At 44.5% G+C, this 136,934-nt stretch overlaps 3 protein-coding genes across 8 annotated transcripts; 2 read left to right on the top strand and 1 right to left on the bottom strand.

Annotated features, from left to right (window-relative positions):
• The first annotated feature begins 15,575 nt into the window (after window positions 1-15,575).
• epsilonCOP (coatomer subunit epsilon) lies at window positions 15,576-31,237 on the top strand. Its single transcript, XM_050188810.3, has 9 exons — window positions 15,576-15,792; window positions 16,188-16,354; window positions 19,216-19,318; window positions 20,439-20,488; window positions 22,848-22,901; window positions 24,473-24,554; window positions 26,738-26,893; window positions 27,958-28,026; window positions 31,055-31,237. The coding sequence occupies exons 1-9, from the start codon at window positions 15,694-15,696 to the stop codon at window positions 31,169-31,171; spliced, it is 897 nt and encodes a 298-aa protein (XP_050044767.2). The 5' UTR covers window positions 15,576-15,693; the 3' UTR covers window positions 31,172-31,237.
• A 1,453-nt stretch (window positions 31,238-32,690) lies between these two features.
• Window positions 32,691-59,777, bottom strand: betaggt-I (geranylgeranyl transferase type-1 subunit beta). Its single transcript, XM_050188806.3, has 9 exons — window positions 59,564-59,777; window positions 59,183-59,304; window positions 57,165-57,229; window positions 54,949-55,097; window positions 49,909-50,041; window positions 47,635-47,680; window positions 44,475-44,659; window positions 42,944-43,052; window positions 32,691-41,973 (listed from the first exon to the last, which is right to left on the bottom strand). The coding sequence occupies exons 1-9, from the start codon at window positions 59,650-59,652 to the stop codon at window positions 41,765-41,767; spliced, it is 1,107 nt and encodes a 368-aa protein (XP_050044763.2). The 5' UTR covers window positions 59,653-59,777; the 3' UTR covers window positions 32,691-41,764.
• A 198-nt stretch (window positions 59,778-59,975) lies between these two features.
• Window positions 59,976-97,874, top strand: LOC126541867 (uncharacterized). 6 transcript variants are annotated; one of them, XM_055076991.2, is made up of 11 exons: window positions 59,976-60,050; window positions 60,942-61,095; window positions 61,480-62,233; window positions 73,400-73,830; window positions 75,401-75,436; window positions 77,790-77,958; window positions 78,610-78,711; window positions 79,857-79,883; window positions 81,532-81,640; window positions 87,836-87,914; window positions 91,093-97,874. In XM_055076991.2, exons 1-10 carry the CDS (start codon window positions 59,980-59,982, stop codon window positions 87,891-87,893), a joined length of 1,911 nt encoding a protein of 636 aa, XP_054932966.1. In that variant the 5' UTR covers window positions 59,976-59,979; the 3' UTR covers window positions 87,894-87,914; window positions 91,093-97,874. The 6 variants fall into 6 exon arrangements, with proteins under 6 accessions (XP_054932966.1, XP_050044768.1, XP_050044771.1 ...); XM_050188811.3 differs by having other exon boundaries at window positions 87,836-97,874; XM_050188814.3 differs by lacking the exon at window positions 75,401-75,436 and having other exon boundaries at window positions 87,836-97,874.
• The last annotated feature ends 39,060 nt before the right edge of the window (window positions 97,875-136,934 follow it).

The raw sequence follows: 136,934 nt of genomic DNA, 5'->3' as shown, positions 1-136,934 counted from the left end.
TCTGTTCTTCCGAGAGCTGCCTTTTCTTTTCGGGTTATTTTGCGCACTGTTCTTTTTTAGCGTTAGTTGAATTTATTTTGCAGCTTTGTTTCATGATATGCGAAGGTTAAAGCTATTCCGAGTGCCTCATGACCAAGCACAACATTCCTGCGTCCGCAGATGCTGACGCTTATCGCACCACGCTAGTTAGGTCTGCGAAACCTCTCGAGCCATCCTACATGACGAAGCCTTATACGATGCGGCGATAAACGGATGCATCCGTGTACACTCTTAAACAAATGTACTACACCCTTTGGGGTGTATATTTGCCACACAACGATAATCGTCATCTGTCTTGCTTGCGCTTCCTTACTTGAAAACGCTGCGCTCGCTACTTTCCTGTCGAGAATGCTCTGCCTTGCTGATAACGGACATGCCGTTCGTGACTTGGAAGTACCGGGCTCGCCGCGTTAAAGAAAGGAAATGCGGACAAGACAGATGACGATTATCGTTGTGTGGCAAAAGGGTGTAATTTTGCTTAAGAGTGCATCCAAGGTCGATTCACATAGGTCGCGAAGCTTCGGGCGAAAAGCGGTTTAGTACAAATTGTTACCGACATCAGCAAGGGGGGTTATGGGAGCAGCGATTGAAGTGCGACTATGTTTGGAGGGAACAAACGTTGGGAAAGAAAAAAGCGTTTCTTTCTTTTTTTAATTCAAGTGAGACACAGTTAGATTCATTCAACGAAAATAATATTCCTGGTCAATTTTATATATTCGTGACGAGTTATGAAAATACAACTTTATTTAATATATTATTATTAATAAGTACACTTTTTTCAGCGCCCATCGTTACAGGGGGCGTTGACGCCGCTATCACTCGCAATGCAATGCGCGCCTTGAAATGTGCAGAAAGGCGCCCCCGTATAATTCACTTGTTGAAATACGCCCCCCTGACACGTTGTGCTTTTTTGCTTGTCGAAGTTTGTCTGAATTTGATGACGCGGGTACCTTCATCGTTTCTTAACTTGTTCAGTCAAAAGTAGTGAGTTACGACCGCCAGATAATTGTATGGTTGTTTTTGTGCGACTGCGCTGGCCGATGGGCTTGGCATCCGACGGTAGGATCAGCTCTCTACACCTAAAGCTTTCGTCGGCCTCCAAAGAAAGTATGTTCTCTGCAGGGGTGCGATTTCGACAACCGTACGGCTCGCCTTTTCCTGCATCGCTTTCCGTGCTGAAAGCTCGAAACGTCCATCAAGTCGAATGGCGGGACATTTGAATACATAGCTCCAAAGGCAGAACAACAAAACAAATTTCGCGACTTCCAAAACAAAATTACGTCACTTTTGCTTTTAACGGATATGGTGTCACATTATTTTTTCTTTCGCCGGAAGTGTTCCCACCACATACAGATGGCGCTAAGCCCCATGAACCGCCGATGAACCGCCATGTTTTGAACGTATGGGCTCCTATGGAAGCTTCGCTACCAGGTATATTTACTTTGGTGCATCATTCAAAGGTTGCTTGGAGGCGCTTGAGTAGCGGCGCGCTAGCGCGCATCTATTTCATATTTCGCGGGCTTTTTTTTTTTTTCTTGAAGAAAACAACCAGACACATTTCAGCACGAAATAAATGCCCGATTCGGAAGTTATTTAAAGTACCCTACAAATTTGTAATTGACACGCTTACGATTCAAGCATTAATTAAAATGTTGACTAACTATGAGTAATTAATAATTCGTAATGAAGAAATACTGGCTGTAAGTACACACGACTGCCGCTACTATGCAGTCGGTACGATTTCTCTAGAGCTCTTGGTTTTTTGTTTTGTTTTTTAATCTTGGTCCAAGTTAACTGGGACACCCGGCATATATACTTCATTTGGCGTAGCAAGCGTTTCACTGAAGCCAACCTCTTTCGCTCTCTTCTGGCTGTTCGCATGAATCTCATTCGGATGAGAGCGTACCAGATATGACTTGTGTATGTAGGTTGTATGTATGTACTACTATAACCAGAACGAGTTTACGGGCCGTAATAGCCGTGAAACATTCGGTTTCTTCGCAGCTGACGCGTAGGTGTATTCCGAAATAAATAGGTGCACGTGTTCGGCTGCGTCAACCAGCACCTAATTATGTAACCTCTTCCTTTCAGGCTGGGAGGAAAAACGATAAAATGTCGCAGATCACTAACGAGAATTATCGAGTTTACCGAGATTAGTAAATCCCATGTATGTGGAACAAAATCATATTTATCGGCAATTATCAAATGACAACAACAATGACAGCGACCAAGCAGGCCAGTATTACCTTCGGCTGACGCTTGGTAAGCCAGAAAGGGTTAAATAACCGAAATACGTGTGACAATGCTATAGCTTGAAATTCTGTCATTATTTCCGAGCAACTTCGCGGACATTGAGGGCTTCTGTTCCGGGGCTATAGATTGTGGGGTTCTCACCCGTGCTCTTGGGACAAAGGAACGACAACACAGTAGTGCAAACAATCACAAGGGCATTTATTGCACCTTTCATAGACCAATGCCTGCTAACCGAGTTGCTATCCACAAAACATGCCGATGGGCGCGCGACAAATAGCGGAAGTCCGACTCACCGCGACCGGATACCGAGCGAATACGTTCGCCCCATGCTGGACACCAACGCCTGGTCGTTCGCGCGTAGGGTCACGCGAACGGTGGCGCGTTCGAACGATCGTGTTCGTCCATTCCGGGGTAGGCTTCGCGAGATGGTCTCGCAGCAGACCGACTGCCGCTGACACCAAGCCACGTGGCGAAGCCGGATCACAGGAGACGGGAGCTACGCGGGAAAACAATATATCAGGGGACGCATGACAGTCGCGCATCTCCACAAGATAAATTTTTATATGCAACAGATTGCACTCGGAAGTAGGCAGGGATTCAGCTAAGAGCTTTAGGTTACTTGTTTTGCGCAAACGCAGCCCAAATGTTTGATATCTGATACCGTTAAACATGTGGCTGTAAACAAATGCAGTTTACTGCCGCAGTGAACTGATCAGCTTGTAACAAAGTTCTGTTCCATTAGCAGCCCAGGCTTAATTTTATGACCCGATGGCATCCACCAACCCATAAAGTTTCGTACTGAGACGTGTCGACTAAAACTAAAAAAAAATTATTGGGTTTTACGTGCCAAAACCACTTTCTGATTATGAGGCACGCCGTAGTGGAGGACTCCGGAAATTTTGACCACCTGGGGTTCTTTAACGTGCACCTAAATCTAAGTACACGGGTGTTTTCGCATTTCACCCCCATCGAAATGCGGCCGCCGTGGCCGGGATTCGATCCCGCGACCTCGTGCTCAGCAGCCTAACACCATAGCCACTGAGCAACCACGGCGGGTGACTAAAACTAAGGTGGTCTATCGATCCGTATCGGACACCGAGACTTCGTGTACGCGCAAGCGGCAGCCGCCGTGTGTCTGTCGTTCTTCGCTGTTTCTCTTCGATTCGCATATTGCATTTGGGCACCGGATTAGTATTCGTTCTTCGGCACCTGTCGCTGAAAACAAGCCGACATTTATTTTCGCGAAGAAAATGTTGCTCGGCGTCATTGCGGAGAAGCAGCTGTTTACCCAGACAGACTTGGAAGAATGACAACGCACACACGCCGGTCGGCGTTCGTCGCTGAGTAAACGAACGGCGCGGACGGGCACTGCTCGAGCTGGAACAACACTGTAGCATTATCCAGACAGCAGCAATAGCGTGTTTCCCGTTGCTACATAAATAATGTGCGCGTCTGGTGACCTTTCACTCCAGCTGCACGTGTGGGAATTAAGCTGCTCGCAGGAGTTAACGTATATTCGGACCGTATAGCTTAAAGCCCAAGTTGCTTGTTTTCCTTCCTCCTTCAGGCTAACTTTCGCCCGTATTAAGAGCATAAATAAACTCAACACGAGTTTTTTTTTTTTTTTTACAATTTGAATTATTTTTTTTTTTCTTCGCTATTTCTCACTACATTTCACCGTCAAAGGAAGGTGCGCCTCGTAGATCCCCTTTGGTTAATATTAAGGCTAACTGAATGAAATCGACGCAGTATATAGAGTTCAATCTCGTATACCTGAATTTGTCTTTTATATTTCTATATCTTTTCTGATTATTTTCCTGTGACCCTTGAAGGTAGGAAAATAATGGTCTCTTGTGCAAATCTTGGGCTTCACATCAGGCGTAAAAGAGTGTTATAATATAGCGTATCTTGCTCCTTATGGACAACTATAATGACAAATTCAATAAAAAAGTAATTTTATTTTTGCTTTCACATTTAAAGAAACAATTGTTCACCACTGTTATTATTGAAAACATGAATGAGTAGCTTCCTAAAAAGCACACAACCAAAATTGTTGAAAATTACAATAAGACCTAAGCACTTGCATTCTACACATCCTTGTGGATGTGCATGCAAAATTTGGCTGAGATCTGAGAGCCACATTGCATACAAGAATCATTATGCTCAAGCAGCAAAAAAAAAAGAAAGAAAAGAAAAGAAAGCGCCTAAGAACGAAAAAAGATGAAAGCGAAGTTGAACGTTCTAAACATGCTTTTTTACCATTGGAGATTATCAATTTGCAATAAATTTGACCAAGGAGATGGGGTATTCTGCAAGCGTTCACTAAGTGTACTGTCCATTTCAGCAGTGCACTGACTGGATAGAGCTCGAAGCCGCTAAGACAGGGGCCAGTCGTGACCGCCCTCTCTCAAGCTCTATCCATTCAGCGCGCGCTTAAATGGACAGTTTACTTAGGGACACTTGCAAGATACCCCCCCCTCCACGCCCCCTTCCCCTCAGCTGCTGTTTATTTTGCTACTGCTGCTTCTCATCCTCCTCATCGACCCAGAGAGTGTGTCGGAAACCGTCTTCATATAGCTTCTGGTGTCATTCCTCCCGTCGGCACCGCCAATGGCCCAAAGCAAGTTAAACAGCCAGCCCTATTTTAATGAACATTATCTACCTATTGATAAGTCGCCGCAAGAAATGTGAAGCTGATCATCTTCGGAAATTTGTGAGAGCGGAGTGATGAAGGGAAATTAATAAGGCTTCACGAACAAGCCAAGACACGGTGGAAGAAATGCGAGAAGAAAATGGAACATCAGAAGAACAAGCAAAGCAGTGGGCATGCAGAGCAAAAGCGTAGAAGCGGAAACGACGAGCGAAAAATGTATAAGGGCGACTACATTCAAGAGCAAGAAAAGGCCAGGACAACAAAAGCAAGACTGAATTGACGGCAGAAGAGGCAGCTGTGAAGAAAGCGGAAACCAACCACGACGAGAAGCAAGAAGGTGCGAAAAGCACGTGGAGAGGCATCGGGCAACCGCGGCACGCACGTATGAAGAAGGCTCCCTACAGGTTAATCGGTTGGTTGGCTCCACGAACACGCCGCTACGACCGCACAAGAAAGGCTCACTGATTTCACTCAGCATTCCGCCAAAACTCGACGACGGGATGCTGCGAGGGTAACATCTTCGAGGCAGACGACACTCTGCGGTACAGGAAGGGCGCTATTAGTGGTAACTTCGGCAGTACCAGAGAATGCGGCCGAGATTCAAGCAGAGCCAGCAACAGAAAAAGTCTGTAGAGCTCAAAATTATCTGTGCCAAAATATCTGTACCTCAAAAGCGTGGACGCGGAAAGGAGGAAGAAATCAAGAAAGCTTGCAACCAAATACTGGGTAATCCAAAGGGTCAACAGAGAACCCCGAGTCGTCAATAAGAAAGTGACAGAAACAGAGACGGTAAATTTGGTGCAAATGATGGGAAGAAAAAAAGGTCATGGAGATTTACAAAAACAGCAAGAAAGAAATGAGAAGGAAGAATCTGTACGATAACACAGAGGGTGGTGCGTTGCTATTTAAGTCCCGGGGTGGCTGTCTGAGAACAGAAGCATACCCAGCAAACAATCTCAACAGGGTGAGGCAGGTGTTTGCTGCAGCAAGAGTCCGGAAACGACTTAGCACATCGTAATGGAATACCAAGATATTCTTCGAGCAGGACCCGTAGGAAACGTCCACCTCCCGGAAGCGCTGGTATTGTCGGTTATCTCAGTGTGGATGTGTCGGGACCCGTGGTTCTCGCGTTTCGTGTTGCAGACATATTGCATGACACCGATCCGGACCAACCGACAACCCAGCGGCGTAGGTGCATCAATTTGACATTATCAAAGAATGCGTTTACAGTTGCAAGTATCCCAATCAGTGTATATCATAGCGACCGCAAAGCCATTGTGACCGTCGTTACTAAGTGAAAATGAGTGATGCAATAAATCTTTACCCCAACTTTTCTTACCACGATGTTTACAGCTCCGCTATCATTCTTCTTCGCAGGGCGGAATGGCCTTGATTTTTTTTATTTAGAGTGTACGAAAAAAATGAAAAGCGTCATAATGAATCGAATGGTCATGAGCGCTTGGGTAACTGTCAATCAACACCTTTTCTGAAGCGACGTTCGTGCTGAGGCATGTGTTGATGCGCAAATGAAAGCGGTACCGATGTATTCATCATAAGTTTACTGCCGGCATGCGGAGGCTGTTTCTATATCTGGCAAGAAGCAATGGTCTTTCAGCTATTTTCAGACTTGTTTGTCGCGCTTCCCCTATCATTTCCGCCATTTATGTTAATTGATTAAATTTTAATTGATTATATTCTGGGATTCTACGGGTCAAAACCGCAATATGATTATGAGGCACCGCGAAGGGGGGATTCCGGATTATCTTGACCAGCTGAGGTTACTTACCAAGCACCCAATGCATGGTACACAAGCGTTTTTGCAAATCGGCCCCGTAGAAATGCTGCCGCCGCGACCGCGATTTGATCCCGCGCCCTCGAGCTTCAGCGCATGGACGGACGGACGGACGGACGGACGTACGGACGTACGCACGCCCCGTTTGAAACGGGGTGGCGGGTTGCGCCACCAAGCTCTTGTTATTATTTTGCCTAATGTCCTACCTACCCTTAGAAGAAGAAAAAACACGCACACGAAGAATTCCCAGCACCAAATTTTCTGAACCACTATTGGGAACTTGGTGTACGCCTCCGTTGTTTGTGGTCTTTCTACTTTCCTGCAACGAAACTTCCAATCGCCTCTTACTAATCTTTATTGCGGAGATGTTTACTTTCCCCCTGCTCTCGCTGAGCCCAAGGGCTTCAAGGAGGTCGGAGCTGCCTAAATCGACTGCTGGGCACGTAACTTCACGTTCGAATAAAACATGTTCCATCCTTTCACTAGCTTTACCGCACCAAGTACATGCTTATCCTTCCTTGGTCTACCTCGCTTTATAAGTCCGCTTTCTAAGGCATCCTGATCTCGCTTCGAAAAGTAAAGAGCTTCCCTTTAAGTTAACATAATTTTTTTTTTTCCTGACTTTGCTTTTTTCTCTCTCTTAGGTAGTCATAGCAGGCTTCTTTACCATTGCCGCAGCCCATGAAATTGAGCCTCTCTGACTCTGTGTTTGGCGTTCTTTGTTGCCATGTTGCTTAATATACCGATCGCATACTTGCTGGTAAGCTTCCTAGTTCTTTTGCTCCACTGTGAGTCAATACTTTTCCTGTACAAATACTTAAACGCTCTCGCAACCCATTTACTTTCTTTCATGCTCCCCACTCGTTCTTCGATATCAATCATAGTCTGAGCTTCCATCACTTCAAAACTTGTCCAGCTCATATCATCTTGTACAGCTTCATTTGTAGTCCTCTTATACGAGCGCCCAATGCGAGGCGTCCCAGTGCCCGTTGGTTGCCATCGATTCCTAATTGTACCTCTGACTTCAAGCAGACAACTGAATTTGCAAATGTAAATCCTTGAATCATTACACCTTTCCACATACCCGGAAGCGCCTCCTACATATTATATCCCCATATCGTTCTGTGTTTCGTTATGGCCGTATTTCTCTTCCCGTTTGTTGTTATTGTTTTTCCCTGTCTTTCTATATATCTATTGCTAGCAGTTACCTATATACCAAGGTATTTGTATTATTTCACCCTGTATTGACACTGTCTGTTCACGGTTTTCATTGTCTACCATAAAACACTATATATTTAACGCTAAATTTCATTCCTATATTCCCACCTTCCTGTCTACAGATATTAGCCAGACGTTGCATATCATTTTGCTTGTTAGCAAGCAAAACAATGTCATCCGCGTAAAACAAACCTGGAAGCTGCTGATCTGCTATTGTGCCCGCCTGCTTGTATGAGAGATTAAACCTGATATTGCTTCCCTCCTGTGCCCTTTCCATCCTTACCATGTCTATCATAAACGGCATAAGGGATAAAGGGCACCTCTGTCTCATTCCCTTGGTGATACCAACTTTCTCCTCGCTCCTCATCCATCCCCATTCAATGCAAACGATATTTTCTAGGTAAATCTCCCTCAAAAGCTGTATACAATCGTTGCCTGCGCTTTCTCGTTCCCGAATATCCCACAAAATGTTGCGGTCTATGTTGCCATACACTCCAGTAATGTCTATAAAAAAGCCACATATAACGGTCTTCTTTTTTCTCTGAATATTTCAATACACTAAGCAAAAACAAAAACGAGCACAGCTTGCACTCGTGGTGCAAGGCTGCAGTCAGCAGCGGAGCTTGTGATCACCTAGCTTTTACGTGGCTTGCTTAAGTTGTTTGTAGGTCTTGCGAGGTGATGCTAGATTTTGATAAGTTGTTGGTAGGCTTGGCTAATTCGTTTCTAGATTTTGCGAGATCATGCTAGGTTTTGCTGAGTTGTCTCGGCGGCCTTGACGCTGGAAGCTTCCAAGCAGTCGCAGGTCGGGATCGCTTTCTCGGCGACGTCGAGAGTTCAGGCGCCGAGAGAGAGAATAAACGTTTATTGTAGTAGAGGTCGTTTGGTTAAGGTGGGTGGAGCCCCTTTTCCACTGCCCCACTGGTTGCAGCGGCTCGCTAGGCCTGGTCAATTCCACTTTCGCGAGTCACGCCTCCCACGATCCAGCGGCGAGATGGCAGCCGCTGGATGTAACGTGCACTGGAATGTTATGTGTTCCAAAGTCGGTGTTCCTTCGCACCACGGGCATTTGTTGCTGTATTTGTCTGGGTACATTTTGTGTAGCCTGTATAAATGTGGCAAAGTGGTCGTTTGGAGGCGGCGCCAGTCCCGTGCTTGCTTCCTGTTTAGGTCTGGATGAGGAGGGGCTTTGGTTCGGATATTTAGTCATTGTAATTCCAGGATTTCTCTTGGCGCACCGGGTGTCGAGGTGTTTTCTTGGGCGGTGTGGCCCGCGGCTCGGTCTATCATGCCTCGAGCCAAGTGGTCCGCGCGTTCGTTCCCCGCTATCCCTGTGTGCGACGGGCACCACGTCACGCAATGATCCACAGTGACTTCCGTTCCTATGATGTGAAAGACACAGTCCAGTAAGCCAGACGCCAACCGATTCTGAAGCCATTAGGAAGTTCTCGCAATGCGCCATTATTCTCTGTGTATGCTTGCAGCTTTAACTTTATCGCCTGCATTGCTAACCTGTATATTACTGATGTAATGTTCAACGGTCTATATGAGTGAATTCTATCTTTGTCCCCCTTACCTCTATAAATTAAATTCATACTACCTTGTCGTCAACTGTCTGGTATTCTCCTATCTTGTAAGCTTTCACAGCGAAGCTGTATATGGCTAGCTGATCCCTCCGTCCGTCTGTCGCCTGTACGCCGAAAACTCATCCGGCGCACCCCCGTGCGCATGCGGGGGAAAAAAGAGGAGAGGCGTGCGATTGGCTGCGCCAGTAGTGACATCGTTGCTCTCCGTCACAGCCGAGCGCGCTCACAGCAGTTTCTCTCCGGCTCTGAAATGGGTAGGCCACGCGTCACACGTACTCTCAGCAACGTCGCGAGCAGAACCGAGAATGAGCTTGTCACCGCCGTGCCTATGCTGCAGCCCAGGCACAAGAACAAGTTCGCGCAGCTGAACACAAGCAGCAATTGCGTACCGAGTATCCGGCAGCCTATAGCCAAGCTGTAGTTTAATGAACCGACGGGATTAACCCAGTGATAAACACTGGGGCCGCACACTTCAGCTTCGCTGGTTAACCATCTGTACGGAATGCTTGGGCTGTGTTTTTTTTTCTACTGCTTTCAACAGAGCTTCCTTACTTTTTGGTCCTAGTTCATTAATCAGACTAAGGGGAACCTCATCTAACCCTGTTGAAATTTCTCAGCACGAGCTCATTTGTCATCTGGTTCTCGTTCAAGCTCTCTTTCTTCACCGAAACCACCTTGTCATTGCCTTGAAATGATTCAGATGTTATTTTTCAGGTGTAATTTAATGCCGCGTTCCCCTCCAGTTTGTTCCTATCTTCGTCTAGGATACGTTGTTGTATTGTTCAAGAATTTTTGCCTAATAAGCCTACGTGGTTCCAAAATCTCCTAGGTGCGGCCTTCATTTTCTCATGTATTTCTGACAACCAACGTTCACTTTCACCTTTTATCTTTGCTTGAACTAGTATTCGAACCATATATTTTTTTCTCACTGTATATTTTCTAAGTTCTGTCGACACCTGCAGCAACTGCGCTTTTTTTGAAGCGAAGCTTCCTTTGCCTCTTCCTTCGGCTTTCCCGCCGCCGCCGCCGCCGCAGCAGCAGCAGGAGGAAGATAGAACTGTAGAGAGGAGGAGAAGAGGCGAAGAAGGAGAGGGAGGATAAGAGGCAGTGGGGGGAGGTGACGTCAGAAGGCAAGGAAACCCCACTAGTATACGATAGCGGGTGCGGGGAAACAGGATAAGCTTAAGTTCAAGGTACGGTACAGTACGTTAGTGCTATTTCTGAAAAGTAAGCACCATGCAAAAATATGTCAAACGGACAAATAACGCAGGGCGTGCAGAAGCAGAGCCGCATTAATTAAAGTGCACCGCAGGGTCCAGGAGACGCTATAGTATACGGAAGCGGTCGACCGTCAAATCAACACTTCCGCGAACGCAGCGTAAGCTTTGCGGCTATGGCATTGCCAGAGGTCGTGGATTGGATCCCAATCGCGGGAGCCGCATTTTGACGGGGGCGAAATAGAAAACGCACGTGCACTTAGATTTTGGGACACGTTAAAGAACATCACGATGTCACAACTAATCCGGAGTCCGCCACTACGGCTTGCCTCATAATCCGAGTGTGGTTTTAAAACGTACAGCCCCATAATCCAATTCAAGTTTAATGCTTATGCCACAATGCGATGTGCCATGTGAGGAAATGACAACGCTCAAGCCTCTCAGAGGTTATAAAATATAGCGCAAAACGCCTCAAGTAAACACCTCTCCCTGTGTGTTCTGTGTACTACGCAGACAAACTGCAGTGGTGCACGCAAGGTAACGTTTAAAGGGCTCCTCACCAGGCCCCATAGCAAATTTTGGTTATACGCTGGAAGTTGTTACGTGCCCTCTAGGGAGCGTTCTGCCGCAAAAATTTTTCAAATCGGCTCATTAATAGCCGACATAGAAATATTTCAGTGCCACGAACCCATGATATCAGCGGGCGGGCTCCACTGCCAAGCAAGACGCTCTCTCCACTCGCCCCGTCTATCCTACGCAAGCGAAATTCCTTCCCTGCATTCTCCCGTACCGGACCTCGAGGATCGCATGACGCATACGTTGCAAGCCCCGCCTTCATTTTTTTTTCGCCTCGCCTTTTTTTTTCGGCGCTACGCACTTCCGCCGACTGCGTCACGCGCAACCTGTTGTCTCGGTCGCGCAGCGCACGATTTTGCGCGCTGTGCACAAGGGAACATGGCTAGCGGTATAATTCAGTGCTACACAAATACTGAAAGCTGATCGCAGAGCATGATCACGCTCTGGAACACGGTAGAAAATGGCATAATCTTGGTACCTGTACATGTGACCGCACGACCATGGGAACAAGCAGACGAAGTGGAAGTGCATCTCTCTTGCCTCGGTGCGAAGTAAAACAAAAAACACGCGGACATTCTGTTGGTGTGTTTTATTATTTCTCTAAACTTCAATTCGTCAATTCAAACAACATAAATAATTCTCGAAGTCACGTGTCACCACGAGCGACGTCACACTGCGAGCACGACTACGTAGGCGCACGGGCACGACTACGTCACCGTCTGGCTTGGAGCGCGGCTCCTTATTCTATGGCGAGGCGGCCGCGAGGAGAAGGAAAAACGGCATTCGGTTTGAAATTTCAGATCTTTCGCGTAGCGATGTAACACTTTGCAGACACGATCGTTATCGCGCAATGTAGGCTCTACGCTTGTCAGCTCAAAATGGTCGGGGCCCTTTCAACTCACCACTCTCGGGTTAGACTAAACGTTGAAGAAATTAAGCTTTAGCCGTCAGCATTGCCGCTAATTATCGTCATTCAAAGCATCCAGCACGGAAAGCTTCACTTACATCGATTCCCATAGTGCGTGGGATCTGCATTGTTTTTTTTTTTTTTTTTTTTGCCTGCCCATGCTCTCATGATGTTTTCTGTCCGCCATCGATCGTTTCCCGTATCTCCCTGCTAATTTCACCAGCTTTTCGGCTTCCCTTTTCCTCTGCAACAAGTATGTTGCTTCTCTTTTCTTATTTCTCTTGTCATTACACTTAGAAGCTCACTATATTTCCACTCCTTGCTTTGCTATTTGCCAAGTTCTTTTTCTCGGTTCTTGAAACTATGTTTGTTATTTGTTCAGTGTTCAAACTTCTACTGGCCATTATTCGCTCCTTGCGTTCTTTTCCAACTACATATACCATTATGAAGTGATCCGTTTATGGTCACTCCTTATGCTGCTATGCCCATCTTCGTCAATGACCATTTTTATCAACCTACAACTTCCTTCTGTCATCAGACAGTAATCAGTGGCCAGTTTCGTGAAGCTGGCTATCATGCCTAGGTCCCGTGTTCAGTATAACGAGGTTATGTTGCTCACAACGTTCAAACATTAACTTCCCGTTGTTGTCGGTATAACGATCTAGATCATGCCACCTAACAGGATCATTTCGACATCATTCCCGAAACTCTTAATATCAGCAACTACACATTCCACTAACTCTTGATTCTTCTCTTTGCAATTTTTCCCGTCCGCAAATACGTTATGCTCAGCCAAGGTTTCTTTCCACTCACTGTGCCTGATAACAAAAGATGTTCTTCACACTTCGAATTTACACACATGTTCTTCACACTTCGAATGAGCATTCCGGCTCCCCCTTCTTTTCTTTCCGATTTAGTTCTGTTGCACTCTTCCCAAACGTAATTATCAATCACTGGTGACTCTTCTGAGTCTTTGGGGTGCGTTTCTGTAACCGCATATCGTACACACCTATTTGTTCTCTATCTGACTAATCTTTAATATCTAACCACTTTTCCTTTCTTCTACCGTGCTGCATGTTTATGTAGTGTGTTGCACGGCCAGCTCCTCTTTCCTCTTTTCTTCCTTTTTCTGCTATTGACGGTGATGCTAGTTTGAGGTTCCCCTAGGGGACCTTCTTCATTACTGCCTGCCCTGGTCTCCCGAGCGCCCGTGAACACGCCGACAAAGCCACGCGACCAGCAAGTCGCCAGCCCATTTCTCGCCCAAGCCTGTGGTTGAATTGTGGAGCTTGGATTGAAGCGCAACGACAAAGCCACCACGCCACTACGACGGCTCGCCGTTTCTGGTAAATGGCTGTAATGTACTTAAAATAAGCGAAGTCAACACTATCTAGTTTCCGTGAGTGACCCTCGAAGAAACCACTGCGGTGCATCATTTAGTGAAACACGAACTTTTGCTTTCGTCGTGAGTGAACAGCTTGACTTGAACACGCGGCACGTTTATAAAGCGTGTCATCTCTAGTAGAATTTCGGGAGATCGCCGGCCTCCCCTCCCCTCCTCTCCTCCCGGGGCAGGAAACCTAGGACAGCCCCAGTTGCCCGCCACATTTTGTTGTGGACATGTATATTGCTGTAATCTTGTCACGCAGTAGAATTCAGGGGGCTTCCCCTGGTATATCATTATTAAGTAACCTACATACATCCATCGCAAGTCTTTCTGAAGTTGGCAAAAACCTTGCTTAAACACTTCACAGCCATTTTACATTGTTTGTTTCCTCTGGATCACTATCGACTGCATTTCTTGGCTAACAATTGGCAAGAACAGCGAGTCCGAAATCGTGACCTCCCTTCAGCGGTTTACTATAGCTCCTATCGGTTAACTTCGATCCGACCGGGTGGTCAACTGCTTCGCTAATCGTCATTTCTCCCGAAGAGATGGCGCATCAGCGGCTGTGACTTAACGCTGGGAGGCACAAGCACGATGGCCAGCGTGTGAACCCGTTCTGTCAGCCCTATGGTACCGCCTCTCCAAGGCGACAACGTGCGGCTCTGGAAGCAGGTATTATTATTCTTGATTTTGTGCAAAAACTTGCTCTGAACACATGACTTCGTCAGTCTCGCTCGTCAGACGAGGGAAATCGGCATGTTAATAGTTTACAACCATCAATGTGTATATTGGACATTCTACTGCCACAAACCCACCTTCATACGAGCGCTAAAGAAGAGCGTACTCGTACGAAATCGTCGTATTCGCATCCAAAGGGAAAAGTGCTTATTACATTTGCTATTTGAACAAAGTAATTGCATTTCTTCAGATTTTGTCTCTCTAACTTTCACGCACACTCTCAGAGCACGACATGTAAGCACAGAATAAAGAACATGCAGTCATATGCGTTCTTGCATGCGATGGATAAATTGATTTTATGACCATGTACCTCGCTTGAAACGGTATGGTGGCTGGTGCCACCAAGCTAGTTACATTCACCTTTTTTCGTGTTGACAAACTATATAATCATTAAGCAATTTATTGCTCTAAATTGTAATGTCTTTTCGTTCTGTGTGTTCCAGCCCTTTACCTTTATGCCACGATACACCAATATTTGATCCATCTCTTAATATTTTCCACCGCAGAGTCGTTCAGCTTTTTTATAATATATTTAACGCCCAGTAACTTCGTCCTCACTTACATCTGATTGAATGCTGCGACATGCAAATAAACCAAATCCTCAATGGTTTCTGCGTTATTTCAACGCGCTATGCATGAATAATCGTCATCCCCCCTGCGTGGCTGTCCATTCAAAATTCCGGCAGAAGGCCGGGCTTCACTGGCTTGCCCGATGTCTTCGAGTTACCGGTTACGTATTGGCAGTGCCTGCTTCTGCTAGTCAGGATACTAGTAGCGGAGATTACGACAACGTTCAGCCGCTGTGCGCGTCGCGTCCATCTTCATTAATGGCATGGGACAAGCATTCCTGCAGCCGACCACATTGCAAAAGGTCAACATCGTATAGCCGTAGAGCCTGGAAAATTAAGGAATGAAATGACTTCTATGTATAGTGTAGGCGCCACAAAATATCAACTTAAAATTTATACGAAGCACTACTTATGTTATTCAAACTGCGCGCGTATACGCTTGTGATAACGATGATGATATCGCTGACTGCTCGCCATGGGGCCACTTCGGCTTGTTGCAACTGACCATAACCTAAAAAAATAGTAAACTATTTATGACATTTTTAACGCCTAGTATGAGTATTAGTCAATGCCAACAAAGTTCTACGCTAGCTTTTCATGTACATCCTTTACCGGAAGTACACGGCATTTAAAGAAATCAACTTCCGGGACCCTTCATGCCACGGAGTTCGTGCCGTTTGTGTCGGCCTGCTGCCCTGCGTCTGTCCTAGGTTTGTTTACCGGTGCTGAGCCGTCAGAGAGGTTCTGAACTTGTAACAATGTCAGCACAAAATCAACCTGACCCGCTTTTTGATATCCGGAATGCATTCTACATCGGGAACTACCAGTACTGCATCACCGAAGCTCAGAAAGGAAAGGTGAGCCGGCTGCTTCGAAGAGGCCGGAGCCGCCTAACAGAAACGGAAAGCAAAAACACATTTTTTGTTATTGAACGCATACAGTTTCTTGTGACCTGCACATGCTTATTCTTCTGACGTGCATTAGGTGGTAGTGTCGTACACTGCAGCTTAAAGCATTCAATGGAATAGATCTGGTGGTGTTGGTGGACTAAAAATGGAGTAACTTGGCTTCTATGCTGCATCATGCTTCAATTTGCCATCGTGCAGTTTTAATAAAGACCTTGTGTCTTTATATGGTGAGAGTTAACGCCGCGTTCATACCGCTGAGTATATCGTACACTGACACTTATTCTTTCTATTCTGAAAAGCTGCGTGCCTAACCTTGAGCATGTGACTTTCCGAACGCTTTGCAGAACGTCAGTCCTGAGCACAAGCTGGAGAAAGACGTCTTCCTCTACAGAGCTTACATAGTGCAACGGAAGTACGGCGTCGTCTTGGATGAAATTCGTTCTATGGCTCCTGATGAATTGCAGTGCATCCGTATGCTCGCCGATTACCTCTCGGGGGACATGGCTCGAAAGTGAGTAGTGTTCTGAAAAACTAACTTCGATAACGAACTCCTCAGATTTGGGCTGTTAGGCTGAGACACGGTTGTGTGCAGCGGCCTCAATTTTGTTAGGTGTTGTTACGTGCCTCCTGGAATTGTGGCTTCCTAATTATGAATATTTTTTGGTTCCAAGACGAGATTATTTGCTTATGCCAAACACTGATTTTCTACTCAGCGCAGTATCAAAATTCGCCTAGGTAGTTGTCAAGCCAGGCTGATTACTCACAACTGCTCAATTTCTGCAAACGGCAAATGTAACGGGATCCATTCCTTTTCCTGATGCTTCTTTTCTTTTTGTTGTCATTGTCACTAGGTTTATGTTTATTTTGAAATAGAAACCATATGCTGTCTACTCCTGGGTGACAAGCAGTGAGGCGCCTACCTAAAGAAGTCCAGACTCCTTTGACTCTTTCATGTCTTTAGTTCAGTGGCTGCGAACTGCAATTTTAATAACCAAACACCTTATGCTTCGAGTCACATGTCTTCGAGAAGCACATCATGCCCTCCTGAGGAACTCAAAACTCCAGTGCCACTTGAAGAATTCCTCAGAGCTCTTGTACTACACCAAGAGGCTCTCCCTATACGGAACATATATGCAAGGTGCATGCAAGATACATGCGGCTTGCATGTAGCAGCATACACACGCTGGCTTTGCATTTTATTTCATTTGCTTGATGAACCATGAATATTACAAACAGTACATGCCGAGCAATGTGAATGCCAGTAGAGCAAAGGCACTACAGTGCACCACGGTGCGTGTGCATCAAGGTTGCAGACATCACATCTCAATCAATGCTGTGGTTTGTCCCACAAGATCAGCACAACGAAAAACTGTTGATGTTTGTCACTGCCCAATGCAAGTTTTATCTGTTTGGTTGCACCAAGTGAGTGTGGCATAGCAGTTAGAACATTAGTCTTGAAAACACGAGATCATTAGTGTGATCCCAAACGTACCAGCTTAGATACTTGCTTTTATATTATCTTGCGCCATGTTAGAGCAAAAGCTCGACAAATGAACACAATTGGCCTATTTTCTAGCTCATTACTGTTATTTGCTATAAAACATTCACGAGTGCTGTTATCTAGCTTTGTGAATATTAGTTGCAAGCGTAGGCCTGCTTCCCCTAGCAATTTACAGTGCTTCTCAATTCTCTGAAGCAAGGCAGCAACCACAAATGGTTGCTGCTGAGCTTGTTATACAAGAAACCTTGTGACATATACCAAACTGATATCAAAGGGACCCTTAAGGAAAAAAATATATGTGAGCTTTATTTCTAAATTATTCTTGTACAATACCAAAAAAAAAAGGGACCTATTGTGAGAAAAGCCAGAAGAGACACAAAAGCAAAAGACAGGTGGCACCGCTTCCTTGATGTTCGAACACCAGCTCACCATGACATTGTGAATTTTGAATGCATCTGCTAGGGCCTAACTAATTTCTTATCAGTAATGATAGAAAATACTTGTAAGAAAGTTAAACTTCTATCCTTGCTCATCAGCGTGGAGTCCGCAGAAAATACCCGCCGCCTCACCCACAACTTAACGGGGAAGAGGCCGCCGATTGGCGTAAAATACAGACCAGGGTGTTCCCCCATTTAAAATTGCTAAACGCCATGTATCCCACTCGTTATAGGGCCAATTGTCCTTGGTGCGGTGGCATACCTACCCTAATACACATAACCTGGGAGTGAACTAAGCACCCTCATAGGCCAAATACCAGTAGGACAATGGAGCAGTGGGAGGCACAGCTTGCCCGCTCCGACCTGGCAGGGCAAAAGTCCTTAATTAGCCAAGTCAGGCAGGCGGCAGAGGCCAGTGGGGCCCTGGACTGAGAGGCTCCGACCACCCCTCCTTCAAATCTTTACAATTGCAATAAAGTTTCTCTCTCTCTCTTCTTATGTCTAAACTTTATCAGTCCAACACAGATAACAAGAAATCGAGCCTCTCGGCTCTAAACTGATTGAATGTTTCTCCTTATATCTCTTTAAATTTGTGATTTGGCAGCACACTTCTGGAACATTGTAGGCTCTATGTGGCTGCTGTAGCATTAGTGTCGTGTAGACTTACTCTACATGTAAGAGTAGGTGAGATGAACAAACGTTTGTTGAAGCATTTGTCCATGATATCTGGTTAATTTCATGGATGGAGGCAAGATGAATGCCATGTCCTTACACACCTATACACTGTATGGCTTTTGCCTTGCCTTTATCTATCTCTTTAGAGATAAGTAAACATGGAAGCCAAATCCAAAAGATGCTACCCAGCTTTACAAAAAGAAGAAAATGCAGATAGACTGGTAACATGCACTTGTTCTGCATCAGTCTCTTGTACTACTTGGAATGTGGTATTGTCACATTGTAGTGATGGTTAAGAACACAGAAGCAAAAAGTGTGAATCACAAAATAAACTTTTTATTCGATGAACCTGTGCCCACAAAAGCAAGTAACCCTCAAAGCACAATGATAGCAGCAAGCATAGTCGGCCACCGGCAAAATCTGATCAGTGAGTAAAGCGCATCGGCTTTTATACATAACCCTTCGAAGGTTCCAGTGTAATTGCTGGTGCCTGTGTGCCTACCAGAAAGGGCTACAAAATTCTTGTGGTGCATACAATCAGATTACACAAGATTCAGTGACAACAGACAACGGATAGAAGTGTTTTTAACATTCGAGAAACTTCCTACAGATACATGTGCCGGGCAATTGCGTTTTAACATTTGCTAGCTGGTGAAAAGCATTCACCGGAGAAAGATAAATAAGTACACATCTCAGTATTGTGTGATTTTTTGATGCCATTGTCTATTGCCTTATGCAAGTGTTTTGAAACTTGTAAAGGGACCAAGTTGTGAAGCAGCTTGACCAGAAATTATCCAAGAGCCTGGACATCAACAATGTGATTCTTCCAGTTGTGGCTGCTACCATCTACTACCATGAACAGGTATGTTACGTATGCTATGCAGTACTGAATGATACTGGCAGTTGATGCCAACGTTTTCATAAAAATGCAGTCAGTTGCTTTACATTATATTCAAGTCACAATCATGAAGTGCAGAGTTTTATGTGCTTGCATGAAAATTAGATATACATAGCTCAGTAACTAATTGGGCTGTAACCGTTGCCTCTCTTAAGGTTTTCCACCTGCCAGAGATTAAATATGATCAAAACTGATGCACTTGGTCACACTGTCTCTAGTGTGTGGGTTGTGAATGAACTTATTGGCATTGTTCAGTTTGCTCTACAAACTGCATTGACCAAAGCTTTTATAGTTTAACTGTTTTTGTTGGTAGTTCATTGCAAAATCGTTTTGTAATACGCAGTTATTTACTTGACCTCATTCTGTTGCAGTTTCATTTAATTTCTGGCTCCCTTTCTAAGCGTGTGATGCATATGACAATTAGAATGTCTGAAAAATTGACAGGAAATTTCATTCATTGCATTTAACTGTAGTATATCAATGCAAGAAATATGCTTTTACACAAGCCATGAACCTACAACTTGGTGAATAAGCACATTTTGTGGGTATACTACAGAACTGTGAACATTTTGCCAAATTTTGTTGTCATCTGTGACACATCCATCATTACCCATCACCATACCATGCCCCTGTTGCCCTTTTTAAAGAATTTAAGCTTACGAAAGCATTGCATATTGTCTTCTTAGTATTGTTTGGTACTCTTTAGTCATACATGACCTTTGCATCGTTAAACCCTACCTATCAATCGATCAGTCATATGTGACACATCAAGCTCACAAACATGGCACAAAAATGGCGAGAAACCCTCTCTGCTTGAACAGAGAGCTTCCTTATCATCATATAATCAGCATGAATTGTTTTATAATACCAGAATAATTTACAGTGCTAGCAAATTAGGTATTTGTATTTTGCCTTCATGCATGTGGTTGTGTGTTCATCGCTGCATGCATGTACGTCATCGCTAGAAGAGCTTTGTTTAGACTAATCTCGTGGCATGGACCAATGTGAGAGCCTCAGTTTTTGCAATGAGTCAAGGGGATGATTTTAATTTTCCTTTTTTTTTTTTTCTGCCCATGAAAAATAGAACTATGAAGCTGCCCTGCGAGTCCTCCACCAGACCGACTCCTTGGAGTGGTAAGCGTTCACATTGTGAAGCACTCCCTGGAAGGCATTACATGCAAGTTCTGGGCCAGTTTGACCTGGTGTGATATCTGGGCATAATCACCGTCATCTGCCTAATGTTAAGAGGCCCCCAACCTGGCCCCATTATAAATTTTGTTTATACACTGGAAATTGTAAGACACTGTTAAGGGAGCATTCTACTGAATAAATTTTCAAATTGGTTCATTAGAGGAGAAGGAGAAATAGAAAAGTTGTGATGCCAAGCTACCAAGAGGCAAGCTCTACTGCCAACATAGCCACTTTCTCTCCACCTTGACCAGCATCCTCAAGCGACATTCCTTCCCTGCACAAAAGTGCACAACACTGCTTCCAGTAGCAGTTCCATGCATTTAACATCAGGTAATTGCCAAAGCCACGTGCCGTAATTGATTGTGCTTGAGGAATTTGGTGTGACACGGATACGCATTCAGTTTGGCATTGCTTCTCTGCCAGGAAGCGAGGCTCCCTCAAAAGTAAGGGTGCACAGGCTTTCACTTGAATTTTCAGCTGCTTTGCGGTATGCATTGGTGTAATACCTTGCATACATGATTGTTAGCACTGCCCTAACCTGGAGAGGGGCCCTTGAAGGCCTCTCCCAGCAATCCTAATTACCCTCGTTCTGCACTGGTTGTTCCTAAGCATGCAAACTGCTTAATCTCATATCACTTCATCTAATCCTCTACCACCCTCACCGTCATTTTCCTTCCCACGGCGCCCATTCTGCTGTTCTAATTGACCACATCTTATTTGTTTTGTGCATTACATGAACTGCCCAATTCACTCTTTCATCTTGTCTTCAACTAGAATATCTGCTACCCATATATGTGTTCTAATCTATACTGCCGATACATTATGGCTACCATTTTTCATTCTATCACTCATCATACAGTCCTTAGCTCCCTTTTGGTTTCACTCTGATGCTTCATGTTAGGACACCTACTCTAGTAGTGGCAAATGCACTGATAATATATTAGTTTTATTTTCACATTTATTTTCAAAAAGCAGTTTATACAGTCAAACCTTGTTATAACAAAGTAGCATTTGTCACGAAAATACCTTCATTATACTGATTATTTGTTATAAGTATATATTCATTATACTGGTACCGACTAGAAAATTTTAGTTTTACTTTGGCATATCCATGTTCACTATAGTGAGGTTCGACTGTATTTAGAAGTGCCTGCCAGATGTGCTCCAATGCAATGTTTGTTACCCGTGAGGAATCAACTTGACTCGCCATACTCATGTGCGCATTGTTTATGCTGGGGCAGCAGTCCAAGTAACACTTACCTCAACTCTAGGCTAAAGTACCCAGTGTCATTAGATCAATATCATTTCATCATATCTAATGCGTAAAACAAAACAGACAGTTGGGAATCTACCCCACTTAAAAAACCGTACTCCCAGATATTCTAGACAGCATTGTTTTCACATAAACCTGCAGTTTCCAGCAGCATTTGCAATGATGTTGGTGTTTTCACACATAGGAGAATTAAAGGGGCCCTGAACCACTTTCTATCGAAGTGGAGAAAGGCATTAGAAGTGAAAATAGGCCATTCCAGCAATGCTTAGCTGCAAAAAGTGCTTGAATGCATTGAGCAGAAGCGGAGTTATTGGCAATCAAACACGGACTTCTGCGATTCTGACTCTGATGTGCTCCCGTTCCTTCTTCAAGGCCTTGCACTGCGAAGGCTATGGCGCAATGGGGCATGCTCACAATGTTCTGCCTTCTAAATTTCACAGTGGTGCACAGTTCAATTTTAATTTTGGATGTTAGCGTAGACGTCACGACTTCCGCCTTTGGTGCCTACAACACGCTAAACATAAGCCAAACACAGTTGTCCTGCAGGAGCCGCAGTGCGCTCAGCCAGTGGACTTGTAGCAGCACCCCGTGGCGGCCGCGGTATCTATGCCATTTAGCCGACCACAGTTTTGTCAGCTCTCGGCCAGTAGCAGTCCTCTAAGGGAATGACGAAATAGTGCATCTAGAAGAGAGTGAGGACAGGGCCTTCTGTTGTAAAGAAAGCGTTTGAGAGAAAGGTGACTTTGCCATACGCTTATGAGCTCCACACACCACGTACGACAGCAAAACTTGGCTGAGATGTTCACAGCAGCGTATGCTACCTGCAGACTATGTTATTTCACCAAGCCCGAGGACTTGTTCAGGGCCCCTTTAAATATCTGGAGTGATCTACATCATTATTTAATTATGTAGTGTACACTGCCTTTTAATATAGATTCCCATTATTACTGGTGAGTGCATAGCTCTTCTACTTGTTTCAGCGTACTTATGCTGCTGTCACTTATTGTTCTGTTCGCACTTCTTTTCCAGTTCTGCCTTGACTTTGCAGTGCTATCTTAAACTGGACAGGCTTGACTTAGCTAGGTGAGTAAGCTAAATAATTTGTGCACATCTCTTGAGTCTTTTTTGGTATCGGCCACACTAGATTTCCTTTACGAAAGCCTCTGTTAAAGGGCCCGTTGCCAGGTCACATGGCAAATTTCGGTTATAGGCTGGAAGTTGTTACGTGCCCTCTAGGGAGCATTCTACTACAATAATTTTTCAAGTTGGTTCGTTAATAGTCGAGATATAAATACTTCAATGCCGTGAACCCATGATTTCAGGAGGCGAGCATCACCGCCAACATAGCGCTCTTTCCACTTGCTCCCATCTAGCCTCTGCAAGTGAAATTCCTTCCCTGCGTTCTTCCATACAGGAGCTTGAGCATTGCGTGAAGCATACGTCACGAGCTCAGCCTTTCCTTTTTTGCCCGCTCGCTTTTTTGCTGCACAGCGCACTTCTACCAATAGTCTCTCACACGACCTGTTGCATTTGTCTCGTTTCGCACAGCACGTGATTTTGCGCACTATGCACAAGAACCCCTGACTAGCAGTATAAGTCAGTGTTTCATGAACACTGAGGCAGATGCAAGCGGATCACAGAGCATGATCGCTTGCTGTAACACAGTAGAAAATGACATACTTTCCCTCTCCGCCCACGCGACTGCACGACATGGGAACAAGCAGACGAAACGGAAGTGCATCTCTCTTGCTGTGGTACGAAGTAAAACAAAGACATGCAGACATTCGGTTTGTAAGTAGGTTTTACTATTTTTCTAATCTTTAATTGTTCTATGAAAGCAAAGTCACATGCCACTGTAAGTGACATCACAGCACTGCCATGTACGTAGGTGCACTTATGCAAGATACGTTGACTCTCCGGCTCGGAGTGTGGCAGCTGCAAGGAGAAGGGCAAACGGCATTTGTTTTGAAATTTAAGCCCTTTCCACACCATGCAGGGGTGTAATACTTAGCAAACACAATCGTTAGCATGCATTGTATGCACTGTGCTTACCAGCTCAAAATGGCCAGACCTGGGGAGGTATTCTGTAGAAGCATGTGGACATGTCCATTTCATCTGCTGGTGAAGTGCTGATTGGCTGTGGCGCCTTGTGCTGCAAATGTGCTGCACAGCCCAGCCAATCAGAATTTCAACAGCAGACAAAATGGACATGTGCACTAGGTGGACTGTCACAGAATACCTGCCATGGTGAGGGGCCCTTTAAGGTGAACATTTCACAAACCTTTGCCAATAATCTCCCTGAATCCAGATTGCCAGAGCGGCTAAAATGGCATGCAACGGTGGTGCTTCTGTTAGCAGGCCTTCCATTTCCCTGACCACAGGAGAAATTATCTTGTTGGCTGCTTTGCATCATAATGATGGTGCGTGCCATACACTCAACAATCAAAGGCATGTGTCTTGGTTTAGGATAAAGCTGGTTGATCTATTCATATCCGATCTGCTATCGAACAATGTTGCATAAAAATGTTGGCAAGTGGTTGGCATGAGTAAACAACTTCGATATTGATTGTTAAGTTCCGAGGTGTGTCTGTCAGTTACGTGTATGTCAAATGCAATGAAGGGTTTTTTTTTTTTTTTTTCTCATTGTGTTTCAGAAAAGAACTGAAAAGAATGCAAGAGAAGGATGACGATGCAACCCTTACGCAACTTGCACAAGCCTGGGTCAATCTTTACCTGGTTAGTACCAATTTCAACTGTCAACAAATGTAAAATTGAAACAAAATTTTATTTTCAGTCTCTTGTTTCTATGTGCCAGAGGCATTGAGGCTATGTGTCAAATAATATAGTCTAACTATAAAATTAACATGGTATGCCTCAGCGAAATATTACATGTCTTTGTTTTCAGTACAGAAACATTTAAAAGGTCTCTGCTAGCCATAAGGAATATGTTCTGTAATGTCATTCAGATTGGATAACTAGCCGTGGAAGCAGTAGTGGCAACAATAGCTGTAAATGGTGGTCCCTGTACAGCCTGGAAATTTGGGCAGGTGATAGCTTTGTCTTTGCACTCCGTGCATTCAGGAGAAGAGAGAGTTGGAGAAGTTGACAAATGTTCATTAAAAACTGGGGACACTGCAGAAAAAAAAAAATGGGAAAAAAGTTGCAAATAAAGCACAGAAACACATTTGTTGTCTCCTTCGTTTCACAACCTTCCTCTGTGTCGCAAGCCATGAGCACCCCGCATAGGGGCCTGTTGCTGAATGCCAAATAATCCAGTGTCACAAAAGAAAGGGAAGTGACAGCACTACACTTCCATGCCATTGCGAGCCCTTCCAGCAAAGCAAGATGCTGCAGACGCGCACATAGGTCTCTTCTCCATGAACCCCAATGATGTTCTGCTTTCAGAATGGTAGCATAGGCATGGCCAGGTAAATTCTTCCTTCTCCTTGCTCATCACCAGAGATGAGGCACTTGATCCTAAACAGCCATGGAAAAGTGTATTTAGGCCAAGTTCTAATCCTATATACATAGTGGTGATGCTTCTTGTTAAAAACATTTTTTCATACAGTGTTCATGTCAAAGAGCAAGCACAGAGTTACTAAAAATGGCTGCACTGAACTTTTTCCTATGGCCGATCATGCTTTGTTCTTTTCAGGTTACAAGACTGCATTGTACACTAGGTTGCCAGCTTTATTGTTTCTCACAGTGGCAGCTTGGGAAAGGTTCCATCAAAAAATCAGTTTAAAACCCTTGTTTTTTGGTTCCTTTACAATTGACAGTGGTGGATTGGAAAATTTGTTGAATGGTAGACTGTAGTATAAAAGCTTTAGTGCAGACTTCAGCTTCGTAAGCTGCAAACATCCTGGGCATGGAAGACCTGAAGGCTCTCATTTCCCCTGTGTATTTCATGTCTAACGTTGCGCAATGTATTGTTTGTGATACTTTGTTACTGTTGCTTCAGTAAAACTTGATAATTTTCTGCTTGCTCTTAAATTAAGCAAGAGTATGCCACCGCAGTTTAATCAATCAATCAGTTTTTATTATATTTTGCAAAAATACTTTACAGATAGAGGTTACAGAAGGAGGTCCCATAGTAAAAACTGAATTGGGACCTTCTGTTCATGGTTAACATAAAAGTCGCAATGGAAAGAAACAGCAGCTGAATCAGTACAATTACGAAAATAATAGTGAAATACAGATATAACTAAATGAAAATATTAATAGACAACAATGTATTGGCAGTAAGCAATATTGTGAAACTAGATAAAACTAACATAGAAGAGGAGGGGGAAAAAATAAAGAAATAAAAAGTAAACTTAAGCAACATGCTGAAGTACATAAACATGGCAGGTCTAAAAGGAAAATCCAGTTATACAGTACACTGTGTCACATACATATCACATAAAATTTTTTCAGTTCATGGCAAAATCAATGGGTTTTCTGGAGTTTTATGACAAATAGTAATGTATTCCAAATATTTCAAATAAGGTGTGTTAAAGTGCTTTAATATCCTGAGTCACCGCACAGACAGACACGATTTGTCTGCATTAGTGAGGTGGGTAATGCCTCATTGCAATATCAAAAAAGCTCATAAGCCGAGTTTGAAAAAGTACTGAAAGATGCACCTATAACCGATACGCTGCATTAAACACTTGCTAGGAGCATTCGCTTGCATGTCACTGGCCAGTGTATGCTTTCACCAAGGACATCAATGAGTAAACAACAAAATGGCAATGCTTCTGCCAGATAAAATCCTAGTGAGTGCAGAAAAGTCGTGGCTCTGTGTAGTCCACAGCGCATTTACAAGAGTGGGCGATGTCTCGGGATACTACAGTAGGTACGCTTGTCAAGTTCTGAAGCTGTTGCTGTTACAGTGGCGCATGGAAACTGGCTTGTAAAGAATGCCCTTGAAAATGCAGGGCGGAGAAAAGCTGCAGGAGGCCTTCTACATCTATCAGGAGCTGGCTGAGAAAAACACGGCGACTCCGCTGCTGCTGAATGGACAGGCAACCGCCTACATTGCTCAGGGCAAATATGAGGAAGCAGAGGCTCTACTGCAAGAGGCAATTGAAAAAGTACGTCTTAACATAGGGTCTTGGAAGGACTCCAGAGGTTTTCATGGTAGCAGAAATGACAGTGAGCACTAGAGTGCATTTCATTTAGTCACTTCTGTTAAATGTGTTGTGAAGTGTTGCGCTTCTAGTTGTAGCGAGAAACCTGTTTGTTTGCTGGCATGGTGACAAAAGCTTGCACTGTGTATTCTGAGGAAACAAAAGAAATAGCACTTACAACAGCAGATAAAGCGGACTGTTCTTGGTCATTTACTTTATGTCCTGTTGTAAAGTGTTATTTCTGTAGCTTTTTGAGCATGCATTAGCCATAGTTCCTTCGCATTGCTGCAACGCTTGGCTAATGCAATTTGTTCACTGAGAAGTCAGCCCACCATTGCCTTCGCTAATTGACAAGCATGTGCACAGGCTGCAGCCAATCCAGACATGGGTTTGCAATGTTTTGTGAACTTTTCAGTGTTACGACTCACTGCTTAGCTTTATATTCTTAGCAAGGGGTTAATGAAGCATAGTATTGAACGTTTCAAGGCACCCTTAAGAAAAGTTAATTATTGAACTTGGTTAGCTGTCATTTACTGATCACAACATAGATCCTGATATCCACCACTGTGAATAATACATTGCTGAAAAAATGCCACTTAATCTCTTTTGTGCTTTTTTTTTTACATTTAAATCCCTGTCATTTGAAATCTCACCTGAGACACTTATCTGTATGTTAAGTTCACCCAAGCCAATTTAAACCACCTCATATCTCTGTGATATCCTTAATATGCCCAGCTGGAAAACGTGTGACAGTCTATTTCTTCTCTCTCTCTCTCTCTTTGTTTATATACATATATGTATATATATATGTGTATATATATATATATATATATATATATATATATATATATATATATATATATATATATATATATATATGTGTGTGTGTGTGTGTGTGTGTGTGTGTGTATATGACTGCCGAACAACCTTGGCTGTTGTCTCTGTGGGATCAACATTCTAAATTCTGCAGCCATGTACGATGCAGCTTGTTGATGTTTAATCTGACACATTGTAAATGTTGTTCACAGGATAGCAACCATGTGGAAACACTCATCAACTTGGTGGTGCTGTCTCAGCATTTGGGGAAGTCTCCAGAGGTATGTGGTTTCGAATACAGAATGTATTTGCACATTCAGAATAGAGAAACCTACAGAACATAGTTTACGAGCATTGAGGTTCGGCCTTGTTTGGTAAGACACACAGGAATGTTTAGCACTCCCGTGTGTCCACCTGCTTGTCCCCTTCTGTCACTGTGCCTAAACATCCTTACATACAGAATGCAATACAGTGAACTTCCGTTAATTCAACTCCTGTTAATTTGGCTTTTCGGTTGATTCGATCCTGGCCAATGGTCCCGGTTGGTGCCCATGCATTTCTATGGGCCTAAACTTTCTTTATTTCAATGCTAAAATTGCTCTTCGCTGGATAACTCGAACTTGACTGGTCAGCATACACACGCCTGACCCCCTACGTCGATGCCAATAGCGTCCCCTTAAGTGGCAACGTCTGTCTTGCTAGGGCTTAGGGGACAGTGAATGTGTTGAGCACACGTATCTTTTTGAAAACGCCTATATTCGGCCTGCCCTAGGAACATTTTCAAGCAATAACCGTAGCTGACAATGTTTCATTACAATATTTACCCAATTCTAATGCACGTGCCCCCCCCCCTCCCCTCTACTTCTTTAGAAGAAAATCGGACCGAAAACTGCCTGCACAGTGCAGTCGATCACGAAACCAAAACCGCCTTTGCAACGTTTGTATGCTTTGCAACATAACAGGGATGTACTGCGGCGAAGCTGATCTTAAGGACCCGGTCACCATTGTGCAATTACTTTTGTTCTTACTGAACTAAAAAAGACGGGTGTGCATTAGATGTCTACTTTATTTAGGAGCTTTATTGTCATTTCTGCTTTAGTTTTCTGCTTTGGACAAACAAAGTGAGCACGTGTTTGATTCGGGAGTTTGTTAAAATCATGCAAATACTGCCAAATGAATCTGCAGTATATTGGCGTTTCTTCTGCATCTTGTTTCATTTGACCCGCTAGGTAACTCAATTCTTTTCGTCGGTTCCTTCAGGGTCGAATTAATGGAAGTCTACTGTATTCAAACTTCCGAATGCATAAATGAACACCATGCATTTAGTGTGTATGTTACTTTGCAACACCTGTGCTACTGCTTTTTGTTTTCCTTTTTCTTTCTACCATACATCCATTCTTCAATTGGGGTGATTTCTTAGAGCAATGAAGCCATAATCTAAACATTACCTTTTTTTTTTGCTGCCATAAGGAGAAAATTAGACTGAAAAGCCTAAATGCTCAACGCGCTTCACACCTTCTATCTATTGTATGCAAATGAGGCACTCTATTGCTCAACAAAATAAAGAGCACTGTCATTTTGCTCAAAGAAGATTTATTAATCTACTGCATTCAGATCAGTTCGAGCCAAGCAGCTGTTAATGTGTATTTTATCTCAATGAACATAACCGCTTCGCTAAGCAAGGCATGAGACATTGTTTGCAGCGACTTGCGGGGTTAGCTGGCTGCACTAGCATAGTAGTATGCCTATAGTGCACCTAACTGTAGCTTTCATCACGTCACTGCATAGCATTTGTAGATTTGCCCCTTTCAGCAGCTGACGCTGGTGAAAGATTCAAACATACACAACGGTCAAGTGGTCTGAATTCCCACTGTCCTACTTAAAGGCAGAGAAGTTCTCCATGAGGTCGATTGAGGCATACAAATTACAAGAAGGGTTGCATGCAATGAGCAGCCTCAATAAATAGTTTATTCAAGAACACAGCCTTTTGAATATGAAAGTAGAGCTTCCTTGACAGGGTTGTAGCAAGGTTGTAGATAAGCCAAGGAGTGCACAAATTGTGAACTTCATGATTCCCTTGTAAATTTGTGTTATCACATTTTTGCACAAGCGTACGACTAAAAAAAAAGAGATACTGCTTTTATGTGGCATGCCTTTGTATTTCTAGAGGTTGTTTCCTCCTTGGCTGGAGGTCCTGGGTTCAATTCTGGCTGCAGCGGCTGCATTTCAGTTTCGGCAGTATGCAAAAACACTCATGTACTTAGAGATAGATGCATGTTAAAAAACTTCAGGTGATCAAAAAAAAATATAAAAATATCAAAGTCCCCCTCTGTGGCATGCCTCATTGTGGTGCCACACAGGCTAATATCCTGGCTTTGAATGTGAAACACCAGAATTTAATCATTTCCTCTCTGGCTAGAGTGTACAAAGTTTCACTCCTGTTTTCTTTGCATGTGAGACCTCCTTATCGCAAGAAAACTTCGATACATAGTTCCACATTCGTTTTAAACTGAGATCATTGACTGCTTGTGTAAAACTGTATCAGCTGCAAGCAAAAAAAAATGAATCTCATACCTATGTTTTGTAGATTAAGTGATGATAAAATGAGTTTTTATGATTAACCAGTGTCTTGATAAAATTTCGGTGCACTGAGTGATTGCTCGAGAATAAAGGAAAGCTTACTTTTGTATAATCCACTAAATTAAATTGTAAGTAAGTAAACATTGTTTCTCTGGTCAATCACCAGTTCATGCATTACAGTGGTGCAATTCATGATAATGTTAAGGATTTGCACTAGCAATGCTAGCTATGAAATGTTGGTCATTGTTTGGTCAGCCTGTGATCAATGTGGCCCACCCAACATTTAGAGGGGACTCCGTTGTACCACACTGAACCACTGCACAGAATCGTCCACTCTTAGGGAAAACACCTCCTTAGTATTTCTTCTTCTACTTTATTGGAAAAAAGTGTCTGATACGACGCTTAATGCAGACATCTATTATTGAAACACTAGTCTTTTAGATTTCATGCCGAATTTAGGCTGCTATGAGTGCTTGAATAGTAGTGGGTTACTTCCTCTAACAGTGGACAACCCTACACATTGTAGATGGTAATGGGATTGTTGTCACTTTCATCAACACTTCATAATGTCTCCAGAGTTCCTCCCATTATTTTGCTTCAGTATTTCCACTAACAGCGGACGGCTCTGTACATTGTATATGATAACAATAGCACTGTCACTTTCAGCTACAGGCACAAGTCGTAATGTTTACTATGTTTTCCCAATTGTTTCTTTTTACCGATGTACAGGTAACAAGCCGTCTCTTAAGCCAGCTTCGTGATACAAACAACAGTCACCCATTCGTGAAGGAGTACCAGAGCAAAGAGCAAGAATTTGACCGGTTGGCAAGGCAATATGCACCTTAAAAGCAACACCGATGTCATTCCACAATGGTCCCCGAGCCTTTATAATAAATTTTTTTTCCCCATGTTTCACAGAACACGATGCGCTGTGTGTGTTTAAAGGGACACTAAAGGCAAATACTATGTCGATGTAGACTATTTAAGTACCATTCGAGAAACCTTGCAATGCTGGTTTCGTGCCAAGAAAAACTTAGTTTATGAGAGAATTGTAGCTGAAGGGTTCGAATACCTTTTTTCAAAATTCAAATCTCCCGTCACCCAACCGAGGGAGTGGTGACCGCATACGCCATCACCACCCTTTGCTGCCGTCGGTGAGTAAAACGGCGCCCGACAGAGCAGCGGATTCGCCGCTGCAGCTACTTTTTGGTCAAGTGGCATAGACTGCTCGGGCCACCAGCGACATCACATGGAAGTTGAATTCTCTGCTACTTACCAGTTCATGCAAGTTTCGCAAGCCAACGAAACTGGCGCAGCACTACACGATCAGGAAAGTATTGCAACGCCAAAGCGTGGGTGGCGCAGAGTCGAGCAAAAACGAAACCTTTTGACCATCCGCATCATCGTCAACGGAAATTTCAATGAGTTCTTTTTTCTAAACATGATATGGAACTGGACAAGTAGCATTTTATTTAATCTTATGATATGAGGATCTTTTTCGCAACAAGTAGTTGAGTAGTACTAGTGACAGAATTTAACTCAGGAGTGCTTTTGTCATCGGGCAAGCGCTTGAGTGTGCCGAGGGAGTCTCTAATCATGTCCTGCATTTACCTCAATTTCTTGATTATTAAGGCTCTGTTCGCAATAATATTGACGCCTTAGAGATTCTCGAGCGCTAAACTATCACTTTAGCTTGACTTAGTATTTGCCTTTAGTGTTCCTTTAAAGCTTTGTAGATATTTTTTATAGAATCTTCAACGTCGCTGAGGTGTTCGTGGGAGGGCTAAAAGATTATGCTTCTAAATGTTTCCTTGATGGGCAATGCAAAGCTGCCACTTTAGCTGGATTACTCAGAGCAAAGAGTGTTACACCCATGCAAAAAATCAGTGTTCAATTAGCAAATAAAAAAAATTCCACTATTTAATCTTTGCATTAGTTTCCGTAAACATATGTTGCTAATGCTGAATCAAAGTCGGTCGCTGCTTGAGTTGTGCTCATACATACTAGTAGGAACCCATGTTTCACCGTGTCGATTGCCATAATTCCAGCAGCATGTCCTCAACAGCCGTCCTTGCACACTGGGACAAGACTGTGTAATGCCAAAGTATTTAGGGGGCGTTTCAAAGACCATTATATGAGTTCTGATGCTTTCCCTGGGATTCGTGCTAAGTGGACATGCCTTCAAGCCTAACGGACTTCAATTCTGCAACTGTAACATGTGCCCTAAATTAATCAACAACTAGGTGGAACTTTGTTAATTTGCTATGAAGACTAAAGCAAAGCACCCAGTGTGTGCGTGTGCGCACACGCACATAATATGAGTGCGCGTATGCATATGCATGCATGTCATAGAAGGAGCCAGTAATCTGTCACACAACTCTGTGCACTTTTATTCACATTTGTGCAAACATCACATTTGTGCAAACAATTGAACTGTTTCTGGTGCAGATCACCAAACATGTGGACTATAATCACAGCAAGTGTGCAGCTGATTAAAAACATGCCTTGGCCTCCAGAATCGCAATAGAGTGATCGACTCTGGTGTGCATAAGATTCAAGTGGCACCTTGTACAACAAAAGTGCAACAGCGTGCACCACAACATTAACGGTGAATTCTACTGGACAATCTGATGCAAGTTTCTGTGCTCTGTGACAGTATATGTTTTTTACTCGCCCGTACGGAGCAGCGCCACATTTTCCACTAGTTGTTTTCGATCAGCTAGCTCCACCATATATCGCTTTCTCTTGCTTTGCTATCAGTGCATGGATTCAGCCAGAAGTACTAGATTGCATCTTGTCACCCCAGCCAGCATGAAGAACTTCCACTGTGATCCACAGTGGAGGGTTGTGATCTTGGTGCTAGGTCAGATCATTTACTTTGTAACTTAGGTTGGGTCCTTAAAACAACCAGCAGAGGTCAGTAAACAGGTGATTGCACAGCAACTTCACTTGGAACCTGGAATCTAAAAGCTGAAAAACAATACTTTTAATTTTTACAATTTTTTCCTAAGGAAGATAAACCGCCTTTCTTGAGGCGTCGTCCAGCTTTCTATAAATAAAGTCCTGCAGAATTGTGCAAGCCAGGAAAACATGGAGTAAACATCAAAACACTTTCTTGCTGATCAAATACGTTACAAACTGCCTTGCCATGCTGAGTCTATTTCCTCTAGCAAGGTGCTGTGCGACTTATATTGCACTTTCCATATCGCAGTGATTCTCCTAGTGTTTTACATACTGCTTGACCCTTGTTGACCACTGTCTGCCAATGAAACTTCTGTTCCTGTTTTACATAACAATGGTTACTGATCAACCGCAGTTCATTTGCTTGACCAAACATAATAGGGCAACTTCACATAATCGTACCAGTGAATCTGTTGTGATGCGTGGTGCGCAACATTCCTTCACTGTTGATAACATAACTAGTGTCTCAAGCCACCAAGTAAAACTAGTTTCGTTATGTGTAAAACCCATCAGGAGAGTGTCCAGCCACATTTTACTGCTTGTACAGTTGGGCTCTCACATGGAGAGCCAGCAACTAGGGTTTCCCACTTGCATGAACAGGCACGATACTAGAATTTTAAAAAGAAAGCAGGGTTATAGTTGGCAAGGCCTTTTCATTAAAACATGTTACTATAAGGCATAAACTTAGAAGTCATGTCATGCTTTGCATTTCATCCCTTATTGATATTATAGTAACAGATTTATTTGTTTTAATGAAAACAGACTTGTTGAACACCTCCTGTGGTAGATATCACAGTTCTGTCGCATCAGCTATGCTAGCTGGAGGAGTGGACACTACTTTTAAGACAAATTGGTAATGTTAGCGAATGAAGAAATTTTCACTAACTAAACACTTAGAATACACTTTTATTAACAGAGTTGAATCCAAACACTAACGAACTAATAGCCATTTACATAATTTGCGTAGCAGGGACCCCTGTCAAGAACATTGCTGTCGCACATGTGAAATGCACACTCGCTTCATATTCTCGTTTCTGTTTTATGGTATAACTTTGGAATGCAAAGAACTAGAAAAAAATGTTGTGAACGGGAAACTGGTAAATATATTTTTTAATACAATGCACAATTTGACATTTGAGCTTATGCAGTTGTACAAGTACTTTAATTTTTAGTAATTAGCTAATGAAGGATACCAATAAACGTTCCCTACTTTGCGCAAGGTAACTGTTAGCAAAACATTGTTGGTCCTATCCTTGTATCTCGTAGCCATTTTTTTAATACCTCGGCCCACATTACTAGGTGTCTCTGTATAGCCTTGGTATCTTGTGTTGATGAGTAAACAACTGGTTTTGGAAGCTTTTCAACCTTACTCACTTGATTCAAGGAATAAAGAAGCCAGATTTACCTCAAGAGCTCCTATCTACTACGTCTGTCGCAAAAGTTCATGCAGTGGGTCATCATAAATGTGGGAGAGAGTTTTGCAGCTGTCCTGCTCTTTCTACTCAAAAGGACCTGGTTGACCTTTAGTATGAGCCTAACTGCCGTATGACAAGGCAGAATATAATGCGTGCACTTTTTGTACAACCCATCTTTAGTATTTGTTGAAATGGAGGTCGAAAGAAAAAAAGATTAATATGAAATTTCTTGTGAAATTGGCCAAGCATTGTGCAGATATTCATGAAATGTTGCAGAAGGCCTATGGAACTAGACTTGAATGAACTGAACTGGACTAGACTAGAATTGCATTCAAATCCAGCGTTTTCGAGAAGGCCATAAAGACCGTAAGGACGATGAAAGATCAGGACTCCCGTCCACCTTGTGTGCAGATGAAAACATATATTGTGTGCGTTCTCTTGTGCTCAGTGGCCACTGAATGACTGTTAGAATATCAGAAGCACTTAGTTTGGGAAGGTTGTGCGTTCACCGAATTCTGACTGAAAATTTGGGAAGGAAAAAAGTTTGTGCCAAGATGGTGCTAAAACTTGCAACTCCTGAGCAAAAGCTGTGACCAAAAGAATGTTGCATTGATTGGAAAATGTCAGACAACAGCAATAAATTGCAATGGGTCATCACCAGCGACAAAACTTGGATTTATGAATATGACATCGAGCTGGAGATGCAGAGCAAAGAGTGGAAAAAGAAAGATAAGCCAAGGACCCCCCCCCCCAACAAAAGCGCAGGAGATTACAGCAAAGATCAGTCATTTTGATCATGCTTTTTTGACTGCCTTGGAATTGTACACCACTAATTCGTACCTGATGGTCAAGTTGGCAATGCAGATTTCTACATAAAGGTTCTGAAGCATCAGGCTCTGTGCACTGCTTGTGACCAAATTTGTCAAAAAAGGAGCGCTAGATTCTGCACCATGATAAAGTCCCTGCACACTCTGCACTTATAGTGCACGACTTTTTGCCACGCAATTCTATCTCTGTGCTGGAAGACCCTCTCTACTTGTCAGGCTTAGCACACTGCGACTTTTTTTGTTCCCCAAATGCAAACTTGTGCTCCAGGGGTGGCATTTCGGGAATGTGACAACTATTCAAAAGGAAACATCACTGATGAAGTGATTAACAAAAGAGGTGCTTCCAGCAATAGAAGAGGTGGAACTGGCGTATTTTGTCTAATGGGGAGTATTTTGAAGGTGACCACATTGGTGTATCTGGAGGTTTGCAAAATGAATTTTTTAAAATGCACTGCACAACCCTCTGGGACAGCTCTCGTATACTGCATACATGGAGATAGAAAAATCGCTTTGCTCAACATCCACTGCACCGAATATGATTGTTTGTTGCATTTAAAAAGAGATTTATATACCTACTGTAGAAGCAAATATTAACTTAGGCCATCAAATTTTGCAACAAAAATGTTTCAATATCACAATAGGAGAGACCTGTATTGCAGTTCTCACTTCATTTATGTGCCCATACATGATCGCACTGTAATTCCACAGAAAGATGCATAGGATGTTCAGTGCAGAGTTCTGTTTTGAAAAAAAATGTCATTATATTTTTAGGATCCTCTCTCATTAAGTTTTTGATACGTAAAATGTTTAATATTAAAATAAAACTGCTGCCTCTTATACAAATTAAAAGGCAGGCTGCAGTTTTGTGAATACTGTTACACACACAAAGAAAAACTGTTTGCCTAGCTGAGGTTATGAGTTATTTAGCAGAGAAGTCAGTAGCACAGTGTTAAGGTTCTGCTCATCAGCACAGCGTTTGTCATTAGTGTAGAGCGTATGTGGGAATATGTGTCTCAATGTCATGACAAGAAGGCAATACAATTCTAACATCCCTTGTCAACTAACAAATAATTTGGACCTTGAATGTGAAAATTGTGCCCGCTGCATTTTGGCATGTAATGACTCACTGGCAAAGGTCTTAACTACCTAAGTAAGTCTCCTCCTTGAAATGTCCAGACTGTGTTCCTGTAACTTCAGCTTTTTCTCAACCAGGCATCTTAAAATAAAGGGATAACATTTTCAAAGCACAGCCAAGATCACAAAGCGACAGGGCAGTAACTACCCACAGTCCACAAAAATACCTTGAAAGCTTTTTCAGATATAGCCTGGTATGCTAACGATTAGCATAAGGAGCCTCAGGGAAAATAAGGTGCTTTTTTAGCACCAATGCCAAGGCTTTTCATGTATCTAGATGCTCTTTGTAAAAAGAATCCTGCTCCATCAGCCCAATGACAAGCCAAGGGTGGTGTTCTAGCTCACAGCTCTTAGGATCATATACATGTCTCAGCACAACAAACATGAGACACACACACACAGTTGCACACATTCACCTTCCATATATCTGCAGTATTCCACATATAAAATGTGTTTACAATTTGTACACACACACTACTCACATGCCCCCTTACAACATGTGTCTTTGATGATTTACTTAAAGAGGCCGTGAAACTCTTCTTGAACATAATAAGAAACCATTGCCAGTCTGTCATATAGGCTGCTGTAAACACTGAGCAGCAGGAAATTTACAATTTCGTGCCAAAAATGGAAAAAAAATCGCTTGCTCTTACTTCCACAATGCTGCCATGCAGTAGCATCGAAAGCAGCTGGCCCACCAATGCTATTGGCTGATTTCATTATCGCGAGAGCATTCTCAGTAATACATAATCACTAATGTTGAGTTAAATAGGTGAAAAATATATATATGTGTACAATCTCAAAAATACAGAAAAATTATGTCATCTTTACACTGCGCGTAGCTTGTAGCTACGTCAGCGGTACATGGCCTCCGAGATGGCAGCGGCGTGCCGTGTAGCGTAGTTTACCGTGAAAAGCCGTTTTGCCGCTACGACACAACTTTTGGCTGGGGCTTTGCTCTCTTGGCATCTCCACTGTGTGGCTTCCAGCGCACTAGCGGATACAAAAGGAGAGAAGATGCCGGGTATCAGCGCGATAACTCCGCTTATACTAGAAGAATTCAAAAAGGTTTTGCAGTATGAAATTCAAGAGACGACGTCCTTTAATAGTGAGGCCATTCTACAATTAGTTACAAAACTTTCAAGGCCCCTTTAACAAAGTGAGGGCACCACACAGTGCAACTTGTACACTGTAACATCCACAAGCACCTCTGGCTTACTTGTACACCTTTGTGATGAGTAGCTTTTATTCATTTATTATTTTTATTTTATTTTTAATTAAGCCTGACCACTAAAAAAAACTTTGCTCTGGCTTGAAGCCACAGGCACATATTAATTTAGTGTAAAAGGTCATTACGCAAATTGACACAAATTTGTGCAGGGCCATTGTTTCAGCACAGTGAAAAACGCTGATGAAGTACTTTTCATATGCTCCAAGACGACGTTGCAAATGCAAGATCCAGCATAACCATAACGCACACAGTGATGTACCTTCATTTAGTGTTCAAGTCAAGCAAAAGAAGTTTTTAGCTAGGTGAGCAATGGAAATGGTCGCTTAGTCCATGTGCATAGAAATCCTGCTTTTGCACCTAACCCTGGAATCTCTGAAAAGAAGGTTTTTCAGGTTTGTAATATATACCAGTTGTTAACAAGGATTGAGCTGAAAACATGCAACTGGGTTTTCTTCGGATCTGTCCGAGGAGGACGAGGCCGAGGCCTTCACTATGTTTCCCTTTGCGTCATGATAGCACTATGCAGGCCCGAATTCTTTCTTTACTAAAATTATTTAGAGCCACATTTCAGCTACATGTCCTCAACATTTTTTATGCTTTAGGTGAAGAAGAATGCATGCTAGAAATATGGATAAGTATTTCTTGTCATTCAGAATACCGCTTCATGTTTGTGAAATCCTGGGTGGCTGGCAATGGTAGCTCCAGGCTGAACAGCAAAACCTAGCAGTGCCCTTTTTCCAGTGCAAGTTGCATTAAATAAACTTCCTAAACTGTGTGAGGATTCCTGCACTACGGCTAACAAATATGTGCTTAATAAGGCTTAACAGTTATTCATTACACTAAATAACACCAGAGTGGCTTAATGCTACACAAAGCAAAAAAATGCAAATGTTCAGTCAAACTCGTGCAGTGCCTATTTTATTGATAAGTACAGGGCATGCTATGAAAGGGGTCACCTAATTGATATCTGAACAATAATTCCTTTAGAAGCACAAGTTAGGACATCACTTCCTGATACCTGCTAAGTAGATCACGTGTTCAAGAAAGTGGCTTTATCATTTCACTGCATATAGCAAGGGTGTTTCACAGCCTGGAACACAAATCAAGCGTTCCCTTTCACGTAAGTGCATTGTGTACATATTGACAAAGGCTGAGCAATTCAAAAAATTTTTAATTATCAGATTATTTACAATTATATTTTGAAGGTGTCCTAACCCATTCCTAGGGCTACGGGAATAAGCACATTCTGCAGATAGCATATGCTGTTGCAAACATCTCAGCCAAAATATGTGCTTGTGCCTGGTGCATGAAGCTCACAAGTGGAGTGCAAATTCACCTTTCTCTAAAACACTCTCTTCTCAACGGAAGCCTTCTCCTAATCCTTTTTGGGGCTGCCCTCTTCCGCCACAGAGCAGATTCCCATACCCGGCTGCTATTGGCCAATAGCTGGCATCAATCAAGAGGCATGAGCCAACTATCGTACACTCGCCTTTGGTTGCACCCGCCCACATATGGATGAAACTTTGACCACACTGCTTATCAGGGTGTTATCGCTAATTTCGATTAGTCTGGAACACTCGACTAGCCTCCAACCACACAAAACTTAAGCCCAGACTACATGGACACTATGCCTGCCGTGCCTCGTGATGAATAGTAGTTAGCATCTACCAGAGACGTGCAACAGTGCATACTCACTCCCGGCAGTGACCGATCCTGGCTAGATGTACTTCGTATTGAGCGCTACAAAGCACGAAATCTGGATTTGCCTGCTATGCATGAAGGAAAAAGCTGGCCCGCAATATATAGCATGGCCAGTTTGGAACATGTGATCATGCACTTCTGCCTTGCTGTGCACTTAAAAGTTGCACGTAGCCATGCCTAGCTGCAACTGCTGAGTAGTGTAAATACTGTGGCTGCCGTGGGGTGCCACGATGAGCCCACTCGCCATAATACTGTACGCACTCTATTGCTACCGTTGACCCCCTCGCTTTTTCGGAGCGGAGGACATTGAGGGTGAAAGGGGAAAATAAATATTGCGCTTAAACTATCTGCGCTCGTACTAGGTCTATATGAAGAATTACTTCAGTAATATATCCTTGGGAGTTACCATATGCTGCTGATAGCATATGCTGCTATCACTCGCTACATTCATTCAACGGCATTTTCGAAGCTTCCAAGAAATGTGATTCAGGGCCCCTTTAAATGATCAATCGGTTGACGTCACATCAGAGAAGCAACAAGCGACATGCCTTTTGAAAATTTTGCATGCGCTTGTCTGATGTTAGTTTTTGCATTCTGTGCCACCTCTTTATATCACAGTGGCATATTTCAGGCCATAACAATCATAACCCTTGTTTTCTTCCAGCAGGTTAAGAAAATAAGGATAAAAACTGAAATTCCAAATTGATAGAAATGAGACAGACACTTTATAAATGCCACCTTCAGCACTGTGACCATTTTAAAGCAGCAGTGTTGATGATCTCCAGATAAAAACATCCAAATCTTTGTTTGTTTTTGGATGTTGCACATGTAAAACATGGCAACCAATTAAGTAATAAATAAGTTGAGTAAGGACTTCGAATTATCTGGGTTTAAAATGTTTTAATCCATATCCATACCTAGCATCAGAAGATTTTGCCTCACATGGAAAAGATCGATATGTATCAGTTTACACAGAATACAAAAATAATCATAATTTCTATGTATGTTAATTCAGTGCATCTTCCAGTCTACATTGGCTTCGTCATCATAAAACATTAGTATTTTATAACAAGAACCCTACTCCATTTTGACGAGAGCTACTGCATAAAGACAGCTGAATAAAAAAAAAATAGGAGTAAGCAGTCATTAACTCCTTGCCAGGCACAAACGAAACTAAAATCTCACAGATAGTAAAAGTGTCTTTGGATAAAATAATGCATAGTGGCTAGAAGCCGAAACACGTGGGTATCGAGCCATGCATTTCAGAAAAAACTAGCAATATTTATGCTTTCAAATATTTAAAGCAGTTATGACTCTAATCACGATAGCAGTGAATAAGCTACAAAAGTGAAATGACCAGAGAAGTATTCGCATGAAATGTACATATCTTGGCAGTACAGATTTCCATGAACCAGTTTTAAGCAGCACGGAACAATGCCTACACTCCTAATCATTCAATCACAGCAGCAACAGCATTATATCACACTCATTCAGTTTTCAACACTGCAAAATAGAAAGCATGAATGTAAGCTCACAGGAATTGTGTGAGCTTACATTCCTAAACAGATTAGTGTCATGTACAAAAGCTCAGAAATAAGACAAAAAATAATCTTCCAGCACAGTTATGCATGCATGAATTCTGCAAGAACAATAACAATATGATGTATCGTGCATGGTGCACGAGATCAGCAGAAGTGTTTACAAAAAACATTACACACTACGAAGTCATAACGAAATGCGCTCACAATCTGTAGTGCACAAAGTATATGGCACATATCTGCTTATGTGCTGTTCAAACTTAGAATGTCATTGCAAGCATCTAATGGTTGGTTGCCTTCAAGGAAGAACACCATATGCAGTACAATGCACACATACTGCAGATCAATACACCACATGTACGAACTGAAGTTGAAAGATATCTTAAGCATCATGAGCATGGGTGTGATAGAAGAAATATAACGAAAGCAAAAAACAATCTTCTGCAGTCATATCATTGTCGATTGCTGGCATTACCAATAGGCACCGCACCGCAGCTAAGAAAAAAAAATACAAGACAGTACCTCAAGTTCACAAAATACGATATGTCAGCCCAAAAAGGTGCAACAACTACATATGTCCTGGCCCGCAAAGTAGCAACAACTGTGAAGGAACTAGACACTATGGCACACTATCATCTGTCTCCACCTCCACCCGTGCCATTTGCTTTGCTCGAGCAACTCTTGAGCCTCTGCTCGAGCTCGAGCACCGTCCAAGATACATGGACGCTCTTCAGATGCTCCGCTGCTCGCTGGCTGATGTTGAGTCCTGGTTCCAGTGGTGCCACCTTCTCCGCACCCATGAGGGACAAACTCGCAATGCCCATGTAGGCATGCATGGGATCTGCACAAGACGGTGTTGTCACACTAAACGTAAAGTCGTATGACTTACTTGGGGAAGTCATCATCATTATAGCAGGAATAAGGCAGTAAAAAAATAATAGAAGAAACAGGGCAGTCAAAGAGCTACACTGATACCACGCATGCCCATCTTCTTCTCCTTTCTTTGTTTCCGCGTGATTTGTGCTATGACGACTTCGTCAAGTATCAGTAAACTTGCCCAACAAGTTCCTTTCAGGTCAGTTGCTCCCAGCCTTTTTTTTGTTTTCCTTCTCCTGGGCATGGAATAAGCGTCCCAACTGGGTACCTTACAATATATCACAAAATACCCTATAGAGTACTGCTTTCTGCTGTTTTTGGCCAGGCCAAGTTTACTTAATGTATGTTCATGTACCAAATTCTTTTAGGAGAATAAATGTTCTTTTTTTCTTTTGTATTCTTTTTTTTTTACGTGGTCAAAACCGTCGATGTAAAGGAAAAATAAAGATATACTGAAAGATATTGAAAATATATTGTATACAAATAAGTTTCTCTTACCCTTTCACTGCCTCAGAACTGCCTCTTGTTTACATTCAGGTTCATATTATATGCAAGTTATTATGGTAAACAACACACTAGCCTGTGAGATTCACAGATTCAATTGGAGAAATTTAATCATTCATGGTTACTGATAAGGAAAACAGAAATCTGAAATGTGTTTTTATTGTAAGTAAACATCAGTCACAAGTAGTAGCAGTAGTAGTAGTACTACTAGTAGTGTGTGTGTTTTCTCCGTCATCACTGATATTACTTACTCCCCATTTGGGCTTACCAGAAAAATTGAGCTGTTCCAACACTTACGTGGTCAATGCAAAACAGCGCAACTAAAATTTCTCCCTTTATTATCTTTTGAACAGCTCACTGATGTGCAAATAACAGTTACAAGAAATAAAACTAAACGTGGTACTGCAGTAGTGCTAACCACGGTCACGTACCAGGGTCACTGTCGGGCCACTTGCTGAAGCCACCTGTGATTGTATCCTGAGTCGAATAGAGAAATTCTAGGTTCTCCTTCTGGTTCACAAACTGGAAGGCACCTAGAAGCTGCGCACAGGTCAGCAAGGAGAGAAATGGGAAAGATCACAGTTGCAGTTCTATAGAGACCTGTGTCTGTGTTGGTGTGTGTGAGTTGGCTTAGCTGGTGCAAGATCAGTGGGGGGCTCCAGACTGACTTTCAACATCTATGTTGCTTTAACATTGTAGTGACTGTGGTACTTCCACGCAAGACACCAAATATTATACTGCCAAGCAGCAGCCAGACAGCAGCATCGGGCAACCCGACGGAATTCTGACAACCGTCCCCAGGAAGCCAAACCTCCAAAAACAGACCAAAGCAACTTAGCACTGGGCATCTGGCGGAGAAATATGTGAAGGAAGAAAACATCGCACCACGGCCAGGTGTTGGATGATCACGGGTCTGAGGACAGCAGCTGAAGGAGAGACGCATTCAACTTCGGATCAGGCAGGCGCTAAGAAGCCTGCAGGAACGAAGCCAGCCCGCAGCTTTGCGAAAGGCCAGGCGCCATCATCGCCAACTCCACCAGTCGCTGACACTGCCGATGAGAGTTGTGATCAACCAAGCCTCTACACCCACAGGAGCCGCAACACCAAACTCTAATGACAAACTGACATCACTGCCCCACGTAGGATGATGGACATTCTTTATATACTCTGTCTTGTTCTGTAACATTAGATATTATGTGTCTTGTTTGGTATGAAATGTTTTATTTTTTGTCATATTTCTTGTCTGTATTTTGATTATTGATCCGCAAGATAAGTTTTAGTGGTTTATTTGCATGTGGAATCTCATGTCCATTCTCTTTGTAATAGCACACCCACAAGGGTGACAATTCAGTTCCTACAAACATTCACCCAAAGCCAAGTGTGCCTTTGTACATAACCTCAATGAAATGCAGCCACAATCGAACCCATTGCCTTGCGCTGGGCAGAAAAACACCAAAGTTGCCAAGTCGCCACAGCAAGTTCTCAACTTGTTGAATCTAATGTGACTGACCGCAGCTTGATGCCACTAGATGGGTGCACGGTGATAATGAGGCACCCAGGATTGACCATTGTGGTACATCGATGATTCAAAGATGGGAAACACATAAAAAGACTTCATATTTTGCAACTATGTAATCAACACCAAGCTCATCTGGACATTCATGTGTCTCCAGTTCTGAGGAAGTGAAGTGACATGGTGTTGGGCACCTTGCTTGCAGAAAGCAAAGCCAAAACAGCATTTTGTAGAAAAAGTTTAGATATGCTGCATGGCATATTAAGCCAGCCGCACAGACAGAGCCCAGTGCGACACTGGGTGCCAATCCTGTCCACCGACTCTGCATGTGTCAAAACTCCTTCCCTTCATCCCTCACTGTGCTGAAAGGCTTTGTGGGGTGCCTTGTCAGAACACCTTTGTCACACAGCTGCATATTAAAGCCCATTGTATAGAAACAGCACACACACCTTGAGGGCTGCGCCTACCCAAAAAGAGTAACAAGTGTCGATGGGTTTGTTCGGACGACCCTGGAATCCCGTCAACTGCCGGTTCAGACACCATCGCTGCAGGCTGCGTAACTGTTGTTCACTCAGCGCTGAGTGCAGCTGCCCCATGAGGACGAGTGAGGCCACCGCACAGTATGTCGAGCCCCCTGCATCAACATAGAACCGCCCATGCATACATACACACATACATTGCCTCTGGTACTACAGGGACATGTATATTTCACTTAAAATTTTCTCAAAAAGATTTCACACTTACAACTGCACTGTCCTTGCTCAATTTTCGCAGAAAGGTCACATTTTAGAGCCTATATCGTTCAGTGTAACACTTGGCACAGTTACTTGCCTTGTTTTTAAGAAGAAATGCAAACTTGCCTTCGTTTATGGGTATGGAAGCTGCAGCCAAGACGGCGCTAGCATAAACTTGTGTCGCTGCCTTTCGGCAGCTGCAGAAAGGCGGCAACACAAGTTTATTCTAGCACCATCTCAGCTGCAGCTTGCATCCCCATGAACAGACACAATTGATTTTTTTTCTTAAACACCAGGCAAGTAATTGAGCCAAGTGTCACATTGAATAATGTATGTGGGAGGCGGCGTGAAGAGGTAGCCACTGTGGCCATGGTTTATTTAGGCCAGCCAGCCATGCTGCTGTGGGATCGTGGGAGTGGCCGATCCCGCGTCCACTCAGGTCGAGCGCGCTAGAGTGTTCTGTTCTCATGCTACATGCACTTGAGCCATCTTCTTCTTCATTGGCCTTGGAGGCGATAGTCGTGCCGCTACACGGCCCCCCTCCTAGTGTGAAGCACAATTCATATATATGTGCAAAAGGTGCGCGTACAGAAAGAAGAGAGACTGCAAACATACATACATATACATGAGTGGCAATTTTTAGCATCCGTTAAGAAGGCCAAGTAAAGTCCGTGTTGCGGCGATGGTCACAAATATAGCTAGCTCTCTGGTGGTCGGGGAGACAGCCACTTCTGTCACAGGTTAGATGTATAGTGGTGTACAACCTAGGACTGCATCGGGATGCCTGCAGTGGGAGCATAAAGAGTGCACGCAGGTGCACGTGAGCTGCGCGCCTGTTTGCAGATGGTGCCGTAGGAACACCAAGTCTGGACAAAGGGCACATTGTCTTGAGGATGCTGCCTTGCCTTGTGGACGTCTCCATGCCCAGTGCAGTGCAACTCAGCAAGCAGAGTTGAGGTGTAATAATTGTGAGCGAGGCGCAGCCATAGTGACACCGTAGTGCAAAATAACGACCTGCCGCAGGTTCTCATAGATGCCCGGACCTGGTAGAAGTCGTAGCTCCAAAAGAATAGTCTGACAGCCCGCAACTTGCATGGAAATAGCACAAGTGTTGGTCACTCATGATGTTGACGTAGAAGTGACACTTGAGATGAAAAAACCAGATGGCAGAGCTGCTCCTACAAAACTTTGGTAGGCCACGCATCCGTGGAAAGTGTGAGCACAGAACATCAGAAGGGCCGCCTGCTGCTGTTGACGCCCATATCTCGAATGCCGATAGTAACATAGTTGGGGTGGTCGCTGAAGGCTTCGACAAGGTTGTGCTTGTGGCGTTGCCGTGCCTGCGAGAGTGAAATTTGCGCTTAGTGGAGCTGGTGGGACAGCCTCTGAATCAGCGATGAGTGAGGTGCCCCCGAACAGAAAGCGGTTCACTTGCGGGACTGTCCAAGAAAGGAGAGCAGTGGGCCCAGTGAATTTCTCCGAGAAAGTCATCGCGCAGCTGTCTTTGAGACGGGGAGGAGGCTCACGGACTGAGTAGAAGTTTGATGCTTGGGCCGGCACGTGCTGACGATCGGTACGAGTGGACACAGGCGATGTAGGACAACCAGAGGCGGAATGACGAGACAGTTCAAAAGGCGAGAGCTGCTGCGACTGAGTGCTAGAGGTGGTGTAGTGAGCAAGGACAGCTGCCCGCAATTCCTAGTAGAACTCGGGGCCGGGAGATGGCAGCGGGAGCCTGGAACACAGCCAGAGCTGGAAGCCTTGTTCAAAAGGAAGTGGCTGTCCAGTTGGATGAACCAGATGTTCAGTATGTCGATGTAGAATACCCAGGCAACCGACAACCACGGGATGTCCACTGGACCGTGTGAGGCCACCTCACTCTTGCCTTGGGAGAGTCGGTGCGCTGACACTGGCATGGCTGGGCCCAGTCATCCAGGTCACCAATTTGTAGGGGGCGGCGCGAAGAGGTAGCCACCATGGCCACAATTTATTTAGGCCAACCAGCCATGGTGCCGCGGGATCTCGGGAGCAGCCACGGTATCAAGTGCGCTTGCATATTCTGTTCTTGTGTTACGTGCACGTGAACCGTCTTCTTTTTCACCGGCTCTAGAGACGATAGTCACGCCACTACACGTAGACTCCAAAATGTGGCCTTTCTGCGAACTTCGAGCACAAACAGTGCAGCAGTAAGCAAAGATATTAAGTGAAACATACACAGCCCCGTACAACACCAGTGCTGCAGTCATTGTCATGCAATAATATGAAACAGCATTATGCTTCCACATTAGCTAACCACAGCACACTATATTAATTATCAGTGAGCAGTACTTTAACTTGCACTGCACTTGCATGCAAATGTAGCTGCATAGTACACAATATACAGAGTCAACCAAAGATAAAAGACAACCAAGTCTGAAGGCAAACAGCATTCTAAACACAACTTTAAGACTGCAAGTGGACAAACTGATCAGCATGCATGCCTACTTGCATGCCTAGTTCGCATTGAAGCGATAAGTAACACAGAGGGAAATTCACTCGCTACTACTGCAGCTCTTCATCACGCCAGCATTTTGACAGCAACTATCTGTGGTCATCGAGTGAGATGTGTTTGTGTTTGCCTGTGCATTCATGGCAACATGCTTGTTAATTTAGCTAGTACGCAAATGTTTACAGCAGTTTATGCAGGTGATACAACTACAAACTTAACCTCGTGCAGGTGTCTAATAATTTGTTATCACAATCAATGTCTCCCCTTTTTGGCGAAACTGCGACATATTTTTTTTGGTCACAGCCTCAGCAAATATAGAGTTCGTTGCAACAGCTGGAATCAAATATTTAAATATATCATAAAAGGAGGGACACATTAACCACTCACCATGTGATTCTGTTCCTGGATATGGCGATATTCCTCCATCATAGCCCTATCAAAAGCAAACATGTTAAGACAACTGTAGACAGACAGAGCACATCGTTTTTATGGAGCTTAAATGAATGGAACAATGGCCATAGGATGAGAGCCAACAGAAATATTCACTGCAACTGAAGTTCTGCATTGAAGGAAAGAAAAAACAATAAATAGCATCATAAAGTGGAATGCGAGTGAAAAGCATATGGCCTAATTAATGACTCACAACTTACCATTTTGTGCAGAACACAAAAAAAAAAAGACCAGCGTTTACCTGAATATGAAAACAAAAATAAGGATTAAGAAAAGGTATTACACTGACATGCCAACAAGGGGTAAGGTTGAGATGGAGAAGTTGTGTTCCTCAAATTAATGTCATCAACATGTGCAATGCATCAAGATGGAAGTGGAAGTCATGGCATGACCACAATTGTGGCCCAGCCAATTTAGAATTTGGAGCAATTTTTGGAGCAAGAAAAATGTTGTTTTGGAGCAGTTTCGGAGCATAAACATTGGTCTTTTTGGAACACTTGGAGTAGTACAGCAGTAATCTGTAACCATTTGGCAAAGCTGTGCAATCAGTAAGTGCTGCTCAACAGTGAATCAAGACACAAAGCCTACAGCGACCAATTAAGCTTGCCTTCCCACAGACGCTACACTATGTACAGTATGTTGCTAACATTCTTATTCTGATAGGCAAGGAACTTAATTTTGTAAACAATTAAATAAAATTTTGTAGGCTAATGAGAACAAAGATATGCACCTAGGTGCAAGACAGACATAAAATTACAAATGAGCTAGAACACTTTGTGCCCTCAGGTAAATACAAAAAGTGATGGCAAATGTCTTATGTGCATTCCAAATGACAGATGTGCTTCATACGCTTGACCGCACTAGACAAAATGTGTATTACGCCTAAAAACAATGCTAGAAGCTCGACAAGACACTATGCATCTATGAACAGCGCCAAGCTGAGATGCCTCTGTACAGTGTGTCGCAAAGATAGTGATGGTGGTGGAGAACAATGTTTGTACCATATTGTATACTCGTCTTTGTTGCAAGGTGGTTTGTCGGTTTCCCATGTGTCATGTGGCCTCTGCGAATAGCTACGAGTTGATTCGTCGTAAACCCATAATTTCTGTCGCCATTACCCGACTGACCTTTCGAAACACTACCTTTCACTGCCCCCAAGGGCTCATATCACCACAGGCATGTCCGAAATAGCTCTGATGGCCTGCCAGTAGAATTATTAGGCATATTGTTGCTCATAATGTGACAGAAGAGGGTGGGTATACGCGTGCATAATTAAGGCGAACCTGACTTTCTGGAACCGACATCATGCAATGTGTTGTGCTTTCCGAGCTTCAAAGCCATTGGCGAGGATTACAAAGGCGCAGTCACCGCCATTGCTGAACGGCGGTCATGGCAAAAGGTCTGGAAAATCGGACAGCGAAGGGTTTTTCTTTAAGAGACTGCGCAAACCTGTGTTTCATGCATGTGCCACTACAGGCTCAATGCACTCCGTGCATAAATGATGACATGTTGCCTGAACCCTTTGAGGGTTGAATCTTTAAGCAACATACATTCCACCAGGGAAGTTTTACTGGGACAGCAGCTAGGAGTTTGAAACTGGGTTTGCTGTGTCTACGTTTCTGTTGAGCCACCTTTTTGTTACATTGTCATCATTGCGTCGATGTCAGGCCATTTCCTCATCTTCGGCTTCACCATCTCCACTTAGTGGGGGGCAAAACCTAAACACTGCCCACAACTGACGCCACTCTGAATAAAACTCTTACTCTAGGCAGTGTACACTGGGAAGCTGGACAAAATGACCAATGAGCTACCATGTGACACCCACACTTGGTAATTTTTGTGGGTATCTGTGTGCCACGCAGACCCTGAGAGTGCTGGCATCTGTGCGTGTATTTCAGAGGCCAGAGTAGGCAATACTGTAGCAGACAAAGTGGATGTTCTGAGCACTGCACAGTGAAAACCCAATGGACATGGCTATAGTACATACTGAAAGAGTACAATAACAAACAGTATAAGTAAATAAAGAATGTGTGGTTACACCAACGGGCTTCGAAGGGTAAATGTGATGCGCAGCAGTTTTATCCACGTTAAACACTAAATGAGCACTTAACTGAAGACATAAATTATGTGTGGCTATCTGCATATAAAAACTCTGCTATTGGTATCCCAAGAGGAAAAAAAGGTGGAAAGTTAGCCGTAGGACCCACTCACATAACAGCTCTGAATGAAGCTCACAGCCTTTTCTTTGTCAAATCCAGACCAGTCATGCAGCAAACAGCATATTGCTGCAGCACAGTAGACAAATCGCATGTCGTCCTCACTCCCATGGATGAGAGCTGTAAAGCTGAAAAACAAAATGTTTAAAAAAAAAGATTTCAGGAACCGTCATCGATGATATTCAATGTGTGGGAAAAGACAAACGCTTCTAGAAAGCTATTTGCTTTGTCAAAGGAATGATGTACTTGAAGGCATATATTTGTTGCAGCAAGGACGTTTAGGTAGCACTTGTACTTTTATTGCATAATTTCGTAGAGAACAAATCTGTTGGCCAGTACATCTGTAGCTCTGCTAGAGCCCTTTCCTGCAGCTGCCACAGGTGGAGGGGACAGCTGGAGAAGAGAGCTGTCCTTTCCGAGTGCTCCACCACAGCATCCGAACTTTCAGATGCTGCAAAGCTCTTGTGCAACAGCACGTGCTGGCAGGCCCAGTTATTTGATTACACACACAACTCTGTTGCCAAGGAAACTTATTCACCCGTAGGCACGCTTACAACTGTGGTATGAGCGTAAAGCACAATATAAGGTATAGCACACGTAATACATCATACTTTATGCAAACAAAAGAGATTAGCAAATGAAATAATACATGGTGTCTGCTTGACACTGGCTTTGCCACTCATAACAACAAAACATAATTACGGCGTCCATGCAAAAGCATTATTGTCAGCCTCGACTTTATGAAAGACACTCGAGGCACATACAAATACAAACTCTCAACTCAGGCAAACAGAATTGAGCATTATTCTGGCTGCAGAAAGACTTTGTCTCGGGAGACAGTTAGGTGCCGCGTAGACCAGCGGGGAAGAACCTCGGCTTCACCGAGTTTGAACAACTGTTCTTCAATATGACCCCATACTAACACTCATACTTTTCGCATACTGGGGTACATTGCTCTATTTGACTGCCGCGATCGTTCTGCAATGTTGCGGAAGCACAACAGAACGTAGCTAGCGCTGTAGTAGATGAGACTTGCAAACCGATATCGCCGCTATGGTGGCCGCACGATGGATATTCCAAACATTCTTGCAACTAGCTTCCAGAAGGTGCATGCTACAACGCACTCCTTTACTACATGTGCGTCCGTCTCTGTGCGCAATGCATGCATTTATCATTCTCTTGTAGGTAGAATGCCCCACTGATATTGCCAATGAAAATCCTTCACTTGAGAGGGCAAATCAGGTGAAAGCATGGCTGTCCATGTTTGTGTAGTAGCTGTGCGTGGAAGTACAGCTGTCTCACACAACATTTCACAAAGCCTGGAAACTGGTGTCGCACACCACTTTGTAATTCTTAGTTGTACAAGTTGGCTTTGCAAACGTGCAGCCGAAGCATACAGTGGTGCTGGCGATACCGCTGTCAGAAGCAAGTTGCCTGTAATCTGCGGCATAAGCGTTCAACGGTAATGGCCCAGCCAATAAAGGAGCAGTGGCCTGCCTAGGTACTCATCATCATCAAGTAGATCACATGTACTCTTAGTGCAGAACAGCCTACCAAATGTAACTATGCACGACAAGCTCCATCCTCCGCTGGATTTCGGCAGACTTGTTTAGCCAGAACCATGAGAAAATAAGTGAGTTTACTACGCGTACTGTTGGTGACGGCGAAAGAGCTACCCTTGCAGCAAACCACAGTTTACTGCACAATACGTTCTTAATAAAGAAAGCCCTTTCTGCCAGTGGTCGTGGTGACGCAGTCACTGCTTCCGGCTGTTCTTTAATGGAGCTGACGTGCGAGGTGAAGCACCACTTGTACAAAATTCAATGCCTAGTATTTGCATATGCTCAGTCTGTTTAATGTCTCCTGGTAGTGTTATCTCAACTGTTATGCTTAACACGAAGGCATGTCTGCAACAGAGCAGGGTTCTGCCTTCACATTATCGCCCGTTGCTTATTCTCACAACCTCTGCAATAGCCCTGGCTGTTTATTTCATTTCATTTATTAACACTGTCAGCCTCATTCAGGGGCTGTAACAGGAGCGGAAAAAACAAAACGAAACTGAACAGCAAAATAAGTAGTACAGAACATATTGAAAACCATAATTATACATTAGTTAAAGAAAAAAAAAGATCATCTCGTGAAATGCACACATAAACAAAAACAAAAATGCATCACTCAGAAATCAGAAAAGCAATCTTATACAGCAGCAATCTGACCTCATCGCCCTATGCTAGTGCCATAGATGAAATTATCTCAGTGGCGTAGGAATTCAGCTAATGATGTCGACCGAACAGCAGAATCTGGAAGAGAGTTCCAGTCTCTACAAGTTCGGGGAAAATAACTAAACTTGAAACAATTATTTTTTATAGTCAGTAATGGGATAAACTTACTATGACTATGCCTTGATGTTTCATTAGTTTTGATCTCAAAGTAATCTGATTTATTTATTTTAATATAATTATTGATAATGAGGTAAAGAGTTTTTAGTCTTTCATATCTGGTTCTGGTTTCTAGCATAGGTAGTTGGGCTTATTGGCAGAGTTCTGTTGAAGAATGGTTCCGGCGGTATTTATTAAAGATAAACCTTACAGCGAGTCGCTGAATCCTATCAAGCTTGTGACGATTAGTTGCTGTGTGAGGATCCCATATTACTTTAGCATATTCGATTATCGGTCTCACTAGGGTTTTGTAAGCGAGGCACTTTACATCCGGAGTAGCACTGTGCATAGTGCGTCGCAGGTACCATAGTGTTTTAAAAGCTTTGGAAATGACAATTTCAATGTGGGTATTCCTTCGTAGATCTGATGTAAATATGTAAATGTTATGCCTAGGTATTTATACTGATAGACTCTTTCAAGCATATAACCGTTGATTTGATAATTGTAATCAAGAACATTTTTCTTTCTAGTTACTGACATGAACACAGACTTTTTAAAGTTTAACTCCATCTGCCAGTTATTACACCATTTCACTATACTTTGCAGGTTTAAATTTAATTTAATCTGATCATCAACTGTATTTACAGTACTGTACATCACACAGTCGTCAGCAAAAAGTTTTAACGGAACATCAATGTTACTTTGTAAATCATTAATAAAGATCAAAAATAGCAATGGGCCTAGGACGATACCTTGCAGTACACCAGTTTAATGAAATATTTTACCATTGCAAATGCCATGTCTAGAACCTTTAAGTTTGAGAGAACTACAGTCACACCGAAGGTTTTTTAATTGGATATATTTACTGTTGGTGTTCAACGACAAATGTGCACCAATTCGGCTGCACGAGAGCATGTGCCCTTTGCATGGGCATCTGTAAAGACAGCGAAAATTTGAACAACCACCACCAACCATCGACCACGAAAACAAGTGGAAGAGCCAAGGAAAGCTAGTCGCTTGCTTTAAAGTAGGGTAGAAACCAACAGAGAAGAACGATTGTCAGTCAAGTGTAGCTTCCCAGTAGCCTTGCTGTGATATGTTTTTGAGGGCACTTATTGGTTAGCTCTATTGGTTAATGCTATGAGGCATGTGCATGCTATGATGGTGCACTGCCTCAGCTCGCTCGCCTGTGAGACAAAACACATTAAAACCCGTGCAGGGGTACACATCATGCGCAGGCATCAAGATTGGCCCACCAAGTCACCGTCTTTGATTACACTTTTTCTAGGATAAGCTCTGTTTAGTTGGCAAGACCAACGCCTCCTCTATTTTTTCAGTGCCAGTGCAATTGCTCGCTCCCCTATGGGAGCCGTTGGTGTGCCTTAGTTCAGTGACTTGCCGCAATGCGACGCTACCCAGATGGTACTACTAATTTAGCTATGCCTGCTTGCATAACGCAGGCATCTGAGCGCGCGCCGCTGCCGTTTGTGATGAGAGGTGGTAAATGCTCCATCCCTGTGTCTCTCAGATGTCAGGTTATTACACATCTGTCAGTCTTCCTCCGACTTCCACTGTGAGGTGCGACCCAGATGGTACTCTCCCCCACGACCGTAAAGCAGGGGTGAACGCTAGCCGACGCGGGAAAGTAGGAAAGGATGATAGGAGAGGGTGGTGAACGGTCGGATTAGGCACATCTGGCTGGCATCGAAAAAAATAGAGGAGGCGCTCGCAAAACAGGCATCCACGAAATGTGGCAGGAACACCCAAAGAAATCTTCACTTTAATAAAAAGCTGTTGGCTGCCAGGAAGCCTGTATGGTCAGAGAAAATAAATATAACAGTGGGTAAAGTTCCAGCTGCAAACTATTCCAAGTTACTCAGGCATCTATAATGACATATTCTAGTAAGGGTGTTAGAAAAGCGAAATTTCCAAATGAAATTGAATCAAAATATTCAAGGAACACAACCTTCAAATATTGAATCTAATACCAAATACTATTTTCTAATTTCTAAACAAAATTAAATATGTGCTAATGGAAAATGTTTGGCAAGATAGGCTTATTACATCATTTTATACATGTATATGTAATGCCATGCACAAGTGTACATCCGGTCAACTGTTCGTAAATGACAAACAACAGTTTTCAGTCATCTTGTGCACCATCACGTTAAATGTAATGGCAGTGGCACAACTGAATTTATTGACCATCAAACCACTCACAGTTATGTTCCTCAGCCTGTGTATTTACTTATGTGGCTTTGCTTATGTATCTTTACATATGTGACTACAGGCATGTGCAGGTATTCTGCAGAAACATTGTCTCAAGATAGGTGCAGACGAAAGTCGAAGTGCAGTTTTCCTACACTTCAGCTGTCAAACAACAGCACGACATATTCTATACACCGTATCAGTTTTTGCAAAGTTGATACCTTACACGAAATCTTTAACTAAATGAGACCAAGAGAAGGCATAATAGTAGTACCTGCCTTAAAACAATCGCATATCTTATGGCAATGACATAACATCATGTGCCATGTGTCACTGCCCAGCACCAAGAAAACCTTCTTGGTGGAATATCACAGATAAAAATTCACCAAGTAGTCATCAATATGCATCAAAACTGGAGTAAACATGGTAACATAGTATCTCAAACCTACCTTCCAGACTCCTGCTGGAGTGCTTTGAGACCTTGCATGATGGCAAACCTGTCCACTCTGCTCAAATCATCACCGAGTATAATGAGGGTGGCCAAGGCAGTGTAGGTCATGGCAATGTGGCCACAGTTCAAACTGCTGGCATTATCATCCTGTAATGAAGACATGAGCGCATTGGCACTTGACCTTCCCAATGAAAATAGCTTGTCTGCCACATGAAACTGCCAACATTCAGCACGGTACACAAATGTATCAAAAATGAGGCACCTCAGTTCTGTGGAAGCTTGCAAGGTGGAGGAACATTCATGAAATGGAAAATTGTAATTCGCCCAACTGTAGCACAAAACTACAGAGGAAACTCATGCAAGTGTCTCAGAAAGCAGTTCAGTCTCTGTATTTCGAGTTGTCGACTAACTTGGCCTTACACTGACACCTGCTAGCCTCCTGGTTAGCTAAAATGGTAGAGCAACCACCGTAGGAAGGTATGTGTCCCGGGTTCAATCCCCAGATCAGGACAAATTTTTTTTAAAGTGCAAAGCTCTTTTTCTGATAATCTTGTGCAAGTTTCCTTTGTAGCTTCATGCTACAGCTGGCTGGATTACAATTTCATTTTTCACAAACATATCCACTTCATATGAAAAAAAGATACTTGATGTGATGTGTTAGGTAGCCCTACATTGGTAAAAACATTTAACGAGACCTTCATGTAAAAACTGAGTTGACATCAGTCCTACTATACCACACAACCAGAAAATCATTCTTTATTGTTACTTTGGCTTTATAACAGGTATTAAAATCTTCCGCATCTAAGCCAAACGGCCTCAAGCAACCAACAAGCATGCATAACAAATAAGATAAATTTTAAAAAGGTGCATAAATAGAAAATAGCATAAAAACATTATTGTGTTTTTCAAAAGGTTAAGTCCAGCTAGATTGATAGATGATTAGTCTAGAAGTCTATGATCCTCTTCTGTGTACTAATATGGTCACAATGTATCTGTTCTGCCTTTAGAAAAACTACACGAAATATTTGTACGATCAGTTCTGCTGCTGTGACAAGTTCGTGTTCTCTTTCGCTTCATCTCTATCATACCTGTTTCAAAAAGCTGTATGAAATCTTTCTACAATCATTTGTTTATGTAATCTGATTGCGGTTTTCATGTCTTTCAGTATGTGTTGTGTTCGAACAGCATTATGTAAAATGCATGCTTTCAGTCAACCACTACGAGACTGGCCTGTGTATGAGGTGGCCAGATTATCCTCATGCTGCAACCTCCACCTTTGTTGCCTGGTCATAGTCACATCTTTGTTACATAATAAATTTGATTCAATTTAATATGTCACTTTGTTGGACTGAAAATGTTCACCGAAGTGCGCTGTTGCTGCTCTACGATTTGTACTGCCTGTGTTAAAATGGACGAGTTAATGTAATCTCTACGTGACCTCCCCTTATGGTGCTCTCTGTGAATCAGTCAGTGCTGATGTCACAGGAGAGGTGTCATAGTGCACAACAGGTGGCGCTACTCTGATTATCCATTTTCGTCATTTTCTTGCTTACAAAAGCTCTGTTCTCACTACAAATCACAAATTCATTATTACAGAAGCATAATGTCTCAATCTAGTTCCACTTATATTTTTCTTTAGTGTCCCTTTAATGCCTTCCACTAAGAAGCTGCAATTAAACCATAAATAGCAAGTATCAGAAATATTGAAGTATAACTTCCCATGATGAAATATGTCAGGCAACTAAACAACATTCTTGTATAATGGCTATTGAAAGCCAACCACTTCTTCCCAAATACAGGAAACAGAACCTTACAAATTAGGTGACTAGACAACAACTTCTCTGCCATCTAAGCCTCTGCTTTTTGCACTTACCTCTATGAGTATTTTTGTTTACCAAGTACACAAACATCAAAGTATTTTAGTGTGCCCAACAAGTCAGTAGCACAATATCCTTGGTAGCCGAGATGTTGGTGAGAATGCTTACACACTTCTACTAATGCACCTAAGCATGCCAAGGCCGTTTTTTACAGATGCTGCCAATTTTGTTAGTTTTCCGTAACTGAACAAGTAACTTAGTGCAATAAAAACCGCAGACGCAAGAAAGGGGGACAAAGACAAGTTTTAATCACATTTTCTCTTGCATTTGAAAAGTGGTGCTGAAATCAAGAAAACAGCTACACAGTGCAAGAAAATAAAAGGGTCATTCAGCTCACCAAATCATTCCCTTTGAAGCCAGTAGCATGTGATCCCTTGAAACCACACCGGTCAAGATTAGTCCCTGCATTAACCAAATTTGACAACAGCGATAATATTATAATACAAGATCATGTCATCAAACAACCAAAGCCAGATATACAAACCTTTACTTCAATAAACCAGCATCATTATTTTTGAGTGCTCCAAGTGGACACTCGTATGTTTATTGGGGGCTGACGGAGTTTGCTCTTCATGTTAGCACTGTTCCCAAGTCTCTCAATATTGATAAGTAGCTAGTCCCTGTCAGTGGCTTGTTTCATCACATAGTTGTTGAATGCATCAACAGGAGAGGTGGTAAAAAAAGCACAAATCTAATGAATACTAACAGTTAGCAAGGAATTTCACAGGACAGCATGGAGAATTATCGCAAAGCTTGTCGACAAACAGCATGTAGCAGTGCTCCTGTTTCTCAGTCAAACATGATACTTGGAGTGATTGACTGATGATGTTTCACATCCTAGACCTGCACAGCAGGCCAAAAGGAATGCCACACTAGAAGGCTTTGGACTGACTTGGACCACATGGTGTTCATTAATGTGCTGCTACAGCTAAGTACATACTGCTTCAACAAGAATGCAACCACTGGAGCTGGGAATCAAGCCCGTGACCTTGCACTCAGCACCATGTGGTTACAGTCACAGTCATCAGAGCAGGCAGGAAGCTTGAATTTAATGTGCCAGTAAGTGGTGCAATTTGTGTCAGCATTTGGCAGTCCAAATGTCACCCAAGAGTGGTAGTGTGGGCAAGTTGGTATTCCATGACGTTTTCTTGAATTAGTGCAACTTGGAACAAGTGAAAGAAACAAGACAAACAAGAAATGCCCCCCCCCCCAACCTGTCTCTTCTTGTTTGTATTGTTTCCTTTGCTCTTGTTCCTTCCTGTTTGTCTTAATTCCTTTGCTCGTTCTGAGTTGTGCTAATTCAAGAAAACTTCATGGTCACCCTATCAGTGCTGACAGTGACACTCACAGTCATGCAAGATTAGGAAAACACACATTACAGAACTTTCTCAAGACACTGTACAGCCTCTTGTTGATGACAGCAACGATGCTTCCCCAGCATCACTGCAAACCAATTCTGCAGAAATTCGCAAGGTGGAGGAAGTTCCATGAAAAGGAAAAATTGGGAAAATAAGTTTTCCCTTTCATAAAACTTGCTACATATTGCGGATTTTCAAAGAAATTATTCACCATATTCACTATCCTTGCACTTTGAATTATCAGTTAATTTGCCCTCACCACCCTGCCATTTGTTGTCTCCTGGTTTGCTTGGATGGTAGATCAACTGCCCTGGAAAGATGTTGGTCACAGTCTCAATCCCTGGTACTAGGACAAATTTTCCTTTCAACAGTGAAGCTTTCTTTCTGAGAAACCTGTTTAAGTTTGGTATGCAGCTTCCTGCTGCTCTCGAGTGGATCACACTATTTTCCTTTCCCCAGTAATATAATGAATTTAAAGATTTGAGCAATACCATGTAGATGTATCTTGTACCAGTGCCCTAACCTGCACAGCAGAAGCAACCAAACACTACATAATAAATCCATTTAAATGTAAGTGAACGTGCGAGTATTTTAATTCAATTACCTAAACCTACCGCGGTTTAGGTAACTTCTGCTAAACCAAGCTTCCATGTTCAATTAAGTTTTCACGGTTTTATGCATTTCACTTACAAAGTAGTTCAACCACCCCATAGAAGGACAATGAATATAAGACGATTAATTACATGCGAATAAAACTTTTGTTGTAGTTGAATTCACTCCAGCAATAATTTCGCATTGCAATACGATTAACAAGCTTGGAAGCATGTGGTCTAGCTATCATGTTGTCGTGTATGACTATAGACATACAGTGCAAGCAGCATCAATGAAACGTTCATTGTGCCACGCCAAGTATTGCAACATCAGCTTTTCAAGTAACCATCAACTGTAACACGCGACCATAAAGGGACAATATTATACAGAAGATGCAGAAACTTACGATCCTTATTTGGCAGGACCTGGAGTGAGTATATCCATTCGACGATGTGTTTTTTGTTTCCTATTGTATCGAGAGCGTTCAGCAGATCTAGTCCAGAAACTGCGAAATAGGCTACAGTCATTCTGAAACAAGGCAAACATATAAAAAAAAAAAAGATTAAATTGGCCTGTCGTCATTACGCACAAAGTAATAATGATTCACTGCAGGCTGCCCTGAAGACGTTTCCGCGCCATGGAAAGTGGCCTGACATGACCACAACAAACGTGATCGGCCGTTTTGAAGCAACAGGTGAAACTCTTTAAACTCACGATGAGTTCACCGACCTAACATTCAACAATATATCACTTTGCTAGCCTGTTTGATCACTTTCACAGCGCGTACCTCATTTCGTCCAAAGATGACATAGCGCAGGGGAGAACAGTGAGACATCTCTGGAAAAACTTAATGTGTTGAGCCCTCAGGAAAACCATCGTTATAACTGTCAATCACTAAATAGCGCGCCTAAAATCCTGAACGAGAAAACCAGCTAGAAAGTATCTGCATAACAATCGCTGCTAGCAGACACCCGTTCACGCAAGTTCGTGTGGTTTGCAACTCTTGCGAGACGGTGCTGCCATCTCGTTTGTCTTGGGAGTTAAATTATAATCATGTTTCATGCTTTCAGCAAATATCCAAACATATGAAATATTTCATTCTGCAAGTTTAGTTTTATAGGCATGCATTTGTAAGCGTTTTCAAGCGGTTGTTAAAGGCTAATCAATCTGCAGATGACGAATTATAGCTGGCGCGAACTAGCAATGGCGGCCGTCAGTGCCAGTAGTATGTTAGAGTTTGTTCGCCGTATTTTCCGCGAACGTCAAGACCATGGGTACGAACAACATCTATAATGTAGATTTAGATATGGCCCGATGTGTCCTGCAAACAATATTTTCAGTTTAACTCGCCTGGCGTCTAGATTTCGATTGCGAACTTCGTGATATTGTTGCTCCTTGCTGCTCTGTTGTGCTCATCGGGGGGGCAACTTTTGACAAATTTGCGCCGCTATCGCTCTTAATTTTGACAGCTTTCTGCTGACATATAAACACATCTTTTTCATTTGTTCCAGCCATTTCCTGATTTGAGAGCTGCAGCAGGTCTTATTTTAATCAAAGCCACTGCGTCGTCGTCAAACCATTCGTGCTCTACTTTCAAGGGAAACTAGCTTTCCGCACTACGTAGGCGAGCAAGATCGGTCTTGGCGAATCTTTCTCGCTGATCCGTTTATTTCTGTCATGTGCTTCAATATGCTTTCAACATTAGTTATGTTGCACTTCACTGTAAGTAACAAATCCTTTTGTGCAACGTGAAAGCGAGCCACGTATGCTGGAAAGTCTGCGTAATGAAGCGGCAGGAAAAAAACAAAACGGCGTGCATTGTGTTGATGCTCGTGAAGCGAGCCGACTTCATGTGCCCCGTGCGTGCCATGAGGAAGATACTCCCAAACCTTTGCCACATTAATGCGCCTGTTGCGTTTGTGCATATAACCCGGTACGATACTTTCGGTACTCGTTGTTAAGTTCGTATTAAAGTTGTGTCTTCAGACTTGAGAAGAGTGTGCTTTGAAGGTTCGCGTTGTACATTATTCCGCTTGCAGTTGTAAATGTTGTCCTGTATGGAGAAGGCAATTTTCGCATCTGTCCGCAGCGAAATCTTGTCACTGAATGTATTCACTTCTGTCTTGAATGTGCTAAGCCCTGTTCGTGTCGTTTCATTTGCTCAGCATGCTCACCATCAGGCAGCTGCGTACGCTATACACTGACGAGCTCAAAGTGAAACACCTGTCATCAGAAAACCGAGAAGTCTTTGCATCAATAGTCACAACTGTGTTTAAGGAGTTTGTAGACTTGGCAGACTCCAGAGACAAGTCATCGCAGGTGAGTAACAATGTTTGCCACTGTCATCCGTGTAACACTAAATCTGCATGCACTATCTTTTAAAGAAAACTTTGCCGCATGAAAGCATCAAACAGTACTACAATTCCTACAGTAGATCAGCCACTAGCCGAGCCTACTCGTTTTTGTTTTTAACTTGCCTTTATTGCTCGGCTTAAAGCTGCTGTCATCAATTTGATATGTTCAACAGTGTCTTGATTTATCATGATGCCAGCTTGACATGGTCTGTGACCCACTTTTTAGTACGTTAAGCATCTGACAAAGTATAAAAATGTATTTCATCATAAGACTCAGTAGAGCTTTTTCATAGATAACTTGAATAACTTTAGCTTACTTTATTTTGCTGCATGCTCTGCCTTTGTTCAGGACGTCAAGTCAAGTAGCGACGACACCCCAGCAGATCTAGGGGCCACCAGTCCATTGCGCACAATACTGCCCCAAAACGGTAACTGCTACTTGGATGCTGAATCGCCCATCAAATGCCCCAATGCCAGGAATGTTCAGCGAGTAGTTGACACAAGCAGTGACTCTGATGATGATGATGTGATTCGGGCGGTGAAGGAAACATTAGGTGTGCGGACACATCGACGAACACAGTCGAAACCGGCTCCCGTGCTTAGTGTTGCTCCCATCAGTGCTCTCAACAGCATATCGACCGTAGGTGCCAATGCATCAATAGCTATTTCAACTGATTCATCACACATTTCTCCAAAGGTTCCTTCTCCAAGTGTTTCTCCGGGTGTTTCGTCAAGTTTGTCTTCCAACCCTGCATCGAGTGTAATATCTGAGCTCCCGCTTAAGGATGCACCTTGTGATGAATCCATTAACGCTTCCTCCAATGCTGCGACCAGTGCAGTGTGTTGTGCCATTCCGACTGTGGTGTTCCCTGTGGCTTCAGCCGACAAGGCTGAAGCACCTTGTGGAGGGGACGCATCAGACTCCTCGGACTCTGAAGGAAAGCTGATGATTGCCGAGTCCCCCATGTCTGCCGAGTCTCCCCGGAGACCTTCATCAGATGGCGAAGGTAGTGCCAGGGTTGGAGAACATGGAGTAGAACCCAGAAGGCCTCCTCTGTCTGAAAGTAAGAAAGTGAAAAATCCTGCCAGCAGTCCAAGTGAAGGTATGTATTTTTATTTTATTTTTTTAAATTTTTGCTAGACAGTTGACCATTGCTGACCTTCATAACCTCACCATGGCTACATTTCCTCCAAGATAGCCATCGAGAACTGGCCCTTCGCAGCGAAAAAATAGTTGCCCATGGGAAAGTCTTAAGTAGAGTGTATTAGGTAACATTCTACATGCCAGCAGCCTATCCATAGTATATATTGAGAAAATATTATTTTTGTGTTTAAAAAGAGGCCTGCACTAAGCTTGTTGCTCCTGCATTGAGAAAGTGGCAGTTTGATGTTGATTCACTGTTACTTTATTCCTTTCAGTCACAATATCTTCATATGGAGACTCAACTTAATTTTGAATTTTCTGACTTGTGACTACAAGACTGAAATCTTGGAACATAGCGCTGCATGTACACTTGCCCACCTCTACAATGAAATGGCTTGTATAACAAAATAATTCTGTCCCAGTTCTATTGTGGGCTGTGCGATGCACAACCTTTACAATGAAGTGACCTGTATGACGAATGATTTCAGAGGCTGCAAGCACTTCTTTAAGAAGGCATTCGACTGTGCACATAACTTTCTTTCTGCTAACATAAAAAAGTGTCATAAGCCACTTTAGTATGGAAGTAATGGAAAACAATTGTATTTTAAAAGGTGCACTACAAGGTTTGACTAGAAGTTCGATATGTTGCTCTGTATCACTTCTGTTCATCATCATCAGCCTATTTTATGACCACTGCCAGCATGAAGGCCTCTCCCTGCGATCCCCAATTACCTCAGTCCTGCGCTAACCAGTTCCAACTTGCACGTGTGAATTTCCTAATTTCATCTCCCCACCTAGTTTTTTGCTGTCCTTGACTGTGCTTCCCTTCTCTTGGCACCCATTCTGTAACTCTAATGGTCCACCGGTTATCTATCCTACGCATTATGCATTACATGACCTGTGCAGCTCCGTTTTTTTCTCTTAGTGTCATTTAAAATATCCGTTATTCCCATTTGCTCTTTGATCCACACCGCTCCCTTCCTGTCTCTTAACATTACGCCTAATATTCTTCGTTCCATCACTCCTTGCGCTGTCCTTAACTTGTTCTTGAGCTTCTTTGTCTACCTCCAAGTTTCTGCCCCATAGGTTAGCACTGGTAGAATGCATTGATTGTACACCTTTCTTTTCAATGATAGTGGTAAGCTTTCAGTCAGGGTCTGGCGATTTCTGCCATATGCACACCAACCCATATTTATCCTTCTGTAAATTTCCTTTTCATGATCAGGGTCCCCTGTGAGTAATTGACCGGGTAAATGTACGCCTTCACAGACTCTAAAGGCTGACTGGTGATCCTGAAATGTTAGTGTTATTTCTTTCATCAAAGGGCCCTCAACACAATAACCAGTGCATCTACTTGTCACAAATACTTCAGTTATTTTTATGACATATAATGCATCATCTATAAGAGGTCAATTTCCATAATAAAAAAAAAATTTTTTAGTTATTGTGACTGGCTTGGTGTAACTTAAGTATTCATGCTACACGTACAAAATATTTTGTGAAAAGTTGGCATAGATTTTTCAGAAATATATGTAAATTCGAAGTCAGTCTTAATTCATGACTAAATATACTACACATGGTTACCTATTTAACACAGCTTGTGCATGTTTGTGCAAGAAAGAGTCCTGAAAAAAAAAAGTGGTTTGAACAGGAAGGAAATGCTTGTGTGGCATATGAGGACCCTGGCTACAGCAATAGCTCAAACTAGAAAATGTGGTTTGAAATCTTTGAATTGAAGAAGTAGCATGCCAGCCACATGTGGAAACTCCTTAATCAACCACCAGCAGCAGCAGCAGCAGATGAATGTTGTATTGACAAGTGTGTCCTCTCATCTCCTTAGTCTTGCCCCTATCTCTGCACACTTGGTGGAATGTTTGAGTTCTGTTTAGAGTATTTATTGTCTTGACTGCTTGCAGATGAAAGCAAATCACCACCTTGCACGATGGTTTCTCACATGTTAGGGGATAAGTTTAAAACAGAGGTGCAGCTCAGATTTTCTAGACCATTTGTGCATTGACTTTTTCCCAAGTTTAAGTGTAGACTGCCATGCAACATATCTTTAGGCTTATGAAGGCATGGTTTAATAAAAATTGCAGACATTATCTAGTTCATGGTTGATTGGAAGCACTTCCAATCAACCATGAATATATTCCAACTAGCCTAATTATCCATCCTTCTGTGATTACTTAATTTGACTGAAAAATTTAAACATGCTGCATGCTCCATCAAGGTCATATTAAGGGAAACCAATTGGAATAGTGTCTATGCAAATAAGACTCATTGTGGAGTAGTGTCTGTAGCACAAGCAATGTTTCCTGATAAAGTGATCTCTTTTTTGAGTATTACGAGAAGAAACATGTTGGTAGGCAACAGAATTAAGGTGCAGATTAAGACATGGTAGATTAGAAATGTAGACGTACTAAGGCATGAGTTGTGCAAGCTAGTGTTGGGTCAAATTGCAGAAATCGCCTTTTTTTTCCGGAGTGTAAGCAGCATGCTTCCTTTTGCATTGATTTCACAAGGCTGCGAATAGTGTGTTTTGCAGAATATTCACAAAGGCAACCATTCAGGCAGTGTGTTCATCTATGTGGCTTTTATGTCAGTGGCTTGTGAAAAGCGAACAATTAAAAAGCCTTGCAAATAATGAGAGGCACACACTTAATATTTTATTGAAGTAATTTGCCCCATGCTGAATAGCCAAGAGCTCTGCATTCATGAACTTTGAGTACATTTCGTAATTAGAAATTATGGCTCCTAATATTCCTGATGAAAGAGAGCTTGGTAACATGCTGGTGTTGGTCTTGTTTATGTCTGCCTATTTGGCTAAATGAGTCTGGTGTGATGCATTGCTTGCTACATATGGAATTTATATTGTCAAACATTTCATCAAGTACCGTTTTAAAGTTCTTTTAGGTAAGTTGGCATTTTTATCCCCCCTTTATTTCTTATCTGTGAAACACCGCTTCTGTGTAGGGAAGCTTTGCTTTACTTCATGCCTTGTATCTAATCCTATTCTATTACTGGCATTTATTGTATTTTTCTATAAGTGCAGATATATGTGTCTGGTAGAAGCATTCATCATTAACTTATTGCTTGTATCCTTGGTAGCTAACCAGCCTGCTGCAGAAGCTTAATGGCTATGTCGTTGTGCTGCTGAGCTCGAGGCCATAGGTTCGATCCTTGTGGCAGCAGCCGCATTTCAATGGGGGCGAATGGAGAAATGTTTGTGTACTTAGATTTAGGTGCACGTCAAAGAACCCTTGGTTCTCGAGATAATCGAGTGTCCCCCACTACAGCCTACCTTATAATCACATCCTGGTTTTGGCACGTAAAGCCCCAGAGTTTTATTCATTTTTGGTAGGTGGCCAGGCGTGTGTAAAAAATGGCACTTGCATTAATGCGATTTTTCTTGTTTGCTTAATTGGGAACAAATAACCATTGAGGTCGTAAGGTTACTATATAAACCCCACTGGCACCAGCTATGGCAGATTCCCAATTAGAAATAGCTGATTGCTTGCTTTTAGTGAGTGCAGAGGTTCATACTTTGGTGGCATACTTTCAGGTGACCTAATCAGCTCCTCACAATGTCGCAGATTGATGTGACTGAAGGATGTTATTGAATTCACTCTGCCGTATATGGCTACTAGACCAGGAAAATCTTTTATAGTCATCACCTCTGCTGTGCTTAGGTTTTCGTTTTGTGACAGAGTCGCATCAGGACCATTGCTGAAGTTAAATGCAGATGGCTGTCCCAAAGGGTGCCACTATCTCTTCAAGAACTTGTTCCATCTTGTGTACATGTTACCTTCGTGTACGTTACTATAAACTGAGAAAGACAACGTCAACCTCTGGTTCTGAATTTTTTTTTTTTTTTTGCTTGTATGTCATCTTACTCCAAACAAATGATGAGGCTATAACAGAAATTAAACATGGGGCACACTAGCCTGACCTAGCTTGTGCTTTTAATATCCCTTTAAACATTGCAGCTTTTTCTTCTTGGTGTTATATAAGTCATCATCATCAGCCTGTTTTATGTCCACTGCAGGATGAAGGCCTCTTCCTGCAATCTCCAATTACCCCTGTCCTGCGCCAACCGATTCCAACTAGCGCTCGCGTATTTCCTCATTTCATCGCTCCACCTAGTCTTTTGCCGTCCTCAACTGCATTTCCCTTCTCTTGGTGCCCATACTGTAACCCTAATGGCCCAACGGTTATCTAACCGGCACATTACATAACCTGCCCAGCTGCCTGGTGCATTTTTTTTTATCTTGATGTCAATTAGAATATCGTCTACACCTGTTTGCTCTCTGATCCAAACCGCTCTCTTTCTGTCTCTTAACGTTATGCCTAGCAGTCTTCGTTCCATTGCTCTTTGCATGGTCCTTAACTTGTTTTCAAGCTTCTTTGTCAGTCTCCCAAGTTTCTGCCCCATATGTCAGCGCCAGTAAAATACACTGATTGAACACCTTCATTTTCAATGATAATGGTAAGCTTCCAGTTGGGAGCTGGCAATGTCTGCCGTATGCGATCCAAACCATTTTTATTCTTCTATGAATTTCCTTCTCATGATCAGGGTTCCCTGCAATTAATTGACCTAGGTAAACAGACCTTCACAGACTCTAGAGGCTGACTGGCGATCTTGAACTCTTGTTCCCTTGCCTGGCTATTCATCATTGTCTTTGTCTTCGTCATATTAATCTTCAACCCAACTCTTGCACTCTCTCTGTTAAGGTCCTCAATCATTTGTTGTAACTTGCCTGCATTGTTGCTGAATAGAACAATGTCATCGGCAAACCGAAGGTTTCCAAGATATTCGCCATCGATCCTTACTCCTAAGCCATCCCGGTTTAATAGCTTGAATACTTCTTCGAAGCATGCAGTGAATAGCATTGGAGAGATTTTGTCTCCCTGTCTGACCCCTTTCTTTATAGGTTTCTTCCTGCTTTTATTGTGTAGAATTAAGGTAGCTGTGGAACCTCTGCAGATATTTTCTAAGGTATTTACATAAGTGGTCTGTACTCCTTGATTACGTAATGCCTCTATGACTGATGGTATCTCTACTGAATCAAATGCCTTTTTGAATCTATGAAAGCCATATAGAGAGGCCAATTGTACTCTGCAGATTTCTCAATAATCTGATTAATGACATGGATGTGATCCATTGTAGAGTATCCCTTCCTGAAGCCAGATTGTTCCCTTGGTTGACTAAAGTCCAGTGTTGCCCTTATTCTATTGGAGATTATTTTGGTAAATGTTTTCTATAATACTGGGAGTAAGCAAATGGGTCTATAATTTTTTAATTCTTTAACGTCTCCCTTTTTGTACATTAGTATAATGTTTGCATTCTTCCAGTTTTCTGGGACCCTTGCAGTCGATAGACACTTCGTATAAAGAGCCACCAGTTTTCCAAGCATTATGTCTCCTCCATCTTTGGTTAAATTGACTGTTATTCCATCTTCTTCTGCCGCTCTTCCTTGTTTCATGTCTTTCAAGGCCCTTCTGACCTCATCGCTAGATATAGGAGGAGTTTCTGTATCCTGTTCTTTACTGTTTCCAATTGAGGTATCCTGACTCCTCTGGGCGCTGTACAGGTCAGTATAGAATTCTTCCTCCGCATTTACTATATCTTTGAGATTGCTGATGATATTACCCTGCTTATCTTTTAGTGCATACATCTTGGTTTGTTAAAACTTCTTTCTGGGTGAGTTGGTGCATACTTGACATAAAAATTGTAGCAGCGCAAACACATGCAACCATGCAACCAGCGCTTGTGTCTCGTCCTTGTTCTTTGTGGTTGCATGTGTTTGCGCTGTTACAATTTTTATGTCAAACATCTTGGTTTGTCCTATGCCAAGTTCCTTTCTCACTGATTTCAGGCTGCGTCCATTTCTTATGCCTTCTTCAGTCTTTCTCACGTTATAGTTTCGAATATCACTTATTTTCACCTTGTTGATTAGTTTTGACAGTTCCGTGAATTCCATCTTATCTCTGGAGTTGTACACTTTCATTCTTTGTCGTTTCTTTATTAGGTCCTTTGTTACTTGGGAGAGCTTGCCTACTGGTTGCCTTGGTGCCTTGCCTCCCACTTCAATTGCTGCCTCTAAAGCCAGCCTAGTTGCGGTTTCATTCATTAGCTCTATGTCATCATCATCTCTCTGTTCTAAGGCTGCATATTTGTTTGCAAGTACCAGCCTGAATTTGTCTGCTTTTACTCTTACTGCCTCTAGGTTGACCTGTTTCTTCTTGACTAATTTTGCTCTTTCTGTCTTCAAATTGAGGTGAATCCTAGCCCTCACTAACCTATGATCACTGCACTTTACCCTACCTATCACTTCTACATCCTGCACTGTGCTGGAATCAGCAGAAAGTATGAAGTCAATTTCATTTCTTGTTTCACCATTAGGGCTTTTCCAGGTCCACTTTCTGTTGCTACGCTTCCTGAAAGAAGTTTTCATTATTCGAAGCTTATTCCTTACTTCGAATTCTACCAGCATCTCTCCTCTAGCGTTCCTAGAATCAACACCGTAGTTGCCAATTGCTTGTTCACCAGCCTGCTTTTTCCCCACTTTTGCATTGAAGTCACCCATTACTACTCTATACTTAGTTTGCACTTTTCTCATTCCTAATTCAACATCTTCATAAAACTGATCTACTTCCTCATTATCGTGACTGGATGTTTGAGTGTAGGCTTGTATTACCCTTAATCTATACCTCTTATTAAGTTTGATTATGACTACAGCTACCCTCTCATTAATGCTGTGGAGTTCGTCAATGTTGCCCGCTATGTCCTTATGGATTAGAAATCTTACCCTGTATTGCTTCTTATCTAGGGGACCTCTATAGCAGAGGACATGTCCGTTATTCAGCAATGTATAAGCCTTACCAGTTCTAATCTCACTAAGGCCGATGATATCCGAAACAATGTCTGATAGTTCCTCAAAGAGTCCTGCTAAGCTAGCCTCAGTCGAGAGGGCTTGGGTGTTAAACGTTACAAGGGTCAGTTTCCATTGGTGGCCTGTCCGGACCCAGAGATTCTTAGCACCCTCTGCTGCATTACAGGTCTAACCACCACCTTGGTCAGGTGCTCCGCAGCTGCCGGAGACTCGGGGCCATTGGGTAATTGAGTGAGTCATTTGGAAGGGAGTGTCTTGTTGAAGCTTAATGGACCTTCCTAATTTGGTTGTACCTGGATTAGTATAGCCCCACTCGCTCTCAGCATCTTCTGCTGGTGTCAGGCATTGCTCCAAGTTTGCAGATGTAATGCACTGGAGGAGGTGCATTTCAAGCTCACCGTCGTCAAATTAAAGAAAAAAATGTTATAGAAGGATTCGAACTTCCGACTATGGCAACTGAGCATTCAACATGGCTCAGTCAGATAATCTCGTAGGCGGCGAGGCTACCTTATCGCCAACAAGCACAGCCCAGAAGGCCCTACGTGCCTAAAACTTATTTGATTTATCCGCGATAGATGTGTTTTACCGATCGCAATAGGTAACTCAATATTAAACAATTTCTAAATGGTTCTGGCCTTGTAGTTCCGGAATTTCAGGTGCGCAGACGGCCGTGGACTCGGCTAGGCAAACCCAGGCTTACAGACGACTTTTCATAGTAGCGAATACTTGCTCATGATTTACAGGAGTACAAACGAAACCCGCGAATACAAATATAAGTGCAAGTGTGGAAGAAATAAATGGACGTAAACTACAACTTCTTTCTTTCCTTGATGACAATCTGTATGTGAACTTTGCAGCTGTTGATGTTATGTTATTTATTTCTTATTGTTTGCATGTTACTGCAAACCTTCTCGTCACTTTTTCTCTCCCTTTAGCGCTGCATTTTTTTTTTAGGGGGGGGGGGGGGGCGCTCTCATTAGAAAGCCAGCATGAAGCATGTCAGTAGAGTCAGTTTAAGACCATTTAGTATAGCTCAAATGCCTGAAAACATGCTTGAATTATAAGCGGTATACGGGTTTTGATGATCACAGCAGGTGGCACCGCATCGTATTTCTCAATGGTTAATTGCTCAATGGCACTAATGGCAAGGAGTGTACGAGTCTTCTTGAATATACATCTGTCCTTTCTCGGCAAGAATATTTTCTGCTGTCTGGCCTTAATTTGGGTTTCTTTAAGCCATGCATACATGCAGTCTGATGTCGCACTACACTGAACAGTGCATTTGCAAAGAATTTGGTACCTTTTGCAATAAGTTAGGCTTAGTTTAGGTGCCTTATGTCCGCCCGTAAGCAAAAGTATACAGATCACAGGCTCTCCAGAAAAAACAATTTATTCATAATTCTGATGCACAAACTGAAATTTATAAGTGTGCTGGTAAGTTTACAATGCCAAGAGTGAACTGCAGTCACCCAATTTCAAGTTGCATTCATAGGCAGAGAAAAAAATCGGCTTCGTTGTGGAATCCCTGGTCTCTATACCTTTGCCCAGCGGAGAACAGCCAGTGGACCATTTGTAGATTTAAGGTGTTCACTATGGTGATACTTCAAAGCAGGAATGTGTCGCTGCAATTCCGCAAGCTTTGGAGAAGCAGCTTTGTGGTGATAGTTGTTAAACTTTCTTTTGTTTGTCAATGTCTCCACCATTTTACAAGCCAGGAAGACCATCATCATTTATGTCATCATGGCCTAAATCACCAGCAGCTAAATCCCCATTTGTGGGTACGTGACAAGAGAGCAATCGTGCCATCATCATCATCATTGGGCCAGCATCACTGTTTTGAATGGCACTCAGGGTTTTCCTTGGAGAGGCTCTCTACAATGTTGAACCTCAGCAGCTCCAAAGCTTTAAGTTAGATGGCTTGTTCATAAAATTTACAGCGAAAGGACGGGTGCCCCAGACGTGGGCGAGAGTCATCTGTTTATTCCACCAAAATGGAAGCAAAGTGCACAATCCCCGCCCGTGTACATGCTTTCGTGCCCTGATCCTGCCTCAACTTTCTCTTCTTTGAGAGATGCCAGAGCGCTTTTCATTGCTCTGTTGTGCAAGAAGCATTTTCTTGAGTGGCTTATTGTGAAGCAACAGATCTTTCGTGATCCATAGTCGGTGACTGTCAGTGTAACATCCTTCTAATATACAAACAATTAGACTTTTGATTTTCAGACTTTTGATGTCTTTTGTGTTGTATGCAGGGACTGTTTGTTAGAAGAAGACAAATTTTTAGAGCACATCACTAGATAATGTGCACAAAAACATCAGTTCTTGCAGTTATGGAATGTAGATACTGTGCTGCTTGGTGGTATAGAAGCAGAGGTGATCAAATTTAAACAGAGCAGCGGAGAGAGTGGGAGAACAAACAGTTTTTCTCTCCTTGTTCTGTTCTTCTTGTTTTCATTCCTTTCCTTTCATCCTTCAACACTTTTATTGAAATTTCTTAATTAGCTTTAAATGCTTACCTTGTTTGCCCCACTTAGCTACTGTTTCATTTAGGAGACTTGTCTTCAGCCCTGTCAAAGACAGGGCTGATTAAAGCTTTAGCTTTAGCTTTAGCTTGAAGCTCTCCTTGTTTGCCCACTGCTGATCGCCTTGTTATGAAACTAGAGACAATGGGTAGTGCACAAATTTGTCCCATCTTCATACTTGTGGCTTCAGGTGTTCTGGTGGCTCTGTGTACTGTGCCTTATCTGCCTTTATTGATTTAAATTTCAAAGCAATCCTATTTTTATAAACACAGAAGACAGTGATATTCGGTGCAAATCAGATTAAATTCTGGGATTTTATGCACCAAAACCGCAATCTGATTATGAGGCACCGCATAGTGGGGGAGTCGGGGTTAATTTTGACCACCTAGGGTTATTTAATGTGCACTGAATGCGTGGCACTTGGGCATTTTTGCATTTCACCCTCATCGAAATGCAACTGCTGCAGCCGGGATTTGATGCCGTGACCTCATACTTAGCAGTGCAACTCCAAAGCCACTAAGCAACTGTGGCGGGTGATTATGTGCAAATCCACTGGCACTGGAAATTGTGGCATTTATAATGCACTACTTTGAGCAGTTGCATGGTTGTTAAAAGCCATAAGGACAAAATTTAGGCCTATAAATGTGCTAACCAGCATTTCCAGGCTGGCTGAGGCACCATAATGGTAGCTCCCATAGATGCTAGCGCCGGAGTTCCCTTTAGTAGTTGTTGTAAGGAAGTCTATGTTTAGTGGCACTGTATTGTTTTGAGTGCAAGCTTATGCATTCCATTTAAGGCGCCCTCGCGATGCACCATTTTTCAAGGGAACTCGTCCATTTACAGCACTTCTTTTCAGCAAGTTGACCAAAGAAGGAAAATTACTAATGCTGGCACGCATTTATGGTAGTGCAACAAAGCATAACGAAAGTAACTTTTCATTACCTTTGTTTTAGATGCAGTGTGGTTACATTTGTCTTTTTGCTGGCATTCTGGCTGTTTGTTTTACAACCTGAACAATTATAGGAAGTGTATTGTCGTTGCCAAGAAATTGCTGGATGTATTGTTTTTGTTGTTTCTGGTCGGCTGTGCTTCAAGTTTCGCTGTATGGGGAAATGTTTTATGCACAGAAAAATTGTTTTGAGGAAGCCTTTGTGCATTGTACCACACTACAAAGTGATACACATACATTCAGTTTTAGGTGAGGGCTTTGAGAAAACTTATACAAAGGACAGTAACTGTGGCACATAGGAAAAGTCTGGTGAGAGTTTCGACGTTATAATGTGCTCTGTAAAAACTCAAACATGTAAATTCTTGGCAAAACGAGATAGTGATGGTGAGCAGTAATAATGCCAGTACTATAAATCTGCCCATGTCAGTGGTTAGCTACTGTTTAAGAGCAAAGTGGCAACAGTACTGTTTAGATCATACTAGTCACTAGCACTGACTCTTTAGCAAGATTATCTCACCAACGCATCCTTCAGACCTATTCTGCAGAATACCATAATAAATTGTTTGATTGCTCTGTTCCTCCATTTTTGTTCATTTGTATAGTTTTCATATCAATTGAGCTTAAATTAAGCAAGGAAACTTAATATAACTGTTGAGTGTGTCGCTTTGAAGAGTGCCTGCTACTGTTCAAGGTGCTGTTCATTCTGCAAATCTAAAAGAAAAAAAAATACACATTCTGTTAAATCATATTCTTTGTATTCTCAGGATCTAAGACCCCAACTCAAGAGAGCAACGGCAAGGAACACAAAAGCATGGACGACATGCCTTTGTTTACTCTGAAGCTGACGAAAACCAAGACAGGTGGCTGGATCATGGTTAAGCCCAAGAGTGAAGAGTCAGATGCTGGAGACGAGACGTCCCCACAAAAGCCTAACGTAGTGCGTCGAAAACGTGTCCCAGCACCACGAAAAACCAAGGGAAAGATCCCAGAAATTGCCCATGGTATCTTTGACTCAAGTGACGATGAGCCACTGTCAGAACTGCGCAACAAGCAACCAAAAAAGAAGCCAGCCCCTGTGAAGCTGGCTACTATGGAAAATCCCAGCATCTCGGACTTGGAGCAGAAACTTACGCGGGTACACAAGCGACGGAAGAAACCAGCTGATGGCTTTCCACCTCCAAGCAAAAAGCGTAAGGTGAGGATGTGAGACACAGCTCCATGTGAAGGGAAACCTGAATCACAGCTTAGTAATGAAGAACTTGTTACAATTTAGTGTACTTGTAAGGCGCTCTTCAGCGAACATTCCCACAAGGCTTTCAGCAAAAGAAGTAATAGTGGTTTTAAAAGCTTTTAAAACAACCAAGTCTCACAGCACATGACTGCCTTGCTCGCTCTTCAGTGCATATCATTGCAGGGCTGAAAGCCCTTGGCAACAAAGGAAGCAATGACACAGTAGGCAAACATGCAGATGGCACATTTATTGCTCTTTGTATATAATGCCAGCTAGCTGATGCACGTACAAGGAATAGTTCCTCATTGAAAAGCACTAAAATAGTAGTGGATGCTTGGCTCACATCGCATATACCGAGCTAATGTTTGCGCAAGCCGATGCAGCACATCGAAGCTGAACACAAAGCATTTTGTGGGATAGGAACAAAGCACACTAAGAAGAGCATAGTCAGACCTTGCATGCCATCCTGCCAAATCAAACCCAAGTAAAATTAGGTGTCACACTTGCCTCAAAGCAACACATGGGCTGTGATAAATACTGTAGTGAAGGGTTCTTGATTAATATCGACAACCTGGGGTTCTTTAACATGCTCCTAAATCTAAGTACATGAGCATTTTTTTGCATTCTCCCTCGTTGGAACGTGGCCGCCAGAGCGAGGATTAGAGCCCACAATCTCTGGCTCAGCAGCAGATTGCCATAGCCACTGAACCACAACTACGGGTGCACTAATGTCCCAAAGCCAAAGAAAGGAGGAAGCAACTGCCTCTTGCAGCTGTGCTATCCATACCATTGGATAACCCTAGCACAGAAACACTCACGCCACCTCGTCGCAGCTGTGTAGCTACAACACTGCCGCATGTAGGGTAGCTGAAAGCCAGGGGACATAAGAGCTGTACAGAAAAGACAGATCAAGTGGCATGAGAGAGTTGAGTGTCCCCACATCCTCTTAACCTTAAAGAACAGTACATACGCCTGCAAAAACATGCAGTAATGGTCCTGATTTAAACATGTGGTCCACAACCTAAGGGCAGTACATGCAGCAGTGGTTGCACTGAGAAGGCATCCATGCATGCAGAGAGTAATTGAAGCAATGTGCTAAGTGCTATTCTAATTAACTAAAAAATGTTCGATCCTGTTTAGAAAGCTTAAGAGATGCATTTGTATGGACCGAGTGACCAACATGTGAGCAATATATGTCATCACTCCTTCCACTGAATAAAGATGAGAAAAGATAACCATAGGTAGATATCTGTAGCAAGCATATATAGGTCATCTAGGTTAAAAGTAACTTAATTTTTTGCTGCTGTAACAATCAGCTTCTTTAGTGTAGTCACTGTTGCTGAATAACATTTTAAAAAGTAGAAAAATTTTCCTCCGAACTTTAGGAAGCTGGAACTTAACCTAAATTCAAACTCAGGTCGATGATAAGGTAGTAGAAGTTTATCGGTGCTCTTAAATTTGATCTTGAATGTATGTAATGTAATTTGAGTTTTCTTTATTTTATGCAATTTTGGTGCCTTCTGTCTACATACAGCGCACAAGACGGGAGCCAACAGGCTGTTCTAAAAAGGTAAAGACTCAGAGCCTGTCTTCATGTCACACTGTCATCACAGGAGAGTGCCGAAATTTGAAGCCGTGGATAATATAAGCTTTTCATCTTTCATATTTATCAAATTTCATCACTTATGTAGACCGAAAAATTCAGTTCCATTAGTAAGGAGGCATGTAGGGAGCAGCAGGTAGCAATGGAGGAAATAAAATCTCATTTGCAAAAAGGAGTTGAAATGGCCAGCCTCTGGCAGCATCATTGTATAGTATCTAGAGCAGCATTTATGGGACAGTAGTGCATCACATCATGTTTTAAGCAAATCACATTCATACAAACACACATGATACACTACCTATGTGTGTTGCATTAATTCAGTGCATTTCTTGAATGGACATGAAAGAGCTACACTGGATCAGTTTAGGCAGGTAAATGCATTCTTTAAAGATTCCATTTCCATATATTTAGTGATAAAATGCTAAATAAGCTCTGCACCATAGTACACAGTGATGAAATGGCAGGCAACTGAATTCACATGCGAATAACAGACGTGAAAGAATGGGCCACGCGCAGGATGTCCGCAGAATCCTTTCAGAGACTGGAGTGTTGCTTAGTGATTTGTTGTGGTCACTCAGTGCACATCTATAGTGATCTTTTCTCTAGGTTTACTCTACACCCAGCTTGTTCTCGAATGGTTATTGCTCACATTTGATTCAGCTGCTGAACAGTTCACAGACATGTGCAATCATGGTCGTACTCTGATGTTGTGCATGTGTGTGTGTGCGCGCCACGCCGCGCGCACGCACACACACGCGTGTGCACACCATGCTTGTGTGTGTGTGTGTGTTTTCTTATGGAGGGGGTCATGACAAGGGTTAAACCCGTGGGGGTCATCTTGCAAAATCAAGCTTATGCATGGATTAGTCACAACTCTGTAAGATAACTGTTATGTTTATAATTGTTTAAGTATAAAATTTAAAAATGTATTCCCAGGGATTCATACAAATAGTCTTAGAGGCATAAATGTAAGCAAAGCAAATTATTTGAAATAGGGGTTCTAACCCCTAAACCCTCACCTGTTCAAACCCTGCATGCAACAGTGCATAGTTATGCAAAATGGTTTACGTGCCCTCGTCAGTCTGCCTCTCTGATCTCTGCAACTAATAAGGGCCTGCTGCATGCTCAGGTCATCTGTAAATGTTCATCTAGAGGCTTTTATCATATTTCATCTTAAAATTGAGGCTAACAATATGTTCTAGCAAGAAATGTTACTCAGAAACATGCAAACTACTTCCTTGCATGCCTTTTGAGCCATACCAGAAACATTAAGGTCAACTTTTGTGTATAGTAAGCGGGTGTGCTGTTTTATTGAGATAGAAATTATGTGGACACTCCAGGTGCAGTTCACCTGTTGGCATCATCATGATGTTCCGTATAAAGTCAAAAGACTAATATTGTCACCGTGCGCCATATGCTCTATGTGCGAGTGAAAGTGTGTGAGGTTAAGCCGATGATGGTGGCATTCTACTTCGACGGTGGCAGCGTATGGCACGGCTGCGCAGGCCTTGAAAGTGATTTGCGATGGGAACAGAGTGCGACGAGTGCTGATAGATCCGTGTGCACTGTGTTCTTGCCGCTTAGTTCGCATTGAAACGAGAGGCAGCACGAAGGTCAATTCACTCGCTGCTACTGTCGCGCTTTCTCACTCCAGCATTCTGACATCTGGTGTGCGCGGTCATCGAGTTAGATGTGTTCATGTTTGCTTGTGCTCATGTGACACCATGCTTGTTAATTTAGTTAGTAAGCGAATTTCTGCAAGTTCATTCGGCCGATAAACCTACTATCCCTACTTCATATAACTGCCTACTAATTTGTTCTCGCAACTGATGCTTTGTCTTTCGGGTGAAACTGCGACTTTTTTTTACATGCCATTCACATCACCAATCGCATGTAATAGCATGAATTTGATTTATTTCGAATTTGTTACAAAAAGTGTGCTGAGCACATGTTCACTGCTGCCAAGTGATCTTGTGTCCAAACTTTAAAACAATAGACAGCCAAATTTTTTTTTTTAGCCTGAAAAAGAAATGTTAATGTAACTGTTTCTTTTATGTTTACTGGGTATTGAGCATTAGCTCTGTGTTCACATTGCAACTACAGTTGAAGCAAAAAGGAGGACCATTTAGATTATTCCTTAGGATAGCAGAGAACTTGTCGCTTGCCCTTAGTAAGTCTGTAGCTCTCAGCTGTAAAAAAGCTGAGCACTGTTTAAGTATACCATTACCTTCTCTCCTGCTCATTTATCAATGTCAAGCTTTCCACATTTACTCTGTAAGCACCACCTATGCTCTCTTCTGCTTTTTCATATTTGCCGCAGCCTGCAGCAAAACCAGCATCAACAGAGAATCCAGCTGTAGCAAAACTCAAGCGTTGCATTAGCACTGCGGGTCTAAGGGTTCGCTATGTGCAGTTGCTGGAGGAAACTGATACTGTAGAGCAGAAAGTGGCAAAGCTCATGAAAGTTCTTAGGGATGCTGGGCTTCAAGGTAAGTTTTTTTCTCTTTATGGATGTGATAACAGCACCTGATAACAGCCATTATGATGTTATAAGCAGCCATATGTTGAAGCTAGAAAGCTTGTGTGACTGACCATAATGTCTTCATCACTGTTTGCTATTACTGAACTAGGTATGTTCACTTTGTTCGCAGATGTTTCAAATTTTGCCTTTTTGAGAACACACCAGTGCATCACACATTCTTGGGATAGGCATAACTCCTGACAAATGGAATAAACATTACTGGTGCCTTGAAGTACAACTTAATGACATTCTACTGTAGTTGGGTATTGTGTAAGCTGAACTAGAGACTTTCTCCTCTTTTCTCTTTTTGTCAAACACTTTCATCAAAAGGATATTTTTGAGAACACAATGATGTGGCATGTCAGAAAGCTCATGTATCCAAGAAGAACTGATTACCATTGAAGGCACGAAAAAGTACTGCCATGTGAAGCTGTGAAGTAATGTTTCAAGCGAGGATGGGCTTTCTTCATTGACAGTATAGTTGCAATCATTGACAGAAGTGGCAGGCAGTGTAGTGTTTGCAAGTGTGTGTGCTTTAGACACACTTGTGGCCCTAGTTTCACTTTTTACACTTTGTACACATGATGCTGAAATCATGATTACTGTTCTTTCATTTAAGGCAACGCAACATTGAAGAACTGCAGAGAGCTGAGGCAAAAGCGTGAAGAAGAGAACGAAATTCGGAGTCTCGATAAAAGCAACATTGTTGAGAACTCACAAGGTATCAAAGCTTCTTTGTTTTCCATTACTCATAGACTATGTGATATGTCATAGCAACAACTGTAGTAATTTGCAAATTTTTTGTAATGTGTGTACATTCTTACATGCAAAGACTTTACATTGCAACTCACAAGCACTGTTTTCCTGGCAAAAGACCTTTTGTCAGAAACTGATGGAAGATATTGAGTAAAGCTAAATATCACATCTACCAAATCATGTGGGCCAAAAGCAGTGAAAAGGGGGGAAATGAGTAACTCCACCTACTGGGAGAGGTTAGTGAAACGATTGATTTGACTAGCAATTGTTTATGAAAAGGAAAATTGTCATCAATGTGACTGTAGCACAAAGCTACAAGAGGGTTTCTCAGAAAGAAAGCTTCACGTTTTAAAAAAAAATTGACCTTGTCTGCGGATGGAACTTCAGAACAATGCCTTTCCCTGGTGGTCATTCTACCATCTGAGCTGACCAGGAGGCTAGCAGGTCGCAGAGTGAGGCCGAATTAAGCTTTTTGTTACAGTCAATAAAATGACAATTTTTCCTTTCAGGAATCTTTGTCCACCTGGTGGGCTTTTGCAGAACTGGTTTGCCATGGCTAATTGTTCATTGTTAAAAACAAAGTTCCACACTACATTCGAAAGTACTGTTCAACATGACCAGCTTTGTAGGTTTGTGGAAAAAAAAGAAACTCGGATTGATAAAACAATTAAGAAATCTGTGACTTTGGACAGTTGCTTCACCTGTGCCCCACTTTGGGAAAGTCCCGAGTTGTGGAAGGGAGGGTTGGTTTTCAGTTACAATTTTTGCTGATAGTGACAAATTCTTTTCTGCTGAGGTAAGAGGCAGAGAAAATTTATGTTTATTGTTTGAATTTAGGGATGCTTTAACCTTCTTTTATGCACGGAAGTTTTTTTTCCTGTGAGAAGAATCGGGCATCATAAAGAAAAACAAATGGTAAGAAAAGCCAAGAAAACACCATTGAATGAAGAGAGCCGCTAAGGAGATATTACTTATTCAACACATACAACTACCTATGGTTAGCTCTCTTTGAAACATAGCGCAACAAAAACAGTTTTTGCTTTGTCAAGTAGCGAGCAACTGTAACTTCTGTGCGCTCATGCTATTCTTGGTGATCATTCTGTTTTTCAGCATCTTCCACATCACCTCAACATTCAGGTGCGTGAGAGCCTGTGTAGCTGTTTTCAAACTAGGAAGGAAATAGAGAATATTCTTACTAGAGCTGTCAGGGCAAAGCTGCAGAGGTAACTGCTACCTTGAAATAAGAGTGCAGACTTGCCAACCTTAACATTTGAAAAATACTAGTCGAAGCGAAAAAATGCTAAAATTTGATGAGACGTGCTAAAGATTGGCTTGTTACACAAGATGTTGTCCCTTTTGATTACTAAGACTTTGCCCTGAAGGGGCACTTTAAACAGGCACTCTGCGCTGTAGTTGCAGCTAGAATGATCTACGCCACATACAAGCAGAAATATTCGTTAAGTATGTTCACAAAATATTCATCGTTGGCCAAAACTTCAGTTGCCTTCATATGTTGCTTCTGTGGAACAGTTGGCCATGCTGCAAATACATCCGAGTAATCATGCAGGTTAAAAAAAATGCCCTGAAAAATTAGTCAGTTATTGTATGCGTATTCTTTTGAAATCAATTCTCCTCCGTAAACTGGACACAAATGTACTAAACCGTTAACCAAGCTCTAAATATTGTGCTCTTGTAAGCAAGCTCCAAAAATTGGGTATTTCATTATAAAACCTTAAGTGCTGTTAGCTATGGGAGTAATGAGGGGGGAAAAATAGTCTATGGTAACGAAAAAAAGCTAATGTGCAGCAAGAGAAAAAAAAAATTAAAAGGTGGCAGTTGTCTGTTAGAACTAAGATTTCCAATTTACAATCTTACTGCTTAATGCAGCACGAGAGCTCAAGTGAAAAGTTGTTGGACTGTTATATTGTTGGACTCTTTTTTGTCACATCTGAAATGTGGGATTGCAAGGTAATTTCTAGGCTTGTTAAGGCATTCATATTTCACACATGCAAGTTGCTTGAGGTGGTAGTATGTAGTTTGCCACTGATATGAATGTGCCTTGTCTTTTGTCACCTCTGGCTGGCTGCAGATTGTTCAAAAAAAGTGTCTGAAGCACATTTTTTCATGACACAAAACATATTTCTTCTACATATTTCTGTGACATGCCGTGGTGGCTTAGCAGCTATGGTGTTGTGCTGCTAAGCACAAGGTTGCAGGATCAAATCCCAGCCGCTGCAGCTGCATTTCAATGAGGGCAAAATACAAATACGCTCGTGTCTCACACATTGAGGGCACGTTAAAGATTCCCTGGTGGTCAAAATTGACCCGGAGCCTACCACTACAGCTTTCCTCATAATCAAATTGTGGTTTTGGCACTTAGAAACCTAGAATTCATTCATGGTATACCTATGCTCATATACCCAGTGTGATGTGAGATGCATGGTAATAAGCTGCCTTGCACTATTCCTATTAAGTACTGCATTGTAACCCTAAAAAAGTGCAGTAACTCTTCATTCAACGAATCGATCATGAAAGGGACTTAGATTTGTCAAGTCACATGAATTACTTGGTGTATTATCTAATTTAAACAGAAGCCAGTATGAGTATGTATAGTATGCTAGAGCATATGACAAGTCATTATCAAAGTAAAATGAATGTGAGTGAGTCTTCCATACGAAATCAGCACTTCATTTGTGGTGCCTGAAGTGCTGTCCTTGTCTTCTTAAGTGAAACCTGGCGCCCCACCTTCTGCCACGCTCCAACCCCTCTCGCATTTGCATCACAGATGGTGCAACGAAGCGAACAACTCGGAGTGCAGCCGTCTCCACAGTCCCAAGTGCCACACCCGAGGAACCCCAGGAGGTGGTCGACGAATCGCGCAAGGTCTTCTCAAGGTTAAAAGACATCATTGACAGCGAGGATAGCGAATGATAAGCCAAAAGGCTACTGTTCGCCTGCATGTACATAAGCTCTTCCACTGCGGGCCGCAGCTATCACGGTGGCTGTTCCCGTTCCTGCATCCTGTCAATCACTGGGGCTAGCAGTTGGCCCAAAGCGATGATCTTCACCATCCTTCGCCATGCCATGGATAGCGTAGCAGCACGGATTCCATGCCAGCTGTGCTATACCTCTCCATGCCACGCCGTGTTAACGCGACTAAATGTAGCAGTGATGAGGAAGTGTGGTATAAATGGCAGTTCTGGCTATACCCCTCGTTTGCGCTCAAATTTCACACAGTGTACCGTGGCTCGGTGCAGTATTTTGCCATTTTGTTCTCAATAAATGACAAGTATATATCGTCTGCAATAATGCCAGACAAAAAATGCAGATTTTCTCAGAGAATAGCAAGGTCATGCTGTCTCTCCTTAAAGGACAGTGTGCTCGCTGTGGAAAGGACATAATGCCGAACAATGTCACCTTCCTGGCTATGAATTGGGGCAGTGTTTCTTTTGACTAGGAAACTGGCATTTGGTTTCTCTGGCATCACCGCAGGGTACTTGTACGTCTGCATTATCCTAGACAAAAAGCAGCAAAACACTTCACCCAGATATGGCATTTAAACAAAACGCGCCACGAAGTGCCACCTGCCTGTGAAATTTTAGGGTGAACAAAGCTGTGCCTTGTACTGAAGTAGCAAAGACCGATGAGGAGAGTAAATATTGCGACATTCTTTGCTCAAAAAGGGCAACAAACATGTAGTGGGGCACATGTACTACTCTCAACTGAGGGCTCAAAGAGTGTACAGTTATGTAGCTTCATGTGATAGGCAAACAAGGGAGAATGGAACATGTGGTCAATAATGTGGTAAATTAAAGAACACAGAAACAAAAATGAGTTCCATATTTACTTGAATCTAACGCATATGTTTCTTTCCGAGAAAACGTGCCCGAAAGTTGCTTGCGCATTACAATCACATACAAAACTAAAACCGCGTTCGCAGCCATGACAACAGCCTACTGCCAGAGCCGTCAGGCGCAGCGTCATCGCCATTACAACAAGGCTACATAGCATGTCTTTGCAAAGGTTGCTGTTGGTTCATTTTGTGCTCGACTACGATCCAGAGCAGTGTTCTCAGCCGTCGCAGACACTACTATCTTTTTCGTGAAATTTCACACAACTCGGCGCCAAATGCATTGACATAATCAGCCACTGGTGTTTCTGGCACCGTACCAAGTTCACTCTATGCACACAATGCCAGGAACGCAGTCGGCTGCATACTTCAACAAGTTTGATGCAGGGTCTCGTGAAAGTGATAGCAGTATCTAAAGTGATTGCTCGAGAATACCGCCCCCGTGTGCTTGATATTTGTGGCCAATGACTCGCGAATGACAATGACCTTGCGCTGTTTTCATTATTAGGACTTGAGACTGACTCCAACCAAATAACTGAATTTTATTAGCCCGACGTTTCGGAGCTCGTTCGGCTCCTTCTTCAGAGGGTTGTTCTTCGGGGGGTTGTTCTTCGGGGGGTGGCGGTGTGCAGCCTTTAAAGGTTCTCTTGTAAAGAAAGGAAGGGGAAGCACGGGAGGTGGGGGGAAACAAAAGGGGGGGGTTGTTGACGGCTGCCGTGGTGCTGGGATGACGGGTGCTGGGGAGAGTGCCCGCGTGGGTGCCCTTGATGTGAGGCGGGGGGTGGGGGAGGTTACAGGGTCGCGACGTTATTGTGTTGGTGAAACAAGCGGTAGTCTACCTGGCTGGGCGTCCTTTTCTTCTTTTCGTCATGTCGCCAAGTCCATGGACACACACCGAGGGTAAGTTGCCCTTCACGCAGTTTATGTTATTCTCCGTATTCTGAATGTGCCATGACTCTAGTAGTAGTCTCTTCCGCGAGTTCGTCTCTGTTTGAAGGATTTCAATTTCCTGGAAAGCAATATTGTGGTCGGCGTCTTCTGAGTGTTCAGCGACGGTGATGCGAATATGGTTGAATGTTCTGACGTCGTTCTCGTGTTGTCCGATCCTTTCTTTTAGATTTTTGGTTTTCCCGTGTGGGTTGGTTTTCGGTAGACTGTTTTCGGCATTCTAAAGTTTTCAGTCTACCGAAAGCCAACCCACACAGGCCGCTACCTTCATTTCTAATCCGACCATCTGGCAAACCACAAAGCATCTGTTGTAAATTCTTTATTCAAACGTGCGGAAACTCATTCCTCATCAAAATCGGATCAAAAGAAAGAAAAGAGAATGGTTCTTAACGAACTTAAGATGAATGGCTACACAGATGACTTCATTCGAAAAACAACCAGACAACAAAAAAGAAGAAGCAAACTGCGGGACCTTCAGCCGTTGACTTCTCCCCACCCCAGAAGCGAGTGTCCATCCCGTACGTCAGAGGTACCAACGAAGCGCTCAGCCGAATATTAAAACAAGAAGGCCTCAAAGTGGCACACAAACCGATAAACACTTTCAATATCCTCCTCCCTAAACCAAAAGATTGTCCACCTAAAGAAAAAGCTCAAGGCGTCGTCTACAAAATCAGCTGTGCCGACTGCCCGGCGTCGTACATTGGGAAAACCAAAAATCTAAAAGAAAGGATCAGACAACACGAGAACGACGTCAGAACATTCAACCATATTCGCATCGCCGTCGCTGAACACTCTGAAGACGCCGACCACAAGATTGCTTTCCAGGAAACTGAAATCCTTCAAACAGAGACGAACTCGCGGAAGAGACTACTACTGGAGTCATGGCACATTCAGAATACGGGGAATAAGATAAACCGCGTGAAGGGCAACCTACCCTCGGTGTATGTCCATGGCCTTGGCGACATGACGAAAAGAAGAAAAGGACGCCCAGCCAGGTAGACTACCGCTTGTTTCACCAACACAGTAACGTCGCGGCCCTGTAACCTCCCCCACCCCCCGCCTCACATCAAGGGCACCCACGCGGGCACTCTCCCCAGCGCCGGTCATCCCAGCACCACGGCAGCCGTCAACAACCCCCCCCCCCTTTTGTTTCCCCCCACCTTCCCGTCTGTGAAGTGTCTCCGCACCTCCCGTGCTCCCCCTTCCTTTCTTTACAAGAGAACCTTTAAAAGCTGCACACCGCCACCCCCCGAAGAACAACCCCCTGAAGAAGGAGCCGAACGGGCTCCGAAACGTCGGGCTAATAAAATTCAGTTATTTGGTTGGAGTCAGTCTCAAGTCCTAATCAATTTCCCATCCAGACAGGCAATTCAGTCTAAATGTTTAGCTTCAAGCTGTTTTCATTATGTCTCATTTTTTTCTCATAGCAAACATGGGGTCCATGCTATATTTTTCTTTGATGAATTGGTGGCATATTATGCAGATGGCACACGGCGTACTTACGATCATGATTGGTCACGATTAGCTGATCTGCTTAACCCTTTCAGGGTCAATTCTTTTTTTGCCATATGCAACCGCCCAGAATCAATTTGTTTTATTGCAGATCTAAATTCTTCAGAGGGACCTATTTCAAAAAAAATTTACCATAATTCTTCTAGAGAACCATAAAGTGCAAAAAAAATATTTTGTGTTAGTATATAAGTACTGTTTATTCAAGAATAACAACAATAAAAAAAGGTAATAAGCTTATAAGAATTAAAAATTTGATGCATTGTTATGCATATAGTTCAAGGCTTAGAAAATGCGCACATGAGAATATTTCGCAAGTCTCAAATGTTCCTGCTCTTACGCTAACACCTATGTCCATAGCATAATCGAACTGCATAGGTGAGCACACTCAAGAAAAGTGTGGTTGTGTGCCCGTCGAAAAAGCAAAACATGGGACAAACTTCAGCTAATCTTCATCTTATCGCCAACCATAGCGATTAGTTTTCACGAGTCTCAAAAAAAAAAAAAGGAAATGCATGTAAGGTGGCATCCTTCGCGTATGCGCACCCCTGTAAGCTATAAACGAGTGAGTAATAGGCGGTCACCCTTTGAGCGATTAGTAATGAGATAGCCATCAGTTTTGCGAGCACAAGAAGCCGGAACCGCACGTGGAACAAAACCCAAACTGCCGCCCGCCGGCGTATGCGCCAATGCGCGAGTGGTAGTTTATAGACGTGCCGGAGCAAACAAACCATGCAACAAAAACCGAGAGAGGGTGGTGCGAGAAAATAATTCCCTGTATTCCCGCATAGTGGTAGCACATGTCAGGAAAGAAAAAGTTGAGCTATTGGTGCGCTTTTTAAACGTACAGACGGCGCCGTAAATATGCAGCATCGACCATTTGGGACTTGTTCGCGGTGCCGTAAATTTACGTCCTTGACCCTGAAAGGGTTAAGCTACGAGAGGGAGCCAATTGTAGTTGAGAATTTAGATCAGGATTGGACTTGATCGCAATCGTGAGTGGCCGTGTTACACCGGTATTACATTCAGGTACACTTTTATTTTCTTTAAGCCTGCAAAAATTGGGCACCCGATTAAATTTACCCGAATAAATTTACTTGATTCTAACATTCCCCCATGCGTTAGAATCATGTAAACACAGTAGCTAAAGCGCTGACATGAGACAAACAGGATAGGTAAGTGAACAATGCTTACAGATACACAAGCTTTTTTCCGACATTATAATCAACACATGACTGATGCACATGGTGTTCATTACTTTCCTTTTCTTTTTTTAGAAGACTTTGATAATCTTTTGAGGGTGCATGCTACGTCCTGCCTCTATTCTTACAGGTGTACGATGAAACATTTACAGCTTTCTCTCTGTCTCTCTTTTTTATGAGTGGCATCATTATAGCTAGCCTTATTGCCATACAACATCACCAGATTTCGTTCTGTGTCATGATGTCACCATAACGTCCATGGCACCACGTCCGGCATTTCAAGACTAGAATTAGTAACAAATTAAAATATTTTATGTTTCCTAACTTTTATACTTTGCAAGTGTCATCCTTTTGTGGGTGAGAAGGATGTTGTAGATTTTTTGCAATTTCAAAAGTATGTGTATGCACTCCTTGAAGAATGCTGGGGTCTTAGCCAGAAGGGCCATCTCTACCAAGCTCCCTTATCAAGTCGTCATTCTACATATGCTGCTTGCCAACAGTTATCACTGACTCATTGGGTGGAACAGCTGTGACAAGGTGGTCTGATGTTTATCCTCTCTTCATTCATCGTCTGCGATGTATGTACTTCCTCGAGATTTTTTTTCACTGTTTCACAATGTATCATAAGGCTGTATACATAGTGTATATGGGAGTTACGACATCCCAGCTATTCGGGAGCGTCACTCGGAGCAAGTGTCGATAGATTCTGGCTTGCCATGTATGTGTTTCCATGTTTTGTCTGTTGTGAAGGAATCCATGTTGCCCAAAACAAGAAGGCCAGCATGCCTTCTTAGCATACACACAGCATAGGTTACAAGGTATGTGAGTGGTCAAGAGCTTTTGGCTACAGGTCTACTGTGCTTTGCAGAAACAGTGCGTGCTTCAGGTGACTAGCCATATGTGTTTGGCGGTGACTTGGTTCAGAGTACTCTTTCTAGCAACCGTCGTATGCCCTTGTTCACAAGCTTTTCACATAGAAAGGGGGGGGGGGGGGCCCAAGAGGGGTTCCGAAAGGCCAACTGCAACTAACTTTCACTTAGCCTAAATTGGTTATAAACAAGTGTTATACATTATTAAAGCAGTCTTGGCTTGGCAAAGCTGCACAGCTTGTAATCGTCTAATTTTCTTATTAGCAGCCTTTAAATGGCACCTAAGCAGACAATGCGGGCGAGTGGTGGCTAATGGATATGGTGCGAATCTTGCAGCATGGCACCCGAGATATTCAGCGAGACCAGATCCCACGTGATCTCGGAGGTCATGTTCAGACACTTCACTCTATCTCAAAGCTCTAAGTTCTGCATCATTTCTTTTTTACGGCTTATTTCGGTGCAGTTTGGCCTTATTTCGGTGCAGTTGGCCTTTATTAAGATTACTTGCAGGGTTTTGCAAGGATATGGTTGTGCTGCAAAGAAAATAAAAGGGGGCCTTCTACAGTAAGTGAAATACTGTTTTAACAAAGCTCCTGTGTTAGGTAAGGTGCACGAGTGTATTATGAAATGTTCAGCTTTTAAGTCGTGTTTTAATGAAATCTTTTCAATGAAAGTGCTTTTATCTGTGCTGTTCTGTTTCTTTCTGAACAGGATACAAAACTTGCACCAGAAATTGGTCCAAGTTGCATGTCATCAACTTTTGGAATAATGGATATTTAATATGTGAAAGGTTGGTGGCAATAAATATAACCTTCTTTTTTTTCATTTGGTCCCACAGATATAACATACCTTCAACTACTTTTTGAAAACTACTTTGCTTAATGGAAAAATGTGTTTTGCTTCTGAGCTTCCACTGTTGGTAGGCTTTTAATGAAATTGCTGTTCTAAAGGAACTGTGGTACTTGTCAAAAATCTTATTTCGGCTCTGCAAACAGGCCAAAATCTGAAAATTTTCTAGAATGCATGCCCAATGGTCTGCAGTGACCAAGTGTGCTTTTCACAGCAGAGTTAGTCAACCACAAAAGGCCTTTTAAAACATCTTTGCATTTCAATCTTACCTGCCTGGTGAATCATTGATATCCAGCTTAAGGGCTCAAAATTGCACATTTCTGCTGCTGTAGTTTTCAAGAGCTTCACATCCCTGGTGCTTTTATTCTTGTTAAAATACATGAGCACTAAAGGTAATTATCAAACTAGTAAGCTGCATTGCTAAACCACACTTGTGGAGTTGCAAGTGAGTCAAAATTTGTAAATTTAAGAAACGAATGCAGTAACAAAGACAAACTACAGTAGTAAGGACATGCACACGGGCTGACTCGTAGCCATGCATTTGTTGAGAAAAGCATGTATATGGAGAACTGCACACGAACGCATATCGGGCTCTTTTTCAATACTTGGCACATGTCAGGGTGGTAAACACACAGTGACTCATGTTCTTATTTTGTCATCTTTAAGAAAAGATAGTGTGCTTAGCACTGCTTTGCTCTTGCTCAAGTTCTCCAACAAGATATAGAATTATTCGGTCGGTCTTGCAATGCAGTACTTAACACTCATTTTATTGCCTGGATTGTTTCGACATTTAGTTGCCACTAGGCTGTTAAGCAGTTACGCATCTCCACAGCAGCTTGCTTCTCCGATGGAAGATGTGCGTAGAGCATTTCTTTCTTTCTTTCTTTCTTTCTTCTTTTAACAAAATGTGGAGGCAAAATATCAGGTGCTTTATTGAATGATGCAGGCCAATAAATGTAGTCTAGCGGTAAAATTTAAGGAAACACAAATAACTGTAAAGTGTTTCAAAGATCACAGAATGAAAATGCACACCACTATACAATTGTACCACGAAAGGAGGCTGGCATGTTGGAAAAGACCATAAAAACAAAATAGTGGTGGGGACGTGCCAGTCTGAAAAGCCTGCACCACCTCCTCACACCATCATGGATTTCGGAATTGTCTGGTGGTGGCTAGCTTATCATTTATAATAAAAGCTGACATATTGCATTCAAGACCCAGCAGAAAACTCAACCAGCCTAGTTTTGCAAACCTATTGCACAGAAGTCCGCTGCAGTAGCTGTGTGATAGCTATGGTGTTTCACTGCTGAGCTCGAGGACACTGATTCAATCTTGGCTGCGGTGGCCACATTTCGATGGCAGAATGCAAAAAGGCTCGTGTACCATGCATTGTGTGTGTGTTAAAGAGCCCCAGATGGTCAAAATTAATCCATAGTCCCCCACTATAGTGTAATTTTTTACCAGTTCGTAGTTTTTGGCATCTAAAACTCCAGATATTAATTTACAATTTATGTATTGCACAGAAAAGACCAGAGTAAGCATATGTAACTTTGTCAAAATTTGTGACATTGCAGCAGTGTCATTAGAGGCACAGTTTAAGCACATAATTTAAGCAACCGAACTTTGGGCTTCAGATTTTCTCTACTATAAAACAATCATTTTCCTGCAAGAAAGTGTAAGCTTAAACAAATATAGAATTCGACTAAGGTATATTTTCATGTCAATGCAATTTTGTTACATTTGACTGTATATATAGACTACAACAGCGATCACTGCACTAGATCTAGAGAATACAGCAATGCAAGTCTGCATTAAAAGTGCTTCTCCAGTTTTAAGCTGACTGAATTGCTCAACAGTAACCGTTGTTAAAAAATATTTGTTCAGTAATTGAGGAAAACTCTAGCACCGCACCTGGCCATTCAAAATTGGATAGACAGGGTGGTTCTGTTTAACGTGCTTCAATACAGGAAGGGGTGTGGTGAAGAGTCCTGAGAAAGCCTTCGTTATAAATTCGGGCGGTATGCTCATCCTAAAATTTTTGTTTTCTCTTTTTTGTTTGACGAGTGCCCATTTCCGTGGCAAAGTTCTTCCTTCACCAGGTGCTGTTTTGACAAAAACTTTTGCCTATAACGTGTGACTGTAGACCCTGACGAGAGGTTTAAATTAACCATGAAGAGACGCATGGACCTAAAATTGCCCAGCTGAAATCTGCTGCTTTTAAGGCACCTTGAATTGGTTTTGTTGTACACTTGTTCATGGCCTACATTTTCTGCATTAACGTTTCTCTCTGGCACTTTGTTAGTTTCTATGCTTTAATCATGTGTGTAGCAGGAGCAAACAAAATTAATTGTTTTAAAGCAGAAATATCTCTTCACTCACTCCAACCATTTGACCCCGAAGGAAGCATAGGGGAACTTAACTGGGGTATTTCATAGAAATGTAGAATTAAAAGGAAAAACAGATGACAACTTGCTGCCAGCGGGAGCCGAACCCACAACCTCCACATGACACATGCCCCCGATTGGGCTACCACAAGGGGCTGCCTACTTTCTCCGGTAGTTGTGTGTGCGTGTACTGTAACCTAGCCCAGTGGAGCTATTATTTAGCTCTGCATTAGCCAGCACAGAGCATCACATGCATCATGCAGAACATGTCGGTTTGGCTTCCACTGGCGTCACATTGGTTTTTCTCCTACATTGATTTCCCTTTTTCCGTATCAATCCTGCATTTCTATCAAAGGAATAGTTACTTTCCTGTATGCGTTCCTTGCCTTGGCTGTCTTTTTATTTCATACGATCGTTACTAACAAAAGATTTAGCCCCTCACTTCCCCTGATTTTACAGTTGCTGCAGTTATCTAAATCTAAAAACCTCAATTAAAATGTAATTTAAATGCTAACTTACATGGCTCAACACAATTCTACAACATGAAGGCCAATTTAGGGCTATAGTCATTAACAGATGATTTCACGTCTCATCTTCCAGCTGTTACATTAGCCACACTTACCGAACAATGTGATATAAGTCCTGACGAAAAAGGTCTTCCCACTCTGAATACTATTTACAGATAATAATAAATGCATGATATTGTAGCTCTTCCACTTTGTTCTTCTGTTGCAGAAGCTCCTTTCAGTAAATACTACTTTACCACATTCTTTGGCATTGCTAGAAGACACAAATTACTCTACCCCTCTGGTATGTCTTATCAAGTGACCGATGAAAGCAGCTTGCAAGCTTATTTCCGCGAGCCAGTCAATAAATGCTTGCTCATTGGCGAAACTTGGTTGCAACCTATACTGGGCTTGCAGCGTTATTTTGTGCCTGGTGATGCCAAATTTTCTGGGCAACCCCTCAGCTACTTATTTGCTGTGTGTTTGTTTTTCCTGTATCCTGTCATGTTGCATGTTTACCAAAAAAAAATAATTCTTATATAAATTTTAACTTATATTTATGTTAGCTTTGGATGGCTTTGTGGCTTCTGACTGTCATGCATGTGGACATGTGGGTGTCAGTCTTGCTTTAACACAATAGTCTTAGAAACTTTACCTCAGAGACATAAACTCCGTTTCACTGAGGAAAGAAATATGGCCATGGCATGCAGTCATAGATTCACAATTTCAGCTAATATCTGTACCTTCTACTTTTTTTTTTTTCCTCATCTTATCATGTTGCCGAAAATTATCATTGCAAAAGTTCTTCTGTATCAATTCATTCCACATACTTAGTCTCTTATTTGCCATGTATGTCAGGAATTCATGGCACAACTTGCACTCATGCTGAAGATAAAGGGGCTCCCGCAGCATTTCTTATGAAGGACATGGGACGCGGTATTAAAATGCACTGCCTCGTGAATCTTTTCTAGGGAAAACTTCTTGCATGCACCTTGTATGGACAGAGTTATCCAATGTCACTTGTTGTCTTAGCACTGGGCTAACAGTGTGCCTGTTAGACTAACATTTCTGAAAATGACTATGAATATGGCACGAGAGGTACGCGGGCACTCCATCAAGATTGTTGTAACCGCAAAAACAAGCATGTCGCAATGTTTCAGCACAGAAACTAACCTGCTGACTCCTAATTAACGAATCTAGGCAGTTTCCTAATTTGAATATCGTACTTCACATTGAGCAAGTTTGTTACTTTCTTTAGGATCACAAAATCAAGTGCCATGACTTGGTGATTTCTGGTTGATTAGGTATGTGAAGTAAAAACTAAATAGTCAATCACAACAATTTACAAACCTCAAGATTAGGGTAATTTAACAGATTCCAAGTTTAGGTAGGGGTCACTGTATTTTCTTTATTACACTTGAGTAAAGTCCTTTGTTGGGGGTAGCTAGTGGCACTCTTTGCATGATCAGTTGCGATTTCATGCAACAAATAAGCCAAAATTTAATGAAGCCACAGCATCTTCTGACATCATGTTTCTGCAAACTTAATATGACGAATTCCATGTCATGCTAATTAAAGGGCTACAAACTCAAAAACACATGAGCTATCTGAGAGCATGTGTTAAAATGCCACATTTACCTAAACCTTAGCCAATGCTTTTGCAAAATGTGCAGGCAAAAGTTAAGTGTGGGCTTAGAACTGCAGATGTGATTCAAGGATTCTAAGAGTAAGCATGTATCAAAGTTACCTTCGACAATCTGCTTGAGGAGCACAGCTCCGTCATTATGTCAAAAGACTTGCTGAAAAAGTGCACCATTTAAATCTGATCGGCACTGTCACACTGTTCATGTATCACTGAACGTGTTGCAAACTGGATAGCCTGGCATGTGGAAAAGCATCCTTGCCAAGCTAATCTCGTGAATTTCTCAAGAAATTATGCATTTAAAAAGCAGTAGGCAGAATTAAGGACAACACGTTGTCTGAGGAACAGAGCAATCACACTACATCGACGTAGATGACATGTAAACTTGGGTCAGGAGAGTGCACTTTCTATGTATTGTACACAACCGCCTAAGACAAAATTGTGATTAATGTTATGTATGTAATAATGTGTGGCACTCTGCTTTTTTTTATATTTTGCTCAGCTTAAATTTGGGAAAAGCATTTTTTTTTTGGACAGGGACCTAACTTCTTGGAAGGTTAGATAGCACGCATTTGTTTTAAATTTCCTGAGTACGTCTTCAGGGATACATACGCAGATTAGTAATGAGGATGTAACTCATTTTAACTTGTTCTAAGGATGTAACAAGGGTTTAATGCAGCGCACAGAGCAGCAAGAACCCTGAGATGGCAAGTAATGACAAGCAACAAACTTTTTCTATATCACCCACCTTGGTGGCTGTGGCATTGCACGTCTAAGTATGAGGTCACGTGATCGAATCCAGGCCACAGCGGCTGCATTTCGATGATGGTGAAATGCAAAAACACCCATGTACCGTGCTTTGGGTTTACGATAAAGAACACAGGTGGTCGACATTAATCCGGAGTCCTCCACCGCGGTGTGCCTCATAATCAGGTTGTGGTTTTGGCACATAAAACAACCCTAGTGTCTATCTTTTTTTTTTTTTTTTATCACAGTGGCATTTTCAGAGATGTAGTTGCCAGTTTCACCTGCTTACTTTGAAAACTTGTTTGTGTAAACTTGCTTGACGCAAGTATCCCTCTTGCATATGCTCACTGTCAGAACAATTGAAATGGAAGACATGGAGTCTGACAGTCACACATGTTCTTAACAAACAAAATTACTTTTTCGTAAATCTTGATGCAGCATTTGTATAATCGTACGATTGGCTAAAATATGTAAACTTTATGAAAATTTCCAGAGAGCTGGCAGGTGTGATCAAAGCCTTAACTCGAATATTCCTTTGCCAAACTTTGCTCTGCAGGCTTCAAGTAATGCCTTATACTTGTTAATGGGATGCTCTTTCTCTTATTTTGGTTGCTAGTTACTATGCATCGGGCATGACAGCTTGTTTCTCTGGCCTTTGTTCTTTTGTTCAGTCTTGTTGCTTCTTGCTTTTGATGAGCTATCTTATATAAAAGAAGAAAAAAAAGATTGATGCAATAGAGTATATCCATGCTTCACATTGGCCTTGGATCTATATGTACATAAACACTATTCATCTGTGTGTGCATAGAAGTGATATCTGCAGGTAGGTCCAAATTTAAACAATCTTCCAGCGCTGTGAGTGTGCCAGCTGTTTATATGGCTTTAAGCTTTGGACAGAATGTGAAATTTTATGTTATACCCATGTGGTTGAGCCTGCAGTTGACAGTCTTTATATGTGCAATCGTAAGGAGTCACATCAATCCATTTGGAAAAATGCCCATGTTCTTTATCTTTTGGCAGTCGCACGTGACTACTAAGTTAATCTGAGGCCACATTCCCTTGAGGTTACTTCTTTCCACATTGTTTTGCTGCAGGCCTATCGTGCTGATCACGGATATGTAGCAGATCTTGACGTGACAGAGGGACTGATGTATTATTACTGTTGAGCATTTTATGACCTGCACACTTTCTGACAGCCAGTTATCAGTTTAATGGTTTACTGTTCCTAAAATCTTGGTAACAGCTTCTCAAGATTGTTTTCTTTATCCTTGTATGCGGCAGTACCAGTCCAGGTTTTGGTTTCGCCCTTCAGTTGTGCAATGCCCTGCCCACTGGGCCGTTCTCTAAATGTCTCCGTAGCGTATAACACGGACCTCATTTACCTCCTGCTAATAATATTGTTTGTGCAACTTCCTGGAAATAACCAGTGCCACCAGTAGACAGTGTGACACATATGCTGTCACATTGCCTCCCTTGCCTTTACACTTTGACGTTTCTAATGCTTTGATAGTGCTAAGTTTACATTTTCTTGTGTTTAGTTAGCTTGATCGTATGTTATGTTGTCAAGCCCAATGGTTAAGCTTGAGCCAGCAGTCCTGTTTGTAAAAGTCTGCTGTGCTCTATGTGTCTACAGTGGAGACCACTTGTAACTTGACTGCCTGGAGCACAGTGCTGAATATTGTTTTACTTTTTCCCATGACCAGCATTTCTTATTTTCAGTTTAAAATATTTAGGCACCACTTAAAGAGAAGATGCCAAATCCAATGAACATTATAAGCAAGCGCTATTAGTATTACTAAGGACTAGCCATTAGTGAAAAAAGAAATGCAACTCAGAGCCTCACTTTCTCTTTTTTTTTTCACTTTCTCTTGCATATCTAAGCAATGCTATTGATTATATGGTGTCACAGACACCACTTTCTTTTTTCTGTCAATTTGGGTCATTTTCCTGCAGGAAGATGAGACTATAAAGAAGAAAAAAGACTAAGGTTGGGTGTTAAGCATACATAAGCAGATGCATCACACCTAAAAAAGTGAACAAAAATAAAATATCAGCATTGATGATAACAAAAGTGAAAAATATTTTGTCATTGTCACTTGCTGCAAGTGATGCGGAACCTGGAAAACTCCCCTACCTGCTTCAAAATGTCTGCTCACTTTGCATTCATGGATCCCATTTCACACCTGCAATGTCTTTCTTATGTTACATACATTGTCTGTGAGGTAACAACACATCAGACGCTGTAGATATACTGTGTGAACATGGTATTGTGGTGGGCAGTGGGAATGCATTTGTTCACATTTTCAGTAGTGTGATTGCTGCTTGACATTTCTTTGAGCAACATCAGCACTGCCTGCTCCCCCTATCCAGCGAATGTGCCCTGCTCTCTACGATAAACTTTATATCTGCCTTGGACTGAATACTGTTATGTGTTCATGTCATCTGTTGAAGGGCTTTTTATATGTTAGTATTATATTTGTTTATGTTTTTTACCTTCAGTCAGAAATTATGGTTGAGGTTTCTTTAAGGCCTTCAAATCTGTACATTTTTTTCTGGGTACATGGTGAACTTTCCAGAAAAAGCTTTGTACTTGTAGCATAAATATTCAAGCCATGTCAGGTCAGTTGTCATAATTACGAAAATTAATTACATATATTGAACTCTTAAAATTTTTGTGTTAAATCATGAAAAGAACTTCAAAAATCGTTACTAGTAGGTAGCCTGGGTGTCATAGTGTGGAAGGCCATCTGATACAAGAAACAACACTATTTAATAGCAGTGATACAGAGCAACACATAGCATTTTTCGCCACACCTGGTAGTACGCTGCATAATATACGATTGTTTTGCATTACCTTGTGCACTGATGTTACATATGACATTGTTTGTGGTTAGCGGGGGGTTATGTTCACATTCACTGCTACGTTTAAGATTTTTTTTTCTTATTACCACTACTCGGAACATTCAAAAGTAAATTGCATCTGCATATGGAGTTACCGTGAATGAAAGGGCTAAAGACTACACAATTACCAACCCTGTGAACACGGGGAATTTTCGATGCCCTTCCTTTACATTAAGAACCACTGTACAGCACCATACTTAACCATCCCGGTTGTATACTGCAGCACATGGGAGTACCAAGAGTTTGAGATTGCTCACCACCATATATGAGAAGAAAGACTGTTTGCAATTAGCAGTGTTAATTTCCATACTCACCATAGTAGCTCTGTTGCTATGGCAACATGCTGTTGAGTACAACATTGCCAAAGTGAATCCTGGGTGCACTTGTTGCATCCCACTGCAGGCAGTAGTGCTAAATCATATGAATGCTTAGATTTAGTTAGGTACAGATTAAGAAAATTCCCAGACAGTCAAAAGTAAGCTCTCACCATTTACAACAGTGTCTGCTAAAGCACACACTGCAACCTTCAAACATTGAACTGAGTATTTGGTGCTAATATTCAGAGCTCTCTTCCCGCTGTTTAGGTTATAAGTGGTCTGCACTGTATCAGTTACATGCTGTTTAGGCTGTTCTCTTTGTAGTGTCAGTCTTGGTGCAGCTAGCAATAGATTACGCACTTTTGTTTCACTGTTGATATTCCATAGTTGATCACAAGAGGCAGTCAAACTTGCTCTCACTGTGGCATGAGCATTTTTGCAGCCAGTCATTGGATTTACCATTTAACTTGACTAGAAGTCCCTTTTCGTGGCTTTGGTTCATTCACCTAGCAATATTTTGTTGCATAAAACATTATGAAGACTTTGTTACTTCACTGCAGGTGCGAAACCATGTTCTTGCATCCCTATAGTGTTGCTTTCATTAAGACTGCAAGCCATCATCAACATTGCAAGAATGTGCCATGTGTAATAGCAGTGTAGTGAGAGCATTGGAGGAAGCAGCTGTACATATTGCAGTCTTTGCATAATGACCTTGTGTTGCCTTGGTGACGGGACCTGCAGTGTAAAAGTTGTGTCGTGCGAATGAACGTGCAAGTTTTATTCAACACTAGGTAGGGTACCGTGTCCTTAACAAAAGCTTGTCGCAGGACTGTGCGGCAGTACTGCTTGCTGCTCCTGTGCGTCTGGTACTTGGGAACTCCAATGATTGACGACTCTCCCTTGCAATGATTTCACAAGCAATGGAGTCCTTTCCATGTTCTTGGTGCACCAGAAGCACTGTAGCTGGACACAGACCACACACACCTGTGACAGCTCCCATCAGAGTCACGTGGCCTGCATATTGATAAACGCTGCAAGTATGAGCAGCTTGCCTTTTTTTTTATTCTTTCTAAGAATGTCTGTGAGTGTTGTGGAGATCGTCATACCATGTCTTGTGGCGAATGTGTGTTTTTGAATGTGTAGAGGTGTGCTTTTGTGTGTGCTTATAAATATGTGAATTTGCGGTGGTGAAAAGGGCGAGTGCATGGTGCGAACCCGGCGGTTCTTTGTACATTACGCTTTTCCTGACCTTCCATCCATATTGAAGACGTCTGGGGAGATGGCTCGCGCTTTCATACAGCGTTGATATTTCTGTTTTAAGAAATACACTTGCATACACTATATACATTATGTATAGTGTTCCGCTGGTCATGTAGAGGAGAAATAAAATCAATTGATGAAAAACTCTTGCCTCCCTTCTCATCATTGTTCAAGTGCTGTGCAGCAGGAGAAAGCCAAAGGCACTGCCACATTAGTGGAAAAGCGTGCCAGCACTGTGATGACCACATATGCTTGAATTACACTTGTAAGCGTCCGGCACAATAGTCACATGATAGCCACGGTCTCACGATTAGATCAGTGCAGCAGCAAGTAGCGCTGCTTCTTGGCAGAGCCGAGAAAAAGAGAGAGCGGTAGTTCCTCATATTGCTTCCCCACGTAAATGATGCGGCCTCTTCTCATTGGTCTCCTCAACTACGAGGCATGAAATTGACAAGCAAGCAAAGTATAGCTCCGAGACCAATTTTGCGTCGGCAAAATATTGGCGCTCGCCTGCAGCACGTGTACGTGTACTTCCAAAGTGTCTTTGGTGTGGCAGCGTCTATATCTTCCTCTCATTTTGTACTGCTGAAATATGGTGTAATTGATATTAACCACCTTCAACACCACTTGCTTACATGACACAGCAGAAGTATTTCGGAAATGTGCTTCAGAACTAAATTACTGCCCGTGTTGATGTTTTTGTTTGTCTGTGTTATGCCTTAGCTGAAATGCATTCCATGCCGTTTGCTGCCTGAAGCTGTTTTGTCATAGGGCGAACGCTGCAGTTAACAATAATGGATGGATGGATGGATGGAGTAACTTTATTGAAAGGTCCTGCGAGCTACGGGGCGCAAGGTCCCATAGAGCGGGCTACTCCCACGTTGGGACCGGGAGTTGTAACTCCCTGGACGCATCGTGGGCTCGCTGGACAGCCCAGAGCTGTTCCGCCAGGTCCGTGCTGCGTAATGCATCTTGTAGCCTGGCGGACTCTTGATCCTTGTTTGCGTGGGTCCGACCACACGGCCAGAGCAAGTGATGTACGTCTAGTGTGCTATGGCAATTTTCGCAATATGATGTTTTATATAGGTCAGGCATGTAGTGATGTAGTCTGTTCTGCGTGGGGTACGTGTTTGTTTGAAGCATTCTGAACGCCAGGGCTTGAGGCTTGGTGAGCTTATTGTGAGGCGTGCTGAATATTCTGCGGTCTAGATAAAAGTGCTTTATGATCTCGTTATATGTGGAGGGAGGGTCCCGATTCTCGCTGGGATGGTCACGACCAGAATAGGTGGCGTCGTGGAGGGTTAGGTCTCGCGCGCTCCTGTGAGCCATCTCATTAAGATTGCGAGGGGCGTCCTCGATCTCTCCGAGGTGTGCCGGGAACCAGCAGATGGTGTGATGCTGCAGCGGTGCGGATCTATTTATTATTTGTAGTGCTTGGCTTGCAACTGCTCCTTTCTGAAAGGCTTTGACGGCCGAGCATGAATCGCTGTAGACGTGGGTGATGGTCGGGTCTGTGAGCGCGAGTGCGATGGCAACCTGTTCTGCTATCTCGGACTTGTGGGTCTTGACTGTGAGAGCGTTTCTGACTTGACCTTGCTTATTGATCGTGGTGGCAACGAAGGCCTTCCTGGTCGGGTACTGTGCCGCGTCAACGAAACAGGCTAGGATCTTCTTATCACGTATTTCGCGCAGGATGAACGATCTGCGTGCCAGCCTTCTGGGTTGATGGTGCGCGGGGTTCATGTTCCGTGGCAGTGGGCGAACCATATAGGAGTTGCGTGTGTCCGTCGGAACGCTTTGATATAGATTCTCGATTACCGTGGTGTCATGACCTAGTTTGGCTAGCATTTCTCTACCCGGTTTGGTTCCAGAGAGTCTTGTCCATTGAGCCCGTTCTTGAGCTTTGGCGATTTCTTCTAGTGTGTTGTGTACCCCCAGTTGCAGCAGGAGCTCTGTCTCGGTATTCTTGGGGATTCCCAGCGCTAGTTTGACTAGCTTCCTCAGTTGTACATTGAGTTTGTCCTTCTCCGCTACCTTCCAACTGTGCATGGCCGCCTCGTAGGTGAAGTGGCATAGCGCAAAGGCGTGTGTTAGCTTGAGGAGATTTTCTTCCTTAAGGCCGTGTTGTCTGTTGGCTACGCGTCGTATGAGATTCAAGGCATTATTCGACTTTGTCACGATCTTCTCCACTGTCGCGGCGTTAGAGCCGTTGCTCTCAATGAACATCCCAAGGACTCTGATTTTGCTGACATGTGGAATGGTTCCTCCATCTTTTGTTCTGAGAGTAATGACGTGTGTGTCTCTGATTTCGTTCTTTGGTTTGGGACCGCTCCTCGACGGTTTGTAGACGAGGAGCTCCGACTTCGCAGGCGAACATCGCAGGCCGGTGGGAGCGAGGTATTCCTCGATCACGTCGATCGCTTCCTGCAGAGCGCTTTCAATTGATCCCAGGCTACCTCCGGGGACCCAGAGCGTTACGTCATCGTCGTATATCGTGTATTTGACGTTCTCGATTTGATCGAGTTTCTTGCCTAGGCCGGCTAGCGCAAGGTTAAAAAGCGTCGGAGAGATGACAGAACCTTGCGGGGTGCCCCTGCCTCCGAGTTTGTATTTCTGGGACTTGATTTCCCCTAGACGTAGGGTGGCCATTCTGTCGCTCAGGAACGATTTTGTATAAGCGTAGAGTCTCGTGCCGAGGTCGAGGTTGGAGATCGTGTCGAGTATGTAGTCATGTGATAAATTATCGAATGCCTTTTCGAGGTCTAGCCCTAGGATTACTCTCGCGTCTCTCGTGTCTGCGTCAATGATCTGATGCTTGAGGAGCTTCATGGCGTCTTGGGTGGATAGCCCGGGTCTAAAGCCGATCTACTAAAGCCGATCTACTAAAGCCGATCTACTATCTTAGTTGAAAATCAAGAAAAAGAAATGGACATGGGCAGGACACGTAATGAGGAGGGAAGATAACCGATGGTCATTAAGAGTTACGGAATGGATTCCAAGGGAAGGAAAGCGTAGCAGAGGGCGGCAGAAAGTTAGGTGGGTGGATGAAATTAAGAAGTTTGCAGGGACAACATGGCCACAATTAGCACATGACCGGGGTAGTTGGAGAAGTATGGGAGAGGCCTTTGCCCTGCAGTGGGCATAACCAGGTTGATGATGATGATGAAAGCCGATCATTGCTGCGGGGTAGACATCTTTATCTTCGATATGTTTCGAGAGCCTGTTTAGGACCGCGTGCTCGGCTACCTTGCCGACGCAAGACGTCAGCGAGATAGGTCTGAGGTTATTGATGTTGGGCGCCTTGCCAGGCTTTGGGATGAGCCTGGCAATAATGAAACCCCTCAAATATGTGTAGTAGTTGTAGCCTCAAGGCAGTTCTTGGCAGTCCCCTTTGTTTAACGGCAAAATGCTTTGTGGCGTCTGATATGGGTCCTAAAAACAGGTGTGAACATGTTCATAGACTTTCAATTTTATCCAAAGTTTGTTCACTTTGTATGGCGGGCAGGGCTTAAGGTTTCCCTTCATTGGAGGTGGGGGCACGCTCATAGGGCAGCAACCAGTATAGCATACACACGCGCACTCATATATCTGTGTGTGTGTGTGTGTGCGTGCGTGCGTGTGTGCGTGCGTGTGTGTGTGTGTGTGTGTGTGTGTGTGTGTGTGTGTGTGTGTGTGTGTGTGTGTGTGTGTGTGTGTGGACAAGAAAAGAAACCGAGGGGCCCGATATTTATTAATAATATCGTAAGAAGCCAACAAACAAATGCACGAAAGACAACATAGGAGAAATTACTTGTACTTACTAATTGAATTAAAGAAATTATAATTTAACATAAGGGTCTCGAGCCCAGCAACAATGATGCCTTCAGGTAGCATGTGTGGCTTTATTGACCAGTTGGTTTCACCTAAAAAAGTTCATGCACTCATGACGACGCCTGCAGTACAAAGGAGGTTCCACATCCGCCGCTAAAGTTTGTGAGTAGTGGCGCTGGCTAACACTCCCAGGGTTAGTTCCAATAGTAAAACATAAATTCCCCAGAAAGAGGAGGGGAGAATGGCGCCGCAGTAGCTCTTTTGGTAAGACCATCGCATGCGTAATGCCAAGAAGTGGGATCATACCCCACCTGCGGCCAGTTGCTTTTTCATCCATTTTCATTTCCACTAATTCATCATTAATTGAATTAGTACAAGTAATTTCCCCTATGTTGTCCTTTGTGTCCTTGTTTGTTGCCTTCTTATGATATATATATATATATATGCACGAGTATATGTATATACACATACAGACGTACGTGGGATGGACAAAACAAGGGATGGGAGCTTTCCCAAAAAAAACTGCCAAAAAAGGACAATCAGTGAGAATTCTTCAGACTCTAAGAAGACTAAACTCGGAGTCGAGAAAATGATAGTGATATTATGGGCAAACGAAAGTATAAAATGAAGGAAATGCATCTGCGCTGTGAGGACTGTGGTTGGTGGTTTGATGTGCGCTGTACTAGCGCCTTCCTACATGACTTAATGGAATTCTACGTGACAGTCGGTTTCATCACAACTCTCACCGGCCACAGAAGTTGTGTTTGAAAAGCCAGCTTGCTCTGAAATTATACAAGTTTTTATGGGTGTTCTGCAAATATATTGTTCTGAGTGTATTTTGGGCGTTTATCTAATATGGCCATTCAATCAAGCAATTAGAAAAAAAAATTGCCATTTTGGAAATGTTTTTTCAAAAGATAACTCGAGATGTAAAGGGTTAAAGATATGCTTACTCAAAGCAAATTAGTGTAGCTGCAACACAGAACATTAATTGCCTTGCTTCATTGCCAAGCTCAGGCACTACAACAATATATTGTATGGTTTCACACCTTATTACATACAGAAGGGTACAAAATGCATGCGTCTTTGGTATGACACAGCACTCTTAATGCACAACTAAACAAACGATAATTAACTGATAACCTAAGGAAACCAAGGTGAACCATCACTAATTCACAAGCAGGTAGCTTCATGCTCGGGTGGCTCATGAAACCGTATGCTGTGCCAAGAATCTAGTCAAACAAGGGTGGTGACCATCATGTGCAGCGCCTCGAGGAAATGCATGTAGCAGTATGTCAATATACCTGCTTTCCTCTTGCTGTTCATGCCACATCAACCAATTAATCGCTATTAAATCATTATTCGAAAAATTGTAGAGTTAGGATTGCCCCGCACAAGACACTACTGGCAATAAAATCACCTCCAGCGCTTATCGAATCGGTGCCGCATTGCTACAGTTGACCGGCCGAGAGGGAGCCGAGCACCTCCTTAAAAAAAAATGTCAGATTAGTATACTCCCTAATGCGAAATTTGAGCGCAGCTTTATTTAAAAAATTAAATTATGGGGTTTTACGTGCCAAAACCACTTTCTGATTATGAGGGACGCCGTAGCAGCGGACTCTGGAAATTTAGACCACCTGGGGTTCCTTAACGTGCACCTAAATCTAAGTACACAGGTTTTCGCATTTCGCCGCCATCGAAATGCGGTTGCTGCGGCCGGGATTTGATTCCGCGACCTCGTGCTCAGCAGCCCAACACCATAGCTACTGAGCTTGTTGTAGCGTGGTTTCTATATCTCCATCGCTACCTTTAACCACCCACAAGGTGATGTCCTCGGCACACAGACTGTGATGTAGATCTGGAATCTGATTAAGAGGAAGCTTTAGCTCGGGTGCTCCTATCTAAATACATGTAAAAGGAGAATTCGTTTTTCTCGGCAACCACTGTACCAAATTTGACGAGGTTTGTTGCATTTAAAAGAAAAACTTAAAATCTAGTGACTGTTGGTTTCGAATTTTTTAGTTAGGTCGTCAATTTTTTATTAAAAATTGGCAAAAATCGAGAATTTTCAAAAAACGAGACTATCAACTACAACACTGTAACTCAACCACGAAAAATGATACCATTCTGTAAATTGCATCTAATAGTACATCTAAAGCGGACAAAGTTGATATGTTACATATGAATATAAAGACGATGAGCGAAACGTGAACAAGGTGAATGCAGGAGCCTATGAATATGAATATAAAAAAAGTTAGTATTACGGAAATACAGCTTTTGCAGAACCCTTGTAACCAACGTAAAAAATTCACGTAAGATGTAAAATGACATGCAAAATTTGTCCGCTTTGAATGATCGAATGGATTCCGTTTAAAGAACCGCGATATCTTGATGCAGAGCTATGAATTTGTAAACCTGTTGCTTCTATTGTTTTCAAACGGTAGATTATTTGAAAATCTTTTTAACAAAATCCAAGCCCTAAATCGAAATTCCGCTTCCAACAGTCACTATATTTCAACTTTCCCTCTCAAATGCAACAAATTTCATTAAAATCGGTCCAGGGGTTATCCCAGCAAAACGTTTTTGCGTTTTACATGTATTTTAATAGGCCGCGTCGGAGTTGGGCCCGAGCTAAAGCTTCCTCTTATGTTGTTCCGGTAATCGGATCATTGCTAAATTAACGAGGAAGGGGGACAAGACTGATCCCTGCGGTGTGCCACGACTTCCAAGAGGGATCTTGTCCGATTGTAGTTCTGCTGTGCAGTGGTTAAGGAACTCTTTGATGTAGTTGTAGGTCCTCTGGCCTACACCTAGGTACTGCAAATTCTCCAGTGTAGCATGATGCGCTACATTGTCAAAGGCCTTTGTAAAATAATGGTCCAGAACTCGATGTTTAAGCTGAAGCATGACATCTTGCGTGAAAAGTTTAGGATTAAAGCCAATTATAGCACGTCTAGACGCTCTGGAAACCAGAACCACCATCCTAAAGTCTCGGGTAGCCGCGACCGAAGCCAAAGTCCTTTGTTGAGAGTCGAGATTCACATCTATGGCCTCCGGCTCCCTTAAGGGCATGGCATCCAAACCCTATGATCGCCCATCCCTATCCGAAATCTCCAAACCGATCGCTGAACCCCCGCCACCTCAAAATGGCTCACACTCCTAACTACACGATCTGGCAGTGGAACTGCCGTGGGTTTCGCCGCAAATGGGGAAGCCTTCAGCAGTTCGTTCGGGGCAAGGTGGCCCCGGATATCACTGACCTTCAGGAGACGGGAGGCCATGCAAAATTAGCAGGGTACAAATCCTATAATGCTTCTGGGTCGGATTCCACCACCGCTATTCTAGTTCACAGAAATCTAACAGCCATTAAACATGATGTTGAAGAAGTCTACATAGACCACGTCTTTATTGAACTCGTCCCTAAACGTAAGGAGGATGGAAGCATATTCATCCTTAAAGGGACACTAGAGAAAAAAGTGATTTCTTCTGCATCAGTAAATTACCTTTCTATGACACTAAAAACACCGTTCTCACCACAGTAAGAGGCTTGGTAAGCCAGAAAAAGTGCAAGAACGAAAGACGGGTGGCGACGCCTCCCTGAAGTTCCCGCACCTGGTCGCTGTGACGTCATGGATTTTGATGGCGTCGTCTAGGGCTTACTTATACAGTACAGATTCACTACATCGTGTTCTAAAGGAACCATATATTAAGCGTGGCAAGTTTTGGGAACCTTTACTCAGCCAACGCGACCGAAATGCGAAAACATACGTTGGAGTCCCTGACGTCACACTAACGTACCGGCATTGGTGTTTCGTCGCGAAATTCAAATACTGATAATTAGACCCTCATTTTCTCATCTAATAACGAAACTATTATTTTGAAATGACTGCCTGCGGGGTTCTCAAACAATGCTTTACTATAGTGTAAACTGATTTACTGTTTCGCTTGAGTATGCCTTTAATGTCTATAGTAGCCCAAAGTGCCGACGCCACAAGTTCGGAACTTTATTCAGGAAGGCTCTCAGAATCTCCCAACAAAAGGCCATATTATTATTAGGTGACTTTAACGCTCCCCACACTGCATGGGGATACCGCACAGAGGTAGTCAAAGGTCGTAATCTTTGCCTAGAAGCCCAACAACAGGGACTGACTCTCATCACAGACCCCCAGATACCCACCCTATCGGGAACAGTGTCAGTGTTGACACCACTCCCGACCTAACTTTCATCAAAAACATAGGCAACTATGATTGGACCAATACCGGGGAAAGCCTCGGTAGCGATCATTGTATCATAGAAATCTACATTCAGGTGTGTCCACCCCGTAGGAAGGGCAAACGAGTCTCGCTCACGGAATGGGACCGCTTCCGTCAGATTCGGGAGAGAACCGCCACCGAGCATATAAATGATCTCAAGGCCTGGATCGGGCATCTCGGAGAATGCGTGAAACGCGCCACGAGGGAAATCCCTGAAGACGATGGTCTGGTCTAGGTGGATAGGCGCCTCCAACACTTGTGGGAAGCCAAAAAGAGCATGCAAACCCGCTGGAAAAAGAATAAACTGAACCGTACACTCCGCTTGCGCATCGCGCAAACCAACATGGAAATCGAGGAATATGCTAACCAATTAACCAAAAACCAATGGGAAAAGGTATGCGACAGCATGCAGGGACAACTCGATCTAGCCAAAACGTGGAATCTCCTCTGGTATCTTATGGACCCGGATAAGAGTAAATCCGAACAAAGAACTCAATAAGATCACTCACCAATACCACGGCACGAACGACGAGCTCCTGACAGAGCTCAGAAACCGATACATAGGCACAAATGCACAAATCCCCCATAAGCCATACGCTGGTCCGGAGAATCTTAACCTAGACGCGCCCATTCTAGAGGCTGAAGTACGACGAGCCGTCTTGCTGAAGCTCCGAACTAAATCTGCACCAGGCCCCGATGGCATAACAAATAAGACCCTCCGAAATCTAGACGACGCATCTATCGCTGCCCTAACAGAGTCCTTCAACCGCTGTTGGGAAACAGATTCTATCCCCTCGCAATGGAAGCATGTACAAATAATATTCATACCTAAACATGGTAAGCGACTACAGCTCTAAAACTTACGCCCAATCTCTCTGACCTCGTGTGTAGGAAAACTCATGGAGCACGTCATACTTAACCGCCTCCAAACTTTTGCGGAGGACAACAACCTATTCCCGAACTCCATATTGAGACAAAGAATTTCAGACCAAAATAACCGAACTGATTGATGATGATGATAGTGATCTAAAGAAAGGAAAGACGCTTGATTCTGCAACCCGTGAGGGAGCACGGCGAAGCGTCGCCAGCAGAGAGGGAGTGAAAAGAGAAAGAGGGAGGATGTGGCCTAAACAGACTCCACTATGTGCAACAGGTGGCAGTCCTCAGTCAAATAAAATGGCCAGCGTTGTAGCGGGCGCTCACAGGGTGACGATTCCAGTGTAATTTATTAACTCCAAAACGCCTTGGAGCGCATGGAGCCGGGGACACACCGGGAACAGCAGGTCAGTCTCTGTGACCGCTAGAAGGCTGTGACGTCTGTGAGTGCTGATCACTATGGAGTGTTCCTGCGCCAAAGATGGGCAGGCACAGAGAAGATGCTCCAGAGTGTCTCGGTTTCCCCGCACTTCTTGCAGGCAGGTGACGTGGCGCTACCCTTGCGTACAGCCGGACCGCAGTTCAGGTGCAGCCAGTTTGCAAATGCAGGAGCATAGAACGGTCTCTTCTGGAGAGGCCGTTCTCTGGAAGCAGTTTTGGGCGCCCTGCCACTAGCAACTCGGGGGTCAGGTTGAATGGAGATGAACGGGCACCGTAGCCGATATCTCGTGTAGTCCGAAGCCACTACCGCTCTGGTAACCGGGACTACATCATGGTGGGCAGCTTTGGCGTAGGTATCCGCCTCCTCGTTACCAGCTACTCCGACGTGTGAGGGCAGCCAGTGGAAGGATATTGAGATTCCGGCAGTGGCTCGAGCCGTTAACTTGGCAAACAGCGTGAGCACCCCTGCAACTCCTGCTCGCCGTGGGTTGAGGAGTGCCTGGAGCGCTGGCTTGGAGTCACACGCCACCGATTGCTGGGGATGATGCTCAGCAAGAAGGTCGGCAGCCAGGTACAGCCCCGCGAGCTCAACTGCAGTAGAACTCGCTGTAAAGGGGAGCCAGCACTGCCTGTGACAGGCGAGAGCTGGAACTGTGCACTCCGCTGCTGCCGACCCGCTGGGGAGAACTGAACCATCCGTGAACACCAGCAGGTGTCCTTGCAGCTCCTCCTGGAACTTGCAGGGCTGCGGCTGGTGCACTCCGCTTGGCTATCCCCTTGAGGGAGAGGTGCACGTCCGGAGGTCGGTGATGGGGCGGAGGAAGAGCCGCTGCCACTGTCTCCTCATAGAGGCTGCCCATGCATGAAGCCAGCAGGCTCCGGAGCCGGGCTATAGGAGAGCATGGCCGTCTGGTGTGCGGTGCAGCCTGTCAATATGCTCCAGCCCCGGCTGCAACATGGGCAGTGACAATGGCCATTCGCCAGCCTCGGCCAGTGTTGCGGCGATCTTGGAGTGCCTTGGAAGCCCCAGGAAATTTCTGATTGCCGTTCTGTGCAGGACCTCTAGTTGTAGTTACCTGGCATGCATCAGCGAAACCAGCGGCAGGGCGTACAACAAGGACAATGTTGCTGCAGCCTTGTTCAGGTGCAAGGCCCACTTGGTGGAGCATTCTCGGCCTCGTTGCAGGAATCAGCCCACGGCTGCACGGAAGGGGGTCGATGCCGATTCTCAACTGGTGGACGCTAAGGCGGGAGGCGGTCCTTGGGTTTATCAGTAGGGCCTGCGTCTTCGCAGGAGAGACTGTTAGGCCGATGCTCCCGAGGGATGTTGTCACCGCGTCCAGGGCCCCCTGCAGCGATCTCCGGACAGCTGGAAGGCCACTTGGTCCCCGGACCTAGAGTACCACATCATCAGCGTATATGGAGCACTGTGTGCTACCGGGAGTCTGCCGGTAGTGCGGCTGGCAGACCTACCAGGGTTGCATTGAACAGGAACGGGCTCAGCGTCAATCCCTGCGGCACGCCGGTGGCGATGACTTGAGGGGCGCTGAGCGCCTGGCCCACTCGTACTGGGAACGTTCTTCCCGCCAGGAAGGCAGAGACAAAGCGCCTGAGGCTGCCAGTGATCCCGAGGATATCTAAGGAGGCCTCGATGACCACGTGAGGCAGGCTTTCAAAGGCGCTCTGCACGTCAAGCAGCACGAGAAGGGCTACGTCACCGCTGTTCTTTGCATCCTCCAGTTTGGCCACGACGTCCGCGATGGAGTCGGCAGTGCAGCGGTGGCGCCAGAAGCCGGTCTGCTGCTTCAGGAAGTAGTGCACATGCGCCATGATCCATTCCATGCGTGCCAGGACAATCCCCTCCACCTTACAGGTGGCAGAGGCGACATACACTGGCCTGTACGAGGAGGGTGCCGCGAGGAGGGTGCCGCTGCAGGTTTCCGTGGCTTAAGGATTGGCGCCGCCACCGCGTTGAGCCAGCTGTCCGGAAGAGCCCTAGTGCTCCAGATGATGTTGGAAGTGCTCCAGGAGACGATCTGGCTCTGCATCTTTCAGGTTCCTAAGCATCTGGAACGTGAATCCATTGGCTCCTGGAGCGCTCCGGCGCTCGCATTTTAACAGGTGCTTTTGGCGGAGCCGGTGGCCACAGCTGCATAGCTGGGGCGCGCCACCGTCTCCAGTGCATGTACCCACGAAGTGATGGAAGAGGCTTGTGCCTTGGTGGAGGCACATGTACATAGCTGCTCGAGCTTCCTGGTGAGGCATGCGGGTCGGCTCTCTAGCCTTTATAGTGGTCATGCGCCTCTCGGCCTGCCACAGCTTACAGGTATAGGGCGTCGGCAGCGTGTGCGCCTCCACACTGCAAGCACTTCGGCTTGGCTGTGCACTGGTGATCCCACGCATGCTGATCGCCACAGCGCAGGCACTGCTCCGGCCATTTGCACGCCGCCGTCGCGTTACGGTCCCTAGAATATTAGGGACCATAGTCGCGTGGCCATAGCGCCCACACCGCCGGCACTGCAAGGGCCGGGGCCGCGACGGTCGCGCATCAAAGGGCAACCGCAAAAGGAGGATGCAGGCCGGGGGGCTCGGCGCGGCGAAGCGCAGGGTCAGGGTGCGACCGCTCCGCTTGACCGCCGTCACTCGCGCGACCGACTGCCGCCAACAGGCGGGCCTCGCCTGAGAAGTCACCGTCGATGCCATGTACCGTGCCCGTGCTCTGGGAATGGTCTGCAATTGTTTACACGTCTTTATTCACATTTTTGCCCTTAAAGGGCTGCGGTGAATTGGCTTGGGAAGTGGCGGGAGTGAGAAGGTAAGGGAAACAGTGGGGGACTTAATTATCTACATCATGGGGTCTGATGCTTTCGCTGGTACGCTCGAGATGAAGAAGCCTGGTCCTAGTGGCTGGAGCCTCAGGTTCATCCAGGAATTCGTACAGTGACCGCCAGAGCTCGTTGGCGGTCGCAGCACTGCAGTGTCTCGGTAGCGCCCAGGCCTGCAGGGAGGTTAGTCGCCAGTCCGTCGGGAGCGAAGCAAGGGCCCTTTTCCTGGCGCCAGAACACAGCGGGCAGTCCCAGATTAAGTGTTCGAGGTCCTTTAGTTGCAGGGGCTGCAGGTACCCCCACGCGAACATTCCAGGCCACGAGGGTCTTCCTTTCTGCGAAAACGCTGCACGAGGAAGGGAGTAAGGAGGGTGCTAGTCTGTACCTGCCGGAGCAGAACCTGCTGCCGACGAGTAGCAGCCTGGGAGGGAAGGGGAGGAATGTCCATGGGATTGGACATAGGGAAGAGATAGCTGCGCCGGCGGCGCTTGGCTTCGGCTATTGCTTCCATGGGATCGTACCACTGACTGTGTATTTCCGTGTCTTCGGGTACGTTGTTCAGTAATTGTTCGGGTGGCTTCGACTGCGCGGATAGTAGCGTGGCGCGCGCTAGTCGATGGGCCTGTTCATTTCTTGGTATACCCGTGTGCCCCGGGATCCAGTGTAACTGAAAATCATGACCTTGGTCACGCAGACGACGCACGTGGAGGCGGAGTTGTTGGGCCACAGCAGTGGTTGTACGAGTGTCCTTACAAGCTCTAAAGGCATTTTGAGAGTCTGTAATCACTCTGTAGTGGTGCTTAGCATCTCTTGGAATTTTTTTGGCAGTGTGTTCAGCATGCTTGGCAAAATCTAGGATGGCATACAGTTCTGCAGTAGAGCTGTGAACGACATGTATATAGTGAGGTGGAGTTTACTGCACCGTTCGGTTGCTTCCGTATTTGTCCACGTCATAGTGAACATTGGCTCCTCCTCTGGCCCTCCGATAGAAGCATCCACATAGACTATATGGCACCTGCCGGAGTGGTCGTTCCCCTCACGTAGTTGGTGCGTATGTTTCTTATGCCGTTTGGCGTGGGCCTGCCTTCTTGCCAACTGATCTTGTCCCATGTTCTTCGGCAGTAACTTGGGATCTGCAATTGGTACGTGCTTCCAAGAGGGAGATATCCGTGAAAGCGTCGGAAGGTTAGAGATGTCATGGCCAATTTTAACCAATGTGGCCCTTCCTGCGTTTGTGGACTTGAGGCGTGTCACATGAGTATGCTCGATCGTGCGTTGAAATAAGATCAGCGATGTCACCTAAAGCACTGCAGCTCTTGAGTGCAGGGAGTTGCGTGTACTTTGGTAATCCTGTCATTACTCTCCTTGCCTCGTTATTGAGGCGTTCCAGAGTATGTAGCTGTGTTCGAGTGATGGGGTGAAAAGGGGTGCCATACAGGATGCGAGATTAATGTAGGAAAGCCTGCACAAAGTGTCTCGTTTCTTTTTCTTTAACGCCTCTTGTACGCTTCGCAATCCTGCGCAGGATTTGGGTGGCCTGCTTGGCGACCTTTACTGTTTGATTGTACCACGTTATGGATATACACTGCTCGTCTAAACACATTCCGAGTATGCGGATGGCCCGCTTCCTGAGAATGGGTGTCTGTCCGATCGAAAGAAGGACGCTTGCTTTCTCCTCGTCTTTCGACTTTGACCTTTTCTCACCATGGATAACGACAAACTCGGTCTTCTCCGGTGATAGCGTAAGCCCTATCTCCCTCGTGAAGCTCTCGATGTTATTCAACGCCGTCTGCAGGGCCTCCTCTTGTTCTCCCAGGGAACCTCGCGTAGTCCACAGCGTCACACCATCTGCGTAGATAGCGTGCTCAATGCTTGTGATTGTCTCTAGTTTTGCAGGAAGAGCTGCTGAGAATATGCTAAATAATGTTGGAAAGATTACGGCTCCCTGTGGGACTCCAACCCCGTTATGATGATAGGAGCTGAGGTCACTGCCTTGAACTTGAAACGTTCTATCCTGCAGGAACGCAGCAATAAAGTTGTGCATGTTGTCTTCGATGCCCATTTCTTGTACCGCCTGCATGATAGAGGCGTGGGGAAGGCTATCGGAAGCTTTCCTAATGTCCACCCCAACAACTATGCAGGACACGAGGACGAGGCATCGAGCACGTCCTCTTTTAGGCGGAGCATAATATCCTGAGTAGAAAGACCAGGCGGGAATCCGTACTGAGTGTGAGGCAGAAGACAATTTACCTCCAACCACCATATTAACCTTGCGTTCACCATGCTCTCCAAAAGTTTACACAGACATGACGTGAGCGAAACTGGTCTTAAGTTTCCCAGGCCGTTCGGTGGCTTGTTCGGTTTCGGAATAGGCTTGACAATGGTGTGGCGCCATTCTTGTGGGAGAGTTCCTTCTTTCCATATACGGTTAAACTACACAAGAAGAGAAATTTTGCATCTTTTGGTAAGGTTTTTTATGTGCGCTGCCGCGATTCCATCAACCCCTGGCGCGCCACGGGTGTTCATTCTGTGTATGGCGTCTTCGAGCACACTGGCCGTGAAGGGCTGGTTTAGATCATCATCTCCGTCTTGGTCATCGTCCCGCGCGTAGGTTCTATTCATCGTACTATATGACTGGGGAAAAAAAAGATATCTGCCGCTTTTTCTGCGAGTTCGGCATTGGTGATGCCTTCTTTCAAGGCAACACGAGCTGCAGCATCTGCGGTTTTACGGTGCCCAAGAAGAGATCTCAATATAGACCACGCCCTGCTTGAATTAATTAGTCGATCCATTGATTTGCTCGCACACCTGCATCCAATGCTCGGAAGCTAGCTCGCCCGTATATTTCTCGATTTCCTCTTGTAAAGAGCGTGGTTTAGTTCGTATTGTCTGGGGGCGCCCCTTCGCCCGACAAGAAGGCAGAAGTCTGAGCCTGCGGTTCCATAGATGCAGGAGGTGCCTATCCGGATCTGGTTGGTCCGGAGAAACCCACAGCTTCTTAGTTGCTGTGCGCTTGGCACGCGTCATAGCTTGCGTTAATTAGTAAAGATTATTAATTGGGCCGTTTTCTTCTAGCAGCATCCGATATTTGTCCCAGTGCGTAATCGTACAATCCCGTTTGTAAGACGACAGGCGGCACGAGGAACCATTTGTTCTCACTGTTATGACAATTGGAAGATGGTCACTGCCAAGAGGGTCCTCTAGAAGTTTCCATTCGCAGGTTCTGGGTCTCGTGGACCATGTTAGGTCTGGCGTCGTGTCTGCTTGCCTTGTGTCCTGTCCGAGCCTCGTATGGGATTGCGGCTGATTAAGGAGCGATAGTCCATAATGGTCAAACTCTTCCATGATACGATGACCGCGTGGGCTGCACTTATTATAGTTCCAATCTACGTGTTGAGCATTGAAGTCTCCACAGATTAGAATTGTATCCTTGGGATAGATCTTCCGAAAATGTTGTATGTAGCTGAAGTCTACCGAGGCGCGCTTAGTCTTCCTTCGTGCGTTTTCTGGACGTATGTACACGGGAAAAACAATTATTATTCTTTCGGGCGCGAGTTGAATCCGGCATCCAGTAACATCAGCAATATTCGAACACCAGGGCTCAGTGTAGAGCTTTGTGTGGGTGAGTCTTCGATCTACATACACAGCTGTGTACGCAGGTATGTCGGTGTCTTCGGAGAAGCCATAGCCCTCGTAGCATGGTAAGCGTGGCATGAAGCAGTTCACCTCCTGCAATGCCAGGACGGCGGGTCTGAGACTCGTATGCGGCACGCCCCAGCGTAAAACCACGTCCGCATTTTTCTTCTTGAGGGAGCGGCAGTTCCACTGAATCACGGTCGGGATGTCTCCCCCCACATCCCGACCGTAACCGCAAACATTAACTTGCGTGATTAGCTGAGCCATCTTGTGTGTGGGCCATCTGCGTCGGAGCTGTCTGCACAGACAGCAAAGGAGCCCTATTAGCTGATGCGGCCGTGGTAAGACCCCCGAAGGAGAGCGTTCCATTGAGCATTAGGCGCTCCATGATGGTACGAACGCATGTTTCGATAGCTCGTTCTATCATCGTTTCTACCCTTGACATGATGTGTTCCATTTGTGCTAGGCGTGCAGACGTGGCCTCGTAATCAGGCTGAATTTGTTTTCGGCTGCGTTTCTAGCAGCTTATTCTGGCTCTGCTTTGGTGCCCCGACAGTGAGGGCTCGAGAGGTGGTTTCGTGGACTTGTCCGTGAACACGTGCACCTTCATTTGCTGAGAGTGAGGCGGGGATAGACTGACCTGTAATTTTGGCGTGACTCGCTTTCACGTGTCCTAACGCTTCGCTGTTAGCCATCTTGACGACATTAGCAAAGGTATGTTTGCCGTGGTACGTTTGCCGTGGTCGAAAAGCGGTTTATTTTCCGGTGGCATCGCAGGAGTTGATGTTGATGGAGCCCGGGGAGGCCCAGTGTAAAAGTTGTGTCTCATGGTCACCGTCTTTTGAGGGCGCTCGTGAACTTGCGGTTGTGACCCCATGGAGTGCTGGCTTTGCTACTGAGAGCGTTTTGACTTCACGCGCAGCTGTTTGTTGATCTTTATGCGCTGGGGGCAGTCACGAGCCGACGCAAGATGCCCGCAATTGCGGCATTTCAGCCCCTGGTTGGAACAGACCTCGTCACTGCCATGCTGCTTTCCGCCACATGTGGCACAACGCGGGCTGTTAAAATTCGGACAATGCTGTTTTCCGTGTCCTAATTTGTGGCGCGTCTCACAAGCGTAGACATGCAACTTGTACGGGTATGCTCGTATTGTGAAAGACTTGAGCCCGTTTTTGTATGAAAGTGACTACAGCTGTGCCTTTCTCCCCAATGGGGCGAGCGCTGATAATGTCGCATTTTCGGCAGTGCAGGTTCATCCCCCCCCGTAAGCTGCTCGGCAGTCATTCCTCCTGCGTTGCGGATAATGCCACGGATTTTATCCTTTCGTATGGCCTCGTATGCCTGAAATGCAGTTGGCTTGCCATTTATTGGAAGCTGTAGTAAAGTCAGAAGGGCACCTCGCGTGTCGCGATCATTGGTGTCAACCGCTATTTGATTGGTGTCAACCGCTACCTGATCTGAACGATCGGGTCAGCTTCCCTTTCACGCGTTGAGGGAGCGTTGTGAATGCGATTCCATATTGCCTCGTCAATAACAATGAAATTTTCATTCATGATTCTGCATGGATCTTGTCGTTTTAGGATCACAGCGTGAGCGTATGAATAGCGTTGAACGCGCGCGTTCGGTTGTTTCTTTCATGGATCGCGGCGTTTATATGTGACGGTCTTCCATGCTCCTTGTTCGCTGTCATCTTCGTGAGCAGCCGCCGAGTCCGAGTCATACGCGTTAGTCTGGCGTCGCGTTGCCGTTGTAGCGAGAGACGCCATGACGAAACGCAGCTTTGGGTTTAGCTGCTGCAGCTGCGGCTATCGCGGACAGTGTTCCGCGTGCGCGTTTCTGCTCATGCTTGGCGGTGGGTACAATGAGTAGGTTTGAGACGAGTAAATCATCGCACTTGCTTTTGCTTCCCCTTGGTGGCTCAGGATCAGCAAGTGGAGCGAATGGATTCACGTGTGAACGCAGCGGCGTCTTCCTCGAAGCGGTGGTGTCTACCATGGCGTCGCTCGAGGTGCTCATTAGGATTGGCGCGTCCTCTGGCGTGAAAGCGTCTTCAAACTGCTGTAACTCCATGTCCTCGGGTAATGAATGTCTAATATGAATGCGGTCCAAGAGAGCAGCAGGCTGCGTGTCTTAACCAGAGCAGCTCAGGCAATCTCGAGCTCGCGCCTCCCGGACGACTGCCGATGTGTCTGCAGCGCCGGGCATTCCTCTTCACTACAGATGGAACGTTGAAAGCTGCCTCTGGGTCATCCATGGCCACGGTCGATGCGACTTCCGGGCCCTAAGGCCCAAAGTAACAGAAGGAAGGCAGTCACTGTCGGATACGAAAAGGCGCACGTCCGTTCAGCTCGGCCACCTGGTGGCGAGCATCCCGGCCAGCTCGGTCGTAGCCAGCAGGGACTGTAGCTGCGCGGGTGTTGCGGCGTCAGCCGCCACAATGTTCTTTTTCGTATTCACCCGCACCTTCTAGACTCCAGGCAGCGCGGAGAGAGCTTGCGCGATGGCGAGGCAAGAGGTCCGATGAAACGAAGCTGCCGCGGATGGCCGCTTGAAGAGGACCGTGCCAGCGACGCTGGGTGCAGGCGCGCCAGCCCCTGTGGTCCCAGCAGCCGCAGGAACAGCTGGTAGGCGGGGACCAGAGTCGACAGCAGGCAGCCCGGTAGCAAGCACTGTCGCAGCAACTGGTGCCGAGTGGTGTGCGGCAGGGGCCGCACCAGCGGCCATCCCTTCTGGTGTTGATGCGAGCAGGCGGCGTTTCTGCTTGCGTGAGATCTCATTTGTGAAGATCTCCTCATCGTGGAGCTCCGTGAGACGTGGGCTGCTCTGGTTCTGCATTATATTGGCCGTGCCGTCGTCGAAATGTTCTACAGAGTCATCCGCCTGCATCACGGCATTTTCGTAGACGGGCGGCACTGGAGGGGGGCGATGATTCATCAGAACCTATCGCCGCTAGCTTTCGCGGGGCCTCGCCATCGCTGCAGGACTTGCTCGGGCGCGAGCGCCTGCACAAGGACGAGGTGTCCATCGCGTCGTTATCGTCGTCCGAATCCGGGAGTGGAGCGCTCGTTAGCTCGCTGGCTTCCGCAACTGGGGAAGCGCTAACGACAGCATTTACGATGGCGGTGTAAGCTGCGGAGTTCGGCAGAAGAACGGGAGTGTTCGTCGTCGCACGCGGTGCGAGAACCGACGCAGCAGCAGGCGGGATCAGCGAGGCAGCGTCTGCACCGGCGTCCGCGGCCGCGTTGTGAGAGCAGACTGCGGCATCGCCCAGGTAATCGCGTCGGCAGCAGGTGATCCGCGCAAAGCCGCCGTGCCTGCTCCTGGCATTGAAGGGTCTCATCGCACTTGGCAAGCATGTGCCGGAGACCGCGGGCACACAACTCTCTCCGAGCGCTTGTGCTGCGATGAACGCGTGCCTGACCGCCATGTTCCTTCGCCAGTTGACACCGTGTGGGCGGATGTATCCGGCTCCATCGTTGTGGCTGAAGCGGTGGCGCTAAGCGCTGGCGGCGGTCAAAGTTAAAACAACAGTTCACGTCTGGTCGACTGTGTTCCACCAGTTGGCAGTCCGAAGAGTGCGGTGAAAACACCGCGCGCAGAGAGAGCGGGGACGCGTCGCAGAGAGGGACGTGTCTCTTAACGATACGTCTAACGTTCTTCGTTCCATCGCTCTTTGAGCGATATTTAACTTGTTTTCGCTCTTCTTTGTCAGCCTCCAAGTTTTTGCCCCACCGGTAGAACGCACTGATTGTACACCTTCCTTTTTACTGATAATTAATGATAAGCTTCCAGTCAGAATCTGACAATGTCTGTCGAATGCGTACCAGCCCGTTTTTATTCCTTTGTAAATTTCCTTCTCGTGATCAGTGTCCCCTGCAATTGACCTTGGTAAGCGTACTTCTTCACAGACTCTAGAGGCTGACTGGCGATCCTGAACACTTGTTCCCTTGCCCTGTTATTTATCATTATCTTTGTCTTCTGCATATTAATCTTCAACCCCACTCTTACACTTTCTATGTTAAGGTTCTCAATAATTTCTTGAAAGTCATCTCTAGTGTTGCTGAACAGGACAATGTCATGTGCAAACCGAAGGTTGTTGAGATATTCACCTTTGATCCTCACACCTAAGCCTTTCCAGTTTATTAGCTTGAATACTTCCGTGGTCAGTTGCGAAGCAACTGACCACGGCGGCGGTCAGACCTGCGACGCTGCAGAGGGTGCTAAGAATCCCTGGCTCCGGACAGGCCGCCATTGGAATATGAACCTGGCAACGTTTAACGCTAGAACGTTATCTAGTGAGGCGAGTCTAGCAGTGCTATTGGAGGAATTAGAGGGCAGTAAATGGGATATAACAGGGCTCAGTGAAGTTAGGAGGCCAAAAGAAGCATATACAGTGCTAAAAAGCGGGCACGTCCTGTGCTACCGGGGCTTACCGGAGAGACGAGAACTAGGAGTCGGATTCCTGATTAATGAGAACATAGCTGGTAACATACAGGAATTCTATAGCATTAACGAGAGGGTGGCAGGTCTTGTTGTGAAACTTAATAAGAGCTACAAAATGAAGGTTGTACAGGTCTACGCCCCTACATCCAGTCATGATGACCAGGATGTCGAAAGCTTCTATGAAGACGTGGAATCGGCGATGGGTAAAGTCAAAACAAAGTACACTATACTGATGGGCGACTTCAATGCCAAGGTAGGCAAGAAGCAGGCTGGAGATTAGTCAGTGGGGGAATATGGCATTGGCTCTATGAATAGCAGGGGAGAGTTATTAATAGAATTCGCATAACAGAATAATATGCGGATAATGAATACCTTCTTCTGCAAGCGGGTTAGCCGAAAGTGGACGTGGAGGAGCCCAAATGGCGAGACTAGAAATGAAATAGACTTCATACTCTGCGCTAACCCTGGTATCATACAAGATGTGGACGTGCTCGGCAAGGTGCGCTGCAGTGACCATAGGATGGTAAGAACTCTAATTAGCCTAGACTTGAGGAGGGAACGGAAGAAACTGGTACATAATAAGCCAATCAATGAGTTAGCGGTAAGAGGGAAATTAGAGGAATTCCGGATCGAGCTACAGAACAGGTATTCGGCTTTAACTCAGGAAGAGGACCTTAGTGTTGAAGCAATGAACGACAATCTTGTGGGCATCATTAAGGAGTTTGCAATAGAAGTCGGTGGTAACTCCGTTAGACAGGATACCAGTAAGCTATCGCAGGAGACGAAAGATCTGATCAAGAAACGCCAATGTATGAAAGCCTCTAACCCTACAGCTAGAATAGAACTGGCAGAACTTTCGAAGTTAATCAACAAGCGTAAGACAGCTGACATAAGGAAGTATAATATGGATAGAATTGAACATGCTCTCAGGAACGGAGGAAGCCTAAAAGCAGTGAAGAAGAAACTAGGAATTGGCAAGAATCAGATGTATGCGTTAAGAGACAAAGCCGGCAATATCATTACTAATATGGATGAGATAGTTCAAGTGGCTGAGGAGTTCTGTAGAGATTTATACAGTACGAGTGGCACCCACGACGATAACGGAAGAAAGAATAGTCTAGAGGAATTCGAAATCCCACAGGTAACACCGGAAGAAGTAAAGAAAGCCTTGGGAGCTATGCAAAGGGGGAAGGCAGCTGGGGAGGATCAGGTAACAGCAGATTTGTTGAAGGATGGTGGGCAGATTGTTCTAGAGAAACTGGCCACCCTGTATACGCAATGCCTCATGACTTCGAGCGTACCGGAATCTTGGAAAAACGCTAACATAATCCTAATCCATAAGAAAGGGGACGCCAAAGACTTGAAAAATTATAGACCGATCAGTTTACTGTCCGTTACCTTCAAAATATTTACTAAGGTAATTGCAAATAGAATCAGGAACACCTTAGACACCCGTCAACCAAAGGACCAGGCAGGATTCCGTAAAGGCTACTCAACAATAGACCATATTCACACTGTCAATCAGGTGATAGAAAAATGTGCGGAATATAACCAACCTTTATATATAGCTTTCATTGATTACGGGAAAGCGTTTGATTCAATCGAAACCTCAGCAGTCATGGAGGCATTGCGGAATCGGGGTGTAGACGAGCCGTATGTAAAAATACTGAAAGATATCTATAGCGGCTCCACAGCCGCCGTAGTCCTCCATAAAGAAAGCAACAAAATCCCAATAAAGAAAGGCGTCACGCAGGGAGATACGATCTCTCCGATGCTATTCACAGCGTGTTTACAGGAGGTATTCAGAGACCTGGATTGGGAACAATTGGGGATAAGAGTTAATGGAGAATACCTTAGTAACTTGCGATTCGCTGATGATATTGCCTTGCTTAGTAATTCAGGGGACAAACTACAATGCATGCTCACTGACCTGGAGAGGCAAAGCCGAAGGGTGGGTCTAAAAATTAATCTGCAGAAAACTAAAGTAATGTTTAACAGTCTCGGAAGGGAACAACAGCTTACAATAGGTAGTGAGGCACTGGAAGAGGTAAGGGAATACATCCACTTAGGACAGGTAGTGACTGCGGATCCGGACCATGAGACTGAAATAATCAGAAGAATAAGAATGGGCTGGGGTGCGTTTGGCAAGCATTCTCAGATCATGAACAGCAGGTTGCCATTATCCCTCAAGAGAAAAGTTTATAACAGCTGTGTCTTACCAGTACCCACGTACGGGGCAGAAACCTGGAGGCTTACGAAAAGGGTTCTACTTAAATTGAGGACGACGCAACGAGCTATGGAAAGAAGAATGATAGGTGTAACGTTAAGGGATAAGAAAAGAGCAGATTGGGTGAGGGAACAAACGCGAGGTAATGATATCTTAGTTGAAATCAAGAAAAAGAAATGGGCATGGGCAGGACACGTAATGAGGAGGGAAGATAACCGATGGTCATTAAGAGTTATGGAATGGATTCCAAGGGAAGGAAAGCGCAGCAGAGGGTGGCAGAAAGTTAGGTGGGCGGATGAGATTAAGAAGTTTGCAGGTACAACATGGCCACAATTAGTACATGACCGGGGTAGTTGGAGAAGTATGGAAGAGGCATTTGCCCTGCAGTGGGCATAACCAGGGTGATGATGATGATGATTACTTCTTCCACGCATGCAGTAATTAGCATTGGAGAAATTGTATCACCTTGACTGGCCCCTTTCTTTATACGTATCTTCCTACTTTTCTCTCTCTCTCTCTCTCTCTATATATATATATATATATATATATATATATATATATATATATATATATATTACTTTTAACACCTTTAACAGTAGACAGGTTACCCGAAGGAGTTTCAGACTAGCAAGCTGTTAGGGGAGGAACAAGAAGTAAAATACGCATAAGGAAGGTACTTGTTGAAGGTAATTTATTGATTCTTTCTTTTCTACCAAAGCATTTCGCGCAATTACGGCAAATACTTCCCTATTGGGGGGCGAGCTCCACCACTAGAAAAGCTAACGCCACCGTCGGCGTGACGTGGCTGCTTCGGAAGCGCCGAAGCGAGCTGAAAACGAAAGTGTAAAGTCCGACCTGCGCAGCGGTTCTGATTAAGTGTTGAGGCTTTACCGCCTTGGGTGTCTGCTTGACAACATTTGAAAGTACTAAATAGATAGTGGCTGGAACTCATCCTACAGAAAACTATGGGGGCTGAACAATTTCTTCACCAGTTTACTCGTCATGACACCACATCCTGCAGGCAGGGTATAATGTCATGCTTCTGTGGCAAAAATAGAGACTTTTAGCGTGCCCGCTATTCCGGCAAACCGGGGCGGTTTGGGAGGATTACCGGATGGTCGGGGGCGTAAACGTGAGCGGCCGGAACGGTGCAGCCGCCTGGTGTTGTAGAGTTCAATCAGACAAACACAGAGCTAAAATTGTAGTAACCCACTTTATTATGCTTCGCTGCTGGTGCAAATATTCGGCAGCGGCGTAATTGTGTTCACAATTACGCCGCTGTCGAAAACTTACACCCCAGCTAAGAAGAATATAGTAATTGGCTCTGTGTTTAAGTGGTTGAGCTTTGCACCACCAGCTGGCGCCACCAATCTGGCCGCTCACGTTTACGCCCCCGACCATCCGGTAATCCGCCCAACCCCCCCGGTTTGCCGGTATAGCGGAGACGCTAAAAGTCTCTAATAACTGCCCATAAGTGTCAAACGCAACCTGTAGTACCGCTTCATGCTTGCATAGGTTCACGATCTGAGCGCGGCACCAGAATGACTCGCTGGTATATAGTGCAAGTCGTGAGGAATGTTTCGCCGCAGGGTATGGCTCCACTTCTATGTGCAACAACAGCCTAATACTATTGGAAGTTAAATTCAGAGCGCTTCTACGACTCAACAATGTCAAGCCAACGTCCGCGCAAAGGTTGTCTCAAATGCGTCCTTCCATCGACTTGACAGTACATGCGGATGTACGGCAGGGAGACTGTACACACAATGCAAAGGAGTAGATTCGGCGCTTCTAGTTCTTTTATTATTGAAAGCAGATGGTTTGAACGTTACATTCGAAGCTCCTCAGAGTCACTGTATAAAATCTAATTTTCAGGACCGGACGCCAACTGCCCTCGCTCAAGTCTTATACAGAAAGCGTCAGGAAAGCACTGGGGCCGCCCGGAGGTTCGCCCCAGACGCCTCCAGATTAGGGCCCTAACATTTAGGCGATCACCAAAAAAAAAAAAAAAATTCAACGCAGCTGTGCCAGTGTTTTACACATACTTAGGCTGGGGGTAGAGTTGACGCGTGTTTACGTGCGCTCAATGCGGCACACCGAGCACTGTGAGCTGTGCCATGTCCAGTGCAACAGAGGCTGACTGACGACCTTGCCCGCTTCGACAGTAAACCGTTGTCAGATGACATTACATTTGGCCAGCGACGTGATTGCAGATCTAGTTTACGGGCCATCGAGGCCCTACTTCCAGGACCATACTGCAGGACTCAAGGCTTTGAGGGGGATTTGCTCGTGTATGTGTTTTGTATCTTCCTTCTGTCGACATATACAGTGGTTAAGAGGAAAGAAGAAGATGCTTTTTTTCGGCTGCCCGTAATAGCACACGTCGTTAATGCTCCTCTTTCTTTTCCCTTTCCCCGGCATACAGTAGGTGGCTAGAGGTGAGCACCTCAGGACAACGCTCTCTGCTTCTTATATCATCAAACTTTTCTCTCTGCATGAGAAACTTCAGCTTGATGAGTACGCTGTGAGAAGTGCTTGTTGACAAGACGAAGGCCTTCGCTTTCTCAAACTTTATTTCTTATTGTATCACGGCGCGGTCACTTGATCAACTACCGAGGGCTCCGAAATTCGGAGTTTTTTCTGAAGTCTGGCACTGAACATGGAATAGAATATTAAGAGAATAATTAAAGTATATTCATACTATAAATACAAATCGCATTTCCTAACATTTTTTTTTTGCTGGCGGGTGTTTTTCACAATTTTTTACTAGGACTAACCCGAAAACGCAGAACTCTATAGTTGCATTCCGTGCAACTCTCATATCGATGCGCCGGGCGCAGGTGTCACTGTGTCTTGCGGGCATCGGGGGCGACGACCTCCGTTGCGGCCGTGCGGCCCCCGATAGCGGCTTGAAAACAAACAAAAAGCAAAATGCGCCTTTCTCCTCGCAAGACGGAGACAATGCTTAGAGAAGGCGAGAGGTGTGGCTGTGACCCCACGCGCGCCTCGCGTTCAGACTCGGGTCGCTGATTGTTTTCGACCCGAGGCGAGTATCGCTTCAGGTGCAGCGTGCCACGTCTGCGCGAGCGGCACCGCAGCTTTTCGCGAGAGGTCCGTCCCAGAAACCTGCGAGGGAGCTTGTGTAATTGCTCGAACATTCTCGAAACAAAGGGAGTGATATGGCGACTGCTTTCTAGATTTTAACTGCTTGTCGCAAAATTGCGTCCAATTTGGTGAGTTATCGTGCACCACAGGAAGAATACGCCCAGTCTGCAAGTGCAGAAGCACATGAGAATCCATCCAGCGGTAAAAGAAAGAAAGAAAGAAAGAAAGAAAGAAAGAAAGAAAGAAAGAAAGAAAGAAAGAAAGAAAGAAAGAATATTTTCGTTGGGAAACTCAAGAACTTGAGCTGCTGCAGTAATGCAGGTTCTACGTAATGCGTTTTTCAGGCTTCTAACTATTATTTTATCAATTCTTTTTAATCGCCAAGAGCACATTGGTTACCTAAAGAAGCGGACGTTACTAGAGCGACAAATCGCTGTTTCTAGTGGCTAATTAGGAAGATTCACTAATTTACTCAAATATTTACTCGACGACGCATGCCCAAGTTCCGAAATTGAAGCGAAGCAGTAATGAATATATTGTCTGCTTAGCAGAAGTCCAGAGTCTATAGCGTCATTTTGGAGAGATCAGCCCTCGAAAACTTGCTAAAAAAATGCATTGTTCAAGTGAAACTAATCCCGAACTGCTTGGCGCACACTTGGCGCACACAGGCGATTAAAGTAAGAAAGTGATAAAATAGGCCTCCATGTGTAGATTCACCCAACATGTATAGATAATTTTGAATTCACTCTTAGTATGAACACTGGATGCAGAAAAGTCTACGTTTATAACCTCCTTCAACACCTAATTAAAAAAAAAGTGGGATAGTACTCATATCTTTTAGATATTTAGCGCAGAACAGGATAGGCATCCAAGCAAACCCGGAGGCGCAAGTTAAGCGCTAGCTTCTAACTGATATTTAGAGCCAGACGTTTTAAATTTACACACACAGCAACAAGGAAAACAAAAACCTGGGGAGAACAAAACAAATAATGCACGACGCGGAAACACGCGCACAAAGTCAAAAAGCGCATCAAGCTATCGCAAGTTGTCTAGAAAATCAAATTTCTTAACTGAAGCCGAACTCGTGTGCTCTTAATCACCACTCAGCACTGCTGCTGCTCCGACAATCTCGCGCGCACGTAGTATGTCGATCCCTTTCGTGAAACACAACTACCGCGTGTCGTCAAGATGTGGTGCACACACGCAACAGTGAGGCGCAAGGTGGCCTTCGCCGCCTCCTTTCTGAGCGTTATGCTATTTCAGACGTTCACTTAAGCACCGTTAGGTTGCCCGATATAGATACTGCTATAAAAATTTAAGTGCTATGTATATATCCCGAATCAATGTATTTCTCAGCATTCAAAGGGCGTGCGTGGGGAAAGCGTGTACACTGATGCAGCTTGGGAGACACTTACGCTTCGCCTTTAGCAGCAAAACGCGATAGCATTAAAGAGTACCTGGCTGCTTCTCATCCTTTCGTTTCGCACCACTAAATCAAAGACCACAAGGCATTCACTACGACCCGTTCCAACACGCTTGAACAATCGAGCTTTCGTGGCCGTTTCTCATTCTGAAGTTCCTGGGTTCGATTTCGACCTAGACACCAAATTTCTTTCTAGCTTAATTATTTTCCTTTGTTATATAGAAACCTCCCGGAGAAAGTTGGCGTCAATGCGAACATTCTTTGACCTGCTCTTCTTTTTATTATCGAAATGAAAATAAAAGAAAGAGACGCAGTCACCTCATCATGGTGACGGCTACTCCTTTTCTCATAGAGGAAACAACAGTATAATATATTATGTAGGAAAATGAAAAGAAACCACGTCATAGAATCAGAAATCCACAGCACACAGTCCTATACACCCGTGAACATAACAATATAAAAGTCAAATGCAAGTATATAGCACCACAATGAGTTGATCAACAAAGACACAAACACACACAAACGGCCGTGATGTAGACTGCAATGAGTATATAAACAGATGAGGAATTACACAGACTTAAAATAATGCACGCACAGAATACAAAAGAACACTATAACACGTAATATACAAGCACTAATAAATACAAATAATAGAAGCAAGTTATAGTAACATCGTGTGATTATTCAGTGCAATATGTAGTACTTGTTAACGACGCCTGTCTGTGCGTAAAAGTGTTCAAGTGCGATAAATGCTTTTCGCTGTGCTATTTTCGATGGCCATGGGCCCATCAATTTTGTGAGGATCAATGGAGTGTAGCTCTTGTTCTAGCTGCCGTCTTTGCATCGCGTATATGGGGCATTCGAGGAGTAGATGGCGAACATCCTCATCGTCGTGGCCACATGAGCAAGCCGGGGAAGGAGCCCGTTTTATGCGATATAGGAAATGTTTGGTGTATGCTAGCTGTCCCAAGGCGCAGTCAATGAATTAGTGTGTCGGTACTTTTCGAAAGTTCTACATCCAGCTGGTATTTGAGTTGAGGGTCCCCTTCGTAAAGAATTGATTCCTTGGTATTTTCATTAAACCAGGTTGACATGCACAAGTCCTTCTTTAGCACTCTCAATATGCGTTTCGTGTCCATTGGTGATAAAGGGATCAGTTGAATTTTTGGATCAGTTGAATTTCTGCACCTTTATGAACCTATTTTGTCAACGAGTCCGCTAATTCGTTGCCTGCTAGAACAGCATGTCCCGGCCCCCACTGTAATATCACTTCATGTTTCCTTTCATTAGCCTGAGTTAAACAGTACTGCGTATGTTATTCGTGCGCGTAGCTGGCTGTCATCAATATTTTCGAGACATGCTAAAGCCGATAAGGAGTCCGTGCAAATTACCCGTTTTGTTGGTGTCTCATATATTTTGATAAAATTAGTGGCTTGGAGATTTGCCACTAATCCCGCTATTGTTGGTGACGACGTATGTCCTATAGTCGACAAGCGTACTCTACCTCTAAGGATGGTATAACATAAGCTGCAGTCGCACTTTCTTTGATTACAGAACCGTCCGTGTAGACGTGAATAGATTCCTGGTACTTGTCAAATCGGTGATGCAATGCTAATTGTTTTGCTGCTAATGTGGAAAAGTCGCTTTTATTTTTACGCCCTTCGATTGACGTTTCTATTTTCGGCGCTTGCAGAAGCCATGGTGGGTAGCAGAGGTCTGAGTGCCAAAAAAGTGATCGTGGGAGTCGTGATTTATGCTCTTGAAACATGGCGTGTATCTGTGCACCCTGACGCTTCTCTATCAGAGAGAGAAGGGGGTGTGCAGAATGCCGAGTAGAAATTCTGAAGAGATGTCGGCATGTTTCCAGGCTCCGAATCACCGTGAAATGCGGTTCCCGCGCTTCTGCAATAGTGAGGTGACTGGACGTAGCTTGCGGGACTCCTAGGCACACTCGTAAACTCCGAGCCTGCAATAGCTGCAGCCGATGGAGGGACGTCGCAGATAATTTGTGCAATATAGGGGCGGAGTAAGCAATTCTCGGACGCACAAGTGCTGAGTCGACGTGAAGCAGGATGCAGTCATCGTCTTGCCGTCACGGTCATGAATGGCCTTATCGAGCGAGGGTGATAGATAGCTAAGTGGGCCAATTACGAATACAGTGTATGTCGCACGTAGCTGAAGCGCTCGAATGCTCGGAAGGACCACTACATATTCCAAATAAAGGTGTCTTGGGCAATACAGGGTGTCACTACGTGATCGCTACATTGCTAGAATGCTAAACGCATTAACTTCCGTAATAATCTTAACATGAAATCTGCCGGAAGTCTTTTGTCTTCGCAACACTGAAAGACTTTGGTCAGCAATGTTCCTTGGTTATTAAGAGCTCGGATTCCAAGAAGTGATCGAGCTCAGGCGAGAGAGGGACGACCCGACGTTGTAGCACTGTGAGCTTGACAGCGACCCCGCATGTTAACAAGGGGTAGCGCATTAGCGTGTTTCAGAGTGGCGGCGAAAGGCGAATTCCAAGAGTGACAAGGCATCACAGAGTCGGATCAAAATGACGAAGAATTAGTCAAATATCTGCATTACAATGGCGTTGAAGAGATTGGAAATTATTTGAATGGTGCGAGGCTCACTTCAGAAAATTACCTTGGCTATAGCTGTCTTCAGTTGTGCGAAGAATGCTTCGTATAGCATCCACAAGAAGAATAAATGAAAGCAGTTTCAGTACAGCTGGTTACATTTTTCAAGGGCACTAGACTTACCTAAAGGCGCAGTCGTTCACAATATTTTGTTGCTGCACAAAAATATTTAGATTTTCGGCAAGGGTCATTGATGTACAACCTTGCACTGCCTTGTGCGTGATAATTTCAGTAGAAAAACAAAAATAAAATAAATTTTTATGAAGGTCTTAGAGTTCTTAAATAAAGTGGTGGAAGTAAGTTCTAGAATATTCATCTACAAATTAATTTGTGTGTTAAGCAACCATGAAACTCACTACTGGTTTTCATTATTTTTATTCACTATTTGTTCAAGCGAGTTGAATATCCTACCATAGTTTATCGCACAATTAGCCCAACTGAGTAAATTTAGGCTTTTAAAGGCCCGTTGTGTTTAGATAAATACTTTAAGCCTGCATGGATGCTGTGAATTTTTGCAATATTGGTGAGAGGGATGTGAAAAAGAAAACAACACAAAATTTTATTCTCTTAGTTCATTTTTCTTTTGAATGCCATTTTCACACGTTAAGTCGCTCAACCCTCGTGTTTCCAGCCTTCTGTATGTTTTTCTAGCACGGTGCGTGGTTTCCCTGCGAACTTGTGCGAGCAGAACAAATAAGCATATCATATAATAATCTGACGAAAAAAAAAGAACTTTAGCGGAACACCTGACGCAGTGAAATGAGCCTCTCGTAAATAAGCTTTAACTTCTTTTCGTGTGTCCTCATTCCTATAGAGTGAACAGGTGTCGTACCACTCTCGGTGGCACTGGCCATCCCGATCCCTCCTTTTCTTCTTCTCTGTCAATTTTATGCGTATATTTTCATATCACCTAATAGAATAATAATCTGTGTGTGTTCGGGTGGTAATGAAGTCGAATGGAATGTTTATTTCTCCCACAGTTACCGAGTAGGCATGAAGAGCGGACGCAGGGAAAAAGGCTGCTTGGTTCAGCTTGAAGACTGCCCTGCGCCCGTTGATCACATGACGGTATCTTCACACTAACCAAGAACTATAGCTTCGTATAGGCTCAACGACTAATGGGTCGAACCTAACCGGGCCGGCCTCGGGCCGTGCCCGGGACTGAAAAAACGGCCTGTGCAGTGCTCCACTGTAGGCCGATATATCGGAGACTGGAGGCGGAGGTCTCACACAGCACTTAAAGCGAGAGCGAAATTATGTCCGTGTGGCAACTATCACAATGTAGCAACGTACAAACTCTCAAGCAGAACCCATTTCTGCAGATTGTATAAGCTATGCAAGCCCGGAAACAAATGTCGCTAACAGCGTCGTTCACGAACACTCCGTGCGAATAGCGAGAGCTGATCGACAGATCCCGCTGTTCCGTCGAGTATGCATGATTAGACGGTTCCGTAACGGGGTTAGGTAACGTGCTATAGGCTGACAGTGGGCAAAATAAGCCGGGGACCGGATAACGAGATCTCACTTATGAAACGAGATACAGATGTCATCTCCTCGGTGGGTGCGTTTCGTCCTTGAACAATCGCCGTGCTTTAGGAAGGTATGGCAGCGTCACTCATGCGATGCCGGCGTTGCGTCAGACTATTGACATACAGGGTGTGCCGTGTGTGTACCAAGTCCACCTACTTGGGAGCGGTTGCGTAAGGCGGGCGACTACAAGTGGCGTATTGTTCTCACCGACCCTTTGTCGCAGCTATTGCGTCTTGTTCCTTTTCGCATGCCGGATGCCTTCGCGGTTAGGCTCTTGCAGGACTTCAGATTTAGAAAGTCGTCATCGTGTGATTGAAACTGAATCTTCACTGACCTGTGCGACAGAAAAAGAAGCAACAAAAGAAATCTCTTATCACTAATTTCCCAATGTAGAGTCCAGATCACTTAACTGTTCCACTGTGCTGAGCCTCGAGCACTGCATGCGGGCCCTTTTTACTGACCCGAGCCTGAAAACGCCATGTGCAGGCCCGCCCGATCCCTGCCCGCGCCGGTTCGACCCTTCACGTAGCCCTTGAGCCTAAACGAAGCATGGTCCAGTTTTCGAATATTGTGAAGACGCCAGCCGAATCATGAATTCGGTTATGTTGGACTAATTATATGTCAGAAACTGCGACACTATATTCAGTTCGCTTGAACAAAGAATGAAGAAATTAAATGGAAACCATTCGCTAGTTGCACTATATGCCCTAGCACGCAACCTAATTTGTGAACACAGGGGCCTATAACGTTAAACTATTTCAATATGTTTTTCTTCCAATCTCCTGACGTCAAATTTGCGTAAGTGCCGACGCAAGCACCGGGCGGTCACTCGCAGGGTTGTCTAAACAGACCAATCAAACGCTCTCCTAGTTCATAGGAGGTCAATTTTGTTTGCTTGAAAAACGAATAACATTGCCTACACCGTGCGGCTTGTCTTATCTAATTGGCTCACAAGAGGCGAGGAGCACGCTCAAGTGGAGAGGGATTCGATGGGGCCTGAGCCACTGCACTGAAAATCGATAACCGGATGAAGAAGGTGGTGCGGGCGACTGCGATTGGTCCGCTTTCCCTTACATAGCTTGCGGTGGCTCATCGACAATCGCGGCGGCATGCAACGGAAGCTTAAGAATGACGCTAAAACGGATCCTCAGCAAAGAAGAGTTGCCAGAACAAGGTCGTAAACGTGCCGAAAATGCTCGAAAACGTTACACGGCCACGCAAAAAGTTTTATTACACGCAAATAAACCCACGCTCTCCGGCAAGCGCGAGTACCCAGTGCCTGAGCGATCGGTGGCAGCCATCTTTTATTCCTTTCGGAACGGGGCAGCCTGCGGCTATTCCTAAGAAAATTCACTTTTGTTCGGCATATTAATGCATCTTTAACGCGTTTAGTCACTTTGACGCGGTGAGCTTTTGCGGTTTTGTGACGTCGCGTGACAGGCAGGTGAAGTGGGTGCAGCCCGAAAACTCTTGACCAATAGCCGAGGGCTAATGGCGAAAAGGCGTCGAATCAGAAATAACTATTCTTCTTTTGTTCGGCCAAATCATGCGTAATCAGTGTGTACACGTCATATCAGATGGGGAGCTATCGCGGTTTCCGTGACGTCACGTGACAGACAGGTGAAGTGGGGGTGGTCCAAAAAAGTTTTTGACCAATCGCGGAGGGCTGATTGCAGAATTGGAATAGAAAAGTTTGGAATAGTTTTACGTTATAGCTCCCATACATTCAAGAATTTATTTGCTGCTGCTTAATGAATTATTTCATTGCTTAAGAAAGCGTTTAAAATGCGTTTCATATTTTTGTTGCATTAAGATATTCTCGGGTAGCGTAATGCAAGACGGGGCATTATTGAGTGGCACCAGGAGTATAAATATTCTTGCGCAGAAACAAGATTGTCCAACGACTCCGCTTTAAGCACGTCTTCTGCACTTGAAGTATGTAACCATCGGCACAGAAATTCCGTTCAATACTTGTGCTTACGGCTGCTACTACGAATACCTTTCGCAACTGAAGACAATCTAGCGATTTTTTGTTCTGTCAGCCTTCTTTCTACTATTCAATCAGGTCTCTCAGCTCTTCAACGCCATCGCAACAAAATATCTAACTCCATTCGCCGTTGTCTATCCCCATGATAAACGTTTTGTTCGACGTTTTCTTCGGATAGCAATAAAATGACAACTAAATTTTCAATATGGCTTCTTGTTCGGTCACGGACATATCTTCCACGAAGTCAAAGCTCTAGCATCAACTACTATAGTAGTTTATGCTAGAGCTGATGCTGCAGGGCGTCAGTATACTGACGCCCTGCAGGTTTTGCAGCGAATTTGTTTGTGTAAGTTATCGAAAAATTCCTGCAGAACCCACCTCAAGATGAATGTAGACGTTAATGTGATTAGCATTAAAGCAGTGTAGACCCATCTAGCGCCGCCGCCGCGAAGTCTACGCGTGGCGCGTCGGTGAATATACAGGGTGTTTTTTTTTATACCATACGGATTTTATTTTAAAAAGCTATGAGCGCAAAGAACGTAGCGTTCTAGCAGAGAAGTTCCTAGGCGAGGCAGACATACTTCGCCGTTAATAACGTTATCTTGCAAATATGAATTAATGAAAAATCATTACTTAACCTTTTATTAGTGCCTTGGGAGCCGTTGTTTAAATGGCAAATTTGCAGGCGCTTACATTTTAATTCACTCTCATTTTTTTTCTTAATCTTCAAAGTCACACCTGATTCGAGATATTCATACTCAAATTTTCACAATAATTTCAGGCAGTATCTGAATCGAGCGTGCCGGAAGAGTCGAAAAGGCGACCCTGTTATCATATCAGACGGAAGCGCCCCGTAAGCAAAAGCGCAACAAATTTCGAAACTGAACGTCTCAGCCAGTCGCGGCAGGTACTGACATGGAGCGCTTTGCCTGGGAAGCATCTACGCCTGTGTACCGCCTTATGATTTGCCGCGACATGCCATCAGTCAAACTTCTTCGCACACTTCTTTACGGGTAGGTGCCGTCTGATGTAGCACCGAGGCGCACGCTCGGTTTCAATATTGTCACGTGGTGGTGACGTAGAAGAACACAGTAGCAATACTGTGAACGAGAAAAGTAACTTTTATTGGGCGAACTTGTGCCCACAAAACAGGCTACACTTATAGCACAACGAAAGCGGCGAACACAGTCGGCGATCGTCGGAAATCTGATCAGCGGGTCAAGCGCGTCGGCTTTTATACAGAATCATCGAATGTTCCAGACTAATCGTTAGGACCCGCGTGCCTTCCACAAAGTTCTACAGCATTCGCGTTAGGCGAATAAATCAGATAACACAAGGTTGGGCGACAACAGACTGCGGATAGAAGCACCGATAACTTTCCAGAAACTTCGGATACATGCAAGCGCGTCCCGCACTGTGCGATAAGATTTGTTAGGCGGCGAAACGTGGTCGCCCGATAAAGATAAGTACACGTGTCAATACCCCCCTCTTAAAAAGCATCGTCCCGATGCTACAAATGTACGAGAGCGAAACACAAAAGGACACTTATTAAACATAAGTAACAAAACAACGAAAAGAAATCAAATCCAAAGGGCAGTTACGCGAAGTCCCAAAGTTCGTTAACGCTGGTGGTACGGCTTGAGTCGCACAACGTGGACAATTTCAGGTCGTGAGCGGCGCCGCTGTGACAGCGAAATGCCGTCTGGCACGACCTCATAGTCCAGTGCGCCAATACGTCGGATGATCTTGTACGGTCCGAAATAGCGACGCAAGAGCTTCTCGCTCAGTCCTCGTCGGCGTATAGGGGTCCAAACCCAAACACGGTCACCGGGCTGGTACTCGACAAAGCGTCGTCGGAGGTTGTAGTGTCGGCTGTCGGTCCTCTGCTGGTTCTTGATCCGCAGGCGGGCGAGCTGTCGGGCTTCTTCGGCGCGCTGGAGATAGCTAGCGACGTCAAGATTTTCCTCGTCAGTGACGTGCGGCAGCATGGCGTCGAGCGTCGTCGTCGGGTTCCTGCCGTAGACCAGCTTGAACGGCGTGATCTGTGTTGTTTCTTGTACCGCCGTGTTGTACGCATAGGTTACGTACGGCAGGACCGCGTCCCACGTCTTGTGTTCGACGTCGACGTACATTGCTAGCATGTCGGCGAGGGTCTTGTTCAGGCGCTCCGTGAGACCATTCGTCTGCGGATGGTAGGCAGTTGTCCTCCTGTGGCTTGTCTGGCTGTACTGCAGAATGGCTTGGGTGAGCTCTGCTGTAAAAGCCGTTCCTCTGTCGGTGATGAGGACTTCTGGGGCACCATGTCGCAGCAGGATGTTTTCGACGAAAAATTTCGCCACTTCGGCTGCGCTGCCTTTTGGTAGAGCTTTAGTTTCAGCAAAGCGGGTGAGATAGTCCGTCGCCACGACGATCCACTTATTCCCGGATGTTGACATCGGAAACGGCCCCAACAAATCCATCCCAATCTGCTGGAATGGTCGGCGAGGAGGTTCGATCGGCTGTAGTAATCCTGCTGGCCTTGTCGGTGGTGTCTTGCGTCGTTGACAATCTCGGCATGTCTTGACGTAACGGGCGACGTCGGCGGTCAGACGCGGCCAGTAGTACCTTTCCTGTATTCTCGACAGCGTCCGGGAGAATCCGAGGTGCCCAGCGGTTGGATCGTCGTGTAGGGCGTGCAGTATCTCTGGACGCAGCGCTGACGGTACAACAAGAAGGTAGCTGGCGCGGACTGGTGAGAAGTTCTTCTTCACGAGTAGGTTGTTTTGAAGCGTGAACGAAGATAATCCACGCTTAAATGCCCTAGGGACAACGTCGGTGTGCCCTTCCGAATACTCGACGAGGCCTTTTAGCTCCGGGTCCCCTCGTTGTTGTTCGGCGAAGTCTTCCGCGCTTATTATGCCAAGGAAGGCGTCGTCATCCTCGTCATCTTGCGGCGGTGGGTCAATGGGGGCGCGTGATAGGCAATCGGCATCTGAGTGTTTTCGTCCGGACTTGTATGTTACAGTGATGTCGTATTCTTGTAGTCTGAGGCTCCACCGCGCCAGCCGTCCTGAAGGGTCCTTTAAGTTAGCTAGCCAACACAACGCGTGATGGTCGCTGACCACTTTGAATGGCCTGCCGTAGAGGTAAGGGCGAAATTTCGCCGTAGCCCAAACGATGGCGAGGCATTCCTTTTCGGTTGTAGAATAATTGCCTTCCGCTTTTGACAACGACCGGCTAGCGTAAGCTATCACGTGTTCATGTCCATCTTTTCTCTGGACTAGGACGGCACCGAGGCCTAGGCTGCTGGCGTCAGTGTGTATTTCGGTATCGGCGTGCTCGTCGAAGTGCGCAAGTACGGGTGGCGACTGCATGCGTCGTTTGAGTTCTTGAAATGCGTCGGCCTGCGGCGTTTCCCACTTGAACTCGACGTCACATTTAGTTAGCTTTGTCAGCGGCTCAGCGATGCGTGAAAAGTTCTTGACAAAGCGCCTATAGTAGGCACACATGCCAAGGAATCTGCGCACTGCCTTCTTGTCGGTTGGCTGCGGGAACTTTGCGATGGCAGCTGTCTTCTGTGGGTCGGGGCGTACTCCTGATTTGCTGATCACGTGGCCTAGGAACAAAAGTTCATCGTAAGCGAAACGGCACTTTTCCGGCTTCAGAGTGAGCCGTGATGACTTGATGGCTTCTAACACTGTCGCAAGCCGCCTAAGGTGATCGTCGAAATTTCCGGCGAAGACAACGACGTCATCCAGGTAAACAAGGCACGTCTGCCTCTTCAGTCCGGCTAACACCGTGTCCATGACGCGCTGAAACGTTGCAGGCGCCGAGCACAGTCCGAATGGCATGACCTTGAACTCGTAGAGGCCGTCTGGCGTGATGAAGGCAGTCTTTTCGCGATCTCTCTCGTCGACTTCTATTTGCCAGTAGCCAGACTTGAGGTCCATCGACGAGAAGTATTTAGCGTTGCAGAGCCGATCCAATGCGTCGTCTATCCGTGGAAGGGGGTACACATCCTTCTTCGTGATCTTGTTCAGTCGACGATAATCGACGCAGAAGCGTAGGGTTCCGTCCTTTTTCTTTACCAGGACTACAGGAGAGGCCCACGGGCTTTTTGACGGCTGGATGATGTCGTCGCGCAGCATTTCGTCGACTTGTTGCCTAATAGCTTCACGTTCTCGCGTCGAAACTCGGTAAGGGCTCTGGCGTAGTGGTCGAGCGCACTCTTCGGTTATTATGCGATGCTTTGCGACTGGTGTTTGTCGAATCCTCGATGACGTCGAAAAGCAGTCTTTGTATCGTCGAAGCAGACTTCTGAGCTGTTGCTGCTTAATCACGGGGAGACTTGGATTTATGTCGAAGTCTGGCTCGGGAACTACGGTCGTCGGGGTAGATGCAACAGAATCCGAGAGGACAAAGGCATCGCTGGTTTCCTGAATTTCCTCGATGTATGCGATCGTCGTGCCCTTGTTGATGTGCTTGAACTCCTGGCTGAAGTTTGTCAGCAACACTTTCGTGTTTCCTCCGTGCAGTCGAGCGATCCCTCTTGCGACGCAAATTTCACGGTCTAGCAGTAGACGTTGGTCACCTTCGATGACGCCTTCTACGTCAGCGGGTGTTTCGGTGCCGACCGAAATAACAATGCTGGAGCGAGGCGGGATGCTCACTTGATGTTCGAGCACACTCAAGGCACGGTGACTACGAGGGCTCTCCGGCGATATCGCATGATCTTCCGACAGCGTTATTGACTTCGACTTCAGGTCGATGACTGCGCCGTGTTGGTTGAGGAAGTCCATGCCAAGAATGACGTCTCGTGAACACTGTTGGAGGATAACGAAGGTGACAGGGTAAGTCCGGTCGTGAATGGTAATTCTTGCCGTGCACATTCCTGTCGGCGTAATCAGGTGTCCTCCAGCGGTCCGAATTTGAGGGCCTTCCCATGCAGTCTTAACCTTCTTCAACTGGACGGCGATGTGTCCACTCATGACTGAGTAATCGGCGCCTGTGTCGACTAAGGCGGTGACTGCGTGGCCGTCTAGAAGCACGTCGAGGTCGGTGGTTCTTTGTCTTGCGTTGCAGTTGGGTCTTGGCGTCGGATCACGGCTGCGTCGTGTTGAACTGAAGCTGTTACGTCGCGTCGTGAAGTCGTCTTTCGTTGGTGTAGTCTTGGCTTCCTGACTTCCTCGGGACGGCGGTGTGTCGTTATTATGTCGTCGAGATGGTTTCTTCGGCGTCTTCGTCGGCGGCGGAGGATCTTCGTCAGTTCGACGAACAGCAACCGCACCTCCATCGGTTGCTGCTTTTAGTTTTCCGGATATGGGCTCGCTGACCGGCCCCGGGCTGGGCCAGTGTATGGTCGACGCTGCGGCGACAGGTAGCGGCCTGGTGATGGTGAACGCGACGGTCGTCGAGAGCTCCACTGAGTAGCGGCGAGGTAGTCGGCGATATCCCGGGGGCGTTCACCTTGCTGCGGGCGCGGAGCGTTCACGGCGAAACCTCGCAGTCCCATCTCCCGGTATGGGCATCGTCGGTAGACGTGACCCGCTTCTCCGCAGTGGTAGCAGAGCGGGCGGTGGTCAGGAGCGCGCCAAACGTCTGTCTTCCTCGGGTAGCTGCGCTGGCCGACGGGTGGGCGTGCTGGCGGCGGCGGTGGTGGTCGACGGAATTGCGACGTTACAGGGCCCTGGCGCGGTCGTGGAGGGGGACCCTGACGGCGAGCGACGGCGGCGTAAGTCATCGCTTCTGGCTGGGGCTGCGGTACTTGTGGTTGCACCTCAGCAACACCAAGTGATCGGTGCACCTCTTCTTTCACTATGTCGGCGATCGAGGCCACTTGAGGCTGCGACGATGGCAAGACCTTGCGCAGTTCGTCACGCACAATGGCCCTGATGGTCTCGCACAGATCGTCCGTGGCCAGTGATTGAATTCCGGCGTAGCTTGTCGGCTTGGTGCATCGGTCGAATTGCCGGTTCCGCAATTCCAGTGTCTTCTCGATGCTCGTCGCCTCACGAAGAAACTCGTCGACG

This window comes from Dermacentor andersoni, chromosome 2 (genome assembly GCF_023375885.2).
Source record: "Dermacentor andersoni chromosome 2, qqDerAnde1_hic_scaffold, whole genome shotgun sequence".
NCBI lineage: Eukaryota > Metazoa > Arthropoda > Arachnida > Ixodida > Ixodidae > Dermacentor > Dermacentor andersoni.
This window is presented reverse-complemented; position numbering and strand designations above follow the sequence as displayed.

What these genes read in the sequence shown, in the direction of transcription:
- epsilonCOP (XM_050188810.3), top strand. Translation starts at nt 15,694, where the DNA reads ATGTCAGCACAAAATCAACCTGACCCGCTTTTTGATATCCGGAATGCA. An exon ending in CCGAAGCTCAGAAAGGAAAG is followed by an intron (nt 15,793 to 16,187) that starts GTGAGCCGGCTG and finishes AACGCTTTGCAG; the next exon opens with AACGTCAGTCCTGAGCACAA. An exon ending in TCGGGGGACATGGCTCGAAA is followed by an intron (nt 16,355 to 19,215) that starts GTGAGTAGTGTT and finishes AAACTTGTAAAG; the next exon opens with GGACCAAGTTGTGAAGCAGC.
- betaggt-I (XM_050188806.3), bottom strand. Translation starts at nt 59,652, where the DNA reads ATGGTTTTCCTGAGGGCTCAACACATTAAGTTTTTCCAGAGATGTCTC. An exon ending in GCTTCATTCAGAGCTGTTAT is followed by an intron (nt 47,681 to 49,908) that starts GTGAGTGGGTCC and finishes TGCTTTTGATAG; the next exon opens with GGCTATGATGGAGGAATATC. An exon ending in TCCAGGAACAGAATCACATG is followed by an intron (nt 44,660 to 47,634) that starts GTGAGTGGTTAA and finishes ATGTTGATGCAG; the next exon opens with GGGGCTCGACATACTGTGCG.
- LOC126541867 (XM_055076991.2), top strand. Translation starts at nt 59,980, where the DNA reads ATGGCGGCCGTCAGTGCCAGTAGTATGTTAGAGTTTGTTCGCCGTATT. An exon ending in CGCGAACGTCAAGACCATGG is followed by an intron (nt 60,051 to 60,941) that starts GTACGAACAACA and finishes TCATTTGCTCAG; the next exon opens with CATGCTCACCATCAGGCAGC. An exon ending in CCAGAGACAAGTCATCGCAG is followed by an intron (nt 61,096 to 61,479) that starts GTGAGTAACAAT and finishes GCCTTTGTTCAG; the next exon opens with GACGTCAAGTCAAGTAGCGA.